The 144,179-nt window shown below is 32.7% G+C and overlaps 2 protein-coding genes and 1 pseudogene across 2 annotated transcripts in view; 1 reads left to right on the plus strand and 2 right to left on the minus strand.

Annotated features, from left to right (window-relative positions):
* The first annotated feature begins 2,304 nt into the window (after window positions 1-2,304).
* Window positions 2,305-105,073, plus strand: LOC145254830 (E3 ubiquitin-protein ligase CCNB1IP1-like). The gene is made up of 12 exons (XM_080113666.1): window positions 2,305-2,501; window positions 13,294-13,359; window positions 17,405-17,420; window positions 26,511-26,570; window positions 29,242-29,312; window positions 54,658-54,732; window positions 74,493-74,607; window positions 77,977-77,997; window positions 80,583-80,674; window positions 86,547-86,679; window positions 90,225-90,281; window positions 102,153-105,073. The coding sequence occupies exons 1-12, from the start codon at window positions 2,478-2,480 to the stop codon at window positions 102,233-102,235; spliced, it is 813 nt and encodes a 270-aa protein (XP_079969792.1). The 5' UTR covers window positions 2,305-2,477; the 3' UTR covers window positions 102,236-105,073.
* LOC145254937 (5S ribosomal RNA) lies at window positions 74,304-74,421 on the minus strand (annotated as a pseudogene).
* A 23,967-nt stretch (window positions 105,074-129,040) lies between the features above and the next one.
* Window positions 129,041-144,179, minus strand: part of LOC145254833 (neuronal cell adhesion molecule-like) — an 898,760-nt gene continuing 883,621 nt past the window's right edge. Inside the window, exons 25-28 of the mRNA XM_080113668.1 lie at window positions 142,791-142,830; window positions 134,480-134,615; window positions 132,401-132,507; window positions 129,041-129,659 (exon numbers count right to left, since the gene is read on the minus strand). Of these exons, the coding sequence (XP_079969794.1) occupies window positions 129,495-129,659; window positions 132,401-132,507; window positions 134,480-134,615; window positions 142,791-142,830 (448 nt within the window). The 3' untranslated portion in view covers window positions 129,041-129,494. The remainder of the gene's footprint in view (window positions 129,660-132,400; window positions 132,508-134,479; window positions 134,616-142,790; window positions 142,831-144,179) is intronic.

The following is a 144,179-nucleotide window of genomic DNA, read 5'->3' on the forward strand; positions in this document are numbered from 1 at the left end:
AAAATCTATATAGGTTTCAGAGTGTAATGTAACGATTACCAAGGTTGAAAAAAATCACTCGAAGAAGTTTGGATGTTACATAGTGTAACATAGCATGTTACATAATGTTATACATTATAAAAGTAACAACTAAGATGTAAGTAATGTTCTAAATAATTCAAATAATTAATCCTCATTTCAAAAATGACAAAATACCAATTTAAATAATTTTGAATAATTAAAAAAAAAAGAAAATTAGTTTGGAGCTCTACAATTTCAGAAATTTTAGTTATGAACCCATTGACTTTCCTGGAGACCAATTTAAAACCACACATCTAGAGACTCACTATAGCCAACTACAGGCAGCTGATTTATCATATCATGGCTCCTTAGTGCAGTTAGACATGATGAGTGTTTCAAGCTTATATCTGAAATCTGACTCCCTTACCAACACACTGTCTTCCTTGCCACAAAAGAAAATTATAAATTATTTTTATATTTGTTTGCATTATTGACTTCAATTTATGAAATGTAATGCTTTATGCTAAGTGGAAACCATTAACTGTTTAGCTAGAGAACTCATCACTCAAGCGGAGAGCATCTGTCTATCTGGTCGAGCTCCTTGTCCGGACCCATGTGATTCTCTCTTTCCAGATTTCCCTGTCCTCCATCTGCTGCCTCAGATCTTCAAGATCACAGTTGGTGTCATGTACAATTCCCTGGATATACATGGATCTAGGTCATCCTATGCTCATGCATCCATTCAGTATGACTCGGTGGAGAGCAGATGTGTATTTATTAAAGTTATATATCATATATAAAGATTTTGTCCGTCTGTCACATTTTCTTTTTTAAACATAATACATTGCAAAATATTGATGTTGGCAAATTGTAGATGTTCAGTGTAAATGGAGACGCTCTGATATTGTAGCTTTTTTTGTTAAAACTGCAAAAGTATTTATCTAAGTTAGCACTGACGCCCGGTAAAGCATGATATTTTAATTCTTGCAGATTTCATATATATTATTATAGAGTTAATGTTCTATCGATTTTTATATATTATAAAGTTGCGATTTCAAAAATAATAAAAATATATCCATATGATTTGGGTGCATTAGCTTGAATCAAAACTGAAATAATAACTTATGAAAAAATGTATGTGTGTGTATATATATATATATATATATATATATATATATATATATATATATATATAAACTTGAGTTCCTTTAGCCATAATTGAAATCCAAACCAAAACTTATGAAGAATTCTTAATAAAATTATTTATTAAAAAAAAATAGATTACTGGAGTGCCATCAGTTATAATCGAAACCGAAACCAAAACTTGTGAAGAATTCTTGGTAAAATTATTTATGACAAGAAATGGAAGTACATAAAAATTAAATGACCCGCATGGAAGTGTGACACAAGAAATAACACGCTATTGTATTAATAATAAATTACAAACAAATAAAGCAGGTGTCATGACCAGAAACTGAAACCTTGAGATCTTCAGTCTTAAGGTTCTACCAACTTGGACTGTTTTATAAATAGAGCTTAAAACATTACCTTAACAAAATAATTATAGCTTTGGCATAATATATAGATTTGATTTTCACTCATATTTCAAAACATGAATTCAAATCGCTAATAAAAAAAATGAATGGGTAAAGATTATCAATGTTAGAAATTATTTTAATATTCCAAAACAATTTATTTTGCTTCAAGTACATGTTGACAATTTAATATCTGATTTACTACCAAAAATATTAATTTTGGCATGGAAAAAGAAAAAGAAACTCAAATCCTTTCAAACGTAAAAATGATAGTAATCCTTGAAAATATTTAGTTGTGTGCCAACAGATATCTTGTTTTCTGGCCTGAATTTACTATCAGTAATATTCAGGCTTACATTCTCCATTTGGAAACTTTTTTTTGATACTTTGTGTTTTTCTTTCTTTTACCGTGTTTTTTTTTTTTTTTTTTTTTTTTTAACAAAAGAAATGCTTCTTTTAGTTTTCTGATAGGCCACCCATTTACTTAGAACTTAATGTTTTATATTTTCTTTTTTTTTTCAACAAGGTTTATCCTCGATTCACATTTTGTTTTCTTGACCTTGGCCACAGATCTCTAACTTAGATTTAGGAACAATAATTTGTAGATGTCTCCTCACATTTCCATAAGTTTTTAAAAATTTTTTTGTGGAGTAGGGGAGAAGACAGTGAGTCACTGTTGGGTACCATGGCAACAAATCAGCAGATATTGGCTATCAACCTGTAGGAGAATTAGGGAAAACAACACTGGTGGTAGATACATCGGTAGGTGGTTTCCCTTGGCTTGGTACGCAGAGAGCTGAAAAGGAAATCAAACAGCACGTTTTCCCGTCTGGTGGGTCAAAAGCTATGTAAGAGAAAGCATGCAATCTCATAGTGTAGAAAACGGTTGTTCTCCATGTTGATACACAAATCTTGCATTGGCAGAACATATCTATCCTATCTATGGTAGAGGTTTCCACCCAATTGGTGAGTTATGAACATTTGTATTTCTCTGTTATGTTGTGTTACTTGTCAGAATTGCATTTGTCAATGTGTTAATGAATGTCTATATTTGTACTTGGGTTCCATTTGGTTAGACTTTATACGTAATTTATGCTTGTTAACCATAACAACCAAGATGAGAAAGTCAGTCCGACAATCTCAATCAATGAAAACACCTCATCTCAAAAATACAGAGAATTACTAAGTATTTTCTATTTCAGGTTAATTAATTTAACTATGCAACAGCAATACATCGAACAGACCCTTTCCTTATAATATTTTTAATTATTAAACAGTTTAAACTAATTCCAAACATGTTTCTGAGATACTAAGCACGCAATACATTCATAATCCCGCCAATACTAAGTTTCTGATTATAAACAATACGTGCAGATACAAAGATGCTGATCAAAATCTGGACAGAAGTAAATTTTTTCATAAAAAAATGATTTATTGCAATGTATACAGAAAACCGCTAGACATGTTAGTTCTATTTTACCTTCCATTTTTTTTTCTTCACATTAGTGTTCAGATAATTAATTGGAATTGGGAATCTAAAAAAAAAAAAAAATAGCCTAATTTCCAATTCCAAAATCTATTCTTTTATTTATTTTTAATGAAGATTCAATTACCTATTGCTGGCACAAGTAAAGATGAAAATTTAACAATGAGTTTATCAAAATTTTGGCTATGATATATAAAGAGAAGAGTGGTCCGATTGATAACTCTGGTTTTCATAGTTACCTTTACTCTTAATGATCATGCCAGTGCATCACTCCTTGCATGAGAATCAATCTTCCCTTGTTAGGTTCATATTTGCTTGAATAGTTTGGTTTTCAATGTCACTGTAATTGCCATCTATGCTCCCACGCTTAACACTGACGATCAAGATAAATACTATTTACACAACAACTTGTAGTCTACTGTTGACCGTGTACCAGAGTGATATTCTAATTAGTGCAGGTGATTGGGATACCCATGCAGGCACAAATGATATCTGTAACAGCACCCCCTCGAAAGATTTGTGATTGGAAATCAATGTGCTAATGGTGAAAGACTTGCTAATTTTACGGCAGCAAATCAAATGACCATATCCAGCATGTTTTTTTTCAACATCTGCACCTACTTACTTGATACTCCAATGACAGTGTGGTAGTTAACCAAAGCAACTACTTTCTTGTTAAATCTTGCTGTTTTTTAGCATCCTTCATTGTTGAGTATTGTTTAAGAACTTGAAACCATGAACAACCGGTATATTTGGAGAGGATGACAGGCATCATTATAATGTGTGCTGGATTCAAATATTTTCAAATCTTAGCTGCAACTTAGTACTCCTCAAATAGTTTGAAAGCCATGAAATGTAGACTGGAGAATTGTGGCAGATGTAAAAGTAATTGGCTAACATGAAAGATCATAGCAGGCGTTTCGGCTATGTCTGCAAAATGAGTTTCTGTTAAAAAGCCCCCAAAAAAGATGGAGCAAGATTCAGGCAAGACACTGTCGATAATGAGAAAAAGGGGGTTCAGAATGGCAACTATGAAGAAAGTACTCAATCGAGGTCTTCCCGATTTCTCTTACAAGAATTGCAAGAGCCAACAACTTATCGTCAAGGTCCAAGAGAACTACCTTCTGGAATCCAAGAAACTCATCAACATCGTCAAACATCAGCAGTTGAACTTGAAATTTTTTTTCTTTAAGGGAAATCACTTCAGATAGGGCATGAAGCCACTTAATGTAGAGAGATAAAAAATACCATTTCGTGGTCCAAATCTAGCCAACTGATCTAGAAAATGGCAATTCTTACCCTTTTTTCAGAAAGCTCACTCATAGAATATGAGGACTGAAGGATAAAATAATGGAAGCGAAAATTATGAGGCTGCTTTTGTTGTTTTCAGGACCAGTTCCAAGTGAACCGCTTTCTAAAAGCCAAGAAACTCCCCAACATGGTCAAACACTCAGTTAAACTGAAGATGCTCTGGTTCTTCTCAGAACCAGTTGCACAATGCACAAAACAAAAGCTGGCTAGCCTTCAGTCCGCATGAAGTTCCACACATTATAAAGATCACATTTCTTCAGACAGTCATGGTCTTTAAGTGTGTTTCCAGTGAAGTCCATGTCATGTCGCCTAGCATCTTAAAAATGGACACAGATTCAAATCTGATGACTATATCGAGTTGCTATTCACTGTTTTAAAATGCTGGGTGTCTACAAAAAAGCTGTGAGTGTTGCAGCAGGACTCACTTCCATGTTAAACATCTGGAAGAGCCAGAAGTTGTTGTGTGAGAACTTTTATGACAATAATATCTGATCTCAACTCATCTGATTGTAACCACTGTTATGTGTGGATTGTAGTTGAGAAAATCACAACCTTATTACGTGCAACATCAATGATTAGCTGGTATTGATGAAATCTGTACCAGTTTATGGTCAAAGAATGAATAATATTTTTTCTTAAGTTGAGATATTATGTACCTGGGACAACACCAATCAAGAATATACCAGCTTTGTGAGTATTTGTCTTGTTGTTTTTGACTTTTAGCCAGACATATACACACATGCACACAGACCACTGCCCTTTGTATAATAGATTTCTTTTTAAATTATTTAAGCATAGACAAATATTTTTGTTAATTTCTGTTTTGTATATGTTAATTATTTGCTCGCTAATGGAAATTCTTGTTTTACAGTTTTTAATTGATTTTATCTGAATTTAAATAGCAAAGCATGCATTTGTTTTTTTTTTGTTTTTTCGTGGATTTTTTGTTTGTTTTTGTTTTTGGGACTATTTAGTTATAAAGTCTTAGAAAATACATGTTAGTCTTGAAGCTAATTTGCTTTGATGTATTAAAAACAGGTACATTCCAATAACGATTAAATATATTCTGTTTTAGATGTGTATTAGTTTGTACCTATCTGTATGATCTTTTACTTTTCTTTAAATTACATCCTATATATATATATATATATATATATAACTACTTCATTTACTTACATAAATTTAATATACGGAAGTATAGATTTATGCGTAAACTTTAAGTATTTACTTCAAAAGTGCTCAATACGTAGGCAGAGCTAGTTAGTAATTTATAAAATATACATGGCGATTAAGCTACACTGAATATTCTGCGTTTCATCCACTATAGGATTCGTCAGGCTTATGCGCGAATTCTGTGGTTGCTTCTTGTTTTTATATATGTTGAGGATTTCTAGTTAGCCAATTAGCTTTCTAGTATCCACTGCGCCCCTTCCTATCAGCCAATGGGCATGCATTTTATCGAACAAAGGATCTGTTTTAGAACTAGGTTAGTGGTTTAAGGTAGATCTTTTCCTTCCTTTTTTTATTTTTTTTTTTATATATATATATAAATAAATATACCTATGTGTACACACATACATGCACACACATATATATATATATATATATATATATATATATATATATATATATATATACATATATGTGTGATCGTTTATGTATATTCATGTTTGTTTAATTTATTTATTTGTTTGTTTTCTATTATTGTTAGTTTTAAAGCTATTTTGTATCGCTATCCTAGAGTAAGTTTTATTTTGTGAACACAGTTGTTTGCTATTTCTCGTCTACAGTTTAATATATTTTGAGGTTCTTTAAAGTACAGGATAGCAAATTTTTCATGGAGGCATAATTTACATGGATCGTCTAAATGTCTGCACGTGGTAGCTTGTCTCATTATTTTCCATTCGACTACCGGCGAATGTCCGCTTTCTTTGAGTTCCCAGTATTTATTCGCTAGTGTTGTTTTTATACGGTGTTTTTTATTTTTGAATGTACTTTTGTGGTCATAGTATCGGGTTTTGAAATCTAAGGAAGTCATGCCTATGTAATATTTCTTGTTATTCGGGATTTCTTTCGCAAATATTGTTGCTTGATAAACTACACTTTTTGTTAGACATTTATTTTGGACTGGGCAAAGTGTGCAGTGTCTACAATTGCATTTATCTTGTTCGTTATTAGTATTTTTATTTATGGTATGGTTGTTCTTGTCCGGGGTTGGTTTGTTATTATTATTATTATTATTGTTATCATTATTATTATTATTATTATTATTATTATTATTATTATTATTATTATTTCTGCTAGTGTTGGTTTTATTTCTGTCATGGTGTCTACTTTTTTATTGTTTATTTTGTTGTTGTTTACATTGTTTTCATTTAGTATTTTGTTATTATGTGCTTTAATTATCATCTCTAAATTTTCGCAACAACTGTAAGATAACTTCAAGGTATTTTTATTGAAGATTTTGTGTAAGGGGTTGGTTGCGGGAAAGTGTTTTTCAATAAGATCTAGAAATTTCTTGCCAAGTTTTGTTTTTAACATTTGATTGTATGGGGCCGTATACCAAATTATAGTTCTTTTTCTTCTATTTTTAATTTTATTATAGTTGTTGGTGTTTTGTTGCTTATATTTGATATCAATATTTTTGTATCCACTATTTTTTAGGGCTGTTTCATAAATATTGGTTGACCTGTTAAATGCATTTTCATCGCTTGAGTTATTACTGAGTCTACTTACGATCGAGTTAGGGATGTGTTTTATAATTTATGGTGGGTGGTTGGACTTAGGGTTTACGTAAATTGGAGTAGCGTTATCTTTTAAGTATGGTTCATATGTGTTTTTATCTAAAGTCAAGGGAGAAAACTTTAAGAAAATCATACACAAAGAAATGAAAAAATTAGGCCTAAAAGCGGACGTATCAGCTAACATAAAAATAACAAACTTCCTGGACGTCATGTTAAACTTAGTCGATTGGAAAATAATGAGACAAGCTACCACGTGCAGACATTTAGACGACCCATATAAATTATGCCTCCATGAAAAATTTGCTATCCTGTACTTTAAAGAACCTCAAAATATATTAAACTGTAGACGAGAAATAGCAAACAACTGTGTTCACAAAATAAAACTTACTCTAGGATAGCGATACAAAATAGCTTTAAAACTAACAATAACAATAGAAAACAAACAAATAAATAAATTAAACAAACATGAATATACATAAACGATCACACATATATGTATATATATATATATATATATATGTGTGCATGTATGTGTGTACACATAGGTATATTTATTTATATATATATATATATATATATATATATATATAAAAAGGAAGGAAAAGATCTACCTTAAACCACTAACCTAGTTCTAAAACAGATCCTTTGTTCGATAAAATGCATGCCCATTGGCTGATAGGAAGGGGTGCGGTGGATACTAGAAAGCTGATTGGCTAACTAGAAATCCTCAACATATATAAAAATAAGAAGCAACCACAGAATTCGCGCATAAGCCTGACGAATCCTATAGTGGATGAAACGCAGAATATTCAGTGTAGCTTAATCGCCATATATATTTTATAAATTACTATACATATATATATATATATATATATATATATATATATATATATAAAGAACACAATTTAAGACTGTAAATAATAATTTACAACAATTATTGTTCGACAGGATACTCAAAAAAAGAAATATTAAGATTCCCTTAATCCGTGGAGTTTCAAAGTATGCATTCTTCTCATCAGAAGAAAGATATTAGCAAATTAATATTATAGTGAAGCTATGAATTTGCTGGTATTAGGAAAAAATAAAACAGCATTATGTGAAAACTAGTCATATATCCAAAAAGTTAATGTAAAGAGTTCATGAAATGGAGAAAAAAAATGAAAAAAGTAAATTAAAAATTAAAGATTAAAAATCCAGATGAAAGGATATGCAGTGGTTAAGTATGTCTCAGGGCGAAATGATCATAAGAGTCAATGTTCTCATAAGAAATACTCGGATTTACAATGTTGACAAATAGATCCAAATTAAAAATCCAAAATGAGAATAATCCAAATCTCTGGGAAAATCCCATTTGCAAGCGGTCAAGGAAGAAAGATTATTTCAATGTGTTAAAGATTGTTATCAAAGATACAAAGAAGGTAAAAAAAAGTTATGACCCAGACTGATTGTCCTTGAAATAATTATGTTATGTGTCAAAAAGCGTTCATCTGAACAGATGCATAGGAGTAAAGGCTTTCAGTTGAATGAAAGTGAGATAGACAGTAAGTGATTTTGAAATAAAATGTGATTGAAAAATATTGGCGCTAATGTAAACATAATCTTAATAGTAATACTAATATATAAATATTAATATCTATATTCGCTTTAAGTTTACTGAAGCTTTTGACTTGTAAACTTAATTTTTACTTAATCTATAATATAAATCTCACCTGTCTGTTTTAATGTGTGTATGTATGTATGCATGTATGTATGTTTGCCTAGAACTTTTGACATAGGCGACGGATTTTTACAAGATTGGTATTGTTTTGAAGCTCGACCCTTTGGATGACAAATATCGAAAAATTGGCTAAAACCATTAATTTATTCACCCTCAACTGGGCACTTTTCTACAAGAAGGGGTCGCTTTTTTTCACCAATATTTATTTTTTTTTTTCACTAATATATATTTTTGAAAGGCATCCCATCTTTTTGATTGACTAGCCTTAAATTTAAATCTTTGCCACTTCTGGTTTGGCAATGGACGCAAAAGCAAAGACGTCACATTTTTTTTCACATTCTTTTTCTCCTTCGCGGTACGGGTTCAAGCATTCCTGCCTTCCTACTACCACTTTTTCTTTTTTTTTTATCCAACACACACTTCCAAACACCCGGGCAATGCTGGGCACCCAGACTAATTATATATATATTAATTTGTACAGTATTTCTGTATTGAGCATAGTTTAAGAATTTTTAATGGATCAATAATTATCAAATAGATTCTGTATTTAGATACAATTTTATTATTTACTTTCCATTGTTATATTTTTCATATATATTTAAGCTGGATCCAAAAATTCCGACCCTTTCTGAATCCTAGTTTTATGGATATTTTGTTGAGAACCAATGCTTTAGACTATATTAAAAAGATTTGACAGTTTCTTAAACTCAACTCTGAACTTTTTGAAAAACCATTTTAATTTTTCTTGAATTACATAAATTGACAGAATGAAAAGAAATAATGTAATTTCTAAATACATAAGCACAGTCACTTAATCACAGTTCAGCTGAGAAATAATTTTTTAGAATTATAGGAACAGTCTATTAGTGTAATGATGTAAATGTAACCTGGTTGATGAGAGTTGAGAACATGCATGGAGAGAAAATATTATGACTGTGATTTGAGTCTTAAAGGCAGGTTTAGATCTGGAGATCTCAAGAGGAAGATTAAATCTGGATAGTAAGGGAAGATGTGTGCAGAACAGGAGACTTTGATAGTATGGTCACATTGAAAGAATTGATGAAAGTTCTTGGATTAGTAGATGTATAACAATTGAGGTAGTAGGGTTAGTTTGCAGGGTAATGTTAAAACATGGAAGTGATAAGGATGGACTTGAAAGAGAAAGTTTTGTCCAGATGTAGGTTAGTTTGGAAGTCTATTTCTACAAACCGCCGAAAACGTGCTCGATATTATCTGAATATACTGATTATGATAATCTATATAAATAAAATGAACTCATTTTTTTCCGTCTGAGTTTGACCTTAACAGGATTAAAACTAAGACATTTCATGCAAATGTATTATTAAAGTGTCTACTTAAGGGGGCGGTTCATCAGAAATTTGTTTACGTTGGATTTGAAGACATCCAAGTTGTAGTCAGGTGGGAAACAGGCAGACTGGAACAGAGTTCCACTGGCGTGCTGTTCTAAGAAAGAAGCTTTGTTCATGGAATCTACGTTTTGATTTAGGCACAGATAGAGAGTGGGGAAAATTTTTTACAGTGGCTTCAGTTAGACGGATGTTTTTCGTAAAAGATTGGTGAGGGGGGACCAGAGATTGGAGCGCAGACGAGCACTTGCCATGGAAATAACGGTAAAACAAAGACAGGCTCGCAATGTCTCTTCTGTGGGAGAGAGGTTGCAGGGAAGAGAAAAGGGCATCCCCCACTAAAGTTTAGTTTTTAATGGTGAATTAAACAAATTTTAATTATGATTATTTTGTTTTACGTATACAAGCGGTACTCCCCTCTGTTTTATTTTCGTCTTTTTTTTACAATGTTTTCAGTAGATTATTATTGAATGAAAACTAATCTACCCAATTATCAAAAAACAAAAAAAATGCAAAATCAATATTCAAATATTTGTAGGAGATGCTCAGTTTCTAGTTAAGTGATAAAAACATTTTAAACTGGAAAGTTTATAAACGAAATAATGTGTCACCTGGTAGAAAAAAGACATGTAATTGAAAATAAAAATCAAATTCATTCAAAATTTGTGAATGCTTACCAACTTTAGCAAAAAGTTTTTTATATTCAAATAGGCGGGTAAAATACTTGATACTTTTCCAAACGTCACATTTTCTGTTAGAGTGATATCACTTGTTTTAAATAAAATTTATTTTTGTCTGCATCTCTTAACTCTTGTAAAGTTTCACACCCCTCATTTACGTAAGTTTACATTATTAAAAGTAATTTGATGTTCAAAATCTAAGGCATAACATTTTCATAAGCCAATAATTATGAACCACTAACCATAAATATGGGTGTCAAACGTCCTCTTAAAAAAAAAACTCCCTTAATCCTACCTCTAACCTTAGGTACGAGTTGCAAGCCTCCTCCTATAACCTCTTTTAGCCCTAACAATAATGCTAAGTCCAAGTGGCAAGCTCCCCCATCAAACAAAATTCCCTGGTAAGCTAAATATAACCATCTAAAAAAAAAAAAAAAAAAAAAAACGATCCTTCCTTAAAGAAAAGTGCACATGATTTACCTCTCATAAAAAATAAATTGGTTAACTGTCCTAAAACGCTAGTAATGTTGAATTATTTTACATTAAATTTTTGTGAAACCAATCCCAACTCTAAATTCTAAAATTGTTTTTGTTTTGTTTCTATCAATTCTTCAGGATGTTTACACATAATTTCCCTTAGCTCTATCATTAACCCAAAGTCAGATTGGCAACCTCTCCACCCTCCCATAATTGCACAAAGACCCTCTTAAAATAACACATAATTGTCTTTAGAAAGAAAAACACACACACACACACACAGGATTTATCTATCATAGAAAAAAAAAAATGGTTAACTGCCTTGAAACGCTGGAATGATTAAAAATGGGGAATCATTCTACATTAAATTCTAAAATAATTTTTGTTTATCTTTCATTAAAGTTTTGCAAGGTGTTCACATGTAATTACCTACAAAGGTAGAATCACATATTTTGGAGAGGTGGTCAGATGGGGGGGGGGAAGTAACAGAAGTTATTAATCTACAATAATACCAAAGAAATATTGCAATACATTCACTTTTAAACAGTCCTAGATTTAGATTTCAGTTTTTTGTACATAAAATGCATTACAATTCAGCTTCAAGTTCTCTAACTTTTCTTTTAATGGCTACATGGCATTTTTAAGGAATTGCAGCATATTTGTGCATTTACTGCAGATTATGTGGAAACGATTAATTTCTGGAGATTTTCAGTAGTATATTCTGATTCCTTGCACAAAAATTCACTTATATGGCAAATTTGATTAATTAATTTTCTGTTTTAACAAAGATATTTTTACAGAAAAAGTAGTGTAAAATATGACAAACACATGATCTTAGAGGGAAAAATATTCAAATGTGCCACAAAAATAGTCATAACTACCTTAATTTTAATCAGATTTTAAAAAATTAAAAAGATTCTTACATTATCAAGCTCTTTCTATGTATGCAATTATTGAAATATTTTAAGCCATTTCTATTTTTTTATGTGTATTGCTATTTCTTGTAGCAAATAATGAGGGACGTTTCAAAAAATAATGCCTCCTATTTTTTTTATTCAGCCTGAATGGATCAGAGGAAATTGCTAATTGCATTGTTATGATGATTCACTTATATGGCAAATGAACTTAGGCATTCATGACTTAAAAGTTCCATCTCTCTGTTGACGTGTGAGACTCTAAGAAAGCAATCTCTGTCATGGACGTGCATCAAAAGCGGAGATGTGTCATTGAATTCTTCCATGCGGAAAAAAGTGAACCAATAAACATTAACGTGCACCTGTTGAATGTTCATGAAGTTAGCACAGTTAGATGGGTTTGTTGATTTTTAGCATGATGACAATGATGTTAGTGATAAAGCACACTCTGGACTTTAATGACTGAGGCATCAAAAGAGTTTGGCAAAAGTGCATTGAGAATTGTTGTAATTATGCAGATAATTAATTCTGGAGCACAAAAGGTTATTTGTTTTAATAGTACTACTGTCTTTGTAGCTCTTCTTAGTTAAAAAAAAAAAAAAAAATAGGTCTTACTTTTGAAACAGCCCTTGACCAACATTTGATTTTGTGCAGCATGTGGGGTCCAGTTACAGGCAAAAAAAAAAAAAAAAAAAAAAAAAAAAGAATGATTGCCACATCTGATTATATGCTGGTGGGTCTTGTGAAGTAACGTGAAATCTTGTTACATATATGCAAATGAGATAGTACCGGCTTGGATAAAAAAATATATTTTTCAGAGACGTTGATAAATTTGGAATTGTGAGTTTGGATTGCAATGTGATGACTTTAATCACAAAAATTGTTGGATGAAAAGATCAGAATAGTTAACAATTTATTCTTTAGCCACACCGCATCCTTTTCCATGCTTACGCATCATGGGTGAAGGACTTTCATTGAGCAGCATTTCTTATATAAAATAAAAACAAAACTTTACAATGTTTTTAAAGTGTTTAAAGTTTGCTTTTAACTTTTTTTTTGTAGGGTATGGATGGCGATTTGATATGTAATTTTAAGAAATGCCGAAAAAGCTTAAGTAAATATGCTTGGGTAAGTATTTCTAATATTAATTAACTTCATATCCCACCAAAAATGACTCGATGTACGATGCTGTTGCTTGTCAGCATGAAAACCAAACAATAGAATTCAAAATCAATAGAAAGCAGTCCTTAATTAGAACATTTTCCATATAAATTAGACTTTCTATTCTAGCAGCCATTTTTTTTTTCTATCTTATAATGAAAGTTGTCATGGGTATGACTTTGAAATGGTGATGCTCCAGTTTAGGAGATTTAGAGGGGAGGTGGTGAAGTTACTCGTTTGTTACTATTAATTTCAAATCCATTTTGAACCAGATGGTAATATTTGTCAGATTCTCATCTACGGTTAAATTCTAAACTGCCTTGATCATCCTTGCACACAATATTTTTTTTAATATTCTTCCTATCCAATTTCCAAACCCTATTAACAACTGAGCCTCTCTATACCACTGTTCTGTATAGTACCTTTTGATTTTTAATTTCAGAAGACTTTCCAATGGAGAGCTAATCTGTATAAGTCTTGGAGATGAAAAAAAGTTTTTAATGGTTATCTGATCTCATTGAAGTTGGTCTTGAAAATTTTGTGGGCAGAGATCTTTCTCATGTGGACACAAAAAATTATATGCGAGAATTATAAAAGCTCCAATATTTTTATTGAACCATTATAGTTTCTGATTGGTTGCTAGTAGAACGTAGCTCAATTTGATTGGCCAATTTCTATCGCCAGTGCCTATGAGTAGAATTTTTCAATTTTCTATAATCATACCATCCCTTTATATAAAAAAATATTTTACCAGTACCTTAAAGTGCATTTGGTGATGAAACCTCAATTTTGGATCTTTAGGGAATGTGGAATCAGCCTTCAGTTAACATAACTACTCCCAGGTCCACTCTAACTTGGAGTGGTGGTAATACCTGTCAGGGTCTTATCTATGGATTAAATAGAATTCATTATTATAAACTATTTGACTCATTAAGTTCTACTGCCCTATAAATAGGACACTGAATAATTTCTTTTTAAAGTCTATAAGATAATATATGATAGTAGTGCTTACAGCATAATTGCTATGAAGGATAGATAAAATTCATCTACATCCATCAAGTTGTTGGAACTCTTAAAAATTCTTGTGAAACTTTGTAAAATTCTATGATGTATGAAATTATATAAATGAGTCTTACAATAGTAAGCTACTTATTTTCAAAAGTGCAATGTAACTTTTTGTGTTAACTGCTTTGCTCCTTACCATAATGTGTAAATTTTATCTTGAACTAGACTACCCGTGACCCGTTGGGTTAGTATGTTATATTAGCTATGGAATTCATGTATGAGCGTGACACTTGTGACGTAAAGAAAATAGTTTTTTTTTGACATAACAGAAACATTTCTATGAAAGTATATTAAAATGAAAAATCACGGATAGATCACTCAAACATGAAAAAAAAAATCCTCCCTATTTGTGTAATGTTACCTATTTTTCTGAATAATCGCTCAAAAATCGAAAATTAAACATAATTTTCCTACGAATCGAACGCCAACAAAGTCATTTAGCAGCAAAAACGCACATGAACCTACCGATGAGAAATATAAGAATGAAAAACCCATATTGGAATCCTTCAACCAAGTTATAGAAACTTAAAATCTAAAAAAAAAATAATTAATAAAACCTGAAGCAAAAAATAAAACCGAAATAAATAAAATAAAATAAAACTAATATTGAAACAGATTAGTAAATGTGTCAACAAATTTACCGTTCTCACACAACTATTTTGTATCTAGAAATGTAAACAAAAAATAAAAAAGGAAGGAAGGAAAAGGGACGGATAGAAAGTAGTAGTAGTAGTCTTGGCTTTACTACAATTGTTATGTTTGTCAACGGGTTAAACTTGTTTAGTTGTAAGAAAATAGCAACAGTATAGTTATAATAAAGAATAGTTGCAAAACACCCTCACTTTTCCCATGTTAAATAATAATTTCGGAATAATAACATTAATATTTCAGTGCGCAGGTCAAAATCTGCAAAAGAAGCGATTTGTGTTTATTTGTGTACATTGTTATGGGTTAATGTTTATGTACACATGCGCAACCGGATGTCATAAACTGGAAAATGGGTTACATCACTCGTTACAAGGTCATTTGAGTTTTATAATTATATAGATGTATATCCTCTTGCTTTCTAAATTATATATATATATATATATATATAAATATATATATATGTACTCATTGCCCTATTTATAGGAGAGCCAATATTTCACTTTCTAAATATATAAAATAATTTTTTCCTTTCAATTTGTTTATTCTAACCCATTTGTTAATCATTGCACAAAGTTTCAATTCAATAAGTATAAAAATCTTGATACCCTGAGACTTAATGTGTTAAAAAATATGTACCGCATCACCCTTAAAAAAATGAAAGCCCGTCAAAATCCAAACATTTGCTTGTATTTAATTTTTTACCCTTTTATTTTTAGATAAAAATTTATTTGAAAATAAGAAAAAAAAAAGAAAACATTTAATATAATACTTTTGGTTTTTGTCAAGTCTTCCCCCATTTAAAAAAAAAAAAAAAATCTATGATGTGCGTACCTCTGACAAAACGAAAATATATTCCAAAAATTATGTAAATTGAGTAAGTAGTTTTATTTTTATAAAAAAATAATTTTTAAATGATTTATGGGAATTTGTATGCATTACAACATGAATCGGTAATTGTACAATTTAATCAAGACATTAAAAAATAAAAATATTGAAAAAAGGTTATATTGTACGTATCCATTTTGGACTGAAGATCTCAAAACAAAAAAAATTTCACTTAATTTGATCAATTAGTTTATTTATTTTTCTTGTTTTTTTTTTTACAGCAAAAAAATGTTTTTATGGGAGCGCGCTAAAGGTAGCCATCTTTGAATTTTTTGAAGGAGATAACTCAGTTTAAAGCACTGACACTCTTCCCATCTTTAATATTAGCTTTTTTTTTCCTAAAAATAGAAGCATAACTACCTTTTGCTCGGTATCATAACAAATTGTTTTTTTGCTATAAAAAAAAAAAAGATCAAATTAAGTGAAGTTTTTTTCCGGAGGACTTCATTGCATAACGGATACATACAATATAACTTTTTTTTTCTCAATATTTTCATTTTTTAATGTCCTGATTAAACTGTACAAGTACCCATAAATCTAGTAAGTATGAATTAAGTTATCTCCCTTTTTTTCTTGACATTTATTTCATAACTAGTGAGGGGTACCCGGCGTTGCCCGGGTGTTTGGAGGTGTCTGGGGGGGGGGGGGGTTAAAAAAAAAAGTATGTATGAAGATCGAACCCGAACCGTTGAGGCAAAGTTGTAAATTAGAGTGAAAAAAAAAAAAACGTGCGACGTTAACCATTGGCCCACCGCGAGATGCTAACGGAAACACGTTTGAATTTATTTAATTACTTGGATTTAGCAGGTGCCCGTTTTAATGAGTTAATGAGGTCAAGTTTGACTGCGGGATAGTATTCATTTACTGCTGAACGCTTTTTTTTTCCCCCAAGATGTTATAGGAAAAAGACTAACCCAGATGTGGCGAGCGACAAATATTGAATATTTATCTTCCCGAAATCGAGTAAATTAAATAGACAGGCGAGCTTTGTTGTTAACTGTAAGATATTACGATTTATATGTGATATAAAAAGTTTTAAAATGTTGTGAAGCGAGTGACCGCTTCTCTGAAAAAAGCCTTTTGTTGACATACAGAAAAAGCGAACACACATACATACATACATACATTTTCGCTTTTATATATATAGATGGTGAGGGGGTAAAATGGTCACTTCTTTGATACTCATAAAATTTGATTTTTTTTAATTAAAAATAAAACTACTTGATCAATTTATGTGATGTTTTTTTTCTTTGATTATGACATTGTTTCGTCACAAATACGTTCATTGTACAGATTTTTCATTATTTTTGTTTTTTAATATTGGAGGAATTCTAGACAAGAAGCATACTTCTTTATTGAATTATGCTGATTCATCATTACCATAAACGTGTTGCATACATTTTGACTTTTTCAGGTGACGTCATGTTCTCGTATCCTTTTTTTATGTCTGCTGAACAATGTTATGTAAATAAAAGAAAGAAAAAAGTGGAATGAAAGCAAATAAAAGTTCTGATTTATTTACCACCAGATGACAACATAAACACGGGAAAACTAAGAAACTTTAAAGTGTTTACTTAATGATGCTTTAGTTACAAATGTTGGTTCGTTTCAGTACACATTAATAATAATGTCCTTTAATAAATTCTGTTTTGTAAATCAACATTTTACAGCAAGTATCTGGAAATAAAGGTGGCAAAAAAAATGTGTTCAATCACCATTATATTGGGTTTAGTGTTGGTTTTACATGCAGCCAAGTGTCGAATGCATTTTAGAAATTGATTTCCAAACTAACTTATCTCTGCACGGGTCTTGATTTATCCCTCTTTCTTTCAAGTGCATCATTATCACTTCCATGTTTTCCTTGGCTGTCCCCCCCCCTATAAACTGAACCTGCTACCTCACAATTGTCTACTAACAGAAGAACTCTCATTCTTTCTTTTAATGTGACCAAACCAAAAACTTCTCCTGTTCTGAAAACATCTCCCTATGCTGTTCAAATTTAATCTTCCTCTGAGGTTATCAGATCTAAGCTTCTATTTAACTTCACGTTACACATCTATCTCATCGTTCTCAGATTATTTCTCTCCATACAATGTATCAACTCTTGCTAGTTTGGTGTTGCCAGATCAGGCTGTTTGAAGATACCTGATTCCTGACATAAAATGCACTAAACACTGATGTTATTGTTCTTTTTTTTTCTGCAAAACTCAATCATGTTCTGCAAAGTCAAAAACAAACATTTTTCTTTACAAAAGAATCAAGCTAAACACCATTAATGAATATTTGAAGATAAAGATTTATGCTTATAATTATCTCTTACTGAAATAACTGAATTTGGCATTAAATAACCTGAAAACGAAAACAAAACTACCAAACCAAACACCATGAATAAATATTTGAGGATATAAATAGCTTGAAGCATAAAAACTTTTACTAAAATAACTGGATTCAGCATTAAGTAACCTGAAAAGATTTGATATGCTGTAAAACCAAGCAATCAAATTAACCCTCACTGGCCAGATTCACTTCCATACATTACACTGCATACACATGGCTGATAGATTCTTCTCTTGGTCGACAGTGATGAAGGTGATCGTTCTTTGGCGGTGGTCAACATTGTAAATTTAGCAATTAACCAAATCTCAGAAGTCATCAATGAGTGATGATGTCAGTAAAATTCGTAAAATCTGAACTGCATAAAATGTTAACAGTTTTACTATTGATTTCAAGGCATCTATATGTAGTCTTGCAATAGTAAGTTACCTATTTGTGTAATATCTTGTATATAATAAAGGAGGTGCAATTTTTCACCTCTGGACCAAATTTACACTAACAGATGGTACATATAAATTCATTGTTTACGCTATTGGTCATTACGTTATATAACTATAGAACTCCATTACAGACACATTCTGTAATATTAAAACATGACATTTATTCATACGAGCGCCATGTTCATCATTGTCATAACGTACAGAGGAAGTAGCTCAAACTTTTACTCCCTATTCGATACTAGCGGAGGGGGGTACCCGGCGATGCCCGGGTGTTTTGAGGTGTGTGTGGTTTTGGGTAAATCAAAACTCCGGGGGTGGGTGGGGGTTAAAATAAAAAAAAAAGTTTTGATAGGTGAGTATGAGGATCAAACCTTCAGGCAAAACCACTGGGCCACGGCGACATACAATGGGATCGCGTTTGAATTTATTTATTTAAGTATTGACAGGTGGGCGCAATAAAAGTTAACTCTGCTGCTTCTATTTGACCTAATTAATGAGGTCAAATAGAAGTCACGCAGTTAACTTGGGTTTGTTTACCAAACTTTGACTGGTTTTTGTTGGGGAAGGAGAAACCAGCCCCCCCCCCATTGTCCAGATTGATTAGCAATTGTCTGATATAAGAGGAGTTTTTCTCCTCACATTGATCAAATCTGATTTCCTGGCACGATGATGTCCAGAATGTACCGTTTAAATTTAGTTTCACTTTATTTATACTAAAAAGCAGGACAAACAGGCGACAGAGAGAAATAGCGTGAATCTCATAAAAGTCGATGTAAATAAATGTAGAGGCGACCCACGTTCCCAAATCCTAGATATTATTATCTAGTATTATCTAGCGGGTATATAAATAGTTCTAAGTGATCATACCCCCCCCCCCCGGGAGTGTGTGCGAAAGAAGCCTTTGCGAGTCATACACGAAATGGTCACACACATTTTGCCTTTTATATATATATATAGAAGACTTCTTACACCCTCATTCTTCACCACATCCATTTATACCTTTTTTTTTTTTATCCTTTCCTGGGTCTACTCTGCCATTAAATAACTTGTGAATTCATACACATTGCCTACTGCTAATGTTTTAACCTTACACAAATAATGATTTCTCCTTCTTCCCGTCCCTCAAAATCTCATCGGTTGAGATCTACATATTTGTTCATTCCGGTATGAAAGAAACATTCAAAAATGAACATTCCACAGATTACAACAAACATGGACTCGCTGAGTAGAATCATTACGTGTTACATACCCCGATTACAAACTTCGGAATCTCGAAAAAGAAAAGAAAAATTATTTTGTCACACTTCATTTAAATTATTACCAGTACTATTTTCTGTTAATATCTTACTAACATAGGAAACAAATTAGTTGGTTTATTGGTTATTTGCCGTGTTATTTTACCAAATAAAAATTGGAGGTGCATATTTCCTTCATTTACAGTGACAAATAATTATTACTTATATTTTATTTCAGTTATGGATGCTTTAGAAAAACATTTAATCTCATTTTGTTTACAAGTTGCCGATTAGATTTTTTTAGTTTACAAGTTTGTTTATATTATAAATGCTTCACAAACTTTATATGGCTAAAATGAATTCACGTTATTATGTCACATGTTCAGATGGTTACTTATGTTAAATTAACATTTTACTCTAGTAATAAGGATACCGCAATAGTATTTTATCTTCTTTTTCTTTTTTTTCGTATATTACTATGGACGCACACATTATTTAAGATTCTTTCCACCTTCGACCAATCTTTTCAAATTAACCCTTTTATAGGTTTTGTGGCGTACTGTAAACATAGCTTTTGTTTACAATTCCGTCAAACATGTACTTTAAAATAGCTGAAGAAATGTTAATTTCAAATAAAAATTTCGAGGTGGGAGGATTGAACACGAAAATAACGTTAAAAATTCTGGCAAACAAGTACTGGCTTCCCTGAGTAAAATCATTACATATTAAATAATCTGATTACAAACTTTGGCATCTCAAAAAAAAAAAAAAGAAATTTTTGCTTCGCACTCTATTTAAATTATTACAAGTATTATGTTCCTTAATATCTTACTAACATTGCTAGGAAACCAATTAGTTGGTTTATTATTTGTCGTGTTATTTTACCATAATAATAGAAATTGGAGATTCATATTTTCCTTGCTGTTTACATTTACTTTCTTTACAGTGACAAATGTTTTATTTCAGTCATAAAGTTACAGTGACAAATCATTATTAATTATATTTTATTTTAGTAATAAACATGACGAGGCAGTAATTCGTTTTTACTCAATGGTTATTACAGACGCTTTAGAAAAATATTTCATTTTGTTTACAAATTGCCAATTAGATTTTTTAGTTTACAAGTTTGTTTATATTATAAATGCTTCACAAACTTTATATGGCTAAAATGAATTCACACTATTATTTCACATGTTCAGATGTGATTATTTACATTAAATTAACATTTTACTTTAGTAATAAAGATACCGCAATAGTATTTTTTTTCGTTGTTTTTTTTTTTAATATTACTACGGACGCACTTGTGGAGGACAGGATGGCGTGTTTATGTAATTGGGATCCCATTCTCCATGTTGTTTAATGGATTGAATGGTAGTGATTGAAAAGCAGAAGGTTGCATAATGATGACGAAAACATACCAATATATTAGTGAAAGAATGCAGATTTATTTACATAAATATACATGTGAGGAAAGATTAAGAGTTTGTTGAGAATAAGAGTACGTTGAGAAAGGACTAACGTTACTTGCATTTAGTTAGGAGAGCTTGTTGGATGACCATGCTAACCAGGAGCGTGCTCTGTCACATCTTGACTAGTCGAGAGTTCAGCAGAAAAGAGGGAGAGATATACAGAACAGGAAGCTGTGTCGTTCTCCGGTTACCAGTGTTAAAGGCCAACAACCGAGTTTCAATTTCAATTCCCACAATACTCCCTTCCTAGTTAGCTGGAAGTAGAGAAAAGAAAAGATAATTGGAGTAAAAAACATGCATATATATGTGTCGTGCATGTCCACTATATAGAGAATAAGAAAGAATTTTTATTTATTAAGTATCAAGGTGAAAAGGAGGAGTTGCGACGTGCAAGGATATCAGGCAAAAAGTGTTCAAAACTCATATAACTGTGAGATGGTCACAGGAACGATGTTGTGAGTTTGAGTGCGAGTGTTGCGGTCATAGATTGTATTGCCTCGGAGTCTATGAAGCGTGCACAAGGGTCAGCACGGTGGGTTGCAGTTGATTTGTGTTGGTTGTGAATGTTTTGACTACACGCTTACAGTCACAAATGGGTCTGCGAGGAAATTAGTCCGTCCGTAGAAAACTGTGTCAATGTTGTTCAGGTGATCAGCCGTCGGAGAAAAAATCTCGGTGTAGTCTACTCCCTTAGTTTAGTTGTACCCTTTTGCGACAAACCTGGCCTTGTATTTAGGGGATCCGTCGGCATTTGCTTTGGTTTTATACACCCATCTACCACTTACTGTCGTTTTGCCTTTGTGTAAGGGTGTTAAATGGTATACTTTGTTTTCCTTTAGGGAGTCAATTTCTTCCCACATCACTTGGATCCAATGGTGTGTCGCTGGGGAAATCACAGCTTCTCTGTAAGTGCAGGGTATGCCTTGTGCAGCCTTGTAGCCGTAGTCAGTGTCGATTACTGCATGGCTGCTCCCATCCTGAACTACTTTCGACAGTCTTCTAGGTAACTGGGTATTTTGTGCTCACGCGTCGGGTATCTTCGTGTACAGCTAGTTTCTACTATAGAGTTGGTTTGCTTGTCAGTATTGGACTGTTTAGGGTTTTCCCTTGACTTTAAATTTTTTATTAAGAAGGGAAAAATTTGCGTCATCATCGCTTGATGAGTGGGTTTGTGTTTGAGCGTGTTGGTCGTTGGTGTTGTTGGTGAATTTTACCAGTCCGTGTTTACACACTTTCCCGTTTTCTGGGTGGTAGATAAGATATGCCGGGATGTTTCTCTTGTATCCAATGAAAATTTCCCTCTGGCACCTTGGGTCTAGCTTTCTTTTTATGTTGGGAGTAGGCATAGCAACCCGAACCGAAAATGTGCATCCTTGATAAGTCCGGTTTTCTCCCGGTCATCTTGTAGGGCATCTGTTTTAGACAGTTATTGAAGCATCTGTTCCGTATAACTGCAGATGTCATAACTGCATAGTTCCATAGTGTTTTTGGTAATCCGCTTTCTATGATAAGACATCTTGCCATTTTGAATAGAGTTCGCCAGTTTCTTTTGCACATTCCATTTTGATGAGGTGAGTATGGTGCTGAGGTTTTGTGTTTTATGTTGTTACGGCGGAGTAGTTTTCCGAAGTCGTTTGACTTGAACTCCGAACTATTATCCGATCTCAGTATTTTTATTTTGCCATATGGGGAAATATCTGCGAGGAATTTTTTAGTGGCAAGTGTGGCGTCACTTTTGTTTTTAATAAAATATACAAATACGGCACCAGAAAAGTCATCAGTGAATGAGATGGTGTATTTGTTCCTGTTTAAGTCCGCTGGTTCTATGAGGCCGGCTAGGTCTAAATGTACTAAATGCAGAATATTTGTTGCTCTTTTGTTGGGAGATTTATTTCTTTTCTGGGAAAATTTTCCTTGGATGCAGACGTTGCAGTTTTTGTTGTTTTCCGTCTTATTTTTTATTTTCATCCCTTTGACCACATCGGGTAGTTTTGTTATGTCGTCATAATTGCAATGGCTGAGTATTTTATGGCACGTGTGGATATTGTGGCATTGATGACAACTGTCTTCTGCGTTTCCTTCCTCTATATTTTTTAGGTAGTATAGTCTGTTGCGTACATGTATTTTGAATTTGGTACTGTTTTTAGGTTTTAGTATATTCCCCTCTTCTTGGAAAATAACTGTCGCTCTGTTTTGGGATGCAGTTTTCACAGAAAATATATCTTGTGGATATGAAGGTATAAGTAGTGCCCCTTTTAGGGCAGTCGTAATGGAGTTTCCGTTAGTGTCTAAAAGGCAGATTTCAGTGTCTCTTCTTTTTAAGGCTAAGCCACTGGTTTTAGTTACATCTGCCAACTCTATGTAGTGGTTCTCAGAATGGAATGTTGGGTCAGAATCCTTAAATTTCTTTGCGTCTGTTATAATGTGCGTAGTGGCATCTGTGTCGACTAGTAGGTTCATATGCGGTATTAAGTTCCGGGTATAGTAGTAGTCCTCTGTTTTGAATGCGAAGTAGTTTTCTACGGTGTTGGCTGCCTTTTTCATTGTATCTTTTCGCTTATAACGGCAGAACTCCCTTTTATGGGTGTTACTTTTACAGTAACTACACCACTGTTTTTGCTGTTTGTGTTTGTTGTTGGGACATTCTTTCGATAAATGTCTTTTTCCGCCGCATGTAAAGCACAATATTTCACGTTCGTCATGGTGGTGACGGCTCTCCATCATATTCTCTTAAAGAAATGATGTCAATTTCATCACTTTGTCCCTGGTCGATTGGATTTTATGTTTCAGTGTTTCGTCGAAACCATGGAGTTCTGTTTTAAATTCCAGGAATGTTATTTCTTTGTTGCTGTGTGTTACATAAATCCAGAAAGGGTCGTAGCAGCTTGGTAGTCCTTTATTATCATGGCGATAATTATGGCATCGTCAACTGTTTGTCTGGCATTTCTCAGAGCTGTTAAAATTGTCTCAGTTCTTGTCACGTATTCTGTGACGCTTTCGTCTCCTTTCTTTTTGAGAGACGTGAGTTGGGTGTACAAGAAGATTACCCTTGGTTTTCCTTTGCTTGCATAGTGTGCGTGTAATATTTTGAGAGCTTTTCTCCCATTATCTGTAGCTTTTCTCATTATTAAGGATAAAAATTTTTCATCCAGAAAAGTTCAGCATAAGCATCTTCATTTCTCTCAGTGTCACTTCCATCCCTATTAAGGTGAAGACCTAAAATGGCGGCCTTTAGGCCAAGTGTGTGTATATGACATAAATATTTTATCTCCCAAATTTTGTATTTGGTTTCATCTCCGTCAAATAGAAGTCTGTTCCATCGGCTTCCATTATCTCTCCTGGGGACAGAACTTGCGAGTTGCATTTCAGTGAAAAGAGAAAAGGAACTGGAACAAATATTTGAAGGAGGACATGAACACGTGTGTGACGGGTATAAAGAGAAGTATATTTTATTATTGGTACAAGAGGAAGCAGGGAGTAAAAAAAAGGATTATGGGATTACAACGTAAAAGGGAAGTAATCATAAAAGAGTCCATGATAAGAGTTATCGTACTTTCAACGATGTATCTTACTGCAAGGTTGCTTTTTCTTAGTTATAAAATACAAACATTTAAATATTCATTCTTATTTATAAATGTAGTAATTAAATAACACAGTATTTAATACTTCTCAATTATTACTGTAATAGCTGTGTAAGAGACATAATATTGTATGGTAATGAGTGTTGTGCCTTCACCCAGGCCTCACTTGCTCAACTGCAAAGAAATGACAGGACAACGATTAGGTGGATATGCAATGGAAAGCCAGACCAGATCCATAAAATTAGTTCAGACATTCTACTTGAGAAATTGGTCATCTGAAAACTTTGTCTTAATATGAGTAAACTATCTTTGCTTGTTCAGCCATGTTAGAAGTAGCAAGGGGTATATAAGCATGTGCAGAGACAGCAATAAGAAAGTTGGGTGTCTTAAGAAGACATGGGAGAAAAACAGACATGAGCATAAACAATGGCAAAACTATACATTAAACCCTCACAATTGTGATCACAGGAAACTTGACAGAAGGACAGCTAGATAGTGTCAAAGTTGTTGAAAGAAACATAGATGATAAACTTAGATAATGAGTGAATGATATAGTAAAAATGTTATTAACCCTGTGTTAGTCTCATGGGGTGTTTTGCCACCTCAATTTTTTGTTTAAGTGCTCATAATTCTTAGTTGACAACTTATTTCTTTTCCTCCCTCTCAGTACTCTCCTGACTCATTGAGAGAGTACAGCACCCGTGGTATGGTGCAGTTGTATCTCAGTTTTCCTTGGAGGTAGACATTGTTTTATCCTGGGCTGTCCAATTACCCCAGCTGTCTAACACAGGTATGATTTTATGATATATATATATTTGAAAATTTGTAGATATAAGTGCATATGTATCATTAGTCCACCCTGTAATATTTAATATGGAATTAATATGTTTTAGTATTTTCTTTATCATAAGTTTTGATAAAATTATTTACAATTTATTACTCTTTCACTTTTGTAACTATGAGCTTAGCTTATGTGATATTTTCATTTTTCTTTAGTATCATTTTATATTAATAATCAATAAGATACAAGTGATTCAAACTGTTCAACAGGGAATGTAGATATATCCTGAACCAACAGGATTACATTTTACAAAATAATAACATTATTAACATTTTTGTATTGGGGTGTATAAACACCCCATGGGACTAACCATGTTTGGAATACCCAGGTGACTTATGCAGGATTAACAATATTTATATTTAGTTTGAGGTGGGAGCAGGATTATATTGGATTCTTCAATTTTCCTAGGCAATTCTAATGCGTGGGTCCTTTTAGTTAATAATAAAAAATGTACTTTTTGGTAATAATCCTAGCAATATTATTATTTTTTTTTACTCGTAATAAAATGCTGTTTATGTTCAATTTTGTATAAAATTGAAAAGAACATCTCTTGAAGAATTTTTTTGTTTTGATTTTTACTTTTTCTTTCTTCAGTTATTTTCTTTTAAGTTTTTAATCAGATATCTTTTGTGAAGAAGATGGTTCAAGGGAATTCAACAAGGCCTATACATGTCCTGCTTGTAAGTAATCTCTACTATTATATAAAACAACCTTTGCAAGTGTGTGAGTTTGTTCCCTGTAGACTCCGTAACGGTTGAGCTGATTTTTATGAAATTTTACACAAATATACTTTAGACACCTGGCAGTGATCTTAGATAGGTTTGTATTGGAATGTCTTTGATAAGTATTGATAATCCAAAAAATCCGATGAAAGAAGGAACTGGCGATTTTGACTAAAGTTAACACCTTATACAGCCTAACATCTAATGAGTGCATTTGAGAAGTTTTATTACCGCACAAACAGAAAGACCAGACATATAAAATCAACAGTAGGTTCTTTGATATGACAGGGGCATGTTCAAAATGAATGTTTCTGTTTAGAGTACAATTGAACCATGATACTTGAATTTTGCATTTTAAGCTTTAAATCAAGCTGTTATATATATAAAAATAATTTTATAGAGTCAACAGCAGGTTCTCTAGAATGCAATGTAGGCTACAATATATTGTGGACTGTCACTGCAGGGAGGCATATGAAGCTTCCTCCCAGTGCACCATGATGAGTCACTAATTAGTGCAAGCAATCAATCGATTTGATTGAAAAATGGGTGCTTTCACCAATTTTGATGACAATAAAAATATTGGAATGTGAGACATTTGTTGATCACCATTTAATCCCTGACAACTTTGGGTTTCCCTGTTTATTTACATATGTATACTTTGAGATTGTGGTGGAGGTACATGACAGATATTAATCTGTATACCTTGTGTGGAAAGAAAGAAAGCTTTTTTGCAATTTAGTTTGTATTGAAACTGTATAATGGTTTAGTTTGTATTCAAACTGTATAATTTGATGGTTGGAAGAGAGAGACACTGAAAATGAAAGATATTCTTCTGTAAGCTGAGGAAAATAAAAATGATGAGGAAGAACAAGAAAACATAAAATAGTATTTTCTTTCTAATGTTTAATCAATAATAATAAAGATTCAATTATGTGTTGTTTTATTGCTTAGGCCCGGGACTTATTGAGTGTTGTCTTATATTTATAAATAAATGTGTTTCCTTCCTATCATTCCATTATGCAAGTAAAAAAAATAAAAACTGCTGGATGAAACCATTTGACTTATTAGGGAAAATCAGAAAGTAAATAGCAAGTCAGACAACTCCTACCATCTGAAATGAATTTGGAAAAAAATCCTCAACTCAAAATGAAAAGTAGTGGTTGATGTTTTTCTTTCATCAGAAATAATAAATTATATATGAAACATTAAATCATTGATGTACTTTTATGATTTTGTATGAATATTAATTGGAATAGCAGTGAAGCATACCCCCCCCCCTTCCGTCATTTTTAATGGAGAGTGTGCACTTGTTTAAAGTATAAGATCTTTTATCAAAATAACTGAATTCAACATTAATTAACCTGAGAGTGTCGATATGTCATAAAACAAACTGAGCAAATGAGATTGATGTTGTTTTCTAGGTACGGGCAAAAATGGGCCGGCAAAAATAGGGGGACCTAGTTTTGAAAGTCGATTTATCATAATTTTTTTGTAGGTTTCCGACTACTTTTTGAAAAGGAAAAAAATATTTTTACACATGAAAAGAAAAGTTATGAAAAATGTTTTCATGACGAGCTAATCAATTCAGCTAAATTTTGAAGTTAAATAAATTTATTGTAAAAATCCTTTAAAAGATAAATATTAGTTTTCTGGGTCTATTTCAAAGATAATTAGTAAAGTCCTAAGATATTGAATTAAATAAAAAAAAACATCTGTTTATGCAAAAATAACTTAATTAGCCCTCAAAAAGCAAATAATTTACTGTTCGCCCAAAACGCAACAAACTAAAATTTTGTAAACACGATTATTAAGGAGGTCCAAAATTTCGGCTATTTCAACATGAAGTCATGATAGTAAAAAGGGGTAGGGGTGTCAGATTTCTTTCTCCCCTCACCTCCGACGTGCATCCATACATTCCTATTCTGAACGTTTGTATAAATTTTTATCATTTTTTTAATTTAATTATTTTTTATGTTCCTGTTTTTAAATTAATTTTTTTTAATTATTGTTCGGGATTATATAAAAATTATGTTACGCTGAAAGTTTCACATTCTTGCGAGAAAGGAAATTATTAAAATCTTGCATATAAAAATTATGCGAAATCTGTAATTTAAAAAAAAAATGGTAGAAATATTTTTGCTATTATAATTTTTTGTGTGTAAAAATATTAAATAAACAATGCTTAATTCAATGATAATATCGGTAGTTTGAGAAATTCATTTTTTTTGTTTCAAGTTATATCGAATTCATTAATACGGACTTTAGGGGCTTTTTTCGTAATGTTCCTGTAAAAATTATTTTTTTTTTTTTATTGTTACAAATTACGATGCATCATTTATATAAAAAAAGTAAAAATAAATTCTTGCGTTTTTATTTATTACTGAAAACCATAACTTTAATAAAGGTATTTTTTGTTCAAACAAAATAATACATTTTCACTCAGATTTAAATAAAAATAATTAGTTCATTATATTCCGCGATCATGATTTGATAAATACTGAAAATTTCATTAAAGTTGGTTAATTTCCTGATTTTTGGTGAATTTTTAAGTAAAGAGACGGGTCAAAATGTTTATACATTTTGAGCATCAGCATTCATTTTGCCCGTATTGTTTTCATTTTACTTTTAGGTGAAAGTAGTTTGTCTGGAACATTTGATATCATCCGGATCGACCTTCAACCTTCGGACCAATATAAATCTGTAAGTACATTCTTTTAAATATGATGATCCCTGTTATTATCGTATGTGATCGAACAACATATTCATGATCACCTTTAAACCAGGATGTGCTTTATACAAACAAAATAATTAGGTAACTAACCTGAACAACTTAGATAATTTGATCATAAACTATGAAGAAACATAGCAACCTCAGGTGTTTTGTTGACAGACAGAACTGAAATATAAATAAATCAAAGAAAAATAAAATGTCGGATTATAAAAAAGAGAGGAACTGATTAAATAAGGTGCAGAGGATTATGAAAATCTTGCGAATAAAAATTCCTGTTATTTAAATATGGCAATTATGACATTTCCAAGGGAAAATAACCGAATGTGAAAACTAATAAAGGTTATAAGGTTTTTTTTGTTTTTTTTTACATGGAGGTCACCACTTATCAAGGCCTGGAAACCACTCGGGGATAAGGATTATTGCGTGAACAGTAAACAATAGGATAGTATCCTAGTAATTGGTAGTATTGGAGATTTGATAAAATGTCTTACTTAAGGGGCTGATTCATCAGGAATTTGTTTATGTTGGACTTGAAGACATCCAAGTTGTAGTCAGGTGGGAAACAGGCAAACGGGAGAAAGTTCTGCAGACGTGCAGTTCGAAGAAAGAAGCTTTGTTCATGGAATCTACGTTTTGATTTAGGCACAGATAAAGAGTGAGGAAAATTACTGACAGTGGTTTCTGCTAGACGGGTGTTTTTCGTGAAAGATTGGTGAGGGGGGACCAGAGATTGGAGCTCAGGCGAGCACTTGCCATGGAAATAACGATAAAACAAAGACAGGCTTGCAACATCTCTTCTGCACCTGTATATCTAACATGTATTTGTAGATGTTAGTGTATTTATCTGTTTTGCAATAATCACTCTTTTTTTTATTTCTTCCTCTTTTTTATCCGTTTTCAATAAAAATTGTATTCATTTCTGTATCATGTTTACTTTTTATTTGTTCAAAATATCGTGCATAACAATGTCTGCATTTGCATGATAATTTTAAAGAAAACTTCCCATCGACTTGTTTGCTCTGTCTTTTTCACACTGCTTTCCCTTTTTCCCCAACTTTTTCTTACTCCTTCCTTATTCTGTGCATTATAAAATAGAACTAGTTTTCCCTCCATATCACACTAAATAATTTTTAAAATTTTAACTATAATTGGCAATTCATGAACAAATTTTGATTTATCGGCTTAAATGCTATTTGTGTCAGACTTTTAAAATTCTGCATGATAACTATGTACACTCATGAGCAAAAAAAAAAAAAATGGGCCAAGAGTGAAAGAAGAAAGAAATCGACTTTTCAATATTTTTCCATGAATTTTTGTTAATTTTAACTGAAAATTTCTATTTTGCAGATCATTATTATTATTATAGCATATAATAATAAGTGGAAAAATTAATCCTAAATATGGTAGGACCGCATCTTGGCAAGAATATAAAAAACCGAATTGCAGGATTAAGGCAGTCCAAAATGATTTACAAGCAGATTTTTGATATTTTAAGAAAAGAAAAAGTGAAAACATCTCTTTCTGTAATGAAGCGAATTGGTCAAAGGTTCGAAGTCAAATGCTTGGTTAAAGGGAAATTTGGATCTAGTCGCCCTAGAGCATTCACTTTGAAGGACGACCACAGGCTTAAGTTAACTGTTTTGAAGGATTGAAGGAAAACTTATGTTGACAAGAGCAAAGAATTCAAAACAGGGCTGGAAATTCTCTTTCTAGATATACAATATCTAGACAAATGAAAGAAATGGGATTTTCTTCTAAAAGGTGTGCAAAGAAGCCATTTTTATCTAAGAAGAACATCAATGATAGAAAGAGATTTTTCTCATATTATGGCAAGAAAGATATAAACTGGTTCAGGAATGTTTTCTGGTCAGATGAATCAAGATTTTGTCTTCTTATTGATGCTCCCAATGCTTCCGAATGGTGCAATCAAAAAACTGGAGAAAGATTTTCACAAAGTTGCATATTGCCAATGACTCTTTATCTGAAAGTACATCTTTTAAACTCCTCTGCCTAACGTTCACAGGAAACATGAGTTGAAACAATTACATTGAGAACATTGCCAGGACTGCTGCAAAGAAGGTGGGTTTTCTCTTCCGTGCTAGAAAGCTATTAACGCCCAAAAGTATCCCGTACCTCTATAAGGCCACCATTCGCCCATGTATGGAGTATTGTTGTCATATTTGGGCTGGTGTTTCTGCCACTAGTCTCTCGCTCCTAGACAAGTTTCAAAAGAGAGTCGTCAATCTGATAGGTCCTGAACTGTCATCTAAACTTCAGCCTCTGTCCCATCGACAAAATGTTGCATCCCTCTGCCTGTTCTACAAGTACTTTAACGGTCAATGCTCTGACGAACTGCAAGCACTTGTGTCCCCTCGACATAAATACCCCCGATAAACTCGACAAGCAGCAAAATCTCACCCCTTCACAGTTGAGATCCCTAGATGTAAGAGAGCCTTCTACTACAGTAATTTCTTCCCTAAAACCGCTAGACTTTGGAATTCCCTTCTGGGTCCCTGCTTACTCAACTGTACTGACATGCAGAAGTTCAAGTATAACGTGAACCGACATCTTGCTGCCCAACTCCCTACACAGTACCCCTGATGCTTATGTACCTGATAGTAGCCCCCTGCAACAAAGTGGCAATATGCCTTGTTTGGGGTGAAAATGCAATAAAAAAAGAAAAAAAAAAGTTACACACAGGAATGGAGGGATAATGGTATGGGGTACTTTTACTGCAGCAGGAGTTGGGGAACTTATTAGATGTGAGAAGTCAATGCAAAGGAATACATTTGAATATTAGAAAAGGACTGTTATCTAGTATCCGGAAGCTGGGAATATCTCAGAACATTATTTTTCAACACAATAATGCCCCTGCACACACTGCTAAAGTCACAAAAAATGGTTTTCTGATAATTCAATTAATGTGATATTTTAGCCAGGTCAAAGCCCTGATTTAAATCCAATCAAGAATATCTGGTCCATAATATCTCGTGCATTGGATGGAAGAACCTTTTCGATCAATGACAAACTGTGGGAAGCTGTGCAAAGCGAATGGAATAGCACCTCCTCTTCACAGTGTTCCACTTTGGTTGAGAGCATGTCTAAAAGGATTGATCTTTTAAAGAAATCAAAAGAGAATGCGATTCCATCCTAAGCATTTATTAAAGTAAATGTCTTGTTCTGTGTTATTAGTCTCGTTTAAGTTTATTTGTTCAATTGTTCTTTGTTCAATATAGATTTTAGTGCAATAAAATGTATAAAATTTGTTTGGCCCATTTTTTTTTTGCTCATGAGTGTATGTTAAGAAAATATTAGTAAAAAATGGAATATATTTCTGACATTATTTTAATGTACAAACCTTCCTTTTGTGGCACACATGTTTGCCTATGGCGAATACTGTTATTAAGTGGCACTCTTTATAATTATCTAAGTGGTTGGAAACAGAAATTTCACAAAGAGATCTGAGCAGAATTGAATCTGCAGGGCTCTACAGACAAACTTATCTTTGGTTGACCTTTGACAAATAAATATTTTCGTTTACTAGCCAAATAGTAAAGTTAGGAACCAAATCTATGTGATTTTTGGAATATGACAATTTTGTTTTGTGCCAAGTACATACATTATAGAGATTTTTCTGTATTTTTAAAAGAAAAATAAATGTAATCCTGAATATGCACCAAATTTTATGTTGAGACTTATTTGAATTTCTTCAGATGTTTTTTTTTAAACAGCCTCTGTCAAAAAAAAAAGTACATTGTTCTATTAAACTTTTATTATTTAATTTGACTTTGCTTGTTTTATTTAAAAACAAATAAAGGTTGAAAAGACATTTTTCACTCAGTAATAAACTTTGGAAGATTGTCGATGAAAAAAGCCCAATTGCCAAAAGATTAGCATTTTATTATTTTTAGTTGCCACTTTGAAAAATCACTTGCAAATTCGACTGTTTCACTCACAATGTAAAGCCTTGATCTGTCTAGATTACAGACCACTTTAAGCCATCGAAACCTAACTGTTCATTCATCAATTATTACATTAATTTGGTTGTTGAAACAATGCTTAGATAACTCAAATCTAAAGATTTGTGGACATTTTTTTTTTTTTTGTTCGTTTTTTTCTTGCATTTTTTATTACTCTTTTACAGTGGTTGCTGGCAGACCTGAAAGCAGTTTTAGTCTCAGTGCATCTATTACGTTGGTAGCTATGGAAAAAGTGATTTCTGTGCGCGATAGCAGCAGCACATTCTGGGGAGAACCATGGCTGGCTGTTAGGTTTTTGTTGGAATTTTTTAGATGGTATGAATTGGTCTATGCCTACAATTAACCATTTGGTCAAATCTGATACTATAGAGGACACTTCCTTTTTAAACATGGAGTGCAGAGGTAAATCAGATATGAATGTACGGAAGCTATCCCAGTCAGCCATAGAGTATCGGTATACAGTACGGTGGAGGGGTATGTCTGGGGGCTTCTTACATTTCGTTTTTATCTTAACTGATACGACGGAGTGGTCGGAGGATCCTAGAGGAGAATGAACGGAACATGAACATAGCTCAGGGGAAGTTAAGAGAAAAAGGTCTAAGAGGCTTGCATATTGACCGGGTGTATCGGGCACACGGGTGGGTTCGCGAACAATCTGAGTGAGGTCATAAGCAATGGCAAAATCATGACAAAACCTCCCCTCATCATCTATCTTATTTGAATGGGTCAGCCATTCCACGTTATGGACATGTTTTGTTTTTTACATTCACACTGATTATCAAAAAATTGAACAAATCAGTTTTATTTAAAAACTAAACATTTTCATAGGTCATGAAAATCTTGCGCATAAAAATTTATATTGTCTAAATATGGCAATTATGACTGTTCCAAGGGAAAATAACCGAATACGAAAAGTGATAAAGGTGATAAGCTGCACATTTATATCTAATATGTATTTGAAGATGTTAGTGTATTTGTTCTGCAATAATCACTCTTTTTTTTTCTTCTTCTTCTTCTTCTTTTAGAATTAATTTTCTTTGTTTCTCTCTCATTTCCTCAAAAATCATGCATAACAATGTCTGTATTTGCATAATAGTTTTAAAGAAAAATTCCCATCTACTTGTTTGTTTTTTTTTTACTTCTTTCTCTTGCATTCTCTTTTCTTCTTTTATCACTCCTTCCTTGTTTCTCTTTTGCTCTTTGTGAAAATATGCTAATTTTTAGCCACTTGAAACTGCCAATATAAATAAAAATTATTGTATTATTTGGTAACAGAATTTATTGAATTTATGATTACATTGAGTATTGACACTTATTGAGTTTTGCATTTGGTGAGACTGGCTCTGATATGCCTTCTGAAGTTTCAGATTTTCTATTTATTTAACTACTAGTTTGAGTGCCCAACATTTCCTGGGTGTTTGGAAGTGTGTGTTGAGCAAAAAAAAAAAAAAAAATTGTAGTAGGCAGGCAGGCTTGAATCTGTGATGTGAAGGCAGAAAAGAAAGTGGAGATGTGTGTAAGGGTGTGTGTTGAGCAAAAAAAAAAAAAAAAAATTGTAGTAGGCAGGCAGGCTTGAATCTGTGATGTGAAGGCAGAAAAGAAAGTGGAGATGTGTGTAAGGGTGTGTGTTGAGCAAAAAAAAAAAAAAAAATTGTAGTAGGCAGGCAGGCTTGAATCTGTGATGTGAAGGCAGAAAAGAAAGTGGAGATGTGTGTAAGGGTGTGTGTTGAGCAAAAAAAAAAAAAAAAATTGTAGTAGGCAGGCAGGCAGGCTTGAATCTGTGATGTGAAGGCAGAAAAGAAAGTGGAGATGTGTGTAAGGGTGTGTGTTGAGCAAAAAAAAAAAAAATTGTAGTAGGCAGGCAGGCTTGAATCTGTGATGTGAAGGCAGAAAAGAAAGTGGAGATGTGTGTAAGGGTGTGTGTTGAGCAAAAAAAAAAAAAAAAAATTGTAGTAGGCAGGCAGGCTTGAATCTGTGATGTGAAGGCAGAAAAGAAAGTGGAGATGTGTGTAAGGGTGTGTGTTGAGCAAAAAAAAAAAAAAAAATTGTAGTAGGCAGGCAGGCTTGAATCTGTGATGTGAAGGCAGAAAAGAAAGTGGAGATGTGTGTAAGGGTGTGTGTTGAGCAAAAAAAAAAAAAAAAAAAAAAAAGAAAGGTAAATTGCGACCGCAAATAAAAAGAAAAAATAGGAGTAGTAAGCTGACGTGAACCTGTAACGTGCCAAAGGAAAAAGAGGTGAAAGAAAACAAACTGTCTTACCGATGTGCCTACTGTGGTTGTGACATCACGGGTGGTCGAAATAACGCCTTTTAAGTGACATTGTGAACGCGAGGATTGAATGACTTGCAAAAAATGTCAGCGAAAAAATCGACCCTCCCTTTAGAAAACTGCCCAGTTGAGGGTGAAGGAATTACTGTTTTTGGCCAATTTTTCAATATTTGTTGTCCAAAGACAATGGGAAAGCAAGTAAATAGGATCTTTCTCTGTTGTTATATGCATTAACAACAAAAAAAGAATGATGCCGATCTTGTGAAAATCCATCGCCTCTGTCAAAAATTTTAGGCAGACATACAAACATACATACATTCATACATACATACATTTGAACAGATAGGTTAGATTTATATTATAGATGATTGAAAATGGCCTTCTTTACATGCGATAATCTGAAAATTTTATTGATTAATTATTGGTATCTATCTGGCATTTCCCTGGTGCTACCATATCAGGCTGTCTGAAGAGATCAACTTCCTGACTTAAATGCACCAAATATTGATTTTATTTTTTTCCTTTTACATTTGCAAAACTCAATCATGTTTTGCAAAGCCAAAAAACAAAAGCAACAATTTTTTTAATACAAAATCATCAAACTAAACCCCATGATTAAATATTTGAAGATATAAACAATTTGAGACATAAAAACATTTTCCAAAATTACTGGAGTCAGCATTTAATAACATGAAAAGGCTTGACATATCGTAAAACAAAACAACCAAACTAAACATTATAAATAAATATTTGAAGATATAAAAACCTTGAAGCATAAAAGCATTTTCCAAAATTATTTTAAATAATCCCCCAAAAAGAGTTATTTAATGCCATGCTATAAAAAAAAAAAAACATACCTAACCACTCCGACATTTTATTTACTTACTACTTTTGTGTGATGGGACTAATATTTATTTATACACAAATACATATTGGTCTTTATGATATGTGTGGTATAGATGGAAATCCAGTGCAAACTGTCAGCTCTGGGTGCAGGGATTGAGTTCTGTTGGGGCTACTATTAATTCATCTTCCTTATAGTAGGGTAGACTAGACTCTCAAGCTTAGTTGTGCAGTTAGTCTAGGAGAAAAATATACCATCAGTCTTCTGTTGTTTATCCTGGCATTGGTTCCAACTGTCCTGGACTTCTTGTCACCAGATTTAAGCAATGCTAATTCCTGAGTTTTGGAATTGTGCATCCTTTGCTACACCATAGACTATAAGCGTAGGCACTCTTTCAGTGGGTATCCATTGTCACTAGAGACTGAAAGGAAACCAAAAACTGGTTTTGGCATGAAAGAAGCACGTCAAAATCAGAAATAGGGGAGTAAAAATGGAACTGAGGAGAAGGAAGAGTGTTGATAAGAACAGAGAAAGTTTAATGCTCCGTTTCCTACCTTATGATTTAATAGAGAGGGCTTAACGAGGGCCTTGTGAATGAATGTAAATATTTAATATTTTTTGCAAATAAATAATACAAAGTGTAGCATCAGAACAGATACTACACTTTACTTTTTCTGTCATTGGTCATTGAAGAAGTCCTTTTAAACTGATGCAATTTTAGTTTTTGTCTCATTCCAGAGTGTCTTTTTTGGAGAGCTGAAATTTTCGCACATTAAAAATCGATCTTGTGTCTAACTTTGCTTTTATGGGGAAGCAAGTAAATAGAATCTTTCTCTGTTGTTATAGGCATTTAAAAAAAAAAAGAAGCTCTGTACCAAGATCAAACAACACATAAAATTTTACTAAGTATTTGGAATTTAGTTGTATTTTTTTTTTTTTTTATCATAATATTTTGGGCGTTCTATATTTGTGCAAGATAACGATAAACAGCCATGGTGACATTATATACTTTTCTATATTTTCTTTTTATATAAGTTAAAAATTAAAATAGAAAAAAAAATGGTAATAGCCAAGAGCAGGAGTACAGAGGAGTTCTCATTCATTGTGTGACAAAAATCGTTGCATTTTAAGTGCCATACTGCTGTATACTCAATATTAAAGCAAAGTCTCGTACTGTTCAAAGCAAAGATAATGTAAACAGAAAATCAAATTGTTGTGACAATGAAAGCAAATTGCTCAAATCTTTTGTGATGTAACATATTTTATACAAATTATGAGCATAGCAAATCTTTTGGTTATATTGAAACTGATATTGTATTAGCGTTACTAACTTTTTTTTTTCATGTAGTTTTCTCAGTGAAAAGGGTAACAGCTGTTGGAAACATCACAGCTGGTTATCATTGTATTTAAAAAAAAAAAAAAAAACTTTTGTCAACTTTAAACAAGGCATATTGTCACTGAAACATAAGGGGCTAGTATGATAGGGACCAGATTCATAAGAGGAAAGGGGCAACCTAAGTGGGAAGTTGAGCAGCAAGATGTTTTTTTTTTACATCACGGCCAAGCGAAATGAAGCAGAGAAAGAATTTTAAAGCCAAGCAGTCTGAGGAAAGAATTAGAAAATTTTTCTGTCATCTAGAGACTTTTACAGTGAAGGGGTAGTATTTTACTGCTATTCAGGCGGGTCAAAGTTATTATTATTAAAGGGGTCCAAGTGCCGTGAATTCATCGGAGTAGATTTCATGGTAGTACTTGTTAAACAAATGCAGGGATTTTACATTGCAGTGATGTGATAGACACAGAGAGTGCAAGACATATTAGATTAAAAACATTTTTATATCTTGTCCAAGAGGGAAAGGTTGGTGGTAGGTGCACCAGCCCTGATGTGGCAACAATGTTCTGCATATTTTTATTTTATTTTTTTTTTTACATAGGCAACACCACTTATCAAGGCCAATAGGCCACTCAAGGATAAGGGTTAAAGAGTGTACAGTAGTCAAAAGGACAATATAGTAATCGATAGTAATGGAAGTTTGGTAAATTTGTTAACTTAAGTGGAACGGCTCATCAGAAACTTGTTCACGTTGTATTTGAAGACAACCATATTATAGACGGCTGGAAAGCAGGAAAATGGAAGACAATTCCACAGGCGTGCAGTTCTAAGAAAGAAGCTTTAATCATGGAATCTATGTTTAGGTTTAGGCACAGATAAAGAGTTGGGGGAATTATTGATAGTGTTTTCAGCTAGACGAGTGTTTCTTGTGAAAGTTTGGTGAAGGGGGGACCATAGATTGAAGCTCAGTCGAACACTTTCCATGAAAATAACGATAAAGCAGAGACAAACTCGCAACATCTCTTCTGTGAGATAGAGGTTGCAGCAAAGAGAAAAGGACATCTCCCACCAGGCCACAAAGTCTATTTTGAACCCTATCAAGGCAGGACAAGTATTTTCTAGCAGCACCTGCCCATATGTGGCAACAGTATTCCATCCTTGGACGTATCTAGCTAGATAGAGAATTGCATCAGGAGTGAGATATCTACTGGATCGATAGAAGGATCCGACCATTTTTCCAGCGGCCTTGGCAACAGATTTGATGTACATATTCCATTTAAGATCAGGAGTAAAGGTCAAGCCCAGAAGCCTGTCAAAACTTGAGGCCTCCCCAAGACAAGAGCCATTCATTTTAACTGAAGCCAGATGGGGATCAGAGCGTTGATGATGTAAAGATAGAAGCTTGGTTTTAGATGCATTAAAAGTAACCAGCCACTCCTTTCCTCATTGTACAACGTGATCAAGATCAGAGGAGAGAGAATCGGAGAGAACTTGGTCGTTTACTGTCTTAGATGTGCTACCATAGATGGTAGTGTCGTCAGCAAAAATGTCTATGAATGATGTAAGGATGTGATTTGGAAGATCATTAATGTAGATCAGGAAAAGAGTTGGGCCCAGGATGGACCCCTGAGGGACTCCAGCATTAATACTGTGAGCTTCTGATTTTTGCCCATCAACTACTACTCTTATGAACCTATCAGAGAGAAATGATTTAATAATTGAGAAGACATTTCCAGCTATACCATAGCTGGAGATCTTGTGTTGTGTTTTTCTTCTCCTTTTGTCAGAAAAATCACTCATTAAAAAAAATGAGGACTGAGTGACAAAGAGAAGCGAGAGTAACGGGAACTGCCAACAACAATTCCAAAAAGCGTTCTCTACTCCCCTTAAAAAAAAAAAAAAAAGTATCTATTAAATATTGTACTTAATACTGGCGTGTTTTTTAAAGGGAAAGTATGGTGATAGATTCACCTCTCACGAATTAACAATGAATACAATTTCCTAATCTGTTCATGCAATCAACGTGGTAGATATAATAAACATTTATGACGAGAAAACGCTATCATTAAATAAAACAATCAGGAAATAAAAATATAAATTAAATACTGAAATAGAATGTAGTTATTAATATTTGAAATTAAACATAAAAATTAAAATACACTTATCTCAAACACGCTTCGTCTCCAGAGTGCAAACTGATTTGAAAAGACTTTTAGCTTTAACAATATTAGCGTTCCAAAAGACTTTTTTATTTATTTATTTTTTTTTTAATTAACCGTTAAAACAAAAACGTGATCACCTTCTGAATTTTTGCTAGTGACGTTTTAAGAAATTGAACAGAGAGGGGGGGGGGTTTCTGAAATTAAACTAATGCTGTTATAAGTAAATTCAACATAAAATGAAAAAACAAAAATTGATGATGGGGGGAGGGGGGTCTGAAAGAAAAATAAAATGGTTGAGTATGCTATCCTTAAGGTCAACTTGGTAGATATAATAAACATTTATGACGAGAAAATGCTATCATTAAATAAAACAATCAGGAAATAAAAATATAAATTAAGTAAGTGTATGGGCGAATGGTGGCTTTACAAAAATATAGGATATTCAGCAATGTTTTACAGTAGTTAACAAAAAAGAGGAGGGGATGAAAAACAAACATAAAATGTTACCAAAGGCAAGAAAAGTTAATTTTCTTACCTACCTGGATAAGTTTTTTTGTGATTCAAATAATATATATACATATATAATATAATATATACATACATATATATATATATATATATATATATATATATATATATATATATATATATAGTCTTAAGACGCTTTGAATAAAAAAAAATGTAAAAATAATAAATGCAGTTTAAATTCCCGGAAATAAAAGAAACTGACTTTAACCTATCCGACTTCTAAAACGTTTATAATTACAAAAGAGAATTCATTTATGTAAGGAGAGGAGAAGAAAAAAAAAGAAAAAGTAATTAAAATTGTTAAATAGAAATACGCATAGCACTTGCATAAGCCGATTTCTTAAAAATTTGAATTTATTAAAGAGAATTTAACTATGTAAGGATGAAAAAAGAACCCTTAACTGAAATTTAGTAAATAGAAAACGGTGACCCTCAGCTGCTTACCATGTAGCTGTTTTGGAGATTTAAAAACAGGACAGCTGTTAAATACAAGGCTCTCCAGTGGGTAATACCAATTCCCCAATAAGAAAATGTACAATAATACGGTTACTATTTATAGTAATATATAAAAAAATGATTGGGGGAAAAAAAATAAATAAAAATAAAAAAGGTAAACTATTACTAAGTAAGTTTAAGATTACAAGACATGTTAAGTAGGCATATAAATGACTGTGACATGTTAAGTAGGCATTTAAAAAATTTTTTTTTTTATTCAATTTTCACCCCAAACAAGGCACAGTGCCACTTTGAAGCAGGGGGCTACTATCAGGGACTTAATTAGCGGGGTCATTATGAAGGGAGATGAGTAGAAAGATGTTTGTTGACATTACACTTGAACTTCTGCATATCGTTGCAGTTGGGAAAGCAAAATCCCGGAAGGGGGTTCCAAAGACCCGCAGTTCTGGGGAAGAAACTATTGGAGTAAAAGGCTTTCTTGCACCTAGGGATCTCTACTGTAAAGGGATGAGACTTAGTAGCTTGTCGGGTTTGACGGGGGTAGTTACGTCGGGGAGGTACAAGTGTTTGCAGTTCGTCAGAGCATTCACCATTGAGGTATTTGTAGAACAGGCAGAGGGATGCAACATCTCGTTGATGGGACAGAGGCTGAAGCCTAGATGACAGTTCAGGACCTATCAGGTTGGCGACTCTCTTTTGAACCCTGTCCAGGAGCGAGAGACAAGAAGCAGATGCACCAGCCCAGATGTGACAACAGTACTCCATACATGGGCGAATGGTTGCCTTATAGAGGTATAGGATACTGTCAGGCGTAAGTAGTTTTCTAGCACGGTAGAGGGAGCCAACCTTCCTTGCAGCAGCCTTGGCAATGCTCTCAATGTATCTATTCCAGTTCATATTCCCTGTAAACGTTAGGCTGAGGAGTTTAAAAGAAGTACTTTCAGGTAATATGTTCTTGGCCATTGCTATTGGTGGTAGAGAAGGTTTCTTGTAGTTATTGAAGGAAACAAGCTTAGTCTTAGCAGCATTGAATGTGACCAACCATTTTTGTCCCCATTCCACTACGGATTGGAGGTCATCCTCTAGTGTTTCTGCCATTTCCTTGGATATGTGTTCATTTGTTTTCCCCTCATATCTGTTATAGAGAGTGGTGTCATCGGCAAATATACCCATCTCCGAAACAATTTTATCAGGGAGGTCGTTTATGAATATCAGGAATAATAAAGGTCCAAGGATAGACCCCTGAGGTACTCCCGCATTTATGTTGTATTGTTTGGATGTATGACCATCGAGGACAACTTTGATTTTTCTATTACTTAAGAAGGATTTAATTACATTATGAATTCTTCCAGTGATTCCATATGATCTAATTTTCCTTAGAAGACCATCGTCCCATACCCTGTCAAAAGCCTTAGATATATCGAGGGCCACCGCTCTACCCTCTCCTGTTTTATCCAATGAACGGTATATACGTTCAGAAACTACAGTTAAGATATCTGCTGTTGAACGGGCTTGCCTGAATCCATATTGTTTGTCAGTCAGGAGTTTAGCAGCTGTTAGGTGCTGGACTAGGGCTTGCTTAACTAAGGACTCAAATATTTTGGCGAAAAGCGGGAGGAGGCTAATGGGGCGATAATTTAGTGGGTCAGTTCTTTCACCAGAATTCTTGAAGGCATATAAATATTATGAGAATAAAAAAATATATATATATATATATCTCAATATAAAGTACTATTTTAAAACGTTTTTTAATTCAATCAAAAAGTATGGTCTAATATATTATTTTAGAAGGGTGGGGAGCAAATGGCTAACAAAAACTTTTAAGTGAAACCTCGATAATCTCCCCAAAATTGATAATTAAACAAAAATACAAGTAGAATATACAGTGCAGTTGAAAATTAAATTTTTGCATGATTCGTGACAGTTATTAGCTGTATTTTTGTTTAATTTTTAATTTTTGTGTGACTAGTTATTATGGAGGCTTCAATTTGGCAGTTTTACAAAACTCAGACGACAACAATAAAAATAAAAAATGTAAATAAAAGCACTTTAAAATAAAACAAAGAACTTAGCCATGTAAGAAGAAAAGTAACTTTTCTTGCCTTTGGTAACATTTCTTTCTTATTTGGTTTTGTTACCCTTTTTTTCTGTTAACCATTGTAAACCATTGCCAAATACTCTATTACTATAGAGATACAGGACACTCTATTACAATAAGCCTCAAGTTTTATTGCCCCCCCCCCCCGATTTGTCGGAGAAGGAACTATGTTTTCAGTGGCGTCCGTGTGTTCGGACTATTGCCAGATAACCGTCTATTAGTTTTTCCTGAAATTTTGCCACAAATTGTATTTCATTAAATAGATGTGCACGGTGAAAAAATTATTTTTACAAAAATTCCCGTTGTGCCCTCAGGGGCTCAAAAGAAGTCAAAAATTCCCCAAAATGGCGAAAAATGACATTTTGCCCCATAACTTTTGATCCATCCATTAGATTTTTTTTGAAACTTGGCCAAAATGTGAAGCCCATTGTTCTTAATATAAATCTAGTATAGGTGACCCTGGGAAAATTCTGGTTCGTGTCCCTGGGGACTTTAAGTGCTAAAAATGGCTCTTTTTTTCATATTTCTCAACAAAAACCTGATATATCTGACTATATAGTGATTTTTCACAGTGGTTAACTCAAATATATATGTGTTAAGGCCTGAAACTGCACCATTATCCATTTACACTGGGATTCGGCATCTCCAAGAGGTCAAAAATGCCCCAAAATGGCCAAGAATGACACTTTTTACCCCATAGCGTTTGATCCATCCATTAGATTTTCCTTAAACTTTGCCAAAATGTGGAGGCCATTGTTCTTAATATAAATTCAGTATGGGTGACCCTGGCAAAATTCTGGTTCGCACCCCCCTGGGACTTTTAGGGCTAAAAAACATGCCCTTTTGGAGCTCTTTTTTCATATTATTCAAAAACTTTATATGTATGTCTATGTAGTGGTTTTCCATGGTGTTGAATTCAAATGTACATGAATTAAGGCATGAAACTGCATCATTTGCCCATTTTTACTGTGATTTGTTGTTCCCAGGAGCTCAAAAGGGATCACAAATACCCACAAATTGCAAAAAATGACATTTTTTACCCCATAACTTTTACCTTATCCAATAGATTTTTCTGAAACTTGGCGAAAATATGAAGGCAACGTTGGCCCTTCACACTTCTCACATTCATTGTTTCTTCACTATTTTTGTGGTGTCATCTCACATGCAGCACAGAAGGGGGACCACGCATGCGCTGCTTATTTAAACTATCTTAGTCCATGAAAATTTCATGATTCATTAAAGGAAATAAGTCCTAATTTAATCATTTTATTTATTTATTACATAAACCTCTATATTAATAAAATTGTGTGACCACTTTTTATCTGTGCGTGTGTGGTGTGTGTCTAATGTTGAGGCGTCGTTGATAATTACACTCTGAATTATTATTCTTTTACTTACTACAAGCTGATTTCAATGGTTATCACAACCTAAAAACAAAAAGCAATAAAAAGGAGCCAACCTGTTTGAATTTCCCTCTGCAGAGCTGCATCAAGACATTTCAAAAGGGAATAAGAACAGGATGCATTTGCAATGTAAAAAACATGATGTTATATATACAATATTATGTGTCTTAGAAACTAATCATGCATAATCTGAATAAACACTCCTGTGGTTTACAGAGGGAGGACTGTTTGCAAGGAACAGAGATTGTCTCTAAGATTTTGAGATTGAATAACAAGTGAACACGACCTAAGATAATAAATGAGTCAATTCGGCTATTTTTAAAATTTTTTTTATGATAAACGGAAGCATATGTTTTATATTTATACTTGCATTAATAAAATTCTGTATTTATAAAAAATAAGTATCTTAAGACAAGAAAAAAAATCAATTATAATTAGGAAATTAAACTCTATCATCTATATATATAAAAAGCAAAATGTGTGTGTGTTTGTAAGTCTGCAAAAACTTCCGACAGACATGATGAACACTAACAAAATAGGCATCATTTGAAAGCTTGGACTCTCAGACTCGTCTAGCTAAAAACACTATCAATAATCTCCCCCCACTCTTTATCTGTGCCTAAACCTAAACATAGATTCCATAACAAAGCTTCTTTCTTAGAACTGCATACCTATGGAACTCCCTCCCGTTTTCCTGATTTCCAGCTGACTACAATATGGTTGTCTCCAAGTCCAACATAAACAAGTTCTTGATGAGCCGTTTCCCTTAAGTTATCCAATTTATCAAATTTACACTACTAACGATTACTATATTGTCCCATGGACTACTGTACACTCTTTAACCCCTTTCCTCGAGTGGCCTCTGGGTCTTGATAAGTGGTAACTTCTTTGTGAAAAAAAAAAAAAAATCTAAAAATTGGCCCAAAACATGAATTCTTTCACCATCAACTTTTACAAAGAGGGGTCACTTTTTTCGTCAACATTTTTGCAAAGTCATTCACGCCTTGCAATGACTAAGCTTAATTTGCATGATAGTGACGTCCATATGTCTTGAGGGCTTCGGTGACTAAAATGTTTGCTTTTTTTTTTCACTTCCTTTTTTTCTTAGTGTTACAGGTTCGAGCCTGCCTGCCTACTACTTTTGTTTTTTGTGCTCACACGGGTACTGGCTGCTATTTTCATTTTTTTTAGGGGGTTTTGAAGCATTTTCTTTGAGGATTCTGTTGATCAATACCCTTACCATAAAACCTCTCCACACCTGGGAAACATCAGGTAACCCTACTAGTCTTGAATAAAGTTAAGATATCATCCACACAAGAAAATTCATCATTTCTATGTTCTTGTTTTGATGATAATGCTTGTGTCCTGTTTTATGTAAAATAAAAAATATGTCTGCAACAGATGAAAAATAATACATTTATCCAGAATTGTTTTGAATAAATTTATGCTGAATCTCTTGAAGTGTAAATAAGTGCAACTAGAGAAAGAATCAATGAGAATTCTCTTGCTTTGTGATAGAATTTCATTTTTCACAGTATGTAGCATTAATTTGAGAGCGCAATTGTTTAAAAAAAACAAACACTAGTGCTGTGATTTTAAAATATGTGCTTGCTTCACAAATTCGGATGTGTGTCAGAACGTCTTAAATTTCTTTTCTCAACGGCTGTATCCTGTTGACCTCTCATACTTGATCATGAAAAAAATTGTATTCAATCATCAATCAAACATTTCATAAGTGAATATAAAATAAAAAATTTTGTATTATTCATATTGATAAATATTGACCATTTTGTAATTTTAATACAAATTTATTTATAATGGTATTTTTAAAATAAATATTAATTATTTTTTAAGCCTATAGACAGAACATGTCTATAGGCTTCAATATAGATGATGATTACTGCCAGTCGAATTGGAATCAAGGAAAGAAAGAAGAAATCAATTTTCCTGAAGGATGGAAGTTGGTTGGGAGGAGTTATTGGGACTTTGTTTTTTACTGACTATTTAAAAATGGATTGTAACTTCTTGAAAATTCTCCTAAAGTAAAAGCCAGAAAGGAGCATTTGAATACAAATGTCAAATATTTGTTTATAATTCTAGTTTGAAAGTTAGTTTCAATAAAATTATGGGATCTTTTCCACTTACGTTTTTTTCTAATTAACTTAATCCGTTGCACGTGTCTGTCTCCATAGTACGCCTTCTTCCAACTGAATCTCCCATTCCCTCTATGGCTTCTTTTTATGCACCTGGGATAGTTCATTTGCATAGAAACAGTAAGAATCTGCATTATAATCGTCACGCACAAAAGCAACTACGAGTTGCCATTTTCTTTTTCAAATGACAAAACCCTACAAAGCATACACACACATGCTATTCAGGAAAGTTAAGATTTTCCCTATATTTTCATACAAATTTATTTATAACGATATTTGACAAATAAATATTAATTATTTTTAAACCTACAGCCACGTTCTCTTCAGTGTAGGAGATAATTATTGCCAGTCATATTGGAATCAAAGGAAAGAAGGAAGAAATCAATTTTCCTGAATGATGGTAGCTGGGTGAGAAGGGTTATTGAGGCTTTGTTTTAAACTGACTATTTAAAAATGTATTGCAACTCATTGAAAATCACTCTAAAATAAAAGGCAGAAAGGAACATTTGGGTACAATATTTCAAAACAGAATTATTTAGTATATTAAAATCAATCATTCAGTTAAAAAAAACAATAACAAAGAAAAGTTAATTACAAAAAGATTTTTTGTAAAACCAATATGCAAATTAATTAACCATACAACTTTAAGTGCATATACATAAGCAATACATAAAAATGATAGACTGTTACTGTTGTGTAAGATTGAATTAACTTTAAATAGGGCATTTTAATCTCACTATTAGTGCAGGAAACGAACCCAATTTTTGCATTTATTTATATAAATTGATTATTTATGAAAATAAAAAAGTAATAATGTAAAGAAAAGAGTTTTATCCTATTAAAAAGAAAACAATAACAAATTAAGACCTAGAATGTATTTCAATTTAGTTGTAAGCAATAGGAGTTAACCTTAGAGTGGGTGTTGCTTTTGAGAGGAGTGTATAACTCAAAAATAAAAACTATTTAAAAAAAATAAGACAAAATGGAGGAACACTAAATAAAGCAATATTAAAAATAAAAAGACTCCCAAGCAACACTGAATTAATACAAATAGTATAGAAAAAAATCAAGTCAATCAATTGTTTGCTGATTTTGATCATTGATAGCTTATTCTACAAAATCAATGTTTGATTTTGGTTTTTAAGTGTTTTTGTTCAACATTGGTGCATGTTCTTAGCAAGAAAAAATGTAATTTAATTTAATTTATTTGAGGAATTGTTTGTTATATCACACAAAAAGAATGAGACAGAAAATGTAGACAATTATTTATTAGGTTATAGTCAGCTAACATACTTCCTTACTTCTGGCGTAGTGCTACAGGATGCAGTGACAAGGCAAATCAGTTCCTTCACTTTTACTGTTCTTTAGTATTTCTATTGTGAAGCGATTTATTGAAATAAAATATAAGAAAAGGACATTATTGAAAAGTATAGAATAAAAATGAACAAAATTATACAGATAAAAAAATGCAAGTAGTCTATTTGCACTTTTAATAACAAAAATTAAAAAAAAAATAAAAGTTTATATTTTATTTTAAATTTTATAAGAAATATATGTTTATGAAATTATAAAAATAAAATTTTTCTTTGGAATTTAAAAAATAAAAGTTTTTTTTTATTTCAATTTATTTAATAAGTATATGTTTATGAAAGTATAAAAATAAAATTATTGAAATCAAAATAAAATTTCAAACATCATAAAAAAAATTATCCGACGCATAATATTCCTAAAATAGTTTGAAAAGATTTTAAAGTGTTTTCAATAATTCTTTGAAAAAAATAAAACTAATTTCAATAATCTATAAATATAAAAGCGAAAATGCATGTATGTTTGTATGTGTGTTCGCTTTTTCTGTATGTCTACAAAAGGCTTTTTTCAGAGAAGTGGTCGCTCGCCTAACAACTTTTTAAAACTTTTTATATCACATATAAATCATAATATCTCACAGTTAACAACGAAGCTCGCCTGTCTATTTAATTTGCTCGACTTTGGGAAGATAAATATTCAACATTTGTCGCTTGCCACATGTGGGTTAGTCTTTTTTCTAAAACATCTTGGGAAGCGTTCTTGCAGTAAATGAAATACTATCCCGCAGTCAAACTTGACCTCATTAACTCATTAAAACGGGCACCTGCCAAATCCAAGTAATTAAGTAAATTCAAAGTGTTTCCGTTAGCATCTCACGGTGGGGCAATCGTTAACGTTGCACATTTTTTTTTCACGCTTTAATTTACAACTTTGCCTCAAGGGTTCGGGTTCGATCCTCATACTTACCTACCAAAACATTTTTTTTTAACCCCACCCCCACCCCCGGAGTTTCCACACACATCGCCAAACACCCGGGCATCGCCGGGTACCTCTCACTAGTTCTTAATTAAAATAAGACAAAAAATCTTTTCAATGATTATTAAATTAAAAAAGAACAATCGGAAAAATATTTATTTATTTGCGGACTGTTATCCTCATCTTCATAGTTCTTGTTTCATGACATTTCGGCCAACTATTCCTCTGGCCTTCTTCAGGTGGTTAATGAGGAGAACAGTTTGCAAATAAATAAATATACAAATTACTCATTTCAAAGGATTCTAATAAAAAATATGTAATTGGAAAAGTAATAAAAAATATGCACAAGGGAGATATAGGCATAAGAGAAAAAAGCGAAGGAACTGATTTACCTTGTCATTGCTTCCGGTAGCACTAGGCCAGAAGTTACGCAGTACACTAGCTCTCTATAACTCTTTATTAAGTAGTGAAAGAAGAAGATATATGTACAAATAGTAGGTGTTAGTTACAAATCCATATTAATGGAATACATACTCTCCTGCGTGCTCCACATACCTTCTTTTATATCTTTGGTTGACCGGAAGTCATTTGGTACGAGCCACGTCACAACATTATTGCATTTGAATGGAATAATTTAAAAAATAATGTATTAAATGAAATGGAAGTTACTTTATACTCATCAATACATTTCCTTTGGATTGATTGACTTTTTCCTTATTTAAAAAGGAAAGTAATTCTGTAATCACAAATACAGTGTTATTTCCCTTTTGGTCTAGTTCTTCACCTTTTTTTTGTATAGAGAACGCAAAATCTTTACATTTCAGTCACATATATTAATGAATGTAAAAATAATCCAGGCATCACCTGATAGAGAAAGCTAGTATTGCATAAATTGTTTTCTTTTAAACAATTCCTTTTATTTCATTTTGAACAAATTATATTTTATTGTTGTTTTAATATTGAAACAATTAATTCATTATTTATTCTTAAGTTTATTCTTGCGATTGTTAGGATATTGTTTTTGTTGTGGGATTTTGCAAAACTGCATCCAAATATGATAGCTAAGCGGCAAACATGCATTCTCTCAGATAATATTTACTCCTTCCTTTCTTAAAAACAAAGTTATAGCTCTATCATAAATATGTTTTCTTATATACATATGTACATATGCATATATTTGACTTTGTATTTCTGCACTCAGATGCTATAGTTGATGTGACACTGTTGAACCAGGTTGTTGTATTGTCTTGAGGTGCTGTAATGTTGAGTTTTTCAGTAGAATGTTGTTTCTCTGCTAATGAAGACTGTTGGTGTTGAACCATCTTTGCTAGTCATTTTTTTTTAACTCTTTCAATTTATATACACACACACACACACACACACACACACACACACACACACACACACACACACACACACACATAAATTTAAAACAAGATAAAATAAATATAGGTATACATGAATTTATTTGTCAGTTGAATTAGCCTATATATATATATATAGTTCATAATAGCCTATATCTTGTTTTAAATTTCATTTTGTTGTGCTCCACCCTCATATGAGCTTTGTATATTCTGATAAGTGTCTATACAAACCTATTTTTATATATATATATATATATATATATATATATATATATATATATATGTATATATATATATATATACACACACACACACACATTAACTAGCATGAAGACTTGTTGTTGCCTAGGATTGAATGAGAATCAACGAATGTTTCACACTCCCATATTTTTATTGTCATTAAAATCAATGAAATCGCCAATTTTTCAATCAAATCAATTGATTATCTTCTCTAATTTGGGACCCATAGTGGTACACTGGGAATAAACTTCATATGCCTTCCTGCAGTGACTTAGTCCATTATACATTGTAGTCTACATTGTACTGTAGAGAACCTACTGTTGATTTTATGAAATTATTTTTATATAATGGCTTGCATTAAAGTTTAAAATTGAAAAGTCAAGTATCATGGGTTAAGTATGCCCTAAACAGAAACATTAATTAACAGAATCTTACTATTGATTTTATATGTGGGACCTTCTGCTTGTGTGGTGATAAAACTTCTCAACTGCACTTGTGATATAAGGCTTTATAAGGTGTTAACTTTGTTTAAAACCAAATTGTTCTTTCTTTAGTTGTATTTTTCGATTAACGATTTTCAATACTTATCAGAGGCATTCTGATACAAACCTATCTAAGAACACTCTAAGACACATAAAGTATATTTGTGTGAAATTTCATAAAAATCAGCTTGGGCATTTCAGAGTCCATACGGAACTCAGACACACACATAAAGTGCCTTTTATCTATAATATAAAGCTGAACGTCTGTACATCTGTGTGTGTGTCTGGTCATGAATAGGCTTCTATATGGTTGACTATTTTAGAAAACTGATCGCATATAATGATAGAAGATGTATCGAGACACAGGAATGGGTATGTTTGATCTGGCATAACGATGATTCATTAAAATTTTGGGGTCTGCGTACGCGCCTGGTGCACAAAGTATGGAAATAAAAAATTTAAAAATTAAAAAAACGTTTACAAGTGTTTTTGATATAGATGTACATAATAATACTTTGATAAATATGTTTTAACTTTAATAGGGATGGTATAATAAAATTGTGAGGTCTGCGTTCGCGCCTGGCCGCCATAGAATGGAAATAGGCACAAACTTTAATAAAGACTTTTCATATCTATCTGCATAAGTATACTTTGATAATTATGTTTCAGTTTGAAGAAATATGGTATAATAAAATTATTGGGTGTTAGTTCGCGCCTGACCTCCATAGAATGGAAATATTTCACAAAGTTTAACAAGGTTTTTTAATATAGATCCACAGAATATTGTGATAAGTGTTTCAGTGTGAACAGGTATGATATAATAAATTATGGGGTTTTTCTATTTTATTTTTACTTTCATCATATTTTACTTTGGTTTTGATACCCCCAAATTCGAAGCTATCTCTTTACAACCCTTCCTTTTCATAACCTATCATACTTTCATAAATCAGAGTTCATTTTCTGTAGGCTGTTTTTGAACCCAGTCAATGACGGGTACTTTAGCTAGTATATATATATAAGCAGAGATGGAGATATAGGTCTAGTTGAAGACTATAGAGTTTTCACATTTTGTAATTTTCTCAATTATTTTCTCGACATAGGAAGCTTTTAGGTCTTTGGTTGTAATTGGTATAGTATGCCTCAGAGGCTTCATTTTTTGGCTATCTCAAGTGCTTTGGATCATCGCGATCATCATCTTGAGTTTTTTTTTTTTCTGAGTTGTGGTCATTTTTTATTTTTTATTACATACATATTACACCAATTACCACCCGAGGCCTGTAAGCTTACTTGACGTGTTGAGAAAATAATTAAGAAAATTACAAAATATGAAAACTCTACCGACTAACGAACAAAATAAGGGAAGCGAGAGTTAGGATGCTGCCAAAAATAAACCTATGGTTCACTTTCTATTCTCCTTATTGCCAGATTATTATAAATTAATTACATTTATCCTTTTTCTTATAAAAGGGTCCCATCAGATCCCAATTTCTGCTTTTTCCTTTAATTGTACTATGATTTAAATTACTTATTCTCACAATTGGAGCAGGTGTCATATTTTAAAGATCTTCTAGAGGCATACCTGTAACAATTAAACTGATCATTTCAAACATGCAAGCTATATTTTCACAATTAACATCATAGCAGCAAGTATTTGGATGGTTTTTGAAATTTAAAAAAAAAAAGGTGTGCCTTTCTATTTTCAGTCAGGATGATGCCATAACTAAAAGATGTTAAACTTCTGATTTGAATAAGTTAAAAAGCACAAAATTATCATTTTTTGTTATAACTATTTTAATGGAATGTTAAAAGTTAATCTGTCAGTTGTATCATTCTATAATCATGTATATTATGAGAGAATTAAAAATATCCGCATACCACCAACTTAATACAACAGCCAACACAGAAAACAGAAATTCTCCCCGCCTCTTTTTGTCAGTGATATGTCCCAGAAGGGTCTGGAGCATATCATATTGGTTTGACCTTTACTCTTGATCTAAAATCGAACACGCACATCAAATTCGTTGCCAAGGTTGCTGGAATCATTCTACCGCTCCAGTAAATATCTCACTGCGAATGCAATTCTCTACCTGTATAAGAGCCAAAGTACATTCTAGGATAGAGTTCTGGTGCCACATCTGAGCAGGAGCTGCTTGAAGCACCCTATCTTGCCTTGACAGATTTCAAAATAGACTTTGTAATCTAGTGGGGAGATGCCCTTTTCTCTTCTGTGCAACCTCTTTCCCACAGAAGAAACATTGCGAGCCTGTCTCTGCTTTATCGCTATTTTCATGGCAAGTGCTTATCTGAACGCCAATCTATGCCGGTCCTGGATATGACCTTAAATTATATCCGATAGTGAGGCTCCAGCTTGCAGGCTTTGGGGAGTGTGGAGCCACCCTTTAATTGCCATTGATCCCAGGTCCACTCTGACCCGGAGTGGTACCTGTTAGGGTCCCAACTATGGGTTGAATAGAAACTGATTTGAAAAAAAAAAAATATTTTTCAAAATAACTGGATTTGGCATTAAATAACCTGAAAAGGGTTGATATGCCATAAAACAAAAACAACGAACGAACCAATCTATGGTCTCTCCTTGCCAAACTTTTACAAAAATACTTGTCTAACTGAAACCACTATCAATAATTTCCCTCACTCTTTATCTGTACCTAAACCTAGATTCCATGAACAAAACTTCTTTCTAAGAACTGCATGCCTGTGGAACTCGCTTCTATTTGCCTGCTTTCCAGCTGATTACAATATGGTTGTCTTCAACGTAAACAAGTTTGTGATCCAATTTACCAAATTTCCACTACTAACGATTACTATATTGTCCCATTGACTACTGTATATTCATTAACCCTTATCCTTGAATGATATCCGGGCCTTGATAAGTGGTAATTCCTTTGTAAAAAAACAAAAAAAAAAACATGGTGTATATTTGTTGCTGAGTGATCTTAGCTACAGTAAGTGAGTAATACAATCTAGTAAGTTAACTACAGTTGTTTGTGATTAAATTACCATACAAATAATGCAAATTATGTATTTATTACAACAGTTTAAGTCGAATGCAATTAATTTATGCCAATGCATTCAATTTTGAAACAATTCAATTTCAAATTAGTAAAGTTTAAATCTTGCCAATATAACCATGATGATTGTTTTTTTTTTTTTCTTGCTTATGTTTTCTTATAATATTAATCAAAGTAATTTTTTCAAGCATGCACAGCAATAAAAACATGCATAAAACAGTTTTGATGTTTGTGATGAGAAATTAGATATTTGGTTATTAAAGAGAACAAACACATGGATTTGTTATGTAGCATTTATACTACTTCTTGTCCGTAGTTGTAGCTAGTAATATGCTTAAGCTTTAGGATTTCAGCATATCTTTCAAGGTCCTACCCAGGCTGCTATACCCATCCTTATTTATGTTTTACACCAGCCTATCATATTCTTGTGATGTATTCATATTCCTTACATCAGTCAGAAACAGTGAGGATGTTGAAAGTAAACCCAGTGCACTTTCTACTCATGATGTGATTTTTTAATGTATTTAGAGTCCTGGCTATATAGTTATTAAAGAGTATGAGAGTGCCTTAATATTATAAACTCATCCTGAAATGAGTATTTCAACAATTATTTAATACAAAATATTTCTGATACTGCTTTTCTTTACGTTTTTTCTAAGATTTTCATACTATTGTGTCTATTTTATTACAGATGGTCCTTGCTGGTTTGAAGCCAGAAATTATAATGGAAATTTGTACTAGAGCCCTCTCATTCTGGACCTATCAGGTAAATGACTTTTATGTAAATCAAATTGAACGAACTGTTTTTGTGTGCATTTGCAAATGATTCTAATAAAAATTCTTAAATGAGGATTAATATGGTTTTGGTTGAGACTCTAGTGAGATTGAGATGTGATCCAACAAACATTAAAAAGGAAATGACTCTAATTGTTACTCTTTTTTGCTGTGCTTTGTTTGGATTCACTTTCCTCTTTACTTCCTAAAGCAAATTAGTTTTCACAGGAACATGTTAAATCAAAATATTTTCCAAGCAATAAAAATTGGTTTGAACTCCAAAAGTAACAAGTCTATGTCAAAGGAATAAATTGCTGTGAACTTGGAAACTTCTATAAAGCGAGGAAATAACCAAGAGAGACTTCACCATCTCTCTGTAATGAAAACCCAAGAACCTACGTGTGATTCTTGGCAATGCTCAAAGATGCTATCGTTGCCCAAAAATGATACTGCATTTACAATTCTTACTATTTTTGCAACATTCATATCTGTTGGGTGGCATGTTAAGAACATTAACTATGGAATTGGCTAAGTTCAAAATCAATTGGATCTATTCATTTATACTGTAAAATGATAATGACATCACAGCTAGTGATAAAATAACCACTTGTGTTTATTAAATCGTTTAGAATAGGTGTTTTAGCATTAAGATAATCCCATAAAAATTGATGTACCATAGAACAGACAAAACAAAGCAATTCATGTCAATAGTGTCCAGCATTTCTGTAGTATTCATCACTCTGATCATAACTAATGAATTGTGTCGATCTGCTGGCACCATTTTGTCTCCAAAAGTTGAGATGTGATTTAAGATCATCCCCACAACCAATTTCTTTTAAAGACAAAACTTTGCTTGTTCAGCTATGCTATATATTGCAATCCAGGAGAGTTCATCCAAAAAGCAATTGTTGGGATCATTCTTCGGTTCAGAAAATGTCTCACTCCCGACACAATCATCCATCTGTACAAGAGTCAAATATGTTCTAAGATGGGATAGAGTTTCGAAGAGTATCTTTTCCTGTCTTGACAAGGTACAAAACTATCTTTGAAATTTAGTGGGCGAGGACCTTTTCACTGCCCTACCTCATCTTTCTCAGAAAAGAGACATTGCAAATTTGTCTCTGCTCTATTGTTACTTTTATGGTAAGTGTTCGACTGAGCTCCAATCTATGCCAATCCCCTTAAATTTTTTGCAACAAATACTTATCTAGCTACAACAACCATCAACAATTTCCCTCACTCTCTATCTGCACCTAAAATTAAATGAAAATTCCATGAGAAGAGGTTCTTTCCTAGAACTGTCCATCTGTAGAACACAATATCATGCAGCTGCTTCTCAGCTGGTCATTTTCAAGTTTAATGCAATAAATACCTGTTGAGCCATCCTCTTAAATAATCAAGCCCTACCTAAGTTCCAAGATCCCCACCCATAATTCAAGTTTTCTGGCCTATGTGTGAAGAATTATATTGCCTGGAAGGCGTTATTATCAAATGTAACAAAATCCTGATATCTTGACAACATTGCATGGAGGTGTTGGAATCTCTTCACTCTGCACATCACAAGCCCCCACAAGAACAACCCTCTAAGGAAACAAAAAGGTCAAACAAATATCGGATTGTCTAGCCAGAATTATGAATAAGAAATAGAAGTTGGTGATACCCTCCACATGGAGATATACACACCCAGTCAACCCCCTATTTAAAGACAACCTTCATGTTGCAAAACAAAACCACCAAGAAACTTATCGGCACAAATGCGTGAAAAATCACAGAAGTTTTCTGGTGCCAGCAAAGATGACCACAATGATTCATCCTGTGGTCACGTGGGAGAGGAGCATGCATAGGTAAAAGTCATCTGCTCCTGATAACAGTAAGTAACCAGGGAGTGATCTCCCCTGCTAGCTATATATAGAGGAGAGATAGGCGCAACCATTTGCTTTTTGTGTGGATTTAAGCAACACACTGAAAGGTCAGTTTCCCATTTTAGAAAATGTGTCCTTTCAGGTTGTTGCTTAGGTCCATATATATATATATATATATATATATATATATATATATATATATATATATATATAGATATCCATTGTTTGTTGCCTAGATCCATATATATATATATATATATATATATATATATATATATATATATAGTGTTATAATGGAATAATTCCAGGAGGAAATCCGGGTATGAGAGCTCAATGTGGTAAACAGAGCAATAACATAAAAATTTGTTGTCCGAAATCTAAGTTGGGTCTACTTATTCCGAAGTACCTGTTTATCCAAATTACTTATAAATAAATGAGATAGCTTTAAAAATATAATTTTTCTCTGCAGATAATACATTAGTTATTAAACTGATTTAAGTCAAAAAGATCAAATACTACCACTAGACATTATTAGAATTAATATAAATTAACACAAAACTTTAAAATAATAACTATTTTATTTATTTCTTTATGCGTGCATGAAAGTACCTTTGTGTACGGAATGAATAAAAGTATATATTAACCGAAACTATATACGTTCTATGGAATTGAGGGCGAATAATAATGCAATTTTCTGCATCTTAATCAATTAGGAAGTGAAATATTAGTGAGCAAAATTACAACGACCGCTATAATCACCAATAAAATTAATTACATAAAAATATATAAAATATTAACTACATAAGACTCAATTTTTTGAATTCATAGTAATATATTACAAATACAAGATTTAAATGTATTATAAGATAATATTTATTTCTAACTAATTTTAACATGATAACATACAGATAGTTTTAAAACTTTGTATATAAAATTCTTTTTATTTTTTTATTTATCTTTTAATAGACTTACTTTCCATGACTCAATTAACTCTATGAGGCGCGTATAATCTCCATTTTCTTTCCCTTCTCTTTCTCAGAGATTCGAGACTAATGAAACTATATGACAAGCAGCGGATGGTCACTCTCTTCTTTTTTCTTTCTTCTTCTCTTTCCCTTACGCGCAGTTTATTTTATTTCCTTCTCTCTATATCCGTATATTTCTCCCTCTTCTTCCTAGGTTAGTAAATGCGTGTCAAGGCATTTACGTGTAAGAACGTGCATATTTAGGAGCGTGTGTGTGTATGTGTGTGTGTGTGTGTGTGTTGTTACGTCGAGCTACCGGACAGCCGTTTATAAGTGTCATAATGTTCTTGTTGTTGTTTTTTTAAAAAATCCCTCCCACCCTCTCTATAAAATGTATTAAGTGGATTGCTACTACCACCCCCTCTGGTTTTTTGACGGTCGAGGCCTGATTCTTTTTCTTTCTTTATTTCAGTATCAAAAATGTAATTGTCTAGTTTAGATGCTTGAAAATACCATAAGGTTGAAATAAATTATTGCATCGACAATTATGTAATTTCCGTGTTATATTTTATATATATATATACATATATATATATATGTATATATATATATATGTATATGTATATATATATATATATATATATATATATATATGAGAAAAAGTCTTTATTCCTAATTTCCAAATGTTCCATCTTACTGTTTATTTCTTTCAGCATGTTAAAATGTTCAATTCTTGACAGCACCTGTTTTGTAGTGCAGAATCACACACACACACACACACATATATATATATAATATGGCATAATCGTGTTGACATATGGTGAGCTACGATGTTCACTCTTTCGCTGCCGGAAATTCAAGTGCCCCGAGACGTTTTCTGCGCAAGCGGCTAGAGGCGCCCTTTTTCTTTTTACTGAATTGCTCTGGAGGTTCAATGTTTTGATTTTTTTTTTGACCAATCAGAGAGTTTTCCGGGCTGTCGAAAATTATGTGTCTGGGAGCCAGTGAAAATCTTTAAAAACCTCTGTATTTTCCAAAAAAAAGCGCAGTTAACAAAAATTCAGAGATAGTGTTGAAAGATATATATATCACTACTGTCTGCAGCTCAAAACTAACGCGACAACACTGTGAACGTAGCAGGCGAGTCGGCTGATAAAACAATGTGGGCGAACACACAGACACAGTAACTAACTTTTGTATTCCCCCTTCTACTATCGCATGCTCATTTTTAATTAATTTTATGTAAACAATTATTTTAAAACTTCCTTAATCTCAACTAATTCCCCCCTTTTGTTCACTCATAAATGAACTATTATTTTCATTGAAATATTTCCTAAAAAGTAATAAATCTTTTTTTATAAATTGAGAGTTAACTGTATTTGTTTTGTTGATATATTTTCTACGAAAGAACATCGTAAATTCGACTCTCTGTCTTGCTCTCTTTACTTCTTTTCCCCACAATAATAGTAAAATTAATTAATAAATAAAAAACAAATGTAAGAAACATTGGAATAGGCCAAAACTGGCGACCCACCGACGTGATTATTTTGAACACGCAAACATTTCTATAAAAAAAAAAAAAAGGCTATCTTCTGATGCTTCAAGTAACCAATCTTTTGATGTGAATTTCAATGAAACTAAACAAAATGAAAACCCAAGAAATAATTTCATTAGAAATTCACCATGGACCAACAAACAAAAAAAAAAACTGCCTTCTAATACTTCAAATAACCAACTTTTGATGTGAATTTCAACAAAAGTAAATAAAAACTCAAGAAACAATTTCACCAAGGTCGCGAAAAACTATGGAAATTCAACAAAAATAAAAAAATTTTTGTATGAAAACGATAAAACAAATCCTTCTGAATATAAAAATCTACTTTTCAAAAAAAAAAAAAAAAAAAAAAAAAAAAATTTTTTAACATAAAAAAACCTATCTTCATAACAAAATTATAAAAGACAACATACAGCAAAAGTGTGAATAACAAAAGGGAAAACTAAAATGGCAGAAAACGAAGTCGACATGGCAGCAGAACAAGATAAACCAGTGCAGTCAATTGCGATGAAAACTTCGGCATTTATTGATTCAAATGTACTAGCTTGGTTTTCAATAATGGAAGCCCAGTTCAGTATTATGAACATTAAGCAACCAAGACAAAAATTTTATCATATTCTCGCGTCACTACCAACGGATATAGTTGGAAAATTACAAAACAGCATACTGGAATCAAAAGACTTTGATAAGTTAAAAGATGCTGTGATTAATCAGTATGAAAAATCAAAGCCTGAAATGCTGGACAAACTAATGTCATCTTCAATCATGACAGGACGTCCTTCGATTTATTTGAACGAACTCATGTCGTTAGCAGGTAGAATTGGTGTTGGAGAAGACATTGTCCGACATAAGTTCATCCAAGCCCTACCTCATTCGATCAAACCCGTGGTAGCAGCACAAATTGATCTCGATCTGGAAAGACTAGGTAAAATGTCCGATGACCTGCTGTTATATTTTAATAGACAGGAAGCCACGCATATACAACAGATATCATGGAACCAAAACCATCGTAACCAGAGTGATGACGGATCTCAAAGAAAAAGTAATCCGTCACAAAAATCATATAATTGTCCAAATGGAGTTCGTCCTTTTAACAAGGATCAGAGACCCAAAATCTGCCGTTCACATCTATATTTTGCCGAACGTGCAAAATATTGCAAACCATGGTGTAAATAGCCAGACAAACGGAATGTGCAAATGCAACCCAGTTCTCGTCCTGCCTCCCCTGCTTTTAGTAAAACATCGGAAAACTAACCCGGCGAAGCGTGATAGCTTCCACATCTTCGCCGCTTCTTGAAGTAGCCGCACGGTTAGGAGCTATAAAATTGAATTTTGTTGTGGATACGGGAGCTGCAATATCTGTAATCCCAAGAAAATATATAAGCGGTATAGTTATATACCCAACAAACATCTCAATTGTGTCAGCTAACGGTCAGAACATTGAATGTTCCGGTCAAGCAGTATTAAACCTGGCACTTCATAACTTGAGGCGTGATTTCACTTGGACCTTTCTCATTGCAGAAACTACCAGACCTCTCCTAGGTTATGATTTTCTGAATCATTTTGGATTAATAGTTGATTGCACAAATAACAAATTGATTGATCAAACAACCAAAAGATATTCAAACGCACAGCCATCACCAATACTTATGAACATTGCTTTATGCTCGGATAACGTTGCCGACACAACAGTTCACACAATTTCGCAAAAATATCCCAACTTAATTTCTCCACATCGCGATTCCAATGCAACAAAACCTAAAGTGTTTCATAGAATTGAAACTGGCAGTAACCCTCCATCTTTCTCTAAAACGAGGCAGTTATCAGCCCAGAAATACAACATAGCAAAAGAGGAATTCAGGAAACTCCAGAATGCCGGAATTATATCCCCCTCTAAATCAGAGTGGAGTTCGGCCTTGCACATGGTGAATAAATCTGATGGGACTTATAGACCTGTAGGTGACTACAGGTTACTAAACACTATAACAAAACCAGATCGATACCAAGTGCCAAACATAAATTCCTTGTCATCAAAACTGCACGGTAAGAAAGTTTTTTCAAAAATTGATTTATCTTCTGCTTATCACCAAGTACCAGTCCATCCGGATGATGTATGCAAAACAGCCATCACAACACCCTTCGGTTTATATGAGTACAATTACATGCCTTTCGGTTTGCGGAACGCATCTAGTACTTTCCAAAGGATGATGGACAATATTTTCCGCGACATCGATTGTATTTTTATATACATCGATGATATTCTTATTTTCTCAAATAGTGAAGAAGAGCATTCCAAACACCTCGATACTGTTTTACAGAAACTCAGTGAGTACGACCTTAAAATTTCCCTTTCTAAATGTATTTTCAATGTTTTTCAACTTGAATTTTTGGGATTTCACATATCTGTTGATGGTCTTAAGCCAAGTGACAAGAAAATCCGCGAATTAAATGAATTTCCTCAACCAAACGATTCAAAATCACTGCGTCGATTCCTTGGCATGGCAAATTTTTACAGAAAATTAGTTCCAAATTTCAGTGAAATCAGTTTACCACTCACCGAGTGTATTCGGTTGAATCAAAAATCTAAGAAAATAGATTTTACAAAGGAGGAAGTTGAATCCTTTGAAAGGATAAAAACAAGTTTATCAGGTGTAACCGCTCTACCTTATCCCGATTCAAAAGCTACTAATTATCAGCTTGTTACGGACAGTTCCAGTTACGCTGTTGGAGCAGCACTTCATCAAATGATTGACAATCAACCAATTCCTATTGGATTCTTTTCAAAAAAGTTATCACAAACTCAACAAAAATATTCTACCTTTGACAGAGAATTGCTAGCTGCTTATTTAGCAGTCTTGTATTTTAAACATCAGGTGGAAGGCAGAAACTTGTTGTTATTAACAGATCATAAACCGCTCTGCAGCGCCTTTAAAAGCCAAACACCTTTAAAATCCGATAGACAACAGCGTCACCTTTGTTTCTTGAGTGAATATGTGACTGATATTTCACACATAAAAGGTTCACAGAACATTGTAGCTGATTGCTTATCGCGACCAGCGTATGCAATCACAATTGATATTTGTGACTTACAGGAGATGGCCAATCACCAAACCACTGATGAAGAAACAAAAACTCTATGTGATCAACTGAAGCCGTATCAGATTAATGAACATAATACAATCCTATGTGACGTGTCTTTACCTTTTCCACGACCTTTTGTCACACAAAAGCTCCGGAAACCTGTTTTTGACAGTTTACACAACTTGTCACACCCTGGAATTGCTGCTTCAACTAAAATGATAACTTCCAGATATTTTTGGCCCAAAATGGCCAAGTCAATAAAGGAATGGTGCAAGGAATGTCAGCATTGCCAACAAGCAAAGATAAACAAACACACAAAAAGTGACGTGCATCCATTTGAATTGCCATCCAGCAGATTTCAAACTGTACACATTGACATTGTTGGCCCTCTACCACCAGTCAAGAGCAAAACAGACCCGTATTTCTCTCCCTATCGTTATTTATTAACATGCATCGATAGAAATACGAGATGGGTAGAGGCTTGTCCATTGACCGAAATAATTGCAGCGTCAGTATCAACTGCTTTTGTTGATCTGTGGATATCGCGATTTGGTGTGCCCCTCCATGTCGTTACAGACAGAGGTAGCCAATTCGAGTCTGAGCTGTTCTCAGAACTGTCAAAAATTATAGGGTTTCACAGGCTGAGAACGACTTCGTACCATCCCCAAGCAAACGGAATGATCGAGCGAGCACACAGAACATTAAAGACAGCAATTATTGCCAGAAGAGAATCTTGGTTGTCTGCTCTTCCTATAGTTCTTCTAGGTATCAGGATTACACCCAACGATTCCAATTATTCACCATTTACTGCAGTTACGGGTGCTAATGCACAGATACCTAGATTGTTAATCGATGCGTACGAGGATGCAAACATTGATATAACAGATGCTCACATAAAAGCTCTAGCTGAGGAGATGCGGAGATTTGACACAGACGGATTATCCAGTGGACACCTCCATTCTTTACCTACTGTGTACATTCCTAAGGATCTTCAAATTTGTGACAGCGTCTGGTTGAGAACAGACAGAATTCGAAAATCTATGGAAGCTCCATATACAGGTCCATTCCAAGTAGTACATCGTCATGGCAAATATTTTACTATTAAAATGTCTGATGATGTACACAGTAACGTTTCCATAGATAGATTGAAGCCTGCATATTCTTCAACAACGTCAAAAGATTTTGTTCCACCCCTTCCAGTATCTGACACTTTTGTATCTTCCTCTGATACAGAGGTTGAAAAGAAACAAACTAAATCAAAGTCCGGGAGAACCATCAGGTGGAAAAAGGACAACACATATTTTTATTATTAAAAATAAAAATGATGTAAAAATTTTCTAAACAAAAAAAAATTTTTTTTTTTTTTTTCCAACCTACATTTACATGTAAATATACTACCAAACTTTCCTTCACAAAAAAAAACCCCAAAGCTATTTATCATGAACGATGAACCTTTAAACTCCGTTTACTGGGCGGAAAGTTATATGGTGAGCTACGATGTTCACTCTTTCGCTGCCGGAAATTCAAGTGCCCCGAAACGTTTTCTGCGCAAGCGGCTAGAGGCGCCCTTTTTCTTTTTACTTAATTGCTCTGGAGGTTCAATGTTTTGATTTTTTTTTGACCAATCAGAGAGTTTTCCAGGCTGTCGAAAATTATGTGTCTGGGAGCCGGTGAAAATCTTTAAAAACCTCTGTATTTTCCAAAAAAAAGCGCAGTTAACAAAAATTCAGAGATAGTGTTGAAAGATATATATATCACTACTGTCTGCAGCTCAAAACTAACGCGACAACACTGTGAACGTAGCAGGCGAGTCGGCTGATAAAACAATGTGGGCGAACACACAGACACAGTAACTAACTTTTGTATTCCCCCTTCTACTATCGCATGCTCATTTTTAATTAATTTTATGTAAACAATTATTTTAAAACTTCCTTAATCTCAAATAATTCCCCCCTTTTGTTCACTCATAAATGAACTATTATTTTCATTGAAATATTTCCTAAAAAGTAATAAATCTTTTTTTATAAATTGAGAGTTAACTGTATTTGTTTTGTTGATATATTTTCTACGAAAGAACATCGTAAATTCGACTCTCTGTCTTGCTCTCTTTACTTCTTTTCCCCACAATAATAGTAAAATTAATTAATAAATAATAAACAAATGTAAGAAACATTGGAAAAGGCCAAAGACACAGCATCATCAGATCACCAAAGTTAAGCAATGTTGAGCCTGGTTAGTACCAGATGGGCGACCATTTGGGAATTTTAGGCACTGTATGTGCTCTCCGCTTATCCTGGTGTAGTTGGAGATTGCACACCTCCTGCCACAAAAATTTCACGCGCAGGCACCCCTTTGGGGGTATCCATACTGTCAAAGACTGATGGAGCCCATATATATATATATATATATATATATATATATAGTAGAACCCCAGAATATGGTGGCCCTAGGATATTGTTTTTTCAAGTTATGATGTAGAATACAATGTTTTTCTGGCCTCTGGTTACAGTATTTGATCTGACTTTCGGTGTTATTTATAATGTTGTTTGATTATATAAATGTGTATTATATACTGTACTGCATTTTGTTACTAATTTTTAATGCCGTATCCTGGGGTTCTACTGTAGTTTGCTTTGTTGGGTTGCTATTACTTCAATTTCGCTACTTGAAACATTAATTTAAAATAATAAACATTTTATTCATGACTTTTTAAACCCAAAACATCTTTATTTATAAAGAAGATAAACAACATTTCGATAATTTAAATGTAAATTTATTTATCTTTGAAATTTTACTGTAAAAAAGGAAAAAAGAAATCAATTTGCCCTTTCACTTTCTTAAATTGAATAGATCACAATTTGTTGAAAATCAAGTCGGTTCCTTTAAAGAAAAGAACACAGTTGCTAAATATTTGTTGAGGAAATAAAACAGTATTACAAAACAGAACTACTTTTTATAATTAAACTCCAAAACGATCACTGAATTAAAAAACCATAACAAATTATAGTCTATATAATAAAACAGTAGGTGTATGTGTGTGTGTGTGTAAATATTTAACCGATACTCTTAAACTATTTGTCACATAACACTGAAATTAATAGGAAGTAGTAATCATACACCAAGGATATTTGTAATGGGAAAAATCTTGGATGAATAACACGTACAGAAATGTCAGCAAGTTGAAATGCAAACTGCTCATTTCAACTTGCTGACATATTTCTATTATTTTTGCGCATACGCAAATTCATTCATAGCTTAAAGTGGTTTCATTTTAAATATTTCTCATCTATTTGTCGATAGCTCAGTAATGGCCACCGATCATAAAAATGTTGTGGATATTACAAGGTTTCAAGGTAGTTCTATTAAAATAGTCATATTTTAAAAACCAAAACATTTTAAGTCTCCAAAATATAATTTTGTTCAGAAATAAATATCCTTTCACATGAATATTAACAATTAATAACCTACATGATATATTCGAAGAGTTTTTAGATTAGAAATGATTAAAATGTTAACACTATGAAACTGCCATTTTGTGTCAGGTCTTTTTTTTACTTCTGCTGTACTTAGAAGCTTGGTACCAGTCCCCTATGAGGAATTTCATCATTAAATTTGGAAAAAAATCAGAAAGAAACATATCTCAATTATTGTCACTGTATGAAATAAACTGGTCCATTTGTTTTTATTTTTGTTTTTTTTTAAATAAAACTTCAACATGAGATGTTTCGAACATGTTTTTTCTAAATATTTTTCATATCAAGTACTAAGTAAATTAATCTAATATATAAACGGCTATATGTCTGGCTGTCTGCATATTTTCAAACTTCATCTCCTTCGAAAATAAAAGTTGCAGAGTGGTGGTAGGAACCTTAAATGATTGGATTTTTTATGGGCAGTTCTTTTATGGGTCTTTAACCGGTTAAAATTATTTAAAATTTTATTTTTAATTTTTAATCGGTTTATATACGTGTCACGTTGGTACAGTGGTAATGCTACAGTTTTGGTTTCGATTCTAACTGATGGCAACTAAATACTTTTTTTTACTTTTTAAATCATGACTCTATAATATATATGAAATCTGGACAAATTAATATTTAAGTATATTTTATATCGTGTTGTGTATTTTATAGTGTTTTTATATTTTATGTGTTAAAATGATAATCCTATGTTAATTTATTCTTTGGTACCATCCATTTTTAAATAACCTTTACCCCCATAATTTCAAACACTTTTCAGTGAAAGTAAATAGTTTTCACTAATAACGCTAATAATTATAAGCTAGCCAGCAGCAGCTGCTGACTTAATTAGTTGAAATTAATGAGTTTTGTAAATTAAGTTTATTTTGAGGAGGGGAAAAAAAAAACGTTTTTGTTTGAAATTAATATGGTTTGTGATTCTTTTAAAAAAGTTCCTTCAAGAAATATTGGTTTTCAAATATACTTTCCAACTTTAATTGCAGTAATAAATGACTTTATAGCTACTAATTAAAAAAAAGGATTTTAATCTTTTAGGTGATTATGTGTGAATACTCTAAAAAAAAAAACTTGGTGGAAACAAAAAGCAAAAAATGACAACAAAAATAATTTATAGTAGAGTTGGAATGACTTTTGCATATAAATTGAATGTATAATGATCTCCCATTTCCCAACCATAATTGCCTTTTAGAGCAGTTAGTACTCAAAACTCTTTTGATATTTTTTCGATTTGAAAAGTTAATAGCATATATATATATTTATATGCTATCATTAAATTTAGATTCAAGTGACACGCCCACGTCCTAAAAGTGCCTCTCTTGAACCTTAAATTTGAGTGAAATCAAGTCCCTCCTCCAAAAATACCATTTAACTCTACTGCTAACCCTTAGCCTAAATGACACTCAGTTCAAAATAAAAACCCTTCCATAACCTTACCATTAACCCTAAGTCCGAGTGGCAAACCCCCTCTCCATCATGCAAACCATTCTTAAGACCACACATAATTATCTAAAAGACAAAGAAATGACCCTGCACCTCCTAAAAAAACGTACACCATTTTCTATTATAGAAAAATAAATTAACTGCTCTAAAACGCTGGTATGGCCTGGAAATGGTAGATTATTTTACATTAAATTTATGTGAAACTAATCCCCCATTCGAAAACTGTAATTTTTTTTTCTTTCTTACAAGTTTTAAGGGTGTTCATGCGTAATTATCCCAAGCTCTTCCACTACCCTGAAGTCCGAGTGGCAAGCCTTCTCCTCCTACAAAAACTTTATTAAAAACACGCATAATTGTTGAACCCCTCCCCCCCCCAAAAAAAAAACTCGGGGGATTTATTTCCCATAGAAAAAAATGGTTAACTGCCCTAAAATGTTAGAATGGCCTTAAAATACAACATTATTTTACATTAAATTTTTATATTAAATTTATATTTTTGTTGTTTATAGTCTAAAAAAGAAAGAATTACATATTTTGGGGAGGCAAGTGGGGTCAATTTAGTAGAAGGCATTAATCTCTATATTAATAAAGTAGCCGCAGAAATTCCCCTCTAGACAAAAGTATCGTAGGTTTGCAACAACAGATGCCACATACAAATTCAATGCAGCTATGCTAATAGCCACTATCTTATGTATCTTTCGAACACCATTTCAGACAATAATAAAATTCAGTCATGATAATAAAATACTACATTACACCCTACGAGCAATACCATCACAATCGCAACATCGTTAGAGGAAGGAGTCCTTATTTTTCTCTTTAAATATTTAGTCCTACCACTGCTATCAGTAGTCATGGGGAGGATTTCCACACATAACTGGCTCATACATACATAGATCTAACATAATCTTTCCACTTTCCGATTCATCTATAATATAAATCTCACCTGTCTGTTTAAATGTATGTATGTATGTATGTATGTATGTATGCCTGCCTAAAACTTTCTACAGAGGTAACGGGTTTTCAGGAGATTGGTATCTTTTTGAAGTTCAACCCTTCGGATGACAAATATCGAAAAATTGGCCAAAATCATTAATTCCGCCACCCTTAACTGGCCACTTTTCTACAGGGAGGGGTCGCTTTTTTCGTCGATATTTTCAAAGGTCATCCCCTCTTTTCAATTGTCTAGCCTTAATTTAAACCTACATCACTTCCAGTTGGGCGATGGGTGCAACAGCAGACATCAGGATTTTTTTCACATTCTTTGCCTTCTTCGTGGTATAGGTTCGAGCCTACCTGCCTACTACCACTTTTTTTTTGCTCAACACACACCTCCAGACACCCGGGCAACGCCGGGCATCCAGGCTAGTAAATAATAAAGCCTCCTTGCCAAAGTCCATCCATTTTAAAACTCGATTAAAAAAAAAGGTAGAGACGATGACCATTTGCAAATCTGAGATCTAGGAAGTATAAACCATTACAAAATACATCACATTTAGTTTTGTAAAATTTAAAAATTAACATTAAACTTTTGATTTAAGTTTTTGCAAATCCTGTTTTTAAATCTCTTTTATAATCGACCCTATGTAGATAGATTGGCACTTGTGGCAAGTATGAATATATAGAATTAGAATCGGGGGTTCATAGTTTTTTTTTGTTTTCAGTTAGAAAGTTAAGTTGAAAAAATCTGTTATGAGCACAGCTGCAGGTTGTTTTAGAAAAAGTATCACAGGTCACACTAGTGAGGTCAGTCAAACTGCCAAACACTAGTTGACATATGGCGTGATGTTGTTGGATGGTGACATTACAGGATCAGATGTGAGAAAGCAGGATTGGTGGGAGTTGTGACAAAATGGGTTAGTCTGGATCTGGGTGGCAGAAAGAGTGGATCCGAAAGTCAGTCTCTGGATCTCAGAAAAGATGGATTGGACAAAGTTCTTGTGGAGGCAACGTGACGCAGCACATGGCAGCTGAGATAATAGTAATATAAAGACCTCAGCCTCTCTCTAAGGTTGTGAATCGGTGATGCGAATTCAACCGTGGTATAATCAGTGATGCTTAATAAAACTCATTTGTTCAGAAAAACAGACTTGCGTCTGTTATTAGGTGCTGAGAAAGCTTTTGTTTCCGAAGGCGAGGAATAGCGAGGTGTAAGCAACCTAAGGACACGGCAATGAGACACAAGGACAAAGTCAAATGTATGCTCGATTTTATTGTGATGAGCACTACGTTCGGTTCAAAAACTGTACACGTCCTTTCTCATGTTAGAACATTTTTATAAACCCCAGAATTTTTTATTTTTTTTACACAGGCATCACCACATTATCAAGGTCAAGAGGCCACTCAAGGATAAGGGTTAAAGCGTGTACAGTAGAAATTGGAAAATATAGTAATCATTAGTAATGAAAATTCGGTAAATTTGTTAACTTATATGGAACGGCTCATCAAGAACTTTGTTGATGTACTGTAATTATGAACATTGAAGAAAATAAGTAACAAAATAATTTTTATCAAATAAATAAGAAACAACTATAATTCTGTGAACAACTAAAGAACGATAGAAGAAATTATAAACATTTTATTAACGAGTAAAAAAAGTTGTATGAACGATTGGATGTATTACGTAATAGTGGCGAAGTCTTTGATTATATTACGTGTGTGTTTATGTAAAGGTTTAACGAGTTATTAAAACTGAACTGAATGAAATGAAACAAATTAATGTATATGTTATTGATTTTTAGAATTCGATGAATCATGATTCGATCCTAAATCAATCTTTATGATAATTATTCTAAATTATTTTAATTTTATGTTTTTATATTTTATTTTATATTTTTATGTATATAACTTATTTTTATTTAATTTTATTGTATTTATTTACTTCCCCACCAAAGCAAATTAGGCACAAGGACGTTTTTAATGTGGGGTAAAAACCAGCTCCCCTAAAAGTAGGCAAAAAGGGGGCACTCTGGTTACCAAAAATAATAATTGTCCCAGTATAGAGGGTTTCCCCTCCATTGACTGGAACAAATTCTTGTTCAAAAACATTTAATGTTAAAAAAAAGAACCGGCTTTAAAAATGAAAGGGAAGCAACTAATAACAATGAACTAATAACAATATTCAGAATTGTCTCCCTTGTAATGGTTATTTAAACTTGAATTTATAGGATTACTAATAACTTGTTGGTTTGTTTACAATCAGTAATCTTCAAGTAGGAGACCCCCCCCCCTCCCGTATCTTATTTTATTTTTCTGTGTGTGTGAGAGGAGGTGGGAGGTCCTTATCACCGGTCTTGCATCAAGTGTCTAATAATGATAAGATAATTGTTATTCTGAAATATTTCTCTCTTTAATAATTTGGTTGAAAAATAGCTACTCATGTTTTTTTATTAAATTGAAAAAAAAGGAAGCATGTTCATTTTTTTTTTTTTTCAAGAAACTAACACCCTCAGATTCGACGTTTTTAGACAATTACGTGTGAACACCCTAAAAACTTGGAAAAAAATATTTTTAATTTATAGTGGGTGATCATTTTGGCATATAAATTTAACATAAAATTGTCCCACGTTTCTGGGCCATTGTAGTGCTTTAGACCAGTTAGCAAAATAAAAACAAACAAACTTTTGTTTGCTATTAGATATAGATTTAATGTTTAAAAAAAAAAATTTTTAGTGGGTGCGGGTCTACTATTTGATTCGTGTGGGTTTTATGATTTTGCGATTTGAACTTAGTCATAAACAAAGATTCTCCTTTTTGTTCCTCTTTAATTTTGACACCTTAAGGAAGATGATTCAATGAAGTTGTTTTAAATGTTAGAATGAAACTTTCTATTCTACACTCTTAATCCCATGATCACTCTGAATCGAAGTGGTAGTATTTGTCAGGATCTCATCTATGAGTTAACTAGAATATATCTTTTACACATTATGGCGAAAGTAATGAAAAACGTGGCTTGCACAAGCGATGGCACCTCTGTATATCCTGTCGCATAACGAAGCAAGAAAACGAAGAGGAAAGAAAAACTTTCGTCTATAGCCGGTTTATGGCAATAATTTGCATATGAGGACATATGGCAGTAATTTGCATATGAGGATAATAATTGCTGTGAAAAGGATTGCAAGGGGGAATTACAGGGCAGTCTTCTTTTTTGGACAGCTGAGAGAGAGAGAGAGAGAGAGAGAGAGAGAGAGAGAGAGAGAGAGCGATCAATGAAGATACGGTTGAAGTTGAGAGTTGGCAAGGAGGAGTTTGGACGAGTATTTATTATTATTATTATTTTTAACTCTTAGTATCATCAATTTCATTATTTACAAAATATTTGCCGGCAAAACAAGCTAATCTATAAATATTTTAAGATATTAATAAATTGAAGTTTTAAAAGTTTTATCAAAATGACTGAATTTGATATTAAATTTGCAAAATGAGATTGATATGCAACAAAACAACTAAATTCCTCTCCTCTCAGCAACACCATAAACATTATGAAAATAAACTATTAAGAAATAAGTTCATTTTCTGTAATACTGAATTCCTGTAATTATCTTACCTTACGCAAAGAGCAACTAAGTTTATGATGTTATGGCTGTTGAACTAAAATTAAAATAATGGATTCATTTTTCCATGTATCACATTTTTTCCCAGTTTTTTGAGAAAAACAATGAAACAAACATCATTATCCAAACTTTTGACTTTGAGTATATCTTGTGGGTTGAGTTGTATGAATGCAATGTCAATTTGTAGAAAATAATTGATTTACAGATGACAGGTTACTCGTGTCATTCGCTGAAATAATAAAGTTTATTTTAATTAATTCTCATTGTTTGTTTTTACATATTTTAATTTATTTATATATTCATGGGGAAATCTGTTTCTTCAATCATACTTCACTTTTTATTTATATCAATCCTTTAATTTATGAAGCTCAATGTAACTACAGAGCATATAAAATAACAAAAGTCTATATTCCAAATTTCAAGATGTTGAGCATCTCCTGGTAAGATGGTCAATATCTATAAATTTGGAAAATAGACTTTTGTCATTTATTTGTTAATTTAATTATATGTATTCTTTGGAATGTTTTGAGATAAAGATTAATAATTTAAAGTATTTCAATTCGTGTTCTGGTGATGTTTCAAAACTATGCATTACATATGTATTTATATATTAAAGAGTTTAGCTCACAAATATTTGCGATTTTTATCTGAAGATTTTTCCTATAAACATAAAAAAAAAATGGACAACGATGACGCCTTCATCAAAATATTAACAAAACGGAGTTCTTTTACCATTAAAGGCACTGCATGTACATTGGTGATGTTTCAAAATGACTCATTTCATATGTATTTATATATTGAAGAGTTCAGCTCCCAAATATTTGTGACTTTTATATTAAGATTTTACTAAAGCATTAAAAAAAATAAACAATATGACTAAATTGAAGAGGTTAGCTCCCAAACTAGGTTATTTGGAAGCTAAACTCTGCAATATATAAATATATATGAAATACGTTGGTACATTTATTTTGGCCACGACCGCCAGTGCCCACTATCATACACTAAGAACTGTAGTTTTTTTTTTTTTATATAGGTGGGGTGGGAGCATACTTCCACCGTGCAATGCTAGTACACGGGTCCTGCTATGAATGTAAAGTTGAGTTTTTCATCATGCTTTTTTTAATTTAAAACATTATTAAAATGAACTTCATATACTCAGTCTTGGATATGCTGGCTACTAAGTAAATGTTGACTAATTTGCATATTTTTATTTAAAAAAAATGAATTTTATCAGTTATTCATTTTTTATAATTCCTTATTGGATGATTGGATTCATTTAACTATTGTGCTCAGTTTTATTTATGCATATTTTTTACATTGTGCATAATTTCATAGCATTTAGCATTTAGGATAAAAAGAAATTCTGGCAAATGAAAACTCCTCTCTTAATTTTTGGTCTTTAGACTTGAAACTTGATATATAGAGGATTTGGGCCTGTGGAACAATTTTGATTTTGTTTTTAGCCTGTAAAAATAGCTGTAAAGGGTCAATTAAAAAAAATCAGTTCAACTTGGCAGGGCTAAATTGAATAAAGTTGTTATTTCTGTTGTTACTTTTGTGCATGGACAAAATTAAACATTTAAAGCTCAAAATTACTTAATTTTTAAACTTTTCATATCCATCTGTCGGTAGCTCAGATTGTAACGACACTTAAGCAATAAATAATGACTAGCTGAAGAGCTAGATGTTTTGGTTTTGATTCTAGCGAATGGTATTATTTAAATACCATTCGCTAGAATCAAAACCAAAACATCATATTTTTTATATAATTTTTTAAATCATTACTATATATTGGATAATAATCAATAGAAAATTGCCTCTATGATAAGAAATACAAAATCTACATGAATTTAAATATAATATTTATACATATCTTACGGTCGAGTAATATTGGGTGGCATGTTAATAGTATATATATAAGTGGCTATTCTGATGAATTAAGCATTTTTGTATTTGACTAGATGAGTTTTTGTAGACAAATATTTTCAGGATATTTATCACTAATTAATGTTAATATCTTGATTTTTTTAAGCAAAAAAAAAAAAAAAAATGGAAATCGTTGACAAGACTCTTAATCTGCAAAACTAGTCAAACTTTAAATCAGGATCAAAACTGAAACAAATCCATTCAGATTACAAAAGAAAAGAGATATGTATGCCCAGCCAGATTTTAAAATAATTTTGTCAACAATCTCATCTCTACATAATGAAATATTCACCTATCCTTGTTTCCTCTCTCCATTTCCATTTCTCTGAATTTAATACTATGCCTTCCACTCTCTTACCAGATTTTTTAAAACTTTATAAAATTGTATTCTTTTACTAATAAAGGCTCTTTTTCTACCACAGATTAATTCTGTTTCTACAACCAAAATATCTGTTGGTTTTAGTTAACTAACGGGGTCAAATTTCCTGCAACTTTCTTAAACCACCGATATCAATTGATGTCACTATAAATTTTCACTGTATAGTAATGGATACCTCTGTTCAGTCTCCTGTAAAGATAGTTGTGCATGTAATTGTGAGGCAAGAGTTGCACAATCTCCCACCACACCTCTCCTGAATGAGCACTGCTTGAGTTAGTAGCAAGAAGTTCAGGACGGCTGGAAACAATGCCAAGATAATTGGAGAACACATACAGCACCTGGAATTCCCAAATGGTCACCCATTTTAGTACTGATCAGGCTTAGCATTGCTTAACTTCAGTGATCTAATAGGAACCGGTGTGTCAACATGATTATGCTGTATTGTATATAAATGTTTTTTCTTTTTAAAATTTTCTATATGTCATTCATTTTTTCTTTTACTCTTCCTGCTGCAGTCCCACCAAGAAAGAATATATCAGGAATATGTTGCCACCAAAGTGAAAGAAAAAGCATCTCAATTAGAAAAATACTATGAAGAAATTGTTTCAAGAATTCAATCAGAATTGAATTGTATCCTTTTAAATTGTATTTGGTCTAAATTTCATGACAATCTTTTACAACATGATGCCCACAAATCTACCCTCAGATTTCTTTTTAACTTTTTGATAAATTTGTAGATTAAATTAACACCAACCTGCTCACCACCCAAAATGAGCTTCTACTGTTTTTAATCAATTATATGTGAACACTCTGAAAAACGTGACAAACAGAATTTTTTTTAGAATTTAGAATGGGGAATCAGAAATCATTTTATATTAAGTTTATATTTGAAACTGATTCCCTACTCTAAATTCTATTTTTCATTTATTAATTTTTTTTCACCAAATTTTTTTGAGTGTTGACACATAATTGCCTAAAAAAAAGAAGTAGAATCCCATTTTTTTTTTTTTTTGAAAGGATGATTTAACAGAGGGTGTTAATCCGCAATAATACTTTTTTTTTTCTAAAGAAAATCTTGGGATTACTAATGATCAAGCACTACATTTTTAGATTATAATATTCTTTGCTTTTTTAAAAAAAATTTCAGAGGGAGTTCAATTTGTTATATAAATCCAATGTTCAATGATCCCCCCAGGAATTCATCATCCTTTCAAATTTATTTTATTTTTATTTTAATTAATTTTTTTTTTTCTTTATTAAACCATGGCCATAAAACCATTCGCAGTAGACAGAGACTAATAAGCTAATAAGGGAATGCATAAAACTTATGAACATCACAATGCAGAACTCTGAAAATGTGACAGTGATACATGTTCATTCACACGATTCTGAGGCAGCACGTTCAGGACTACAGAACACAACATGAAAGGAGACATCTCTGGGAAACACCAGTATTCAAACATTGTGGTGAGCCAAGAACCATGAAATAATCTGTAGGCAACAGAAGCAACTGTTACATTCTGGTTGGTAGACAGCAGATCTAATCGAAGCAGATCATATACTTCAGAAGAAACAGGATCGTGGTAGGGAATATGTAGTATATATCTGACTAGGGGGGGATACCCGGCATTGCCCGGGTGTTTGTAGGTATGTGTATGTGAGAGGGAGGGTAAGTAATAACCCTGTTAAAAAAATTGGAAAAACCAAAACACAAAAAAAAGCGAAAAAAAAAAATCAGAAAAAAAAGTCCAATGTTGTGTGTGTGAGGGTGGGAGTAAACTAAAGAATAAATGAAAGAAAAAGCCCCGGTGTTTAGAGGTGTAAAAGAAGAAAAAAAAAAGTTTTGGTCGGAAGGTGGGCTTGAACCCGAAACCTCGAGGCTAAAGTGGAAAAAAAAGCTTGACACGTTACGCGTACGCCAAAGAGACAAACAACTAAGTATGGCCAAAATGAAACGTTTAAAAAACCAGCACATTAAACTAATCACCGAATAATCAAAACATAAGAATAAGCGAAGTAAAAAAAAAAAACACAAAAAGAACTAACGTAAGGCAAACGAACGATGTTAAATGTAAAAATCTAAAAGAAAAAAGAAAACAGAAAAACGAACGTTAAAACTTCTGAAAAATACCCCCCCCCCCCAAAAAAAAAATAAAAACATGTGAAAAATGGCTTAAATAAGCCTGTTTCAATATTAAAATTTAAAAAAACCGGTGGGTACCCGGGTGTTTTTGGGTGTGTGTGGTCGGTCGAGGTGGGGGGTGTTAATGAAAACCTAAAAATAAGCCAAGTAAAAAAAAACCCCAGAAAAATGAACATTACGTGAAAAATGGCTTAAATAACCCTGCTTCAATATTAAAATTTTAAAAAATCAAAAAAAAAAAAAAAAAAAAAAACCTCTCACACCACAATTCGAACCCAAAACCTTTAGATAATGACCCAATGCTCTAACCAACTGAGCTAAAACAACGCACATGAAATTGTGTCAGTTCTTCAAATATTTAAAATAAATCAGGTTATGACATCGTCTGATGCATGCGTAGAACCGATCTCGTCATGATAGGACAGTTTTTGCTGACCCCCCCCCTGTAGAAAACTAAAACTGTTGATTTTAGGGTGAAAAAATAAACGTTTTTGGCCAATTTTTTCTATATTTGTCGGGTGAAGGATGGGGCTTTCATATGAGACCAAGTTTGTGAATTTTTGTTCAGTCTGTCAAAAGTTTTTAGCATACACACAAACATACACACATACATACATTTTCGCTTTTATATATATAGATGACATGATGCTGAGGATGCTCAAGAGTATCAGAACCCTTTGCCAACTCCAGCGAACACTATAGACCCATATACCAAGTTAAAATATACTTTAGTACTGTAAAGGAGTACTAAGGTATAATTTAACATGAATTTTGTGTTATTAAAGTAAGTCAGTTTTTAATTTGGTGAAAATCCTGTTCTCCAAAAAGAGGCACTCAGGGTTGGGACAAAAATTAAAATTACCTCAGTCTAGAAGGATCTCTTCTTGTAATTGAGGACAGATCAGATGAAGTGTGGTATCAAAACCGATGCTACACTTTACTCCTCTGATTAATCATTGTAAACTTCACAAGCATATTACTGCTAAATAATATGTCACAATATTTGTATTATTATCACCATTATTGCCTCTATTCAGTCTTGAGAGACAATGGATATCTCTTGTAAGAGCCAGGTGTGCATGTAATTGTAAAACAAGGATTGTGCAATTCCCAATCACACCTCTCCTAAGTCGTCATTGCCTCTATTTCAGTAGCAAGGAGTAATGCAAGACAACTGGAAACAATGTCTAAATAAGCAAAGAGCACATACAGCACCTAATATTCCCAAATGATCACCCATTTTAGTACTGACCAGGCTCAATGTTGCTTAACTTTGGTGATTTAATGGGAACTGGTATGTCAACATGATTGCTGTATATTTTTATATACATGATAATACTTGAAATATTACTAATGCTATATGATGTGATATGATATTTTACATATATACATGATAATACTTGAAATATTACTAATGCTATATGATGTGATATGATATTTTACATATATACATGATAATACTTGAAATATTACTAATGCTATATGATGTGATATGATATTTTACATATATACATGATAATACTTGAAATATTACTAATGCTATATGATGTGATATGATATTTTACATATATACATGATAATACTGAAATATTACTAATGCTATATGATGTGATATGATATTTTACATATATACATGATAATACTTGAAATATTACTAATGCTATATGATGTGATATGATATTTTACATATATACATGATAATACTTGAAGTATTGCTTAACTATAATAATTTAAAAAATAATTCACTCATCTAGTTCTTAATTCACTGACTTTGTAAATCTAATAAGACCTTCAAGGTTATCAATCTTCTTATCATAAAATCCCAAGTACAACCGATTTTCCTTTCATGAACGCAGCTTTGAAATTGCAGCATACAAGTAAGTATTCTTTTTTTATATATGTAATATTCTTTTCAAAGTGAAAGAAATTTATAATTAGCCTAATGGATACTCGCACAGATTATGGAATAAACTTTTTTTATATATGTAATATTCTTTTCAAAGTGAAAGAAATTTATAATTAGCCTAATGGATACTCGCACAGATTATGGAATAAACTATGAAAAAAAAAGTAGGTGAAAGATAATTGATGAGTTGAATGGAAAAGAACAATTTTTAATGAAACATCTAAAGGTATATAACCTCAACCTCAGTCTACATTTGTGTTTAAGAAAATATTGAATTCATTCGAAATCCTATTTATATTGTATTAACTGATTTCTACAACTTCCACTTCTAATACGATGAATAGTTCCTGAGACGTATTATAAAAACTAATCAAGAATTCATCTTTTGCTTTTGTATTAATGTTGAATAAAACTTTTCTAAAGTTTTAGTGAGACTTTCATTACAAGGTATTCAACATTAATTATTATACGATACCTCAAGCTTGACTGTCTGGAAGTTGATACGTTGAACCATGGTTCCAATGACAAATGGCAACATTGGAGGGATATGTTCGACTGATTTCTTTCAAATTGCAGTCATGTTCTACTTTGGCATTGACAGACTTACAGAAATTAATCCTTGTATTAAACCATATTTTCAATCCTATTTATAGGTATTTGTCCGGGTGTTAAAATTACGATACTGTTATAAACACACTAGATGGAATGTTTATTAAGAAGAAAACTTCCATTTTTGCAAGATACTTACTTGCTACCTGGTATCAATAGCCTGAAGAAAATTTAGAGCTGTATTTTCAAAACCTGAAAATACTAAGTCATGACTACAATTTTAATGTCTTGACAGCAAGCCAAGCCAGAGATATCTCAATAAGAGATGCCTTCATCAGTGGAGTGTGATCTAATCAAATTAATCAAACAAAAAATGCTTGAGAACAAAAACTTGGACCTGTCTAATGCTTACGAACTAGCTTTTATGTTGGATATGGTCCAGAAAACAATCTAACTTCTATTTACAACTTGATTTTCAAGGGCTACTATTCCTGCACCTTCTCAGATCTCAAAAATCTATCTCAAATTCCCGAGATTGTGACACTCCCCTCTGGGATAACGATTCTTCAAAAATTAAGGAACAACCCATTACTATCACTTTAGCTGAGATTGAATGCTACTTTAGCAATTTTCGTAAACATGCTTGTTCGTCCTACCCAGCTGGAAACAAAAAAATGTCTTGAATGTTGCAAGCAGACACATGTTTTTCAAGGTTAATTGGTTGGCTCCTTTTCAGAAAAAAATGTTTAGCTGCCACCCTATCTCCATTTACTGTATCAACTATCTATCTTAAATCTTTTTTTCTAAAACAATTGTGATAGCCAAGGTGTGGACACTCTAAATTTGCATATTCTTATTAATATTGGAAGTTAAATGAAAAGGTTAATGCAAATATCGTGGACACCAACAAATGAAAAATCTTTTTCCTATTCTAGTCAAATTTTCCTGTTCTAGTCTACTGTGTAATTGGATACTGCATGGCTGACTTTGAGTTGAAAAAAAATTTCTATTCTAAATCAAATTGCTCGTAATGAGAAGTGTGTGTGTGAAGTAATTTTAATATATAATTTCTTTGATCAACATTCTCACTTTATGATTCTGTTTTGCAATACCAAACCAGCCCTGCAAATATATGAACTAATAACTGCAAAAGTCCGGTATCCATTTCTCTTCTCAAATCTAAACACTGACTGTAAACCAATAGCAGTAAAATGTAGATGCTATTTGTCCAAAGACAAGGAATTTATTGCAATAAAAGTATAGAGATTCTTAAAGAGATTATAGAACCCAGCAAATCGCAATGGAGAGCCCAGATCCTAATAACAACTAATAAAAATCATACAAAAAGAATGGATGCTGACTTATCCCAAACTATCAACAAATACACACAGCTTGATGAATATCACTTCTCCTGTATTGACGAAATGGCTTTTGATATCACTAAGTATCGTATTTTCAGCATGTTGGATTTTAGCAGTACTTACTATGAGATACCCATGAAGCAGGATGAATAACCTTACATGGCATTCAAAGCTTGCGGTCATCCATACCAATTCTGTAGGATTCCTTTTTGGGGTTACAAATGGGGTTGCAAGGTTTCAGAGAGTAATAGATGAAATCATTTCTAACAAGAAATTTATGGGTACTGTGGCATATATGGACAATGTCGATATTTGCAACTGTAGCGAGGAAGATCAAAAAGTAAGTTTTTACGGAAAACTGGGAGAAAGTACATCTTGAAGATTGCAAATACAGGGGAATACTTATCTCCCTTTTTGCTACTTTAATGGCTGACATACTGTTTTTAGACCATAGCGCAAGACTATTTTTTACTAAAAATACAATAGCAGTACTTGATGAATTTTCATAATTTTTGGATATGTTACTAATTCAAATTACTATTCAAAATTTTATCTATGCATGAATATATATGGTTATTAAAATTTGTATGCACTCTAATTGCAATCAGATTTTGTTGTGTAAATATTTGACATTTTCTTTATGCAGACAGCAAAAAAGAAATGGAAACATCAAAGAAAAAGTATGGTGAACTTACTGATAAATTGATGGAAAAGACGAGACAATGTCAAAAATTACAGGTTGGCTTTATTTTTTACTAGCAAGCATTGCCCTGTTCTTAAATATGCTTAAATATGATATTTTAATTTATGCAGATTTCATATTAATTATTAGAGAGTCAGTTCTCTATTGATTATTAGAAATTATATTGAATTGAATATATAGTAGTGATCTCAAAAGTGAAAAAAGAAAATGACTTTGATGCCATCAGCTAGAATCAAAACTAAAACCCAAACATATCGCGTTACAATCTTAGTCGTTACCATTTGAGCTATCGTCAATTAGATAAGAAATAGCTAAAAATGAACTAGCATTAACATGTAAATGAAAATATCTAGAAAAAAAACCTTAAATATTTTTTTTTTTTTACATGGAGGTCACCACTTATCAAGGCCCAGAAGCCACTCGGGGATAAGGGTTATTGTGTGTACAGTAATCAATGGGATAGTATCGTAGTAATAGTTAGTATTGGAGATTTGATAAAGTGTCATTACTTAAGGGGGCGGTTCATCAGGAATTTGTTTGTTGGACTTGAAGACATCCAAGTTGAAGTTGGGAGGGAAACAGGCAAGCGCCAGAGAGTTCCACAGGCGTGCAGTTCTAAGAAAGAAGCTTTGTTCATGGAATCTACGTTTTGATTTAGGCACGGATAAAGAGTGGGAAAAATTATTGACAGTGGTTTCAGCTAGTTGGGTGTTTTTCGTGAAAGATTGGTGAGGGGGGGACCAGAGAATGGAGCTCAGACGAGCATTTGCCATGGAAATAACGATAAAACAAAGACAGGCTCGCAACGTCTCTTCTGTGGGAGAGAGGTTGCAGGGAAGAGAAAAGGGCATCCCTCATCAAGCCACAAAGTCTATTTTGTACTCTGTCAAGGCAGGATAGGCTGTTTTTAGCAGCTCCTGCCCAGATCTAGCAGCAGTACTCCATCCTTGGTTGTACTTGGCTTTTATATAGATAGAGAATTGCATCATTAGTGAAATATCTTCTGGAGTGGTAGAAGGATCCCACCATTTTCCCAGCGACCTTGGCCACAGACTTGATGTACGTGTTCCATTTCAGATCAGGAGTAAAGGTCAAACCCAGAAGCTTATCAAAACATGGGGCCTCCCCTAGATGAGAGCCAGATGGGGATCAGAGCGTTTATTATGTAATGATAGGAGCTTGGTCTTAGATGCATTAATGGTAACCAGCCACCTCTTCCACCACTGTACCACGCGCTCAAGATCTGAGGAGAGAGAGTCAGAGAGAACATTGTCATTTACGGGCTTTGATGTGTTGCCATAGATAGTCGTGTCATCAGCATAGATGTCAACGAATGAGTTTAGTATGTGTTTTGGGAGATCATTGATGTAGATCAAGAAGAGAGTTGGGCCCAGGATGGACCCCTGAGGGACTCCAGCATTAATACTGTGGGCCTCTGATTTCTGCCCATCAACCACTACTCTTATGAGCTTATCAGAGAGAAATGATTTGATTGAGAAAACATTTCCAGTTATACTGTAGCTGGAAATCTTGTGAAGTAGGCCTTTATGCCATACCTTATCGAAGGCCTTTGATATGTCAAGAGCAATTGCCCTAGAAATGAAGCCTTTGTCGAGAGATTCGCTAATCCTATGAGATATAACCGTTAACACGTCTGCTGTAGATCTAATAGAACGGAAACCATATTGCATGTCACTAAGAAGATTATTTCTGCTGAGGTGGTTGACTACTTCTCTATTTAATATGAATTCCAGCAACTTACTCATAACACACAGGAGACTTATTGGTCTGTACTGAGAGGAAGATGACTTATCACCTGAATTCTTAAATACAGGGCATACTGATGAGGTTTTCCAGGGTGTTGGAAAGCACTTTTCCTTAAGGCAACGCTTAAACAGTTTTGTAAGTATGGGAGCAAGTTCTGGTTGTAGTTTTTTTGACACTATAATTAAATATTTACTGTTAACATTCAAATCTTCTTGTAAAAACAAAGATATGACCTAAAAGTTTAATCTGGTTTCTAGCCATACCCAATATCTATACACAGGGTTAATATTCAGTGTTAAAGGAGATCTGAGAAATATAAAGTTCTGATCAGTAAAGTCAGAGAGGGGGTGATGGTGGTGAAATAATAAAACAATCAGTGAGAAACAAAGCAAAGAGGTGCCTATGTGTAAGGCTCATCGTCTTGACCACTTGGAAAAAGGGAATAAGCAGTGTAAAGTTCTAGGAATTTATATATAAACCTACAAACCAGCTAATGATAATAGAATTTATATTTTAAATATTCTTCAGCATTTGTGGACATCAGTTCATTGAAAAGAAGACCTAACTAATCCCCTCTCTCTTTTGATTTGAAGTGAATGGTGCAATCATCATAATATTTTAAGGGTTGAAAATCATAATCAAAACTTCTCTACTGAATTATACAAATAATTTTTCATTAAAAGTTATTAATAAGAGTCAGAGTTCATTTGTTTTAATATTAGAAAGTTCAATGAGAAAGGTTAGAAATATTTTAATGAATAAAGTTTATAGATTGGTCTTAGATGAGCAGGTGATAATGAAAGAGTTAATGAGTTGTGTGTTAACGTTTGTTAATGTTTGCATGCGTATGCTCATGACAGTGTGTGAGTTGACATAGCAGCAACCTCAAGGTCTAACAAATGGAGTGAGGAATGTGAGCCGAAGCAACACAGCTTTAAGATCTGCCATGGGTTTCAGCTCAACTGGTCGTTTTAAGAAAATCTGGCCTTACATGGGGTTGATATGGCTCCCAAAAGATCATTTCAAACATATTCAGACACTCCTTTGATTAGTCCAAAATATGGTTGTTACAATATTTTGGAGTTATAATGGAGTATGATCCCACACAGTCAGGCGATTCTATTTATAAACGATGCTGCTAGGAACTGACAAATTGAATTAATTCACGTTCTGCTACCAACCAATCAGAAACCAAAATTGCTCCATAAATATTAAACCTTTTCTGTAGCAATTTCGCATGTTTTTTTCCATCTTGACACGGTAAGAATCTTTTGCTCTGTGGAACTGTCTACTGCAAGCCAGTTACCTCTCAAGACTTGTGTGGAACAACGAACCATCGGAAACTGTTCTGAAACTAAACATGGCTTACACTTCTAGAATGGTTATTTGTTTCTTTTTAATTCAGGTGGGTGTATGGGTAGACAGACTTGCATAGAAAAATATTCAAACATTTTCATTTTGTACGCCAAAGTGTAAACTTCGGTTGCCACAACTTCACCTACTGAGTCATGACTGACTGAATGAGAGCATGTTACTCTCATGGATTAAATAAATGTTTCCGTTCAAAATTTCATTCAGGTTCCTGAGTTTGAAGAGATACACCTACAGAAGATCGGAGATGACATCTGCCAAAACATGGGTAAAACTCAGGATAAGAACATTAGTTAAAATCATCCAAACAATATGAATTATCAATCCTCATCCCCGAAATCCAGAAACATAATATAGATTGAACTATTAAGGTCTATCTGAGGTATTGTTTTTTTCAATCCTGGCAGGTCCATCTTACCAGGCTTTGTCTTTTCTCTGAGAAGGATTTTTTGCTAATTGTCTCAGGAGCACCTTCTGTGGCATGCAGACTGGCTGCTCAGGTATTTTTTATCAACCAGATTGTTCTTCACCTAGTGTCCTGGCTTTTCAAACCCCCCACATCTGTGTCTAACCTCCTGTAAATGAGATAAATAATATGCTGTAATTACACAGATAGTGACATAAGTATTATTATATGTATATACTTGGACAATTTGTTGGTGGTAGTTAAACACATGCTATCATTGTTTCCTGTTGTGTTGCATGTGGATGGTTCAGGAAGCTGCTGTTAATCCTTACATCTAGGTACATTTCCTTTAACTGAAAAAAAATGAACAGAGAACGAAATTACAGAGCAAAATGGTAAGATAGAAATCTGTGATGCAAGGCACATTTAGTTAACTTCTCAAACTGTCAAAGCAGATCTACATTTTTCAAGGGCAATAACTCTCCTTTGTCTAGTCCAAGAGAAATAACTTTATTATTTTTAAGTTGTACCTTATAGAACCCAAAACATTTCTGATCTGAAACAGCTCCGTCATAATGATTGTGCCATGATTAGGTAGATGTAAGGTTGCAAATTGAAAGAAAACATCCCATCAATTGTGCTTTATCAGAAAATTAGTATTGGTGATATTACAGATGTTTTATGCACTCGGCAGCCCAGGTGGTTTGGTCATGTACAGCATGCCACTTCTTCAGTTGACTCCATGGCGTGTTTGGATATTCTACTGTTAAACAGTGTGGTAGACTAAGGAAGATGTTGTTCGAAATATGTAAGAAGCAATATAATTGTATACAACCTGACTGATAACAACCCTTTGGACTGGACTGCAGGTTTGATTCTCTTGAGCAGAGAACCATTCTTGTAATAGAAAAATAATCCCAAAAAGAGATGGCATAAAAAATAAGTCTATCGTAGAGAAAAGAAAATTATCAAATTGTGTCCATTAAATGTACACAAATTTACAAAATCAGCCAAAAAATTAACAAAATCAGTCCAGTCAGAGGAGCTTTGAATTGTAAAGAATTTCAGGTAAAGAATGGTAGTATTAATTCAGTCTGAACCAACAGTTGTCCTCATCTTGTATCAAGACGAAAAGCTATGACTGAAAAATTAATAGATTCAATACATTTTATACATTGATTCTGATGATTGGTTTGTTCTTATCACCCCTGGCTATAAATATAATCATCCAAATCTTTATGATCATGCCCAATATAATTATGCTAAGAATATTGCAAAAAATTCATTGTGTGAGGTTGCCCAACCCAGAATTCAAGACACTCTTAGCATAATAAAAATATATCAAAACTGAATGATGAAAAAGATTAATCCTAGTACAAGGTGGAACAATAAAAGTGTCATCCTAAAAAAATCAATACTACAGCTTTATTTTAAAACTTTTATTGAAAAAATCAATCCAGGTAACTTGATTATGTAGTAGAGCTGACATCTATTCAATATAGCTGCCTTCAGCCTCAATCACCGCCTTGATACGGGCCCAGAACTGGGAATATGCCTTTTCCACAAGCACTGGCAGGAGTTCGATGAATACTTGATGGATAGTGGCGATCAGACTGGCTTTGGTGTTGTGGGAGGTCATGTTGGTGATGTTCTCAACGTATGACCAAACAAAGTAGTAAAGCAAGTTTAGGTCGGGGGAGGAGGGCAGGGGCAGTGAGAAGAGAGTACAAAGTTGTAGCACTCCTTTGAAGACAAGTTTGCGTCTCTTTGGACTTGTGGGCTGTCACTGAGTCCTGCTGCCACACCTAGGATCTACTGGTGGCCACATAATTGCACCAAGGGATCACTGCACTCGTCAGTACATCCAGATACACTTCGGTGTTGACTTTCAAGCTGACTTTGAAGATGTGAGGTGGCATGATGTAGCCCTCACTTAAAACCACATTAAAGACCATAACTGTGGCCGAAAACTTTGTTTTCATCATCCTGGGCACATCCCTGATATTCCTGGCAATCCAGCAATGTATTTTGAGGGTGTTGGCAATGGTCCTGTTGTCATAACTTGGATTAAGAGCATGAATTGTACAGTGGCACATCTCCAATCTCACTCATTGAACATTGTGTTACTTTCAGACATGATAGGAGGCTTCTATCGCTTTTGGGATTTGTACACAACTAATCAACTAGTAGATGGTCTGCAGCAAAAAGACTGGTTTTCATCAAATGGAAATGGAATCATGTTGTCTTTTCTAGGGCGACAATTTTATTGTTCTACCCTGTATAATCCTCTGGTAATGAGTACTTATCTATAATAAATAGATTTTATTTTGTAATTTTAATTTCATCATTGATTTGTTTTTCAGAGTATGTATGATGCATTGCGAAGGAAATTGATTACGCCAATCAATTATGAAAAAGATGCTTATGAAAAATTTGATAACAACAACCATGGCATTAGAAGAGAGCAGTTTAATCTTCCCCTTTCAAGTGCAGACTGTAAGTTAAGTTTTGTTCATAATGTGCACGTACAAGATTTACTACTCTGTACAAATAATATCCTTACACACAATTTAGAAGTTACTATTCTAATGTTCTTTTAATGTGAAATGATAATGTGTATGTGTCAAGCAGAATGTACAGTGATGATCATATTTATTGGCACGGTAAAATAAAAGTTAAATTTTGTCTAATAAATTCTAAAAAAGAGATTAAATTAAAGAAAATAACAAAGTATATTATGTATTTTTAACTGGCCTTTCCGATGCAGCAATCGGATTTTAGAAAAAATAAATAACAAAGGAACAACAAACATAATTGCAAAAAACCCTTGTTCAAAATTATTGGCACGGCTTTGTTTTTCTTTTAGTATCAGTATAATATCAATCAATTTCCGGTTTACGTGCTTTCTGAACTTTTTTATAACCATATTATGCTTGTTTAATGCTAATTCAGTGAATAATTTTTTTCAGATAATTTTTAGATAGCAATTTATTTAAACTATTATAAGTGACTAAATTATAATTTTCAATCGCCATGGTTAAAACTAAGGAACACAGCGAAGACGTCAGGAAGCTTGTTGTAGCATGCCATACCAATGGGGAGGGCTATGATAAGATTTCAAAGAAGCTAAACCTTCCCAAATCCACTGTTAGAGCCATAATAAACAAGTTCAAATCGCAAGGCCATGTTATGAGTTTAGAGGGTAGAGGGAGAAAAAGGATTCTTTCCCCAAGAGATGAACGGAAAATTGTTCGACAAGTAAAACAAAACCCAAGGATCTCTGTTGGGGAGATTGTTGATGAACAGAGCACCTCTGGAGTGAATGTATCTCGACATACAGTTGGTAGAGTTTTGAAGAGAGCTGGTTTAAAAGCATGTCGTCCGAGAAAGACTCCCTTATTGAAGCCTATGCACCTGAAAGCAAGGCTAGCCTTTGCAAAACGTCATATTGATAAAGATGTTGCATTCTGGAAACGTGTTCTATGGACTGACGAAACGAAAATAGAGTTATTTGGCCATAATAAAGTGTCTTATATTTACAGAAAATCTGGCGAAGCTTTCCTGCCTAAGAACACCATACCCACAGTGAAGCACGGTGGAGGCAGTTTGATGTTTTGGGGATCCTTTGCTGCCTCTGGACCAGGGCGACTTGTTAAGGTCACAGGTAGCATAAAAAAGGAAGATTATGTTAAAATATTGGATGAAAACCTGAAAGACTCTGCTAAAGAGCTCTCACTTGGTCGTCGTTGGTGGTTCATGCAAGATAATGACCCAAAGCATTCGGCTAAACTGACTAAGAAATGGCTTGAGGACAATCATATTAATGTTTTGGAGTGGCCATCACAAAGCCCAGACCTTAATCCAATTGAAAATTTATGGAGAACATTAAAATTGAGGGTAATGCAAAGGAAGCCTAAGAATCTTATTCAATTGGAGGATTATTGTCAGGAAGAGTGGGCTAAAATTACTACTGAAGAGTGCAACAACTTGGTTGTAAACTATGAAAAGCGACTGAGGAAGGTAATCAAGGCCAAAGGCTATACAATTGATTATTAAATAAATCGTGCCAATAATTTTGAACAAGGGTTTTTTGCAATTATGTTTGTTGTTCCTTTGTTATTTATTTTTTCTAAAATCCGATTGCTGCATCGGAAAGGCCAGTTAAAAATACATAATATACTTTGTTATTTTCTTTAATTTAATCTCTTTTTTAGAATTTATTAGACAAAATTTAACTTTTATTTTACCGTGCCAATAAATATGATCATCACTGTATATACACAGTGTATGTGTGAAGCAGAATGTATATACACAGTGCTCTAAGAGCACCCTTTTTCTGCTGCCACTCTATAAAAACCAAATAATATTATCAAATTTGTTTGTGGTGCAATTCATCCAAGTTTCGGAGCCTATAAATGTTTGTATTTCTTTTTTTTTTTTTCACAAGAAGTTTTTCACATGTGTCATTACCAGTGTATGTTCACTGGTAAAAAGCAAGTCTGAGTGATAACTAGGGCTATGACAAGAAAATATTCTTTTTATTATTTTGACTCTCGAGTATATATCAGTTAATATGTTTTTAGATAGAGTGACGTGATTCCCGATCAATTAACTGTATCTGTGTCGGATATATATTCGAGAGTCAAAATAATGATAAGAATATTCTCTTGTCATAGCCCTAGTGATAACAAATCTTTCCAGCACTCTACTTTGTTTGATCACTATTGCGATTGACTTTATATTCTTGCACGAGCGACTTTATTGGTTCCTATTGATTTTCATTGACAGTAAAGCCTACTGTTCAGGATTCTAATACTGTCTTCCATTTGAGGTCTGGATGATTCTATCTATCCTTTTTTGCTCTATTCTCTCAAACCCATCGTGACCATTTTCTATAGTAGCAACCAATATTGGTAATTAAAAAAAAAAAAATAAGTGCGAAGGAAATTTTGGATGATGGGACTGTTTTTTTTTTGATAGAAATCTCTCTAAGCAAGGCATGAATTCACTTGACACTAAGAGCTAACGAGAACAAAAGCTGATTATCGCAAAGACAGAAGATGCCTGTTGACATTATTATTGATAAACTAAGGCTATAGGTAGGAGCAAAATAGTCAATTGGAAGAGAGTTTCACAAACCTGCTGTTCTTGGGAAGAAGTTACTGGAATTTGAGTGACAAAAGTTCAATACTATCCATACTTTTCCAGCTGAGGTCTAATTGGTGGCATCCCTTCTCATTTGGTTTTTCCATCTTCTCGGACTCTTCATGATCATTTTCTGGAGTAGCGACCAATAATGGGTCACTATGTTATTTAAAAAACGTTTGATTGCAAAAGCAGTATTGGTTGATAGAACTATGATTTAAAAAAAATATTTTTAATGAGACAAGGCATGAAGCTAATCAATGTAAGAAGTTAACAAGAACGAAAGATGATTATCTCAAAGATTGGAGATGTCTATTGACATCTTGAAAAAAAAAAAAAAAACAAGGCTATAAAACAGCCGGCAGGAAGAGAATTGCACAAGCCAGCAGTTCTTGAAAAAAGTTACTGGAATATGAAACTGTATTACAATGAGGTATCAAAACAGCAAATTGATGGAGACCACTAGACCAACGAGCTTGAACAAAGGAAGCAAGGAATAGATCAAACAATTCTGAAGAACACATACCATAATAGTATTTATAAAAAAACTGAGATTAGCAACATTATTTTCATGAAAGAGAGAGACAAAGATTGCAGAGAAGGAGAAAGGGTGAGGCCTGTTAAATAAAAGGTACGGATTATTGCTAGTCGTAGTATTTTCATTGTTACTCTCCTGTGATATATACAGCTTTCCAAGGATTTTTCATGTTATATTCAATACAATTCTTACCAATACTATTATTGTTTTTAGTATTAACAGTATTAATAACAATAGTATTATGAACATTTTATATTTATCATCTCAACAATGTTTCGCTTCAAATTTGGTGATGATTAGTTTTGGAGCCTATAAATGATAAAAAGACTAATAATACCTAATTATTTATTTTTTGTAGCCATCCTACGGAAACCACACACTTCACCAGATCCGATCAATACTAATTTTTCAGAAAGTAAGGAATGTTATTTGTCCATTTCCTTATCATTCAAGCACATTTAATCTTGTGAATTTTTAAAAGACATTTTAAATTGTTCCAAGTGATGCTTTGCTTATTTTTAAATAGTTATTTGATGTGTATGCCATAAAATTTTGCAGATTTGGAAATTTTGTGGAGAGAAATATTTCTGTTTTTCTGTTTTAGTTTTTAATAGTGTCATGGCTGATAAGTCTCAGACACAAACTAATAGATATATTTTCCAGATTCAACATCTTTTGCTCAGAGTATGATGATCAGCTAGGTCCCTATAAACATATTTCTACACAGTAGAATGGGATAACACCGTGAAGATAATTATTTGAAAAAAGACAATGAACACGCAGCTTTGATAAGGAATAATTTAATACAGCAAAATCGGCAAGTAGATTAAGAAAAAGAAGGAAAACAAACTTTTTCATAAGTATAAACGATACACTTTTGATCAAAAATTTAAGACCACTTTGAAAAGAAACCTTTTTTTTTAGGATAGATTTTAAACTCCTCCCACTTAAGGTTACCAATATCACAACCTAAAAGGTTATGGAAAAAAAAAAACTACATTCCAAACGTTTAATTCAGAAATTTACATTTTTATAAAATGAGGCACTTAACATTTGATCAAAATTATAACAACAGAGGTATAAATTCTACAAAATTGTACAAAAAGTGTATGAAAACATTCAGCAACCAAATTTAATGAGTTCTACCTCCACTGGTTTTGATGACTCTAAAAATTTTTTGGGGGCAACCTAGAAATAAGCATTTTCATTAAGGTGCAGGGAGTGGAGGGGTGCTCCAGCTTCTGAAAATGGCTTCACAAAGTTCGTTTTTTTTTGTCGAATATAGTTTGCCATTTCGATAAACATTGTTTGTTATCCATCTTCAAGATGGATCCCATTTTCTTGCAGAAAGGTCAAGGTCCACTGTGAAGTGTACAGTACAGCATTATTTCGTTGGAATAACTATGGATCCTCACACAAATGATAGCTCTCCATCCTCAACGATGCTTTTTATAGCATGTTAACATAACCAGCCACTGTCTGACGACCCTGCACCACCTGGAGCTCCATCATCCTTCTGTAAGAAAAGGCACCCCATACCATTAGGGACCCTCCACCACTATGATGTGTGGAGAAAATTTCAAGAGGCATGTTTTCATTATGCCAATATCATTGGAAGCCATCAAGATCATCTAGATTAAATTTTTTCTCATTAAAAACAGGGCTGCCTTCTACTTCTCAACGTCTATGTTTGGAATTCATGACCAAACCTTGTGGTCCACCTTGTGATGTTGAAGCAGGCGAGGAATTTGTTTACGCTTTTTATTTACCATGTCTTTTTGTCGTAAATGTCGTCTGATAGTTACTGGATTGCAATCAGCATATGTAACTGCCTTAGTTTGACTAGAAGTTCTCTGTCTTTCACAACAACTTGTCTTATTCTCCTACTCAATATATTTTTTTTTTGGGGGGGGGGCTACCAGTGCATTTTGCGTTTCCATAATTCTCACTGTTCTTTAGAAAGTTGCAAATCACAGTTTTACTGCAATTTACCTTAGCTGCGATTGCCCGCTGTGACAAACATTGCTTATGGAAATCTAGAAGTCAAGCATGCTCAACTTTGGTAAGTTTGCTTGGTGACACTTTTACACAGTGATTGCTGATCTGTAACTGAACGAAAAAACAATTTATATCCCTGGGCTTATAATTTTTATCAAGTAAGTGTAAAATGCCTCATTTTATAAAAATGTAAATTTCTGAATTAAATGTTTCGAATGTAACTTTTTTTTTTTTCCCACATAAACTTTAAGGTTGTAGTATTGGTAACCTTAAGTCAGAGGAGTTTAAAATCTACCCTTAAAAAAAGGTTTCTTTTTAAAGATTTTCAAGTGGTTGTTAATATTTTATGTAAACCAAGTATTGTTTAATATGTGTTCATGATTCAAAGTTATTCAGCTGATTTGAGTGGTAATACCATATTCTCTTGAAATTATGTCCTACATTCAATGATCTGTTGATGCATCAGGTTGTTGATAAATTCTTTTGAATTCACAAAAGTTCATATTGCGATATATCCATATTGATATTCATAAAATTGTATTGTGATAGGGTAGTAGTTATCTGGTTTCTTTTTATGCACCATTTATTTACTTATTTATTTACTTATTTATTTACTAGGGTGTCAATTGAGGATAAAAGTTAAATGAATGTCAAGTGGACGGTGAAACACCACCGTGATGGTTGGTAATGATGGTTGTGATTGAGAAGAATTTGATTATATAAGAAGTAGGCTCAACAAGAATTTGTTTACATTAGTCCTGAAAATGACCATATTGTAGTCAACTTGGAAATGGCCTTGCAGTATTATTTACAGATGGACAGTTCTAGGAAAGAAATTTTGCTTGTGGAAGTTTTGTTGTGTGTAGGAGAGAGAGATAGAGAGAGATTTGTTGTAAATGTTTTACAAGATGGGGGACCATCCAGAGCCTCACTACAAGGGTTCCCCAATTGCTTTTTTTTTTCAACTGTGTGATTTTTTTTTTTTTTTTTGGCTGCATGTGGCTGGGTTTGGTTTTGCCAAATTCTAAGACTAGCTGTTTCTGTTAACTTTTTTTTTTTTTTTTTTTTGAAAGCTACTGTTGTTGCTGCTGTAGATTTACCCTTTAGGATCGGCTGTTGTTGCTGCTTCCATAAACTGCTTATAGTTTTAGAAGAAGAAAAGAAAAAGATGGAGAAAAACAAATCGCTATGAATGGTTTTGCATATTATCTCATGGTTTATTTTTCGCTACTATTGCATCTCCATAGGCAAAAAGACAAATATTTTTTAACTAAAAAATAAAATAAGGCATTCATATACTAGAGAGTACATCGGCTGTCAGATTCTCTTGAGTTTCCCCTTATAGAAATAAGGTTCAATAGGCCTTAGGCACCAAAATCAGTTCCTTCTCTGTCAAGGATTTTGCTTGATTTCCTTTTTTTGCTGTCATTATTTTTTTGTGAATATAATATTCTGTCAGATATTTACCTTACCTTATATGTTTCTCAGTTTAGAATATTTCCACTTGATTTAGATCTTTTGTTATTTAGTGACATTTTCCCTTGTCATTTGATCACTCAACACTTTTGTGTTTTTCATTCTCTTTACCTTGACCACTGTTCAGTTTATTTTGCTGTCAACACACCTAATTTGTACTCTACTTTTCTGATCTGTACTTGGACACACGTTACTACTCTCACTGCACTATTAGTTTCACCACTTCTGTTAAAATTCATACTTGGCATTGGTAATATCGCTTGCTTCAATGATTTTGTGTTTCAAATCAACTTGCTACTAGTCAGGTTATTCACCAATATTACATGCTTGGCCTTACATGGGTAGTTTATTCACTATTTCAAATTCTATGAAAATTTAAAAGTCCCATTTTCAATCATAATTCTCGTTATCATTTTATTTTATTTTTCGGAAATCTATCTAAATTATATTTCTCTTAGTCTGTCAGTTTATTTGTCCATTTAACTTTTGTCTAGATCTTTGTTATGATGAGGTGCAGCGAATTAATTATTATGGTATTCGTTTGATGTACAGTTATAGATTAATAGAGATTAGTATTTAATGCAAAAATGAGCACAAATTTAATCACATTCAACTATCAATTTAGCATAAAGCCCTCATTCTAAGCCATAAATTTTGTCTATTTTTAACAACTAAAAAGTTTCAATATGCACTATCACTACTTTATTCACTTTTAAAAAAATAACAAAAAGTACTTAAGCCAAAGCATTTCTTTGTAAATAATGTGGTATTTTAATATTTTGTTATTAGTTGAAAAAAAAGTGATTTTGTGACATTTTGAACATTTACTGCAGTTTTGAAACGTTTTAACTGTAAAATAAAAAGTAATTTTAAACTAGCTTTAAATTCGTAGCCTCATATATTCTAAGTTTTGAAAGCGATTTACATTCAATAATTCTATAAATACAGAATCAATCCTAATTTATAACAAATTAAATTTCAAAATTGTATGTGAATGACGAAACTTACAATAATGTGAAAAATTAAGTATTTTTCAAATTATTGTTTTGCTTTTTTGTAACAAAAAACAAAATAACACAGCGCTCATGTACGGCGCTTATGCAAGGGAAATAACTCTCGTTGACTAAGATTTTTACAATTTTTTAGAAGAGAATTTGGGATGCAAGTTGGAGAAACTGTACGTTTGATTAAAATGTTGTAAATTCGACGATGGCTGAAAGGAAATTGGAAATCCGATTAAAAAAACTGTAACACTTATTTTTTTAAATGTTCATGAATGAATTTACTTACTACTTTGAAAAAGGAAATTAAAGTAAAAATTTAGTTAAATAATTAAATGACACAGCTGTGCTTGTTTTTTTTGTTTTTTTTTCATTTACAAAATTAACTATTTTATTTCTAGTGATTTTTCATTTGGGTGTTTTATATTTATACTATGAAACTTGCAATAACTTAGTGCTTTTACTGTTTAGTTTTTGAAAGACACTTTATTTTTTATTTACTTTTCTTTTTTTTTTTTGCAGGAGGGGAAGTATTCTATGTAAACATTAGTGTTGCATTTTAAATGAATTGTTTAGTTTTAGTTTTATTTTTTTTCTGTAAATTACAGAGATTAGGATCCCAGGTGATGGCAGGTAGCTCTACTAGTATTTAATATAAGTTTTATCTTTATATCAATTTTGTATTCTTCTTATCCAGTTGTAGACAATTTTTTAAGGGTTGTACAAGTCTGCCTTTTGGCGGCTGCTTGGATGCCTGTTCATTCTTACTTAGAACAGCCATAGTTTGTTTGAACCAAAAATGTTACAGCTGAATGCCCTCCAAAGGTACGAGTATTTTGTTGAGACACCATCTTGCCATAGTTCTTCGTCAACTGGTGCTTGTTCATTGTGTAGAATATGATGATTCACACAACCTGCTACTACACTTTTGTTGGATGTCACTGGAACTACTGCTACCCTGGAATAACAGGATTATTTAACGAGGTTTATTCTTAGATCATCGTGTTTTGTCTATGCTATTCACGTTAACAGGATTACCTCCTCACCATGCACGGCTGGGCATTCACTATGGATAGACTGCTGTAAACTGCAAAATGGTCTATTTTACATCTGGTATAATGATAGGGGCATGGAGACCAGTCAAGGATGCGATAGAAAATCATCTTGCAAAGGTATTATTCTTTTGCATGAACCCCTGAACCCCACTAATAGTGCAAATGTTCTGTGCAATGTTTTTTTAGATTGAATTGAGAAGATAGTTTAAAAGATTTTCAAAGAGGTTTAATGAAAGAGCATAAAAGAACGCAAAAGTAGAACACATAAATGTTTACAAGTACATTAAAATTTTCCAGAAGCATTCATGTAAGTATAAATAGATTCAAGTCGCATAAAAGTCAATTTATTTAGTCAAATAAAAGTCAATGCTGTATCATTCAAACACGGTAGTGTTATAATATATGGTTAAGTGGCAGTTTTAGTCATTTAGAACTGCTTTAAAGCTTCGCTGCTCGCTCATTTTTGGACCAAATTTCAAACAATTATTACAGTTTCACCTTTTCAGCTATATTGGGAAAAAATTTTCAATTTTCGTTCAGTAAAATAAAAATTATGATGAATTTTCTGGTGTTCAAAATCATAAAAATATGTAAGGAAGTGAGCGCTGTTTTTTATGACTGATTTCCATAGCAACCACGTCACTTCAGCAACTACTGTTGCTACTAATTCACTGCTGTGTGAAAAGAGAAGTAACAAGTGAAACAGAGAATGAAAGCATGAAAGAGAGATAACTGAGGAGATTTTATTGAAAGCAGACGAGTGCCATACATTGTTATTACATATGTGTTTATGGGGGCAAAAAAATAAGACTGAAATTAAACAAAGAACAAGTGAATTTATTGGAAGCTTGGAAAAATCATGGATTACAATAGAAAAATGTGAGTATGAAAAGTAATATGGTTAAGATTTAAACATCGAAAAGTAAAGGACTAGTTGTTAAAACTGGAAAAGAAAAGGACAAGATATTCTAGTAAAAAAATTTGTCACACACACACGCACACACACACATAGTACGAAATTTTATAATAGGATATCTTGTCCTTTTCTTTTCCTGTTTTAACAACTAGTCCTTTACTTTTCCATGTTTAAGCTTAACCGTATTACTTTTCATGTTCGCATTTTTCTATTGTAATGATAAATGTATAATCCTCTTCAAGGAAGATTACTCCTGCTCAACTATTCTTTTTCTATAATAATAGACGTTGTGTCTATTTTAATATCCCGATATAAATAGTTTTTTCTTTTGTGCATAACATTAAAGGAATTCAAATGAATGGTAGCAGCAGCTGATTATTATTTTTTGCAATGTAATCACAAGGGCTCGGGTTTTTGTTAAAGTGAATTTAATTCTAAAAGTTTTAAATAAGCCGACTCGAGAGCAATATTAATTAAGGGGTACCCCCCCTCCCGATTCAAAATTGGGGCCTCATCAACAAAGGGTAGTTTTCTGTCATATCCAAGTCAGATTCTATTGTAAATAGAACTTTCACAGGTTCTACTACTTTGTGCCATAGTGAAACTAGAAGTAATAGCTAAGAGGTGATTTATTGCTCTCCTAAGCTCTCAAAATAGTGGTATCATCACTCGATGTACTTTAAAAATCATATCCATCATCAAATGCCTTTAGTATGACAGTGGTATTACCATTAAATTTCAGGGTATTTTTTACTATTTAGTTGAAACTTTGTGTAATGACTAACAAATGGGTTAAAATATGCAAACGGAAAGGAAAAAATTATTTTATATAGAAAGTAAAATATTGACTCTTCTATGAATAAGGCAATATATTTTAGAAATTCAGAGGTTATACGTTCAAGATAAAATTTACGCTTTATAATAAGAAGCAAAGCAGTTCACACAAATACTTACATTGCACTTTTAGCAATAAGTTAATGGTTTACTATTGCAAGACTCGTTTATATAAGTTCATACACTATTGAACAAATACAATTGTAGCAAATTTCACAAGAGTTTTTAAGAGGGCTCCAAAAACTCCTGGAGAGAAGTTGAATATATGATGAATTTTATTCTTTCTCCAGAGTAATTCTGTGGTAAGCAATACTATTATATATTGTATAGATTTGAAAACAAATTGTTTGGTGTCTTGTTTATGAGTTAATAATGAGTTAATATTCTTTTAAATATAATCCTTTTTGGATTCAGTTTAACTTCTTTGTTTTTTGTCTTGAATAATCACTTTAACGCCGGTCTTTTTTGTCTGAATGACTTTTAGCAATTGACTCCAAAACTAAGCTATATCTGGCCAGGTCTTTATTTATCCTTCTTTTTCTCAAATCCATCTTTATCATTTTCATGCTTTCCACAACCTTCTTCTCTAAACTGAACCTGCTGCCTGAACATTTCTACATCAGCTTATCCAAGAACTCTCAAGATTCTTTCAACGTGGCTGTATCATCAAAACATCAAATCTTTCTCTAAAGTCATCAAATGTAAATCAGTTTTAACATTCACATTGCATATTGATATAATTTTTGTAAGTAATGTACATCGCTAGTAACATAGGTTGTCAAATGGTAATAATATTTATCGCAGATATATTTGAATATACTTTTTGTAGACATATTATGCTCACAAATCAAATGGTCCAAATTTTATTTAATCTGCAATATTATTGGGAAAGGTATGAACTCATCATTTACCCTCAGCTATGAATAAAATAGAAACTTGTGTACATAGTTATTTTTTAGTTCAGTTTGCTGCACTACAGAAAAATCTGCCAGAAACTATAGTTGGCCTCTCGACATCCACACGGTTGTGCTAGATGCATCATGGCTGCTAATTTTTGGATGACAACCTCTCACTTGAGCAGCAGAGGACCCGAGGTGATTTGGTTCTGGTATACAGCATCATCAACAGAAATTTAAATCCACCTGTCGATGAGTTTTTACCTCAGCACCAAGTAGTGGTTTCCATGGAAACCAGTGAAACATGTACCATTAGCCCCTTTCATTTCAGTAGAGGAAAGGCAGCATTCTCTGTCTGTACAAATGCTTATTGGTCCCTGATTTATCAGAGAGGGACCTATGTTTTCAGTGGCATTTGTTCGTCCGTTAGTCCGGACGATTACCAAATAACCATCCATTAGTTTTTCCTGAAATTTTGCCACAAATTTTATTTCTGTCGGTTTATTCGTCCATTTAACTTTTTATGAAAACTACTCTGGCAGAAATTTTGTCTAGATCTTTGTTATGATAAGGTGCAGCGAACTAACTATTATGGTATCCGTTTCATGTACAGTTAGAGATTAATAGAGATTAGTATTTAATGCAAAAATGAGCACAAATTTAATCACATTCAACTATCAATTTAGCATAAAGCCCTCATTCTAAGCCATAAATTTTGTCTATTTTTAATAACTAAAAAGTTTCAATATGCACTATCACTACTTTATTCACTTTTAAAAAAATAACAAAAAGTACTTAAGCCAAAGCATTTCTTTGTAAATAATGTGGTATTTTAATATTTTGTTATTAGTTGAAAAAAAAGTGATTTTGTGACATTTTGAACATAAAAATTGAACATTGAAACCAGTGAAACATGTACCATTTCAGTAGAGGAAAGGCAGCATTCTCTGTCTGTACAAGTGCTTATTGGTCCCCTGATTTATCAGAGAGGGACCTATGTTTTCAGTGGCTTTCGTGCGTCCGTTAGTCCGGACAATTGCCAAATAACCTTTTTCCTGAAATTTTGCCACAAATTGTCTTTCATTAAATAGATGTACACAGTAAAATTTTTTTTTTTGTGAAAATTCCCGTTGCATCCCCAAAATGGTCAAAATGACATGTTTTACTCCATAACTTTTGATCCATCCATTAGATTTTTCTGAAACTTGGCCAAAATGTGGAGCCCAATGTTCTTAATATAAATCCAGCATGGGTGACCCTGGCAAAATTCTAAAAACGCCTCTTTTTGTGGCTCTTTTTTCATATTTCTTAACAAAAATCTGATATATCTGACTATATAGTGGTTTTTCACGCTGGTCAACTCAAATATACATGTGTAAAGGCCTGAAACTGCACCGTTATCAATTTACACTGGGATTCGGCATCCCCAGGGGCTCAAAAGAGGCAAAAAATGCCTCAAAATGACCAAAAATGACACTTTTTGCCCCATAGCTTTTGATCCATCCATTAGATTTTCCTGAAACTTGGTCAAAATGTGGAGGCTATTGTTCTTAATATAAATTCAGTATGGGTGACCCTGGCAAAATTCTGGTTTGCACCCTCTGGGACTTTTAAGGCTAAAAAAAAACATGCCTTATTGGAGCTCTTTTTTCATATTACTCAACAACTTGATATGTCTATATAGTAGTTTTCCATGGTGCTGAATTAAAATATACATGTCTTAAGGCATGAAACTGCACCATTTGTCTATTTTCACTGGGATTGGGCATTTCCAGCAGCTCAAAAGGGGTCACAAGAAAAGTTTTGCATCGCAGAATTGAAGAAGCAGGTGTTCCTAATGTTGACGAGTCCAACAACGGGGAGGCGTATTGCTTGGGACAATTGAATTGTGGTTGGGAGAGTACCCCGAAAGCACCGTAATTTCATAGGATGCTCAGATACTATGATTGGCCCCAAAATAGCTAAAATGTGATAAGTTCAAATCAAATGACTCAATTTTTAACTATGACGGAAGTAATATTTGATTTTAGGACTAACTCAACCTTCACACTTCTCACATTCATCATTTCTTCACTATTTTTTGTGGCGTCATCTCACATGCAGCACTAGAGGGGGACCACGCATGCACAGCTTGTTAGAGCAGGTAGTGATGATGCCTATTATATCCAAGTTTGAAGTTGCTTTAGACAAACATTCAGACTGCATATACAGGGTGAACAATAAAAGAATCGCCCTAAAGAAAACAACACTACAGCTTTATTTTAAAATTTTTATTGAAAAAAATCAATTCAGGTAACTTGATTATGTAGTAGAGCTGAAATCTATTCAATGTAACCGCCTTCAGCCTCAATCATTGCGTCAATACGGGTCCAGAAGTGGGAGCATGTCTTTTCCACAAGTGAGCTTGGCAGATGACAGCGATCAGGCTGGCTTTGATGTTATGGGAGGTCATGTTGGTGATGTTTTTGATGTATGACCAAATGAACTAGTCCAGCGGGTTCATGGCAGGGGAGGAAGCGGCCAGTGAGAGAAGGATACAGAGTCGTAGCACTCCTTGTGAAGTCAACTCTGGATTCTCTTTAAATGTGGGCTGGCACTAAGTCCTGCTGCCACACCCAGAGTTTGCCAGTGGCCACCTGATTGCACCGTGGGATCATCACACTCTTCAGCACATCCAGCTACACTTTGGTATTGACTTTTAAACTGACTTTGAAGATGTTAGATGGTATGATGTGGCTCTCACTTGAAACCACAATAAAGACTATAATCATGGCTGGAAACTTTGTTTTCATCACTCTGGGCACTTCCCTATTATTCGTGGCAATCCAGCGATGCATTTTGAGGGCGCTGGCAATGGCCATGTTGTCATAACTTGGATTGGTAGAGAGCATGAATTGTACAGTGGCAGATCTCTGATTTTGCTCGTTCAACATTGTATCATGTTCAGACATGATAGACGACTCCGAGCACTCTTGGCATTTGTACACCGCTGGCCAACTAGTTGATGGTCTGCAAAAAGAAAACCAGTTTTCATCAAACGAAAATGAAATTATGTCGTCTCTTCTAGAGCGACAATTTTATCATTCTACCCTGTAAATTTATGCATCTTTCTTTTTACATCGTTTGTTGCACCTATTTTTGTTGTTGTTTTTTTTGTCAACAAATTTGATTTGACTTGGAATATTGTTCTGGCATTAAACAATGCAAAACATTGGATCAAACTTGAATTTTATTTTGGATTTTATTTTTAAAAAATTTAACACTTGAAAGCTCAGTTGAGATTGTTTTGTTTCTGGTGTTTACCTTGCAGGTTTGAATCCAAAATTATTTTTATTAATTAAACATTTTTATTAGTTATTGTTTAAAACACTGTAGGTAGGTAGTTAAGCAGTATTTGTGTGTGTGTATATATATATATATATATATATATATATATATATATATATATTTATTTATTTATTTTTACAGAAGGTTACAAAAATAATTGGTACTGCCAGTTTCAAATCCAGTACAGGGGAACCAGTTTATGTAAAAAAAAAAAATATTGGACTCTCTTAAGCCTCTGTTTTTTTATCTGTTCTTCCTGAAAATGGCAACTGCATGTTTCTATTTTTATCTTGCCAATTATTTATTTATAATTTTTTATGAACTTGTATATTTTTATCATTCTGTTGTAACTTCTGGTTTATGTGTTAGTAGATTAAGGCCAAATATTGTTTTCAAAAGTGTCTTTCACTGATTAAAATAAGTATTGATTCTTATATAATACTAAACTACCCATGACCTGTTGAGTCAGTATATGTTATAGCTAGCTTTGGAATAGTGACTATACAGAATTAATGTATAAAGCGCAAGTAACTATACAGAATTAATGTATAAACGCACAAAAATCGAATGCACGCACACACAAAAACAAACATGTGAAAAACAATATGAAATACATTGGATAATAAAGATCTTAATATTCTTTCCCTTAGATTAAATGAAAAATCCTTTGTATAAGAGGGGTGTAATTGGTGTAATTGAAAAAAGACGAAAAGATAAAAATGCAAGTTGTAAATTTTATTTTAACTAAATTACTATAACAGCCCTTCTTTCTTTTTCTTTCAGATTTTGTCCTTGAGCCAAATCATACGCCAGTTGCTGGTTCGTTTCACAATGGCGTAAAACAACGAGGAAAAATGCCTAAATGAACGCCACACTCGGCATTCAGTAAAACATTCATATTGAAAAGGAAAAAATATATATTTAGTATAATTCTTTTTAATGCAAACATTTTCGCTACAGATGTGTAGACATGTTTCAGTCACAGCCTTATTTTGACTAAGCTGAAAGCCATTCTTCATCTTTATCACGATCTGGCCTGAGGAAGCTTAGCTGTAATAAGGATGTAACAGTAAAATGTCTGCACATGTGAAGTCAAAATGTTTGTGTAAATAAAAAAAAGTTATACTAGCTGTAATTGTTATTTAGAACTTTTATGTAAAAAGAGTAAGGTTTTACGGGATTAAAGGTAAAATGGTTTCTGTTTTAATGGATGACGTCATCCCTATGTAAGATAAGAGATGTTCTCAGTGTTTTTAAACAATTAGTTATAGATGGATAACATCATCTGCACTATTTTAGAAAAGACTAACAATGTCCACAGTTTTAGTAGTAGTAGTAGTAGTAGTAGTAGTAATAGTATTATATATTTAGGCAGCATTCTTTCCTTTAAGCGTGTTTCATTAAATAACATAGGCAATTCCTGTTTACATAGTTTAGTTCTGATCCTTTCTAGTTTTTTAATGAGCTTTCATGTTTCTGGCAAGAACTGGCTGCTGTAACAGCCATAGTTGCCAGTGAAGGATAAAACATATACATAGGTTTATTTGACCCTCACAACTTTGTTGAGATTAACTGACAACAGTGTGATTGCTAAACACCTTACTAATCAACATTCTTGTCTCCAAACTTTGAAACCTTTCAATAGACAACACATCTATTTTGAACATACACTAACAAGCAAAAACTTTATATACTAGAAGCATTACTATTAAAGCAAAAAAAAAAAAGAAAATATTAGAAAAATAAATTACAATAACAATGATCATATCCTCTGACAATAACAAAGAACCTAGTAATATAGTTAATAACTAGTGATTTTCTTTATAGATAAAAAGTCATATAAATATCCTAGCACCTTTACTGATAACCATCCCTGAAGATGGATCTGGATGTACTTTGGTAAAAAGCGATTATGGCAATTTCATCAGCCAGTTCTTGCTAGTAACAATAAAACTGGAAAACTAGAAAGGATAAGAACTAAAGTATTAGACAGGAATCGTTTATATTATTTAATTATATATATAAGTGAGTGAGAGGGAGTTTGATGTTGGATTAAAAACTTTATAAACTCATAAGATCAATAACGATAACAGAAAAGAAAGGACCTTTTTAGGCCATGGCATTTTAAAACTAAATGCTTCTCATCAGAAGAGGAGAAAGAGCCAGAATTATAAATCTAGAGAAAAACTGGCTTAATGACATTAACTTAGAAATGAGAAAGATATATGCACACAGCAACAGGAAGTATAAAGTGTATGTAGAAATAAGATAGGAGAAAAGGGGTTATATATGAGAGGGTCAGGATACATCTGGAGGAGATAGCAGAAAAGTATTAAAAAATACATATATAATCACCAAAAAAAAAAAAAATATATAGTGGAATATGATAACTTTCAAAATTCCAAAATTGAAACCTACTATATTACACTAATATACGCTCTAAAAAGGCATTCACTGAGCTTGAACTTTATCAATTTTATATATAGGTGGAATGTTTTCTAATGGGGGAAAAAATAATGGGAGAACTTTATATATATATATATATATATAATAGAAAAATCTTATTGAAAAATTATTCAAATTTTTAAAACACATAAACCTATAAAGAAGGTATACAAAATTATAATTATCCGGCAGGGAGTACAAATAAACTTGAAAGACATTATTCTGCTGAGTTTCGAAAAATGCAATCCTTCTCATCAGAGGAAAGAGGTTTGTAAAATATACAATACATTTTGCAGGTTAATGCATTCAAAGAAATTAATCGTATTTGCATAAAAAGTTATTAAACAGTTAGTGAAAAATTATAGGGATTCAAAATGATTATAAAAGCAGGAAACGGGAAGAAAGATATGGTAAAAATCCATTGAATAAAAAGGTAAAATCCAGAAGATGATAAATCCCAAATAAGCCCATTGATAATCCATTGATAATCATTGTTTCTTTTTATTTTTGCATATTTATTTATTTTTTTTTATTTTTTTTTTTTTTCAACACTGATGTGCATGCATTCATCTCTATCTCTGATCCTTCAGTTACTGATCCGCAGAAATTTTGTTATGGATATCCAAGTTCCAGACTTCCCTTTAAGACGATTGTGAGGAATCCAAAGTGAAAATCTGGAACTTCGGTATCCATAAAAAAATTTTTGCGGATCAGTACTGAAGGATCAGAGATAGAGATGAATGCATGCACATCAGTGTTTAAAAAAAAAAAATAACTGCAAAAAGGAAAAAATGATGCATGTAAATTTCATCAAAATGACTCCAAGAAGCCTTGTGTACTCACAAAATGGAGCAAATGAACTTTTTTCAACTTCAAACTCTCACTTCTTATATTAATTGCTCCACATCTGTGTAAAGCTTGTATTATGATAGGTTTATTTGCTAAAAGATTAGTTGTCTTTATCTATTTTATTTATTACTTATGTAAAACAGCGTTACTCAACATTACCAGGTTTAGGGGGATGGCAATATAACATTATCTTCAACAGTATTGTAAAGGTGTAATTTTCTTTGTCTAAATTAATAAATATATATTTATTTTGACATCTAAGTGAACTCTTAATGAAAATAGTTTCATCTCACTGCTACAGTTGTTGAAATTAATGAAATGTAAAAGAGGGAAAAATACAAGCCATAACAAAATTATTAAAATTGTTAAAATTAAATTTTTTGTTCTCCAAATAAATTTTTATGACAATTTTTCTGTTTGTGCATTTATTTTTTTTTTTATTAATAAAACATTAAACAATTATTGAAGTGAATGAAGTAAACTCTGTTTTTTAATATTTGACAATATTTCTGCGATGAGCTCTTGTTATTTACATGTTTCTATTGTACTTGCCAGTTATTTTTTTTTCAAGTGCTTAGTGGTGTAGTTTGTGTTAAGCCAGAATTATCTCCCTTGAATTCATGTCTTACCAACATTGGAGAAAAACTCTCCTGTGCAAGTGTAATCTCATTCCACCCATGTGTAGAATTTAGGACAAAATCTTTTTTCTTTTTTACAAAGGAGTCACCACTGATCAAGACTACTCAAAGATAAAGGTTAATGAGTGTACAGTAGTCAATGGGACAATATTATAGTAATCGTTAGTAGCGGAAATTTGATAAATTTAATTACTTAAGGGGACGACTCATCAAGAACTTGTTCACATTGGACTTGTGTGTCTTTTAAAGCCATCAAATGTGTCACACTGGTTGTTCCTCTTTGCATGAACTTTGTTTTTTACTTCTGACTCACCAATAATTATCAAGGCCCGAAGGTTACTCAAGGATAAGGGTTAATGTATGTAAGGTGGTAGTGTAGTAATTATTAATCTTATAAGTTAGGTAGAATTTGATTATTTATGGGGATGGTTCAACAAGAACTTGTTCACACTGAATCTGAAGGTTATCATGTTGTATTCAACCAGGAAGCAGTACAACAGAACAGTTCTGGGGAAAGAAGCCTTGCTCATAGAATCTGTGTTCAGATTTGGGCACAGATAGAAAGTGGGGCAAATCATTTATAATGGTTGCAGCTAGTTGAGTGTTTTTTTGTGAAAGTTGGCAAGGGGGAACCATAGATCGGAGTTCTGATGAAGTAGCATAAACTCTAAAAATCAAATAACACAATGCAAGTAACATTTTTTTTTCATTTTTTTCTATCTTGACATGTTCTTTTTTTAATATATTTGTAACTTTAATGTATTCATTTCTTAGTGCGTAACTTGTGTTGTTTTCTCCATTGTATGTGTGAACTTGTTTCTGTCTTAGTTCACTGCACAGACTGTGATCATTCATTTGTTGTGTTTGGCTGTATTTGGTGCTTGATTCTGACACCTATAACAGTATCAGTCGTGTGATCTCTGTCACTGGTGTAGTAAAAGGATTCTCTCTCAAAAGAAGACCATAACTTTAAATAAAATTACGTTTTATTTTGAGAAATTACTTGTTTTTCTTCTACTGAATGGCAGGCCTGCAAATCAAGACCAACATATTTTCCAGGTCCTGATTATGACCTAAAAAGACCTCTAGTGGTGAGGCCCCTTTGGGGCCTGGAGGGAATGTGGTGTTTCCTCTTAGTAACTATTGCTCCTTGGTCCACTTTAGCCGAGAGTGATGATACCTGTTACACATCTGGTGCTACCAGATCAGGCTGTCTGAAGATAATGGTTTCCTGAGGAAAAAATGCACCAAACATTGATATTGTTTTTTTTTTTGTTTACCTGTCCCTTTACAAAACTCAATCATGTTCTGCAAAAAACAAAAATTTTCTACTACAAAATCAAACCAAAATCATGAATATTTAAAGATATAAAGCACTTTAAGCATAAAATTTTTTTTTCCAAAATTGCTGGCTTCAGCATTAAATAACACCGAAAAAGGGTTGATATTCTATAAAACAAAAACAACCAACCAAACCATCTTTTCCAACGAGACACAAACATTCTATTAGCTTAAAGCCCAGAAACCTGACTGCCTATCTACTGGAATATATATTAATACAATTGTCATTTAGAGTAGAGGAAACACACTTGAAAAGCTAAGCTGCTTATCTATGGGCATAGAAACTTGCTGCCTTGAATGCCGCATATGTGAAGGAACATTACTTTTTCTAAAACACCAGTGCTCACAATTAAAATATAGAACCTTGTATCCAAGAAAATATTACTATTTTCAAAACTTCGAGCCATTTCTTGTGTGGTCTCTCTTCTCTTAATTAAATATTTCTTTCATTTATAGACCTGTTGCCTGCATGCATTGCAATGCACTGATTTGGTTGTGATTGTCTCCCACATTGCACCAGGCCAAAGTTGCTCATTGATCTATCTGTGCAGTGCTGCATTGAAGAGTTTCCATTATAGAGTCTTTTGGCTGAAAGCTCTTAAGGACTCAGCCGCTCAAAGAGGCACACTGATCCAACTGCCTGCTCTCTAACATCCAACTCTCATTCCCACTCTAGTTCCTCCTCCGGAGTATCTTCATACCTTCCTGATTCTGGCCTTTTGTTGGTGGTCATTGTTTAGCTGCCCAGAGCAGACATTCATTGATGATAGCATCCAACTGGTCTCTGGACTTTCTCTCACAAAGCTGATGCCAGCGGGACTTTTCCATTAAATGAAACATTTACTTTTTCTAACAAAAAGAATATGTCTTGGGTGATCTGACTCTGGCGAGAGATATTTACAGCTCTCTGCACTCCCCTCTTCCTCTGGCCAAGCATCCAACAATTGCATGTCTCCCACACATGTACTAACAAAACCTGCTGCATAGAATATATTTATACAACTATGCAACCACTAAACATGCAGCACTGCATACATTTAACATGTATAAAACTACATGTTTTGTACCCCTTTTTATGATCGTCTTTTGACCAATTGTTTAGCTTTGAATAAATATGTACTGTAACTGTTTTTTTTAATGTTATACTTTTCTCTTTGTTCTGACACACGTGTTATTGCTGACAACACAATACATAAAAATGATGACCACTAAAAGCTGCTGCTGATAACTGTATCCTCCATTTAGCAGAATTCTAATTGTTCTTTGCAAAGTAAGGACACACATGAACAAACAAACAAAGTGTAAGCCTAGGGAGATAGACAAGTGTTTGTTATTTAGCAGTTCCAACATTTTACAGATTACTTAAATATTATCTTAATTCACCATTTGATTACCTAAAAAAATATTACTGTTTTAAGTTTGTGATATTAGATTGAAAGGGTTAATTTAATTTATCTGTGCCTAAATCAAAACGTGGGTTCCATGAACAAAGCTTCTTTCTTAGAACTGCACGCCTGTGGAACTCTGTTCCGTCTGCCTGCTTCCCACCTGACTACAACTTGGATGCCTTCAAGTCCAACGTTAACAAATTCCCAAGGAACCGCCCTCTTAAGTAAACACTTCATTAAATCTCCACACTAACGTACTGTACTTGCAATAACCCTTATCCCTGAGTGGCTTCCGGGCCTTGATAAGTGGTGACCACCGTGTGAAAAAAAACAAAAACAAAAAAAACCCCACATTTTTCTCAGGTAAAAAACAAAAAAAAGTCTGGGAATTGAGCTGTCTTTTATAACCACTGCAGGTCATTTAAGGTGAATGGACAGTGATGATTTATTGGCCATAATTTTGGAACGATTGAATAAATCCCATTTTGGAAAAGTGTATTTGTTCATGTGACTGTGGGTCTGAGAACATTGTCTAGTCGAGGTTATGGATAGGAAATTAATGAAGAAAGAAAGAAGGTTGAGATAAAATTCTATTGACCATTCCAAAGTCAGAAAGGCGGATCCCCAAAGATTGAAAATTGTAAATATTACCAAAAACTTGAGATGATAAAATAATTTGTTAATTAAATTATATTAAATTAAATTGTAAGCTTTTTTTTTTTTTTTTTTTTTTTTTTACCCACGAAAAATGTTTAGATTAATCCTTTCAGGCTAATATCATCACTAGGGCTATGACAACAGAATATTGTCTTCATTGTTTTGTCTCTTGCATATATATCCGACACAGTTAATCAACCAAGAACTACATGACTCTATATAAAAGCATATAAGATATCAATGGATACACACTCGAGAGTCAAAAAAATGAAAAGAATATGCTGTTGTCCTAGCCCTAATCATCACAAACTTAAAACAGTAACATTTTTCTTTTTAGATAATCAAATTAAGAGAGAGGCGAAGTCTTGCTTGTCTGATTCTCAATATAAGGTGAAAGATAAGCTTTAGAGATTCCTTTTAGTTGACTCTTCAAATCCATGTTATCAAGAAACAGACCCTGGAGATAGTGTTGATATCGCAAACCAAAATCACCCAAAACTTGATAATAGAGCCAGTCCAATGACACTAAATGTTTAAGTCCAATTTTGATTATCAACATTGAGTGATTTCTCTCTTATACAATGTTGGTAATTTGACAGACCTGGAGCCTTTGACATGTACTGTCCTCATCAGAGTAGCAACCTTTTTGCGAGAAGGTACTAAGTGACCAACCGAAACCCAAGAATGGTCAAGTTTGGTGACTTCACAAGGAGTAGGCGTACAAGTTTACTCAGAACGTTTCTCTCTTCATTGAGTTTCTTTTACCAGCTCGCCTCAAATAGCAATTGACAGGCATTTGTATTTAGCAGTCCAAATATTTCTTAAGCTAACATTACCTAAGAACTATCTTTACTCTCCATGTAATTACATAGACATTTAAAAAATTTTTTATTGCTTTTAAGTTTATTAAGAACGTTTTTACTTTAATTTCTACTCCCAACTTACTTGCTCGTACTCCTGAGAAAAGGAAACAATAGTTACCATTCTGCTATAAACAATTGTGGTTATTTGCAAGGTATTGTCAGCCGATTTCTTGTATCCAAGAATTTCAGTTTCTTCTTCCCTCAGTGTTTGGATTGCAGATGGCTTCTTAGGCGACTCTGAGCATAGAATTTGCGTGGGCAAAGAAAGCAAGCAATACTTGGCAGGGAGCGGGGTTGTTCAGCACGATTTTTTCTTGCCTGCGTCTTAATTTCCACCAGTCTTCTTTTTTCTGTTTCGTATCCTTTCGTATTGTGTATGATGGATTTGGCGCCACAGGAACCGATCCAGAGCGGAGAGTTTTATACCCTGCAAAGCAAGAACTTAGTGCTAAGTTCTTGCTTTGCCAAACCAAACATTTACAAACTCATTTTATATTTTTTTTGTGATGATTTTAACAACATTTGTGCTTTCATATGGTATTTAGAACATTAATGTATTCAGTACTTAACTGTGTTGTTCTCTCCTTGTATATTATACTGTGTGGGTGTGTATTGTGTATGAACTTGGTTTTATTTAAAACTAGCCTAGTGTTGCCCAGGTGTTTGGAGGTGTGTGTTGAGCAAAAATAAACCAAAAAAAGTGGTAGTAAGCAGGAAGGCTCGAACCTGCACCGAGAAGGAGGAAAAGAATGTGAAAAAAAAAAAAAAAAGTGACGCCTTTGCTGTTGCATCCATCGCCAAACCGGAAGTGACAAAAATTTAAATTAAGGCTAGTCAATTGAAAAGAGGTGATCACTTTCGAAAATATCAACGAAAAAAGTGACCCTCTCCCCTCCCTGTAGAAAAGTGCCCAGTTGAGTGTGAAGGAATTAATGTTTTCAGCCAATTTTTCGATATTTGGCATCTGAAGGGTCGAGCTTCAAAACAATACCGTGAAAATCCGTTATCTCTGTCAAAAGTTGTAGGCAGACATACAAATATACATACATACATTTAAACAGACAGGTAAGATTTATATTATAGATTGTTCTTGTCATTGGAAATCTAACATTGTTGTATCTCGAGGTAATTTATATCAACCAAATGTTGCTGGATGTATCCACTCCAGAGATAGACTTGATGGCATCCGCAGTTGATGAAAAGTTACTATCACAAACGTAGCAGTGAAGACATAGTCAGCAGAAGGGTAGGTAAAATTAATTTTCTTCTGTTTCCTTTTAATCCTGACTCGTACAATAAATTTCATCTTTTCTTTTTCAGTTGTGTCTCTTATCTGTGTATTTGTTCCTGTTACTTAATATGATAGCAAGAGAGAAGGAGAGGGAGAAAATGTAATGGATGAAAACTTAGCAAAGATCTCTCGGAAGCTAATGATCAAATTGAATATATAAAGTTTGAAAATCCTGGTGTTTACAGATCAGTTTGCAGAAACTAATTGTCATAAATAAAAAAAAAGCTGTTTTTATGAGCTTTTTTTTTTTTTTTTTTTTTTTTTTTTTTTTACACAGAGATCACCACTTATCAAGGCCCGGAAGCCACTCAGGGATAAGGGTTATTGCAAGTACATTACGTTAGTGAGGAGATTTGATGAAGTGTTTACTTAAGGGGGCGGTTCATTAGGAATTTGTTAACATTAGACTTGAAGACATCCAAGTTGTAGTCCGGAGGGAAGCAGGCAGACGGAACAGAGTTCCACAGGCGTGCAGTTCTAAGAAAGAAGCTTTGTTCATGAAATCCGCGTTTTGATTTAGGCACAGATATAGAGTGGGGGAAATTTTTCACAGTGGATTCAGCTAGACGGGTGTTTTTCGTGAAAGATTGGCGAGGGGGGACCAGGGATTGGAGTTCAGACGAGCACCTGCCATGAAAATAACGATAAAACAAGGATAGGCTTGCAACGTCTCTTCTGTGGGAGAGAGGTTGCAGGGTAGAGAAAAGGGCATCCCCCACTAAACCACGAAGTCTATTTTGTACTCTGTCAAGGCATGATAGGCTGTTTTTGGCAGCTCCTGCCCAGATATGGCAGCAGTATTCCATCCTTGGCCGTACTTGGCTTTTATATAGATAGAGAATTGCATCAGTAGTGAGATATCTTCTGGAGCGGTAGAAGGATCCCACCATCTTTCCAGCGACCTTAGCAACAGACTTGATGTACGTGTTCCATTTCAGATCAGGAGTAAAGGTCAAACCCAGAAGCTTGTCAAAACACGGGGCCTCACCCAGACGAGAGCCATCCATCACAATTGATGCCAGCTGGGGATCAGAGCGTTGATGATGTAAGGATAGGAGTTTGGTTTTGGATGCATTAAAGGTAACTAGCCACATCTTCCCCCACTGAACCACGCGCTCGAGATCAGAGGAGAGAGAATCAGATAGAACTTCGTCATTTACAGCCTTTGATGTGTTGCCATAGATGGTCGTGTCATCAGCATAGATGTCAACGAATGATTTAAGTATGTGTTTAGGGAGGTCATTGATGTAGATCAGGAAGAGAGTTGGGCCCAGGATTGACCCCTGAGGGACTCCAGCATTTATATTGCAGGCCTCCGATTTTTGACCATCTACCACTACTCTTATGAGCCTATCGGAGAGAAATGATTTAATGATTGAAAAAACATTTCCAGTTATACCGTAGCTGGAAATCTTGTGAAGTAGACCCTTATGCCATACTTTGTCGAAGGCCTTTGATATGTCAAGAGCAATTGCCCTAGAAAGGAAGCCTTTGTCAAGAGATTCACTAATCCTGTGGGATATAACCGTCAGCACATCTGCGGTAGATCTTGCAGAGCGGAAACCATATTGTGTGTCACTAAGAAGGTTATTCCTGCTGAGGTGGTTGACTATTTCTCTATTTAATATGGATTCCAGCAACTTACTCATAACACAGAGAAGACTTATTGGTCTGTACTGAGAGGGAGATGACTTATCACCTGAATTCTTAAATACAGGGCAAACTGATGAGGTCTTCCAGGGGGTCGGAAAGCACTTCTCCTTAAGGCAGCGCTTAAATAGTTTCGTAAGTATGGGAGCAAGTTCTGGTTGAAGCTTTTTTAACACTATAATTGGGATGCCATCAGGGCCAGTTGCTTTACTGGAATCTAGGTTTTTTATTAGCTTGGCGACCTCATGCACGGATATTTGTATGTTACCTAGCTTGTTCTGTGTTATAGGAGGAAATATGGGGAGTTGATGGCCTTCGTCGCATAGGGTAGAATTAGCTGCAAAGTTCTTTGCAAATAGTTTGGCCTTGTCTGACGCTGACGAGATGACCTCTGGTCCATTGATAATGGTTGGGATAGAACGCACACTTCTGTTCAGGATCCTATTTGTTATTTGCCAGAACTGGTGGGAACCAAGCCGCTGATCAGCTACCTTGGATTTAACAGACTGGGCATATAGCTCTCTTGCATTTTTTATTACTCTTTTACAGTGGTTGCTGGCAGTCCTGAAAGCAGCTTTAGTCTCAGTGCATCTATTACGTTGGTAGCTATGGAAAAAGTGATTTCTGTGCGCGATAGCAGCAGCACATTCTGGGGAGAACCATGGCTGGCTGTTAGGTTTTTGTTTCGGAAATGAAGATTATAGCTTGAGCATACGAGCACTTGGAAATGCTTCCGATTGTATTGGAAACTATTTATATTATTATACCTATTCAATTTATATTTACCAAATAGCCACAAAAACACCATTTGGATTTTAGCAGTGCTTCTTTATAATCACACTGTTATAGTTTTTGTTCTTGTCCAGAATTGCCTCTATATTAAAAAACGAAAATAAAGAAAAATCTGTATGATGTATGTACAAAAAATATCAGATTCCAAAAATTATATAAATTGATCAAATAGTTTTATTTATAAATTATAAAATCAAATTTTATAAGTCATTCGGGAGTGACTGTCTTATTTGCTATTTTCGAAACAATCTCAAGAAACAAAGGACAATAAAGTAACAATAATTTGTACTTGCTACATTTATATTGTCATCCTTATGAAATCCATTTAATTGTTTAAAAATGATTTTCTATGTAAACAAAACAGTAGTTGTGTGTGTGTATGAAAATATTTAACTGATGAACTATTAAACTACTGATCACATAATACTAAAATTAACAAAAAATATTAATCATACACCGAGGATATTTTATAATGAGAAAAATCTTTGTTTGAATGGATGAATATCACGCACAGAAATATGTCAACAAGTTTAAATGCAAAATGTTCATTTCAATTTGCTGACATATCTCTATTACATTTGCGTATGCTCAAATGCATTCATAGCTTAAAGTGGTTTAATTTTAAATCTTGATTATCTATCTGCAAATAGCTTAAACAGTAATGAACACAGCTGAAGCATTAAATGTTTTGGTTTTAGCTGATGGCACCAAAGTCATTTGTTGTTAAATTTTTAAAATCAGTCCTATATAAACTGTGTCAATCGCTTTATTGCAGATTAGTAAAAGATCAAGATTTCACTAAATATATGTCATACAAATATGAAAACTGTATCATCAAATGACTGTTTCAAGGTTAGTTATTTCTCAAAATTTTATTCAAATCCATGTGATATTCACAAAGTTATGACAAGTAATTTATGCTGTCCATCGCTTTATTGTAGGTCTTTTAAAATGCCTAAAAAGGGGCGATTAATGGTTATCGAAAAGGAAAGGATTGTTGCTGGACTCCCAGAAGAATTGTGCATCAAAGATTTAGCTATGGAGTCGGAAAGGAATCCAAGAACTTTGGTTTCATTCGTGAACAAACCCGACACCAAATCCAGAAAGGATAAGGGCACCAGGAGAAACATTTCACATTGTGATGTTTGGAAAATTTGTAGGGAAGTCAACCGAAACCAAAACAGCACCAATGTTTCCATTTTTGCAAGAGCTTGAATCGCTCCAAGATCCAGACAGGCTCGATGTAATGTGTTGAATGAGATGGCAAGGAACATTAAAACTATTCCAAGGCCTCCATTGAGCAAACAACATAAGAAAAAACAAAGGGCTTGGGCACAAAATTACATGAAAATGGATTTCCAACGTGTCCTATTTACAGATGAGACCCGTGCTACTCTTGACGGTTCGGATGGATGAGCCAAAGTTTGGAACTCGAACGGAACTCGAACCCCTTACAGAGTTCATCGCCAACAAGGAAGTGGAGTCATAATGTTTTGGGCGGGAATCATCAGGGAGAAGTTGGTTGGACGATTCTGAGTTCCAGAGGGTGTAAAACTTACCAGCAATGCATACATAACCTTTTTGGATAAACATTTGTCACCATGGCTAGATGACCTACCATTGTCGCTTTCAGATGATTTTTATACATAACAATGCACCATCCCATTCTGTTAGGGTGACTGCAGCCTTCTTTGAATCTATGGGGTTCTTTGGAGAAACTCTCCAGACCTTAACCCCATTGAATATCTCTGGTCAATATTAGAAAGGAGTTTATGAGGGAGGAGAGCAATTTACTTCAAAGGATGCCTTGTGGAGAACATAGTTGATATTGCTAGAGCCATAACTCCTTTTTGAGATCAAACAATTGACTTTCCCCAGGGAACAAAAGGTTGTTTTAAGTTATTTAAAAAATGGTGGATATGTCGATAAATAATTAATTTATTTAAGGCTTAGCATCTAGAATGTGCTTTTCTCACTATTCTTTGACAGAAAAAAAAAGTTTGCAAGATAAGACATTGTATTTTTGCCCTACTTGCCCTAAAACATTTTAAGAGACCTGCAATAAAGCGATGGACAGTGGAAATTCCTTGATAAAGAACAAAATGTCCTAACTTCGTGAATATCGCATGAATTTGAATAAAATTTTGAGAAATAACTAATGTTAAACCAGTCATTTGATGATATAATTTTCATTTTGTTGTGACGTATATTTAGTGAAATATTGATATTTTACTAATCTGCAATAAAATGATTGACACAGTATATATTGTTGAATAATATTAAACAGATTTAGCTCTGTAATAATAAATATGAAATCTATATGAATTAAAATATATTTAAGTGTATTTTATGACCTGGCAACTACTTATACTTAATTAATGAGATTTTTAGAATATAATATTTTTCTTTTATCATGGTACAGACATAATACAGATTTTTCTTTTTTGTTTAGGAAGAATTCTAAACAAGAACAAAAGTTTTGTTGTATTTTTGAAGCAGTTCAAGTTTTGATATTGACTCTCCAATTCTCATGAAGTGTTAATCTCAATGCATTTTGATTTAAAAAAAAAAAAAAAAGTATTTTTAAAATACAAATCTAAAATTTGATTGATTACATGATAAAATTACAGATTTTAGCCAGCATTTTTGCTTCTCTGTTAGATTACAACAGCATAAAAAAAAAAAAAATGGTCACGAACGTATATTTTGTTAAAATTGGCCTTTTCATGAACGTATATTTTGTTAAAATTGAGTTACTACATTTTATTTCCATAATTTGTTAAAATATAAATAATTTGTAAATAATCTTTTTCAACTTGCATTTCGTTTTATGGGCATTTCCTCATTCATTTTTAAATAATTATTGAAAACTGTTTCTCTAGGAGAGGATTTACTGTTTTAAGGTTAAAAATGAGTTAAGCAGAACTATTACTTTTCTTTTTAAATAAAATGACAGCATTATTATTAATAATAATAATATTGTTAATATCATTTTTAATATATTATTTTTAGCATTAATGTTATTATTAGTAGTATTCTTAATATTATTAATTTATTGTTGTTAATATTATTAAGACTACTAATATTATTATTAATATTAAACTACTAATAATATTATTAGTAGTAGATGTAATAATATTATTAGCTGTAGTAGTAATGCTGATATTATCAGTAATATCATTAATAATGATATTAATATTAATAATAGTAATAATATTATTGATATTATTATTAATAATAATATTATTTGCACTCACTAGTTTTAACACAAGCTATCATCAAAAACTTCAACAACCTGTGGTATTCCCTGGAGTCTGGATTTCCAGTAGTCTTCATCTCTTTCTACAATATTTTCAAATGAATTTGCATTATTGCAACAGCCATTTAACATTGATTTCTCACTGGCAATAGCTATTAGTTTTCACTGGAATTTAGGTGGCAATAAGCCTCCCAATGGTCCCAATACTCTCCGCACTTATCCTCCTTGACCCTTTACAACTATTTGGTGTGGTGCCAGTTGATGGCGACACTACACTTTTTTTTTGTGGAGGGGGGTGGTGCCTTACAATTATACCGTTTCAGTTTATTTGATTCTATGTGGTGTGCCTCTATCTTTTTATTTTACCTTGTTACAGTTTTTTCAAATTGTTGTTCCTAGTGTTATCTTGACTTTCTTCAGCTTTTGTATCCCTTTTAGCTGGTCAGTTCGGGGTATTTGCTTTTCTGTCTTTTGATATTCACCTTGTAATCTTGACAAAATCAATGATCTGACAAACTTTCCCTTCTTGTTAACTATTAAGACATCTGCTTTTCTTGTTTGGATGAGTTTATCTGTTTGTAAATTCATGTCCCATAAGATTCAGTGATTTCCGTTTTCAAGTATAGCTGCTGGTTTGTGTTTGTACCATTTCTCTGTATGTTCAAGATTCAGTTGTTTGCATAGTTCCCAGTGTACTGCCTTCCCCATTTGATAATGTTAATTCTTATATTCGTTTTGGTCTAGTTTGCTGCATTCACTAATTATGTTGTTTATCATTTCATTTCTTTGTGAGCAGGGTCTGCATTTAATAATAAAAATATATTAAATTATTATTAATAATAATAATAATAATAATGTTATTTTCACTCACTAGGAGTTCTCACACAGCAATCATCAGAGATTGCTCACTGACAACAACCAATGGTATTCCCTAGAGTCTGAGTGACAAGTCTCCTCAGATTACAAGTACTTTTTACCTTTTTTGATAACTGTTGCAAATGAATTTGCGTTATCGCAAGTCATCTGACATTGACCAGTAGTCTTCACTGGAACTTGAGTGGCTTCCCCTAGGTCCCAGCTTATTTCACGCCTATTCACTGGAGGTCTAGTTAGTGCTTTCATTCTTCAATCTTTTCATCTGCCTTGACCTTTCAATTATTTGAGGCTGGCACTACAATTTTTTTTTTTTGAGGTGTCAACTTTTAATTTTATAATTTTGCAGTAATTTTCTTCATTGTATTTTTGTTTTACTTCTGTTGCATTTTCTATATGACTGGTCATGTTGATTAAATTTCACATTCGAGGGTTTTTCTTAAAATTTCAGCTGTTTTCAACACTGTTGTCTATTGTATAGTCTGAGTCTTCCTCTTGATTCCTGTTTCTCCTAGTCTTTCTAATACTCCTGCAATTATTGGTATGATATTGATTTTATTCAGATTCCATATTCCTCTCAGTTTTCTGGCAAGTTCTGCATACTTGTTTCGTTTTTTTTTTGTCTCTTTGATTTTCACTCTACAGTGTGCTGGGATGGCAAAATCTACTATTTGACAGATTTTTTTCTTTTTGTTAGTTAATATGATGGCATGTCCATGTGTGTTAGATACATGCAGATCAAAAAGGTGCTTGAGATTGTTGTTGACAAGATGGCTATTAATCGTATGGGGTTTTACCAAATCGGCTGCTAGATATCGGAGCTTCAATTAATCCAAGCTCAGGAAACCAAAATGTTTAGACTATGGTAGGTGTCTGTTAGCTTTGTTGTACCTTTTTTTTTTTGTCAATGGTTGTTGGATGATCAATTTTCTGAGAAAGATAGAAATTGCATCATCGGTTTGAAACTTCTGTTTTTAATTAACATATGTTGTCTCATTCTTCAATGATACACACCTAGCTTTTGAGAAAAAAGATCTCTTCAATGATACACCTAGCTTTTGAGAAAAAAGAGCAGTGCTTGTCATGAAGAAGCCATCTGGTATTAAAAAACAAAAATAAAATAAAATAAAAATCTTTATGGTGTACATATTTATGATGGAAAGAAAATATTGTATTCCAAAAATCATGTAAATTGATCAGTTTTATTTTTATAAATAAATAATTTTAAAGTAAATGAGAACCTGTAGGCATTACAACAAAAATCTTGCAAATTAGAATTATGCCGAGTTATCTCCCTTGTTTCTTGAGACTTTTTTTTCAAAATAGTGTCGTAATACAGGCGCTCTTTGGTTAGTGATAAAATTTGATTTTCTCATTTAAAAATGAAACCGCTTGATAAATTTACAATATTTTCTTTCCATTAAAAGTATGTACATCATACAGATTTTTCTTTTTTGTTTTTAAAATATGGGAGGAATTCTTGACAAGCATTAAAAGGCCAATGGTACAACTTTGCTCCTCGTTCTGTAGGCTATGTGCTGGCTCTCTATGCACTGTCTGTTTTTAAATTGAAAATCATATTTTGGTTTGTGAGGAAGAAAAACAAAATGGTTACCTGTTTTTATTGCAGGAATGAAGAAAGCAAAAGATGGAATGATACAAATAGCAGAACCATGATTTGTTCTCTGGTTTATTACATCCAAACTTACATAAATAATGACAACAGGTTTATAAAAAAACACAAAAAGACATGAGTGATTTCTTGAATTGTTGTATTGTGTGTGTGTGTACAGGGTGTTCAAGAAGTCTGGAATGATAATTCTTTTAAAAGGCTGTTATATAGAGAATATGTGTAGATCAGTGCTTTGAGCTGGTGACCTTATGTCAGACTGGAAGAAGTCTTGTGTGTTCATTATCCAGTGACAGTATGAGGAGGTTGCGACAAACAGAAAATTTGACTTAGATGAACCAGCAGCAGCAGGCACAAAGAGGAAGGAAGGAAGGAATGTGATACACTTACATGGGAACCCCAAAAGAGTATTTTTTTTCCCTTCATACCAGCAATGAGGTTGGTTATGCATTGTAGTCACTACTGAGCACACCTGCTAAGAAGGGATCAACCCATTGACAGTAGGCAATAGAAAATTGAGAAGAAAAAGTTTTGTTTACAAATTATTGTGAAATTATTGTCGCATGGATTTTTGATAATAGCCGAGCAGCAGTATTTTAGCAGTGACCCCTGTTTCCAACAAAGCTTGAATCTGACATCACTTAACATTTGTTTAAGAAAAGGGGGGGGGGTATTTTGAGCATGTCATTACAAAAGATTAATAATTTTTTTTATTTTAGAAATTTTGATGTTTTTAAAGAACTAATGCCTTAGTAATTACAGTTTAATTTGATATTATGCAGATTTTTTTTGTGTAAAAAAGTAATATTTCAAATTTTCATGAAAACATATTTTTTTTGTTTATGTAAGAATATCAGATTTCATTATGTTAAAACAACTGTAAATGGCTATCATTTGGAATGTTTACGTGATATAAAGACAAATTTAAATGATAACCATCAGGAAAAGATAACTCAATCAAAAACCTAATGAGGAGTCTCCAAATTACGGCTAGCTCCGACCCGCTAGGAGCTTTTATAGAAAACGTAAAAATATTCATGAAAAAGTTTTCAATTGGAAATGTGTGAAAACAGTGGTTTCTCTTTTTGTTCAGAAAATGATTAAAAGAATGAAGTTTTGGAGAACGAGTTTCACTAAAAAGCAAAGCTAATTAGCAAAACAAAATAAAACATGTCCTGGTCAATTTTTTTTTTTTTTTCTGGCCTATGTAGTTTTAAAAAGTCAGCAATATGCCCCCCCCCCCCCCACCCACACCTGTTTGAAAACTTTGGAAATCTCCGAGCTAAATCATGATTTGTCCGAGTTATCTTCTCTTACAGTTTATTTTATTTTATTGTTTTTTTTTTGTCCCAATACAGAGTGCCTAGTTTTGGGGAGCTGGATTTTCTCCCCATTAAAAACTTACCCTTTACCTAACCCTGCCCCCCCTCCCCTCACCACCAATTAAATAGAGACGCTTTTGTTTCAAAATGAAACAAAAAAAAAAAAAAAGAAGCAAACTACTTTGTTTAAATGCAAACATTTTTCCTGCTTTATCTTGCCATAAAAACTTTAATATTATTTAAGTCAGTAATATGTAGTATTCTGAAATACTGTCAATATAGAGAGTGAAGGCACAACCACAACTAATTGTATGCCTCATTTATATTATTAGATTTTAAAATGTGTATAATAAATTAATGTTTGGCGTTATTCATCTGTAATTTTATTATTTTCATTTATCAAAGCGACTCACTGTTATCTAAATAGTACAACATTGTCTTTTGAAATATGGTATGAGTGGACAGGACAGCTATTTGTGTGTCTACTTGGTATAACTATTTTTAAACAGTTCATAATAAATTGATATTGGGTATTTTTCATTTGTAATGTTATTGTCTTAATTTTTTTATATATATATGTGGGCGTTTGTGTGTAATAGTTACACGGATATTAATAGAAAATAGGATTTAATGATAAAAATGATAAATTACCATAAGTTTTCTTAATTTTCAAATAATGTAATTCAAATAAAATCTATTGAAGAAATGAATCAAAAATAGAAAAAGGAAGACCTAAGTTGGGTAAAATTTGGATTATTAAAGGAGACAGTTTAACAGGAACTTGTTTACATTAAAATTGAAGGCTACCATACTGTAGTCGGCCAGGAAGCAGGCGAATGGAACAGTGTTCCACAGGCAGGCAATTCTAGGAAAGAAGCTGTGTTCGTGGAATCTGCGTTTAGATTTAGGCACAAATAGAGAGTGGGGGAAATTGTTGATAGTGGTTGCAACTAGTCGAGTGTTTTTTGTGAAAGTTTGGCAGGGGAAGGGAGAACCATCTGAAGTAAATAGCTGAAAATGGTACATGGTCAGGTATCATTTAAAAAAAAAAAATTCATATCGTCTGATTTATTTTTACCTTTTATTATGAAATAAATCTTATGTAAATTATACATTTAAAAAGAATACGCAGGGCTAGATTAAAAACTGCTAGGTGAAAGGTATTTTGTGTTTGTAGTTAAAATTGAAATATTTTTTCTACACAATAACAAAATTTGTATTGCATAAATCTCAGTAACGACTGAATACAATTTTAATGTAATGTCAAGAAGCACCAAAAATTCTTATAATTCTAGACTTCATGTTTCCCCTGTGTGTGTGTGTGTGTGTGTGTGTGTGTGTGTGTATGTGTGTACTGACGGATGTGCAATAACATGCAAATTGGAACGGCAATATGAGAATCACACGTATGAATAAATATGATCCTAGTTTATCAGCATTAGTTCAATGACTTAAAAGAAAAATTAAAAAAAAAAAACGTTTTTCAAAAGATAAATTACTTAAAAATAATTGCAGCTGTTTGATACCTCATTGTTTAGTCCGTACAAAAAATTTGCTTTTTCTGTACTGCCGAGCCTGTACAAATAAAAAAAAAAATAGTACAGCTGTATTACCTAATATATACAGAAATTTGCATTTGGAAAACGAGAACTATCTTTACATCATGCAAGTATTTGTACATGCTCAATGGTATTTCTGTACTAATTTGTACAGACATTAACATTTTTGTACTGTTCAGATTATGCAACAATTTGAATTTTTGTACTGTTGAATTAAGGAAATAGATAGCTTCATATTATTTTAAAAAATCTACATACGCTTTTTTATTTCTGTACTAATTTGTACAGAAAATTATATTATGTACACCTTAGTCTATATAGAAATTTGCATTTCTAGGTTCTTGTCCAGAATTCTTCCTATATAAAAGAAAAAATGATGTATGTATGAAAAGTCTGTATCATACACATGACAAAACAAAAAATATATTCCAAAAATTACGTAAATTGATCAAGTAGTTTTATTTTTAACTAAGAAAAATAAAATTTTATGAGTAAGTGAAAAGGGACTGTCATGCGTCTTGCTCTCGCAGAAACAAGGGCAGACAACTTCATAAATCAAACTTGCAAGATCAACCTTGTAATGCCTACAATTTTCCATTAATCTCTTAAAGCGTTTAAAAATTATTTTCTTAGTTAAAAATAAAACTATTTAATTAATTTACATGATTTTTGGTATATAATCTTTTCGTTCTGTCAAGGATTTTTCTGTATCTTTGTTTTTTAATATGGGGGGGAATTCTGGACAACCACCCATTTTTGCATGGCTGCATTTTGAAGAGAATAAATATCTGTACATCTTGCAAATTTCTGTACAAACTTCATGGTATTTCTGTACTGATTTTTACTAAAAATTGTTAATATATGAACATTTAGATTTCTGTACTGCTGAGAATGTACAGAAAATTGTAATAAAAAACAAAACAGAAATAGCTTTAAATGTTATTTATATATGTATATATATATAGTTTGTATATACTGATTGGTCTTTTAGTACTACCGGATGTGTACAGAAAATTGTATAGCTGCATCATGGAATAGAAAAATCTTTAAAATTCTTAAAACTGCTGAATGTCTTCCCATTAGGAGTGTGCAGAAATGTCCTTTTCTGTTTTGAATCTGTACACAAATTTGCATTTACTGTATGGGTGCATTTGCAATTAGGGAAAGAAAAACCAATGCAACTGCTAAGGGTGTTAACATTGAGTGAATATAGAAATTAATTTTCTGATGAGATCATGACATTCATTTGCATTTCTGCACTGCTTCTCGGAATGTGAAATAAAAATTGAGAAAAATACATTTTTTTGTCTTACATTAACAATTTTATCTTCCAGATTAAGGAAAGAAAAATTTACATCAAAATTAATCCTAAATTTTTTTTTGTTTTTCCAAAAGTAAATTCAACATTTTTTTTTTTAATTTATAAACAATGAAAAATGGAAGTTTATAAACAAATTGTCTTTATTGAGATTAAAATGATTTAAAATCAATTTGGTCCACCATTTTTTTGTGGCCAAATCAGAAAAAGTTTTGCTAGAGATGTTAGATTTGCGATTTTAATGTATTTATTTTTCTGCTTTTAACAACTTCCACATTGTTTTTTAATTACCACATTAAAATTATCTGCCAAATCCTATCTGACAGTGTTCATTTGAAAGTCATTTAGCACGTGTGTGTGTATGTGTATATATATATATATATATATACATACATACATACTATTAGTTATTCCAAAAACCAAAAGAGGGAATTAATTCATATTCATAATTTTTTTTATTATATATCTTTCTATGTGGACACCTGAAAATTCAGGCCCTTGCATTAGAAAAAAAATTAATAAAGATTTAGGAGTGTTAATTAATTCCCTTTTTTAATTATTGGAATAACAACTAATGGTATACGTTCTCTGAAGATGGAAGTTCACTTTCATTGAGTTTATTTGTTAGAATTCGAAATGTTGTGTAGAGTATATATACTTTCTTATAATCTTAAGTGTGTGTGTATATATATATATATATATATACACACATACGAATGTTAGATTTAAATTGTTCTAATATATTTATTAATGAATTTAAAAATGTGTCTATATTTTATAGAATATATATACTTTCTTATAATTTTATATTATTTAATAATAGATTACATAAGAATAATATATACTTTCTTATAATCTTAAGAATGTGTGTATATATATATATATATGTATACACACACACAAACATGAAGTTTAGATTTAATTGTTATAATATATTTATTAATGGATTTAAAAATTTAAATGCATTTCATGGTGTTTATGTAAATTCTTTTATTTTGTCTAAACCCAGTTCAAATCCAGATGTATCTTTACATAATGCCATTGACAAAGGTATGAACTCCTATTTCCCTCCTGCTTTGAATAAAAGAATGGTTCAGCTTTAAGAAATTGATTACAATAATATTTTGGCATTGAATAATTTACAAAAGGATTGATATGCCAGACAACAGTCAAACCAAACTAGACTTATTTTGTCCAAGTGGAACTTTCTAAAAAGACAATCATGTTTATTGGATCATTAGTAGGAAAGATGTTAGAAGTTATATACATAAATAATAATGATTTTAAAGAAACGAAACAATAACAAAAGAGTAAAAATGTATTTTTATAGCAATATAGATTTAATGGAATGCAACGATTACTATCTGCAGATTTCTAGCTGTCTTTGAGATCTTAATTTCTGTGGATGTCAGACCAGAAGTTATCACTTGTTGTAAGAACAGCATGGAGGAATGTATGGAGTATCTTATTTAACCCCCAACAAGTCATCCTTACGAGGTCCCGCACTGTCAGCCAAACTCCAACCTCTGTCCCATTGCCGAAATGTGGCATCTCTGTGCCTTTTTTACAAGTACTTTAATGATAAGTGCTTAGACGAACTCTAAGCACGAGTACACCCTTGACATAAATACTCCCGACAAACCAGACAAGCAGCAAAATCGCACCTCTACACTGTAGAGATCCCTTCTATTCAAATAGCTTCTTCCCTTGAACTGCTAGATTTTGAAATTATCTCCCAAGCTCCTGCTTCCCTAACTGTACTGACATGCAGATGTTCAAGTGTAAACTGAACAGACATTTTGCTGCCTAACTCCCTACATCTGGTCTCAAATAGTAGCCCCTTATGACTTAGTGGCACTGTGTCTTGTTTGGGGTGAATAAACAGTAAAAAAAAAAAAAATCTCTACTCGTTGGATCATACCATTCACCATCAGCCAGAAAAGTTAATCTACAAATCAATCATCCCAGCTCCTCTAGTGGGTTGAAAAAAAAAAAGTGGACATTAGTATTTAAGAAGTTCACCATTGCAACAATGAGTGGCTAGAGATCACCCCATCCAACTTCAAATCGTTAGGCTTGACTGACCTTTAACCTTAGAGGGAAGCAGTGGCAAATAGAGATGGAGCCGACTCAATCTACTCTACTGAATGCTGTTTGAACTTTCAACAACAACTCGACTCTTTGAGATCTTAATCTTTGACTTTTAATATTAAAGTCTTTAATACTCTGACGAAAAGAATAAAATGATTGATATAAATTAAAAATTAATACTTCTCCAATAAACTAGATACATCGAATAGCTTTCTTAAAAAAAAAAAAATGTACATAGATATTAAGATACAGGTCACTTTCAGAGTTTCAGATTTGAATTAAAAAAATATTACTAACCAGGTTATCAGTTTTATATGTGGTTCTCTTTTTTTGAGCATCATAAACTCACATATTTAAATATTTTTTTTTTCTGCTTATGTAATTTTAAAACTTGAACGATAAAAGTATTGTACATTTAACATCTTGAATATTATTACAAAATAATTTATTTTCTGTTTAGAAATCTGTGCTAAAACTAAACTCTCTTTCTCTCAATAAAAACAGAAGACAAAACTAATCAATAGTATAGTGTTGATATGTAATTCTTTCCTTTCTATTGTAAGTCATTATTAAAATGAGGCCTTTCTTGCTTTGCTCAAAAAGTTTAACTTTGCATACATGATTATTCCTTCCTTTATTGTTATTATTATCAGTTATTATTAAGATTATGAATTTTTTTTAAGAATCTGAAATTTAATGTTTAATTGATAATAATCAGATTAGTCTTTTCAATGTTATTTTAGAGAGACTATATTACATATATTTGTTATTAGATTAAGCCCCCCCCCCTGTTTTGCTCATAAAATTTAACATTGCATTATTTCCCTTTTTTTATTATTATGAGATAAATGATAAAGCCTAATCTTTGCTTATAAAATTAAATTTGCATATATCGTCATTGTTTACTTTATTTTTTTTATTATTAGTTAAGAATTTTTTATATAATTTAATTTCACGCTTAATTCATAATAATCAAATTATTCTTTTGAATGTTATTTCATAGGGAACACGCCATGTCTGTTAAATTATGTTGTGTTTTATGCCATTCACTCCAGGCATGTTGAACTGGCTTCCTCCAAAGTAGGAAGTGTCAAGGGATTATTGAAATTCACAGGTGGTCCCCAGTCACCTGTTAAATTATGAAGTAATCATGTAAGTAAAACACGTTTCTTCATATTAGATTCATAATTTAACATTCATTAAAATTGCTACTTTATATTGCAAGATTAATTTATGCAAAGCAAATGTAATTTGAATAAAATTTATGAATTAATCACTTGTAATAGAATATGCATATAGAGAAAAATAAATGGATGACTGTCAGACGCAGAAGGCACATCCAATCAAATACTTCTTTATTTGACTGATATCTCATCCACTTTATTCAAGAAACTTCAAAGTAACAAAAAATAACATTTTTGATAACTTTTATACAGGAAACATGTAAATGTGATACTTTGATAAAGTTCTTTGAAAATAAAAGGATGAAATATTAAATTAAAAAAAAAAGGCGATTTGAATTTTATTGCCTATTGTATCTTGCAGTTATCGACTTTTCTATTTTTTTATAAGTTTTGTTAGATTTAAGCCATACATTTACAAGGAAGTTACCACTTATCAAGGCCCGATAGCCACTTGAGGATAAAGGTTAATGAATTCAAGGTGGTAGTGTAGTAATTGTTAATGGTGTAAGTTGAGTAGACTTAATTATTTAAGGGGATGTTATTCTACATATCTATATAAACATATCTATATAAATAAAACAGTAGATGTATGTGTGTAAATATTTAACTGATAAACTCTAACTACTGGTCAGATAACATTGAAATTATCAGGAAATAGTAATCATATATCAAGAATGGTTTACACCAAGTAAAATCTTTGTTTGGATGGATAAACAACATGTGCAGAAATATGTCGTCAACTTGAAATGCAAAATATTAATTTCAGCTTGCCAACATATTAGTTTTGCGCATGTGTAAATTCATTCACAGCTTGAAGTGGTTTAATTTTAAATCTTTCTTTTCTATGTATTGATAGCTCAAATGGTAGCGAATGCGGCTGAAGTGCTAAATGTTTTGGTTTCAATTCTAGCTGATGACACCCAAGTAATTTTTTTTTAATTTTTATTATTTTTAAAATCAGTACAATATAATATTTAATAGGGAATTGGCTCTGTAATAATAAATGTGCATAAATTGAAATATATATATTTTAAGTACATTTTACAACTGGGCAAGGCAACCCACTTCTAGTAGCAGAATATAATACTTGATATTGAATGCTTAGTTTCAATTGTAGTTGTTTTAAATTATACACATATATGTATATATATATATATATATATATATACATTCATGATTAATTCACTATTAAATGTTACTGTTTTATACAATCCAAAATTACTTTTTATATCTTATGTATGCTTTCAATGTAAAATCATTTGGAATTTTAAGTTTGTGCTAAAATCTGTTTTCCAAATTTTGTTTCCTACATATTTCATCAAACCTGTGGAGTTACCTGTATAATAATAATAATAAAAAAAAATAGATAAATAAAAAATGATAAAAAAAAAAATGATATGATAATGTATCTTGTTTCCTTATCACAAGAGTCCTTTTTAATACTGAGAATAATTGTTTTTGTATATTGAAAAAGGTTTCTTTAAATATGAAAGTCAATTAAAGATAACATTTTCCCCCTTTTTTCTTATATACGTAATGATCAGGAGATCTAATGAGAGAGTATGTCTACCATATTTTTACGGTATATGCATGAATTTATAGACATATATAAGGATAAATGTAAAATATTTAAATGTTTCAGTAATAAACCCTGTGAATTGGTATTTACAACTAATTAATGGATTCCGAATTCAAATTAGTATTTTGAAAAGCTGATAACATTCCAAAATATTCGTTTTCATTTTTTTTTAGATTATCTATAATTTTTTTTTTTTTAGATTATCTATAATTTTTTTTTTTTTAGATTATCTATAATTTTTTTTTTTTTTAGATTATCTATAATTTTTTTTTTTTTTAGATTATCTATAATTTTTTTTTTTTTTAGATTATCTATAATTTTTTTTTTTTTAGATTATCTATAATTTTTTTTAGATCATCTATAATATTTTTTAATTACCTATATGTCTTTTTTAATTGTCTATAATAGTTTTTAAAGATTATCTATATTTTTTTTAATTACCTATAAATTTTTTTTTATGATCCATAATATTTTTTTAATGATCCATAGTATTTTTTTAATAATCTATAAGATTTTTTTCATAATCTATATATATATATTTTTTTAATTATCTATAATATTAATATCAAATTTTTTTAGATGTATTGTTATTGGCATTATTTACAAGATTCGGACCGTTTTACTTATTGGTTGCTGCCATGTTGATAACACTGTTTCGAGTGTTAGACTTCTTCAGGTATAATGGAGAGTAAGATCGCTGAAACTTGAGCATAATAGCAACCAATATCTTTTTTTATTAACATCACTTTTTGCTTATTTGGGAGGTAAGACGTTTTCTGATATTTTGCAAGCTCATTCTCCAGTTTTCGTGGTTCAGCGACTCAACCGTCTCTAGATTCCACTCTGTATAGTCTTGTATAATTGCTCATTTTCAAATGAAGACAATAATCCAACACATGTGTATTGATTAGCTATGTTTCAAAAAAAGAAAAAAAACATGTGCCTATTTTGATATTGTATGAGTTCAACACATTGTATTATGAGTATGCAATAATTTGTATGTAAAGACGGCATATGTTAAAGAAACTAGATGAGATAGAGCACAACTGTGTGGAAATTTAAATTTACATCAAAATTAGTACAAAAACAAAAACATATTCACATGCTTCAAAGGAAACATGTTTTTTTTTTCATAAACCACTGTTATTCCTGTTAATATTATCCAGTAATATCCTTCATACAAGCACACAGTGACCATATATAAAAGTGAGTTTTTTTTTGTTTTTTTCATATGTGTGCATATGTTTGGCTTATGTGCAGATGTATATGTATCGTGTATATATATATGTGTGTGTGTGTGTGTGTGTGTGTGTGTGTGTCTAGTGTCTCTGTTTAATTATACTTATTATTGCCAGTTCGGACTGCAGTGTTGCAATTGTGTGTCGGCGACCAGTCACTACAATGCAGTCCGTTCGTCATACACGACTTCAGACTCGTTGTGGATGAGACAGTCTGTGTCGTTGGAGTAGCGGGGTAGGCGCTGGGGTAATGCATTATTTTTCATCACAGCAATCGCTGCTGCACTTTCGTTTCGCATGCGGTTCTTCTTCTTGGTGTCCACCTGAAAAATTAAATGCAGCAAAAATGTAAATAAGTGATTCAGATATGTTCTCTATCTTTATGATATGATATATATATACAGGGTGACCCAAAAAACAAAACAAAAGCAATATGCTGTAGAACAGAGAAAAAAAGGCCAAAAACTCTAGTGTTTTGATGTGATGTGTTGGATATAGTAAACTAATTATGAGCAAAGTTTCAATTCATTCGGACAAAACACTAAGAAACGGGGCCTAATTAGAGTTGGGGTCCGTTTTTTTGGGCCACCCTGTATATATATATATATATATATATATATATATATATATATATATCAAAGATGGTGGAAATATCAGAAAACACAATTGCAACTACTCTTCAGATTTCTTTCGGATTTATGTAGTCATGCCCATATTCTTTTTATTTTATTTTAAAGTTGATAAGTTCCTATTCTGATGAGTCAGGACAGAAAAGATTAAAAAATAGACATAATTATATGAATGATTCTGCGCTACGAAATAGATGCTGTCAAGAATTGAACATTTTAACATGCTTAAAGAAATAAATGGTAAGAAGGACAATATCTTGGGATTTTGAATATAGCATTTTTGTCATTTATTTATTTATTTATATATATATATATATAGAGAGAGAGAGAGAGAGGGAGAGAGAGAGAGCGCGAGAGAGAGAGAGAGAGAGAATGGGACACAGTTTAATTGGGAATTAAAAATAATAGTTACATTGGTTTTACGACTGTTACCCTATCCTGTTATCTCACCATGCATCTTTTAAAGTCTAGTTCAAGTTACAAACGTCTATAAAAGTATAACTCCCCTTCCTGCATTTAAGACATATACTAGTTAATAGCACTAAAATAATACATTATGAAACCAATTAAAAATACTCAAAGCTATCGACATCAAAACTCAACAACCTACAACTAATAAAATTGCTTATGAAACCAGCAATAGTATTTTAAAATGCTTAACATGATATACTTTTCTTACTTTTGTAAATATATTGGGAATTATTTTTTCAGTGAAGTACTTTTTGATGGAATACTGTAATTTGGACAGAGTTTAACAATAAGCTTATTAAATTACAGAATATGGTTGAATACTAACATCAATCATTTCTCTTATCGGATAGTGGATCTCGTAACCTGTAGTCATTAATATTCCTAACTTTCTTTTTGGCCAATATTGATTCTATAGTAGTTTGGTGTTTCACAGGAGGCTCGTAGTTGCTGTCACTTGTGTTCCGGGAGTGTCTTTCCTTGAATATTCGGCCCTGTCGGTGGGGCATTAGAATACGCCGACAGCCCTCCCCCCCCTGCAGAGGGTAAAAGTCCCTCAATGGGGGTCCTGGATATGACCTTAAACTATATCCAGTGGTGAGGCCCTAGCTTGTGGGCTTTGGGGAGTGTGGACCCACCCTTTAATTACCATTGCTCCCAGGTCCACTCTGACCCGGAGTGGTAGTACCTGTTAGGGTCCCAACTATGGGTTAAATAGAAACCGACGTGAAAACAACAAATATATTCTATTAAAAAAATTTTTCTTCAAAATCTTTGGATTCGGCATTAAATAACCCGAAAAGGGTTGATATGCCGTAAAACAAAAACAACCAACCAACCATGAATATTCATTTTGTTTTCTTTTCTGCAACTTTTGCTGCTTTTAGATGAACCTTTCTAAGATGACTTCACATTATTTGTTGTAAAATTTTTTTCTGATTTGCCACCCTTTGATGTGATGGTTTGACATTAACTTGCAGGCAACTGTCTTATTCTTGGGATTGACATCAAAATACGTCCAGCAGAAACTGGTTGCCATAATGGTTGAAGCTTGTTGTCAATATTTAGTTAATTTTTTACGTATTACGTAGTAGTTATGTCTGATATCTAATTACTAATTTATCTCAATAAAATATACATTATCTAAATTAGAAAAATAAAAATATAAATGTAATGTTAACAAGAGCCCCAAAGTAAGTAACAATGAGAAACTGATGAAGAATGCTGTATTTTTGGTTTGCATATTGTTGCAATTTACTGTACAATTCCTCAACATGAAAACTGAAAGATGGAAGTAATAATTTTATTTGACATTGATTTGAAGTACAAAATAATGTTAATTCGATAGGAAGAAAAATCAGGGAAATTTTCAATCTGCTTTCATCTATTTGCCTCAAATTCAGTTGTAAAAGTCTACATGTTAACAGCGCATGATGCCTGTTATTTGATAATATGGTGTAGACGATGCATGTCTCTTCGATAAATTTTCACTGGCAAGCAAAAAAGGGAGTTTAATGACAACAAAATTTGCTGATAAATTGGCATTAGAAAACCTATTAATCAGCCAATTTGCTAATTGGTACATCCTTATCAGTGAGTAAGCCACTGATTATGGCCTATGTAAGAATTCCTAGTAAGTAATAGTAATATTTACAGGATCTAACCGAATCCATATTCTTCACCTATCTGCTATATTACAATAATTTGAAAATCTAAATATAATTTGAAAATCTAAATATAATTTGAAAATCTAAATATAATTTGAAAATCTAAATATAATTTGAAAATTATTGCATAAATGAGTGCAAAACATCAAGATATCACTTTTTTTGTCAAGTTTTCGTTCATATAAACGAAAAATTAATTAATCTCACTTGCATTGTCAATCCTCAAATAATAAAGAATTTAATTTAATTTCTTAATGTGAATTTTTAAAGGATTCAAAATGTAATTAAGGTATCCCTTACCCTTGAGTAGACTTCTTCTGCTGTCAGCCGAGGACTGTCTTCTGGAGAAGGTGGACCAAACGTAATTGATCCAGAAGAATCTTCCTCAAATCCCAGATTTTGAATACCTACAAAAAAAAAAAAAAACAATAAATATCATTACTTTTAGAATCTTTGATTATTTTTTTTTTTACCAAATGCATCAGTTCATAATAAAATAATAGGGAAACAAACTTGATATGCCAAACTTTCACAAAAAAATACTTGACTAGCTACAACAACTATAAAGGATTTTCCCACTCTCTATCTGTGCTTAAATCTAAATGCAAATTCCATGAACAAATCTTCTCTCCAGAACTACCTGCCTGTGGAACATTGTTCTGCTGTCCTGCTTCTCGGTTGAGTACAACATGGTAGCCTTCAAATTCAATGTAAACAAGCTCTTGTTGAGCTGTCCCCGTAAATAATCAAATTCCATCCAATATACACCATTAATGATTACTACACTACCACCTTGCATTCATTAACCCTTATCCTCGAGTGGCCTTTGGGCCTTGATAAGTGGTGATTACCAAGTAAAAAAAAAAAAAGAAAGAAATGTGAAAAGTAGTAACAAATTAGAAGATAAAAACAAAAGGCAGAAAAAGGGATTGAGAGAGAGAGAGAGAGAAAGGAACAGAAAGTGAGAGAGGGGGAAAAATAAAGAATTGAAAATGAAACAAAGAGGACAGAGAAAAGGATTGGGAGAGTGTGTGAGAGGAAGGAATATATATATATATATATATATATATATATATATACACACACACACACACACACACACACACACACACACAAGCAGGCCACCCGGTAGTGACATTTGGGCAAATTGAACACACACATAATCAAGGCAATGGCTTGATTCTTAGAAAACAACTTCCAGTCTGTAGTTGAATGCGGCCAAAAATGGATGCTTCATTTAATACTACTAAGACAAAACTCCTTTCTTTTAACAATTATTAAAAGCCTTTCTAATCACCGATTACCATGATTAATAGCATACTTCCTGAGAGTCTAATGTTTCAACTCCTCAGCCTAACATTCATAGGTAACATGAATTTGAATAAATGCATAGAAGATATTGACAAGTCTGCTACAAATGAATATGGGCTCCCTCTATGAGGCTAGAAAACTTTCACACTTACCAACATCTTATATCTTTACAAAGGCACCAATTTCCGATGCATTGAGTATTGTTGCAACATATGGATTGGTGTACCAACTACTAGTCTCTCATCTCTTGGATGGGATGAGGGGATAGTTTCTAACCTAACAGGCTCCATCATTGAAATGTGGCGTCCTTGTGTATGTTTTACAGGTACTTCCACTGACTATGCTTAGATGAATGTACTGCGCTTATACCTTCTCAACATAAATGTTCCCAACCAACCAACCAACCAACCAGACTAGCAGCAAAATCACACCATTTCTACTGTAGATATGCCCGGATGCTGAAAACTGTTCTTCTCTACTAAGCATTTAGTATCTTATATCTTGACAAAGATACCAATTTCTGATGCATAGAGTATTGTTGCAACATATGGAATGTTTGTACAAAATTCGTTGATCCCAATTCAATCTCAGACTTCCTTGCTAGTTTAATATAATTAGATCCTGCTTAGCTAAAAAAAAATCTTTGTTGATTTTGATGGCTGTACATCTAAACATCTTATTAATGCAGGTGTGCCACAGGGATCAATACTAACATTCATAGGTAACATGAATTGGAATAAATGCATAGAAGATATTGCCAAGTCTGCTGCAAATGAATGTGGGCTCTCTCTATGAGGCTAGAAAACATCTTGACTTACATTTGAAATTCCCTCCCTATTCCCTATTTCTCCAACTATACCAACATGTAGAAATTTAAATTTAATTTGTGATGAATAAATGTCTTGCTGCACAACTTTCACTGAGGATTCCTTCCCAATTACAGTAGCCCCTTACATCTTGGTGATAATATGCCCTTTTGAGGTGAAAAATGTTTTTTTTAAAGAGATAATGATTTCAGAAAATGTATGTAAAATTAAAAAAAAAAAAAAAATTAAATCTTGTACTTACCAATATGTTTAACATTAAAAGAAGATTTCAATTCTTTCGGCCAAAATGTTGGATGGACATATCCAGGTGAGACTTTGTCTTGATTTTGGTCAATTTTTTGTATATCGCGATCATTTGAGGGACCATCTGAATTGTCCTAAAAGAAAAAAAAAATATACATATATCTATATATAACCATTTTAATCATATGCTAAGTGAATAGAGAAACTTGGTCACATTTTTGAGAACATTGTTTTGTAAGTTTAATTTGAAAATTTTAGAAAACCAAACAACGTTAGATAAGTTTTTTTTTTAAATCATTAAAATCATTTTTTTTTTTTTTTTTAATTTCGGGACTTTTGTTGTTAAAACAACATTTTACAAAAATACTTTTTTTTTCTGTTCATTTTGTTGGTGGTATTAACCACGATGGGCTGACCCTTCATAGAGAGGGAAAAGGTATGCATGTGATAATATTTACAGTTGTTGTAAAGTCTGAATTGATGTGCGTTGTGTGGTTGGTGGGATTTTTTTTTTTTTGTCTTTACAACAGAATTTCAGAAAAGAAAATTATTTTAATCATTTAATTAAAAACTATATAAAACTATATATGAACTATATAAAACTAGCAAGCCTACCGGTGTTGCTCGATCATAAAATATGCATCAATATTATATTTTAATTAATGCAGAATTCTCATTATAAACAGACATACTATAGATATTAAACATAGCCTTAAATTCCTTTTTTAAAAAAAAAAGTAAAAAAAAAAAAAAAAAAATGGAAACGTGCATGCGAGTATGATGTTTTTTGTAAACAGTTTACTTCTTGTAAGTAAAAAAAAAAAAAAAATACTCTAACTGAGATCGAAACCAAAACCTAACGACAGTGAGTCAAGTATGGTAACCAATAGGCCAGCTTGACACGATCTTTAAAATGTGTTTTAAATCTTACTTATTCTTAACATAATTAATCTGTCGTGTGAACCATTCACACATGCACATTCGTGAAACAGAATTCAAGGATCTCCACGTACCAATTTTACAATTTTGACCCCTTAGCAACCCTTTTTGTCCGAATAAAAACTGATTAAAACGTTTTCCACATGTCTGAATACCCTATATACCAAATTTCAAGTCTGCAGATCCAAAATTCATTGAGTATATAGGTTGAGAAGTTTCCTCACACATTCTCACTCTTATAGATATATAGATTATATAATATTTTTCAGTTTTCTAAATTTTCAAATTAATATGCAAAGTTTTTTCTCTCTTTCATCCACTCATGTGTGTGTCAGTTACAATTTAAAAAAAATAATGTGATACATACATTGCAAAATTAAATCTCATTTTGAAATATCAGATCTTAAATACATTTTTAGATCAGAAATACAGGGCTACAGCATTAAAATTTAGTAACAAAATGCAATACAGTATATAATACACATGTATATAATCAAATGACCTTATAAATAACGCTGTAAGGCAGGGCAAATACCATAACCAGAGGCTGGAAAAACATTGTATTCCACATCGTAACCTGAAAAATAAAATGTATCTTAGGGTCACCGTATCCTGGGGTTCTACTGTACCCAACAAATAAACTAGATGCTATGATTGGAAATCGAAACTGAAACGTTGCACTCTTCAATCTGATTTTCTACGAATTGAGCTATTTAAATTTTCTTATGATCTTAACAAAATGATTATAGCTTTGATGTGATGTCATAGATTTATAATTTGCATCATGTTTCCAAACATATATCTATAAAAATATATGTAGTGTGTGTCAACGTGTTGTTTTCAAATATATAATATTTATACAAATTATCTAATTCTAAACATAGAATGAGTGATTTATACCAAATTGATGGTTAAATATGGTAAAAGTTATGGCCATTTTTTGCATTAAATACTAATCCTTAACTGTGCACCGAATGGATAACATAATACTTAGTTTGCTGCACCTTATCATAACAAAAGTTCTTACAAAATTTCAGATAGATCAGTAGTTTCTAAGGAAAAGTGGAATGGACAGACAAAGAGAAATAAAGGTTCTTGTCCAGAATTCAACTTAAATAAAGATAAAGATTTTTCTGTATTTTTAATTATGTTTTTCATGTTCCTCCCTGCTTTTGCTCGCTATGATAATGTCATCAAGATATGCGATTGCAGTGTCCAAGCTGGACAGCATAGCATCCATTACTTGCTGGAATATTGCGGGTGCCACTTTGACACCAAACGCGAGTCTTTCATATCTGTACAAACCCCGATGAGTGTTAATACAGAGGAGGTTAGTGTTTTTGTCATTTACCGGAATCTGTAGGTAAGCGTCGCTTAGGTCTATCTTAGAAAAAAACTTGCCGCCATTTAATTTTGTGAACACTTCTTCTGGACTAGGTAATGGATAGTGAAAATCTTATAAGGACTCGTTGAGTCTGGTCGCGAAGTCGGCGCAGATGCAAATTTCCCCGGACCTTTTCTTTATGTAAACTGCCGGAGCAGCCCACTCACTATATTCAATTTTAGCCAGTACACCAATACTTTCTAATCTGTCTAGTTCCTGATTTATTTTGTTCAGGGAAGCGAACGGGACATTACGTTTCTTTTTAAACACCGGTTGTGTGCCAGGTTTCAACTTAAAATCTGCGGCCATTTTTGTACATCTCCCCAGGCCAGGAGGAAATACGTTTGTGAATTCTTTTTTAAAACAAGTTATAAGTTTCTTTGTTTCTGCTGGGTAGGTATCTATTTTCTTGCAGAATGTGGATATAGGAAGATCCCAGAGACGAAACTCCTCCATGCTGTCAGAACCGAACAAGTTCTCACTATCTTTTAGCACATACAATATTAGTTTTTTTGTTTTCCCCCGTAAAGTGACGTTTGTAATTAATTCACCTTCAAAATGAATTTTTGTACCATTAACGGCCGTCGCCGTTCTGTTAGTTTTTAACATAGTCAGCTTTCGTAATATTTTCCACGTTTTGAGATTTATTATTGAAAGATCCGATCAACTGCCTAATTGGAATTTAATAGCTTTGCCGAAAATGTTAACCATTACATATTTGCATAGATTTTCATCTACGACGTCCTTAGTTCTGTTTTGATGTACATGGCTTCTATACCGAGTTTTCCTACAGTGCAAACTTTTATGACCGATCTTATTGCATAAATGGCATCTTTTTGTTAAAAATGGGCAATCCCTTACCCAATGTATTCCACCACATCTGAAACAAGTGCTCGGTGCTTTTAGTTTTTCTGAGTTTTGGTGGTTAGTGTCTGTGTGCCATTTCGACGGTTTTTTCTTAGTTACTTTTTTATATTCGCAATGCCTGCTTTGATATTTCTTGCATCTTTTTTTATAATTTCTACTTTTTGACAACCCTCAAGTCACAATTTCCGCATCTCTAGTTATTTTACACTAGCCGTATTTATCCGGCGTTACCCAGATGGAGATCCTAAATAAAATAAATATAATAAGTTTCAAGACTTTTTTGTACAGGCATTTAAAATTGTCGTAGAGATTTGAAAATTCAATATAACATTGCTTTACATCTTATGAGATAACCTGCCAATTTTCATGATTTCAAGTTCAAATGAACAGCTACAGCAAGAATTGGAATACACCCTACTAAAGCCTGTTTTTCGGTTCATATTTAACATTTCGCTAACTGTTTTTGCAATTCCTTTTGCTGTTCCTCGGATTGTGACTGACGCTTTGCGGCATCGATATGCAACTTGGTCAAATGTTCCAACACTACTTTCTATTTGTCCATTTTGCTTTGTCAGCATTAGCAATTCCAAAACGTTCGCTGAATTTTACAAAACCGTTTTATTCTTTCTTATTTCTTCATCCAGACAATAAAACGAACAGAAAAAAATAAATATATAAAAAGTTCATTGTCTAAAGAAAAAAAAAAATAGTCAAGTGTATATTTTTCTCCAGAGAAAAAAAATAACACCCGATTTTAGCAGCGAAAACCACAAGTGACGAATTCTTTTTCCAAAAGTATAAAAATTTACCTTTCTAAGTCGCAATGAACCTTTTTCTTTTTGCAAAAAAGTACAGCGCTATCTTTGAAAGTTGTGACAAACTTTTTTCAACTCTTTTTTTTCCTGTAATTTAAGTCCGACATTGTTTTTTTCCCGATAACATTTGAGTCAGACGTCGTTAGAATTTTTAGAATACTATTTCAACGCGAGTATTTTTATTCAATGTCGTTACTGGTTTCAATCTTAGTATGCTCCTTGAATCCAATGTCATCAGTGTTTAGTTTTTTAGAACACTGTTTTTAAACGTGAGTACGTTCTCCGAATCCAATGTCGTCAGTGTTATGGCTTGCAATAAGCCACAAAGAAAACAGAACAATGGAATACAGTTTAAACAATGTATTACTGGAACAACAACGTAAAAAGGTTACAACTGAAAAGAGTAGTAGACGTTACCGAGCAGGCGAGGGTCGCTCTGGTGTTTAATCAACACCTAGGATCAAAAGGTCTATGGTTTATATAATGGATAGAACAGTCCATTTGGAGGGTGATTCCCCCACAACACAAAAAAAAACAAAAAAAAAAAACATGAATTTTACAGCCTTAAGTGAGCAGTTGAAAACACCAGCCGGAGTCCTCGACTTTTGTCAAGAAAAAAAAAATTACTGGCACGGACGAAAACTTGTGCGTCTTGTGGACACAGATGCAATCTTATTATAAGAGGAAAGGTAAGCGATGGCTATGCTTGGAGGTGTCAGGCTACCAAATGCCAAACCTTTACATCAATCTGGCCTGGTACCTTTTTTATTGCCAAGTCTAGGCTGACAATTGCCATCATACTTAAAATAATCAACTTGTGGGTGTTCGAGCGAGCAACACAGAAAGACCTCCAGCACAAATGCGGAATAGAATCTACACACACCATTAATAAAACAGCGGTCTCAGGAAACAACAACAATATCTGTTTTAATATGAAAAAAAAAACTATCCCACCCAGTTTTGTTTCAACTTTTCTAGTTTTCAGGTTTTTTCTTCCGGAAAAAAAAAACAAACAAACAAAAAAACACCCCCAAAAAACAAAACAAAAATTTTATTTCAATTTTTCTTGAAAAAAAAAAAAAAAAAATCCTTGAAAGTATTTATTTGACTTACCCTTGAACCTTTTCTCAAACAAAAAATAAATTTTTAACATTATATATTGAAATATATATATATATATATATATATATATATATCAAAAGAAAAATATTGTTATAACATTTTTCTTTACAGTTAATAAAACTTAAAATTTAAAGCAGGTTTTCTTTTCTTGTTATGCTTTCATTGGCTTACTCCGGCTGTTGACGTCAAGCCGGGCAGACTGAGTTATGTCTGGATCACTCTCTGCGTGAGTACCGACTATTCCTTATGTGAAGAGGGTAAACATTATCACTCTCTCATAATAGAATGATGTAACACAAGGGTCGGAAAGTGGGACCGAAGAGCCAGCTCCCCAAAAGAGTAGCACTCAGGTCATACAAAGAAAAAAAAAAAAATGCCTGGACAGCCGTGTTGTCTGTCATTCTCTGGTAGGCGATTAGCAATAAATTAACTTCTTCTCAAAGAGTGAAGTAAAAAACCTTGGAGGATCGACCTCCTAAAACTGCACAGGGTTAGCGACATCAAAGGAAAAAGCCATTTTAGAAATGACAGACTTTGCTGACTTTGTGGCTGAGAGAAAAAAAAGTCTCCCGGCGGCTGAGCTGAAAAATGTGATCAGTCAACATCAGGCCAGTGCCAAGAGAAGAGTATTTCAGATTAATAGGTAATTTTGTATGTTGTGTCCAGGAGTGCTTATTATTACGGAAAGTATTGTAAATTTTATTAACAATTGCATGGTGCCATTTTATGTTAGTGTGGCGGTGGGTGGGTGGTGTGTGTTTCACCTGTACATGGTGAAATAGACTATAGATGAATATATATTTGACAGTTTTGTGGTTGTAATGTTTTTTTAAACTTGGAATGATTCTTCATTTAATCATATTTATTTATAATATAAATTAATAATATTTAATTATATCAATTAACAATATTCAATAAGTATAATATAAATGAATAATATAAATTAATATTTAATAATAAAATTAATAATATTTAATAAAAATTAATATTTAATAATATAAATTAATAATAAAGACTAATATAAATTAATATTTATTTGATACAAATCAACAGCATTTAGCAATAAAAATAAATATTTAATAATATAAATATTAATGATAATATAAATAAATAATATTTAATAATAAAAAATTAATTATATTTATTAATGATATAATAAATAATAATTATCAATAATATAAATTAATTATATTTATTAATATAAATAATATTAAAAATATAAATAATATTTAATAATAAAAATTAATATTTATTCATGATATAAATAAATAATATTAATAATAGAATAGTAATATTTAATAAGGATAAAATTAATATTTAATAATAAAAATCAATATTTAGCTGGTACAAATAAATATTAATAAAAATAAAAATTAATATTTATTAATAAAAATAAGTCATTTATTTATGATGAAAATAAATCATATTTAATAATAATATAAATAAATAATATTTGATATGAATTAATTATAATTAATTACAGAAAGTATTGTAAATTTTATTAACAATTCCACGGTGCCATTTTGTGTTAGTGTGGCGGTGGGTTGATGGGGTTGTTTCACCTGTACATGGTGAAACAGAATGTAGATGAATATATATTTGACAGTTTTGTGGTTGTAACCTCTCAAACCCTAGCAGAATCCATTGGTCGGCATTTCCTGGTGGAAGCATCCCATAGAAAAATTAAAGTATTGTTGTTGTTGTTGTTGTTGCCCAACCCCCAACATCCTCATGGTAAGAATGGTTTTCGGAATGGTCACCCACAACATAGCTTTTGGAATAGACTCCGAAGTTTGTGAGTGGGGATGGCTGTCAAAATACTTGCCACAAATTTAACCTTGATAATTGCTGTCAGGATCCCCATGTACAAATACTATGAACAAATACTATGAACCAACAAAAAAATTTGGGGGTGCAGTGACGGTTGGATATAATTAGAATTATTCTTCGCCCATGCATACTAATCTGTGTTCCGTGATTTTAAGTGTATAATACAGGGCTTTATATCGCAAAAACTACTTGTGTTACATGATAAAGGGCTGTCCCCTTTTCATGTAAGTAAAAAATAGGGAATTAGTTAAATGTAAATATGAAATAGGATAGTCAAGGATTCGAACTTACGAAGCTAGATTTGGAATTGAAAATTCCAATTATAAGTTAAAATAAATACAGAATGTTATTGAAAATAAGGAATGTGGAATCGCAATTGTTTAGCTCACACAAAATAGTTCGATATCTGTTTATTGGAAAAGGAATGTAATGATGAAATTTGTTTCTGTGAAAATTAAAATAAGGAATTTAATCATCAATTGAAATTGTAAACATATTTTGTAAAGAGGTTATTTGAAAAATAGGTTACTGAACTCGGGGTCATGGCAAGTTTGGCAACGTAATGCATGTCATCCAACGTGCTTTATAAGCACATGTTAAATCATGCGATGATGTGACGAGTTCTCAATATAGGTAGAGTTTTAGATGCAGTCTGGGAGAAGAGGAGAAGAGTCGGGGAGAGGGAGCCGAGAGAGAAGGGTCAGAGACGGCTGCTGACGTGAAAGGTTAAAGAAGAAAAAGCCATGTAAAGAAACTTTGAATTCCTCAAGCGAAATCATGGACCGGTCATGAAATAAAGGACGTCATCATCTTTGTGTATCTGCGTCTTCGTGTTGTGATTCAGCAGAAAAGGTATTGTCCATTTATATTATAAGAACTTTGTGAAAATCATCATCTCAAAAATAGGTAAGAAATATATGTATCAATATTTATAGAAACACTCCCGTTCATACAGAACTGTCAAAAGTATAAATGTCAATCTCTTGGTCTATCTATCTATATATCAAATCTCCTCTCATTGTGTATTACAAGCCGTCGGCTCTCTTGTATTAACATGTACCACAAACAGGAACATCTTAAGACATATGAACACTCAACACATGAACACTCCTAAGACTGTCTCTAGATATCACTCTAAGACTCTAATCTCTCACTAAGACTCTCCTAAGACGAACAACAACAAATAACATCAGTCCTCTTCTAATAAGAATTACTTAACACTTGTATCTGCCAAATATAAATGAGATATAACAGATAAAATAAACAAAAATAAAAACAAGATATTTGTGACTTATTTGAGTTTTTATTATAGGTACATCTTCTTTGCATCCATAACTTGTGGCTTTTCTCACCTCGGGTGAAGTCAACTGGGTTTGTTGAAGACGGTTATGTCTGCAATAAAATTAAGAAAACAAAGAATATTCACAAAATCAGGATATGAACAAAGCATTTATTTTAAAAGAAGCAAGAGATATGGATATGGTGGTGGTGGGGGGGAAATAATAACTGAAACTGCAAAATTATAACTCACTCTCCAACAACAACAAAAAAAAAATGGTGGTGTCTGAATAAACTGATGCCACACCAAATAGTCGTGAAGGTTCAAGGAGGATGGAAAGACCCAAGAAAGAAAGCATTAACCAGACCTTCATTGGACGAGTGCAAAGACGGCAGGGACCTTGGGGAGACTTATTACCACAGAGAACCAAGAAAAACGAAACTTCAAAAGAAAAAAAAATGATGGCTTCAGATGAAAAGATGAGGAGGGAGAGCACTAACCAGACCTCCACATTGTGCAGAGAAAACTGGGGTGTTGAGGAGGCTTACCTCTCAAAACCTAGGGAATACCAATGGTCATCTGTGCTGGTTATCAAGAGAGGTGGAGAGCATTGGAAATCTGGAGAGAATTATTGTCACTCAGACTCAAGGGAAAACCATAGGTTATTGCCAGTGAGCAATCACTGGTGATAGCTTGTGTGAAAACTCTTAGTGAGTGAATAATAATAATAATAATATCCTACTCGTGGCACCTCATGAAAATTTCATGGGGTTTTTCAAGTTAATCTGTATAATTTACTGATAATAATTATATGTACTTGCAGGACCTGTGGAAATTCCACGGCGACATCTTTCATATGTAATATATTGCTGCTGAGCATTCTGTGGACGTTCAGCGTGGATAGAGATGCTGCAATATTATTGTAGTTATTTTGTTGAAGATATAAAATTATTTATCTAAGTAATCTGGTTAATGTAGTGTCAGAATATATCTGGTTATTACGGTTTATTTTTAGTATTCTTATAGGAAGACGTGACATATTTCTATTGTACGGATGCCCTGCGAAAATGGAAACCTCACGATATCATTGTATGATCTTTATAGAGAAGAAATACTACTCTTGGATCCTAATCAGAAGATCAAGAAAATATATTTTAGCTTCACCTATGGCCCAAAAGTGACTTCACCTTTTTTTATTATATTTATTTTTACATTGCGTTTTTAGTGATTGGGAAATCCTATTTATTAAAAAAAGGTGGATAGAAGGTGATAAGACATTACGGACATTAAATTAGCATTTCTATATACTAACTCGTACCTAGCATTGCCCGGTATTAAACATAACGTTAAATTCCTTTTAAAAAAATTGAGAAAAAAAACACTTCACTTCTTGTAAGTAAAAAAAAAAAAAAAAAAAAAAAAAATACCTGAGCTGAGATCGAAACCAAAACCTAAAAACAGT

The sequence above is a fragment of the Euprymna scolopes genome, chromosome 30 (genome assembly GCF_053919585.1).
Source record: "Euprymna scolopes isolate OS-2025 chromosome 30, ASM5391958v1, whole genome shotgun sequence".
NCBI lineage: Eukaryota > Metazoa > Mollusca > Cephalopoda > Sepiida > Sepiolidae > Euprymna > Euprymna scolopes.

Coding starts and splice junctions, on each gene's coding strand:
- LOC145254830 (XM_080113666.1), top strand. CDS start 2,478: ATGGTAGAGGTTTCCACCCAATTG. Junction 2,502..13,293: donor TAGAGGTTTCCACCCAATTG/GTGAGTTATGAA, acceptor TTTTTTTTGTAG/GGTATGGATGGCGATTTGAT. Junction 54,733..74,492: donor TCTCATTCTGGACCTATCAG/GTAAATGACTTT, acceptor TTCCTGCTGCAG/TCCCACCAAGAAAGAATATA.